General features: G+C 43.2%; 1 protein-coding gene across 4 annotated transcripts; it reads right to left on the bottom strand.

Moving 5' to 3' along the window:
* Positions 1-23,207: 23,207 nt before the first annotated feature.
* Positions 23,208-75,997, bottom strand: EIF4G1 (eukaryotic translation initiation factor 4 gamma 1). 4 transcript variants are annotated; one of them, XM_063442887.1, is made up of 32 exons: positions 75,915-75,997; positions 51,130-51,223; positions 50,853-50,939; positions 48,772-48,792; positions 48,330-48,497; positions 48,144-48,240; positions 47,431-47,537; positions 46,114-46,206; positions 45,262-45,331; positions 44,150-45,037; positions 38,324-38,409; positions 38,033-38,210; positions 37,457-37,590; positions 36,989-37,123; positions 36,551-36,724; positions 36,100-36,297; positions 32,726-32,872; positions 31,163-31,399; positions 30,800-30,904; positions 29,485-29,739; positions 29,279-29,375; positions 29,071-29,173; positions 27,142-27,380; positions 26,900-27,024; positions 26,386-26,558; positions 25,787-25,912; positions 25,469-25,550; positions 25,262-25,360; positions 24,920-25,054; positions 24,736-24,817; positions 24,216-24,359; positions 23,208-23,717 (listed from the first exon to the last, which is right to left on the bottom strand). In XM_063442887.1, exons 2-32 carry the CDS (start codon positions 51,187-51,189, stop codon positions 23,539-23,541), a joined length of 4,824 nt encoding a protein of 1,607 aa, XP_063298957.1. In that variant the 5' UTR covers positions 51,190-51,223; positions 75,915-75,997; the 3' UTR covers positions 23,208-23,538. The 4 variants fall into 4 exon arrangements, with proteins under 4 accessions (XP_063298957.1, XP_063298958.1, XP_063298959.1 ...); XM_063442888.1 differs by having other exon boundaries at positions 36,989-37,108; XM_063442889.1 differs by lacking the exon at positions 48,772-48,792.
* Between the last annotated feature and the right edge of the window lie 68,182 nt (positions 75,998-144,179).

Here is a 144,179-nt window from a genome sequence, read left to right as displayed (position 1 = left end):
GGTCCCAGGGTCCACCTTCACGTTCCACCAATGAGTTTGTTCACAGGGGGTGGAGTGTGTAGGGGATGTCCTGATATGTGTGTAAGGAATGCATTGTGTGAATCTGTGTTTGTATGTGTAAGGGCTGCAAGGTGTGGTTCTGTGTATGTACGGGATGCAGTGTGTGCGTCTGTAAGGGGTGCATTGAGTGTGTGTACGGGGTGCATTGAGTGTGTGTAAGGAATGCATTGTGTGTTTCTGTGTGTGTAAGGATTGCATGATTGTGTGTGTGTGCACGGGGTGCATTGAGTGTGTGTAAGGATGAATTGTGTGTTTCTGTGTGTGTAAGGGTGGCATGATTGTGTGATTGTGTGTGTGTGTGTGTGATGGATGTCAATCTCTCTCCCTCGTCACTCTCTTTCTTCCCCTCCCTCCCTCGTCACTCTCTCTCCCCCTCCCTTGTCACTCTCTCTCCCCCTCCCTTGTCACTCTCTCTCCCCCTCCCTTGTCACTCTCTCTCCCCCTCCCTTGTCACTCTCTCTCCCCCTCCCTTGTCACTCTTTCTCCCCCTCTCTCCCTCTGTCCCCCCTTGTCACTCACTTTCTCTCCCCCGTTTCTTTCTTTCTCCCCCCTCCCTCCCTGTGCCCCTCCCTGTTTCTTTCTCCCCCCTCCCTCCCTGTTTCTTTCTGCCCCCCTCCCTGTTTCTTTCTGCCCCCCTCCCTGTTTCTTTCTCCCCCTCCCTGTTTCTGTCTCCCCCCTCCCTCCCTGTTTCTGTCTCCCCCCTCCCTCCCTGTTTCTTTCTCCCCCCTCCCTGTTTCTTTCTCCCCCCTCCCTGTTTCTGTCTCCCCCCTGTTTCTTTCTCCCCCCTACTCCCTCCCTGTTTCTTTCTCCCCCCTACTCCCTCCCTGTTTCTTTCTCCCCCTACTCCCTCCCTGTTTCTTTCTCCCCCCTACTCCCTCCCTGTTTCTTTCTCCGCCCCTCACTCCCTGTTTCTTTCCCCCCCTCCCTCCGTTTCTTTCTCCCCCCCTCCTCCCTGTTTCTTTCCCCCCCTCCCTCCGTTTCTTTCTCCCCCCCTGCTCCCTGTTTCTTTCTCCCCCCTCTCCCTCCCTGTTTCTTTCTCCCCCCTCTCCCTCCCTGTTTCTTTCTCCCTCCTCTCCCTCCCTGTTTCTTTCTCCCCCCTCTCCCTCCCTGTTTCTTTCTCCCCCCTCTCCCTCCCTGTTTCTTTCTCCCCCCTCTCCCTCCCTGTTTCTTTCTCCCCCTCTCTCCCTCTGTCCCCCCCTTGTCACTCACTTTCTCCCCCCCGTTTCTTTCTTTCTCCCTCCTCCCTCCCTGTCTCTCTCCCCCTCCCTCCCTGTTTCTTTCTCCCCCCTCCCTCCCTGTTTCTTTCCCCCCCTCCCTCCCTGTTTCTTTCCCCCCCTCCCTCCCTGTTTCTTTCTCCCCCCTCCCTGTTTCTGTCTCCCCCCTCCCTGTTTCTGTCTCCCCCCGTTTCTTTCTCCCCCCTACTCCTTCCCTGTTTCTTTCTCCCCCCTACTCCCTCCCTGTTTCTTTCTCCCCCCTACTCCCTCCCTGTTTCTTTCTCCGCCCCTCCCTGTTTCTTTATCCCCCCCGTTTCTTTATCCCCCCTCCCTGTTTCTTTATCCCCCCCCTGTTTCTTTATCCCCCCTCCCTTCCTGTTTCTTTATCCCCCCTCCCTTCCTGTTTCTTTATCCCCCCTCCCTCCCTGTTTCTTTATCCCCCCCTCCCTCCCTGTTTCTTTATCCCCCCTCCCTCCCTGTTTCTTTATCCCCCCCTCCCTCCCTCCCTGTTTCTTTATCCCCCCTCCCTCCCTGTTTCTTTATCCCCCCTCCCTCCCTGTTTCTTTATCCCCCCTCCCTCCCTGTTTCTTTATCCCCCCTCCCTGTTTCTTTCTCTCCCCCTCCCTCCCTGTTTCTTTTTCCCCCCTACTCCCTCCCTGTTTATTTATCCCCCCTCCCTGTTTCTTTATCCCCCCCTGTTTCTTTATCCCCCCTCCCTGTTTCTTTATCCCCCCTCCCTCCCTGTTTCTTTATCCCCCCTCCCTCCCTGTTTCTTTATCCCCCCTCCCTCCCTGTTTCTTTATCCCCCCCTCCCTGTTTCTTTATCCCCCCCTCCCTCCCTGTTTCTTTATCCCCCCCTCCCTCCCTGTTTCTTTATCCCCCTCCCTCCCTGTTTCTTTATCCCCCCTCCCTCCCTGTTTCTTTCTTCCCCCCTCCCTCCCTGTTTCTTTCTTCCCCCCTCCCTCCCTGTTTCTTTCTTCCCCCCTCCCCTACCTGTGTTGTAGCGTGGCCGAGCTGTGTACTGTCCGCGGGTACAGGGAGCTTTTGTTTCCTGTATCCGGCGGACTAACAGGAAGTTCACTTCCTTTTAGTCCGGCCGGGTACAGGAGACAGATGCTCCCTGTACCGGCGGACTATGCAGGGCTCGGCCACGCTACATTGAGGGAGTGACAGGAGGGAGCGCTGAGCGCTTCCCTCCTGTCAGCCCCTCTCCTCTGGCTGTGCCCGGGCAGAGCTGCAGCCGCCTGAGGCTCTCTGCAGAGCGCTCGGGCGGCTGCAGCAAAAGGGGTGCCGGTGGAGCTCGGGGGGATTTCCCCATTACCTGTCCCCCCCGCATGATTTGCTGGGGGGGATGCGTCCCCCCCATCCCCCCCGGTTCCTACGCCCATGCTAGCCACACCCCTTTATGACACGGTCTCCTTATTTAATCCGACCGCACCAGCTGATCGACGCTGGATTATTGAACTACGTTCCGTACTCACGAACCGGCTACAACTTCGTTGTGAAAGCCCTCTGTTACCGGACCGGACTTGAAGACTTTAAGTTCCCTTCACCTCTCCTCATCCACGACTAAAGCTGAACTCTCTTCACTCATGATAACCGCCTCTGAGGAGATCTCGGGAACCTGTGTTCTATGTGCCGGAAGCTAAGTAAAACCTCTGTGATAAGTGTTACATCTCAAAGCCGTTATTTCCTGTCTCCAAAGTCCTTCGATAAAACAAACCAGTTACAGCTAACTTCAACTCATACTCTATATAAGTTAGCTGCATCTGTCTTGCTTCAGTTAAATGCTATGGAACAGCTATTGTAACTTCTTATCACCTAATTCATTAATACTACTAAGAGACTCTTTCTGATTCAGTGTCTGCTAATTACTACCGTTTACTACTTAAAGCTACAGTGCCTATAATTGTGGACTTCAGTTATCGTTTACTACTTAAAGCTACAGTGCCTGTAATTGTGGACTTCAGTTATCGTTTACTACTTAAAGCTACAGTGCCTGTAATTGTGGACTTCAGTTATCGTTTACTACTTAAAGCTACAGTGCCTGTAATTGTGGATTTCAGTTATCGTTTACTACTTAAAGCTACGGTGCCTGTAATTGTGGACTTCAGTTATCGTTTACTACTTAAAGCTACAGTGCCTGTAATTGTGGACTTCAGTTATCGTTTACTACTTAAAGATCCAGTGCCTGTAATTGTGGACTTCAGTTATCGTTTACTACTTAAAGCTACAGTGCCTGTAATTGTGGACTTCAGTTATCGTTTACTATTTTTTTTTTTTCAATGTCTAAGTTTTTATTGACATTTTTTCACATATTCATCACAAAATGGGAGATGATGGGGTACAGAAAGGAAGAAGGGGGGGGGAGGGGATACAGCCTTTTATTAAAGTCAACATTGGTTCTTGATAACGCAGATCAAGTATTCAGAGTGTGTGCGAACCTTTGCAGGAGGCACCAATCGAGTCCAAATACATGTAAATATATTGCAAGACAGATATTGTAACATTTACAGATATTGTGACATTAATCCTTAATACTGTGGGCAGATCAATACATGCACTTAAAACTTAAACAACATATACTGTAAGTGAAGGAGAGTCGTCTGCCCAGTTCGGGGTAGAGATCTATCTGTAGTGCAATTAGCTACTGGTGTGTGGTGGTATGCCCTCGGAAGGCTCCTGTTGAGCTCTGAATTGAACCCATCTGTGCCAACGTGCAGAGTATGTATGTTCCCTATTGTCAAGGCGGCTGGCCATCTGTTCATACCTACTCGTCGTGTCAATGCGAGTGATGACTTCTGAGAGGTTAGGGCTGTGTGGTGTTTTCCATCTATAGGCTATTGCTGTTTTTGCCGCTATGAGGCAATGGGTGAATATGTGTAATTCGTCTTCCCTAAGAGAGTGTGGGAGGATATGTAGGAGGTAGTTTTCCGGTGACTTTGGGACGGCTATGTGTAACTCCTGTACTAGAAGTATTTCCACCTCGGACCAGAATTTCTTTATGATCGAGCAGGACCAAAACATATGGAGGAGCGTGCCTATTTCATTGTGACACCTCCAACAAGTTGGGGAGGTACTCTGGTAGATATGTGCTAAGCGTGCGGGCACTAGATACCACCTCATTGCTAGCTTGCAGAACGCTTCCCTGTGGCTTACGCTATGTGTAGCTCTCTTTATCTGGCCCAATGTTGTCGTCCAAGAGGCTTGGTCTACCTGTATGTTCAGGTCTTTCTCCCAAGCTTTCAAGTAGGAGGGTGTATCTTTAGTCCCTGCGTTCATGAGGGAGTTATAGCATAGGGAAAGTGTTTTGGCGTTTTTTAGTCTGCCTAGGCATTTGAGAACAAATGGTGGTGGTCGTGTGGGCCTGACTCTATGTAATTTGTGAAGTTGTAGTATATTCTTTATGCGAAGATATGTAAATAGTTCCCTAGATGGTAGGTTAAATGATTGTTGTAGAATTGGATATGGTATTATGCCCTCCTTGTTAAAAAGGGTGCTGATACGGTAGATGCCGTGCTCTGTCCACAGATCAAGGTTCAAGTCTGGTGTGAGGTGAGTGAGTGTTTTTAGGGGCGCTACGTACAGAAGGTCTTTACAGATGTCTAGGTGGAGCAGTGTCTGATCCCATATGCGGAGTAGATTCGCCGTTGGGGGTAGTATAGAGGTGTTTTTCGTTCGTAGGTCTTGGCGCGCCCATAGGGCATCGGCCACCGTTTTTCTTGGCATGCAGGCGTTTTCCAATGCTAACCATAAGGGAGGTGTTTTATTTTCTAGAATCGATATGCCCTGTGCCAGGATTGCTGCCTTATAGTATAGCTGTATGTTTGGTATGCCAAGGCCCCCTTCTGAGAATGGCCTCCATGTTAATCTTTGTGTAATTCGTGGAGGTTTTCTCTTCCATATGTGGGCGTTAATTGTAGATTGGAGTCTTTTTATTATCGTGTTTGGGATCGCTATTGGGAGGGTGCGGAAGAGGTATAGGATATGTGGTAATATCATCATTTTAACTGTGCTTATGCGACCTAGCCATGAGGCCCCTTTGTCGTCCCACTGTTTGAGTTGGAGGTCCAATTTTTGCACAAGGGGGTCGTGGTTTACTTTAGTGACTAATGAGAGTGAAGTAGGCAACTGGATGCCCAGGTATGAGATTGAGGATTTGCGCCAGTCGAAGGGGTATTTGGCTCGGAGGGATAGCAGTTCGTCGTGTGGCATACGAATCGCTAAAGCCTGCGATTTCTTTGCGTTGTTTTTGTAATATGACACTTTGCCGTAATTGTCTAGTAAGTGTAGGAGATGAGGGAGGGAGTGAGATGGTTCAGTGATGAACAGCAAAATGTCATCTGCAAACAGTGCAATTTTCATGGGTCCTAAGGGGGTATGAATCCCTTTGATGTCGTTCATTTGTTTTATGTGTGTGATCAGCGGTTCCAAGCATAATATAAAGATCAACGGGGAGAGAGGGCAGCCTTGTCTTGTGCCATTGGTTATTGGGAACGGCCTTGAGAGGAACCCGGTGTTGTAAACTTTGGCTGTGGGGTTTGAGTATAGAGCTAATATGCTTTTTTGAAATGGTTCAGGAAACCCTAGTTTGGTCAGTACTGCTGTCATGTACCCCCAATGTAGGCGGTCGGACGCTTTTTCAGCGTCAAGTGCCAGCAGTAAGCCCTTTTGTTGGGAAGTATGCGCCCATTGAATTAAATTCAGGAAGTGTCGTGTGTTATCTCCTGGCTGTCGAGATGGGACAAATCCTGCCTGTTCAGAGGAGGCTAGATCTTGTAACATTGGCTTTATACGTGTCGCCAGGAGTTTCGCATACAATTTGGTGTCTGCGTTTAATAATGAGATCGGCCTCAGGTTGGCACATTCTGTGGGGGGTTTTCCAGGTTTTGGTAAGGTTACGACATGAGCTAGGAGCATCTCAGTCGGGATGTTCCCCGTGTTTTTGATGTGGTTGAATAGGGTTGTAAGATGTGGTAGGAGGTGTGTGGCCATTTTAATGTAGAAGGAGTTTGAGAAACCATCAGGTCCCGGCGCTTTGTGTTTGGGAAGCGTTTTAATGGCTTGTAGTATTTCAGCTTCCGTGAATGGTGCCAGCAGGGAGTTTTTTTGTGCGTCTGTTAGGGAGGGGAGGTCTACTAGTCCGAGGAAATCTCGGATTTCCGAGTTGGAGGGCTGGTGAGTGTTCTCTGCACTACCAAGGTTATATAGTGAATCGTAGTAGGATGCCAATTCCTCCACTATGTCTTGAGGATTATAGAGTTTTGTGTTTTTTGATGAGGTCATGTATGGGAGTTTAGATTGTAGGCTGCGGGACTTCAGTCGGCGTGCCAATAATTTGCCGGCCTTGTTGCCCTGCATGTAGTGAGTTAAGTTTAATTTGCGCATGGTCTGTTCCATAGCGTGTAGGGACATGGCGTGTAGTTCTGCTTTTATTCGGGTACTTAAGGCAGTTAATTTTCTAGAGGGGTTATGTTTGTTTTTAGTCTCGGTTTGTTTGAGCTCCTCTAGCAGGCGCTCCCTGGTTTGGTTGGTTCTCTTTTTGCGTATTGCCCCCGCTTGTATGAGTAGACCTCTCACTACCGCTTTGAGGGCCAGCCATTGTGTTGGGACATCCGTCCCATCTGTAGCATGATCTTCGTAGAACAGTTTGATAGTATTGGTTATTTTGCATGATAGTGGGACATCGTTTAGAAGGGAGTCATTTAGCCTCCACGTACTTCTGCCCCTCACTGGATATAAGGTTTTGAACGTGGTGATGACCGGGGCATGGTCCGACCATGTTCTAGTACCAATTTCTACATCTGCTACGTTTTGAAGTGTTATGTTGTCTACTATACACATGTCAATCCGCGAATATGCGTGGTGGACATGTGAGAAATATGTGTAATCTTTCCCACTCGGGAATAGATTGCGCCAAGTGTCATAAAAGTTGTGCGTGTGGAGGAGTGTGGACAGTTTGCGGCTAAGGGATGTGGCTTGGTGTGAAGGCTGCTTGTTGTGAATTCTCTGGATATCTAATTCGGGATCTAAAGTGCAATTAAAATCCCCGCAAATAATGGTATGGCCTTGCCTTAGGTTTTCTACTTTGTTGAGCGCTTTGTGCAGGAAGGGGGTTTGAGCTTCATTGGGGGCATAGAGGGAGGCTATTGTCACCATAATCCCATTCAGTGTACCTACTAAAATTAATAGTCTGCCTTGTGTATCCTGATATAATGCAGACTGTTGAAATACCCAGTCTTGGTGAAATAGTATAGAGACACCTCTAGACTTGTGGGGTGAGAGCGCATGGTATACTTGTGGATAATAAGGAGGGCTGAATTTCGGAGGCTTTTTTATACAAAGGTGAGTTTCCTGAAGACAAACAATGGCTGCTTTGGAGTTGTGTATTTCTCTCATCGCCGAGTGTCTCTTGAATGGGCTATTTAAGCCATTGACGTTCATGGAGAGACATTTGAATTGGTGTGCCATTAGTCGGGAGATGGGGGGTCGATGTATTGGTGTGGTTGCTGTGAGACTTGTGGTGCCGTGTGTTGGGTCCAGCATAGGCTGTGGGGTGATGTGAAACCTGTGTGGTGTCGAGTGTATGTGGTGCTCCAAGAACCAGTTGGTATTTGACTACCAGGGAAGTAAATCGAGTACAGGCTGTGGGGGGTAAAGAGGAGGGAATAACATAGGGAAACATAAACAAAAACATACATTATACAAATAAAGAATAAACCAAACTCTCTTCTATGAGAGTATACCCATGGATGGGCTGGAATCTTAACCTGTTCAGTTCCAGTGGCCATCCTGTTGCGGGAACGTGTGGGGTAGACTCGCTCCAGAGCCATAGTAGTGGTGGAGGATGAAATTTCAGCACATTTGTATGTGCAGGTGAGGTATTAGGTCGATATTGTAAAGCCTTGTAATTCGGCATCAGGACATTAGGAGGACTATCGTGGTCACCTCTTTAATATATGGTAGGGTGTTGGGGCATAACTGCGTCTACTAGTGGGAGATATTCATGTAACATTTCAGCATAGTTTTTTTTTTTGTTTTTTTTTTTCGAAAAGCTGAAGTCTAGCCGGTCCCCTCCCGCCAAATTGCATACCATGACCTATGGAGTTTTAAGCATCAATATTTCTGTATGTACTGTGTTTGGCCTTAGTCATTGAACTTAGGAGTACCTTTGTATGAGTGTCACCAACCATTGGGTGTGGTAGATTTAAGGGCGTGCGTTCATTATTTATTGTCGTATTTTCAACTGGGTCCCCTAGGGCAACAATTGAAGCATTGGTATGGCCGTGAGTTGTGGGTGTCATTAGGATATAGTCTGTTACCGGGTGCTACTGTCGTAACATACTTCAGGGTGCTTTGCAAAGAAATTCGGGGGAAGGTGTGACACTTCGGTGACACGCTCTATGCTTTAAACCCAGTGGTAGCATTTTTCGTTGTATCATATAACAACCCCTGAGATCGTGGCATAGATCTTTTCGTATGAATAGGCCCATGACAGGTAATTTCAGGCTATGCCCTATTGAGCTCTCTCTGAATACTGTGGGAGCGCCGGACTCTATGTGTCACTTATTGAAGGAGACGGGGTATGGTCAGGTACCGGACATTGTGCCCCGTGTTGCATTAATGGGGTCCGGAGGGTGTGCGACCTAGTGGGGTGATAGTGTGTCCACCTTTGGGGGCTTTAGGTCCCGAAAAATACCTTTTTGGGATGTGGTTGTTAGAGTGGGGTGGATGGGTCGGTGCCAGCTACCAGCTACCGCTGCGGTACCATATATGCACGTACTCGTATAATGGTGCGGGGAGTGGAGTGACACGCCATTAACTTACGTTTCATATAAACATCATTGAGTACGTTTTCTCATTTATAACCCATAGTATTATATGTAGCTGCAGGGTTCAGCCTTACAGTAGTGGAGCCTATTGCCGGCGGTGGCCCAGTGAGCGTTAGATAGATTAAATGATTGCACCCAACATGCATAGCAGTAACCTAAAGAGACAGGTACAACAAGTAGTGATCGGGGATTTCGTGGGGTGTTTGTGTAATCCATACGTGTCATATTGTGTACATTCTGTTTGGGCGATGGTGTGAGCGCAGACATGGGCACTCTTTGGGCACTATGTTCTCCATTAGTATTGCTGTGGGTGGATGGGGATGATAGGTTGGTGTCTACCTTTAAGTTCTATCGCCCTTTCCCCACGTTAGTGTTGTGGTTATGGTTGCGGGAGGGGGGTTAGCATGACACCAATGTCTAACATACAATAACTCATTACTAAACATTGCAGATACTTATACCATCATAGTAGACCGCCATTTGTCATCATGTGGTAACAGTCCTTAAGTCAGTCTCTTTGTCCTGGTGCCTCATGGCGGGTTAGTGTTGGTGTTGTCCCACCATCTTCCATTCCGGTTGAAATCGTTGTGGAGATGGTTCTGTTGTTTTGGCCGGGCTTTGTGGGTCCCAGAGGCCCCAATCTTTCAAAACGGACAATCCCTGATCCGGGTCTGCCATGACATGTTGCTTGCCGTTGCGCCATACTAGGAGTTTTGTGGGGAAACCCCACTTGTATGCAACTTTATGATTCCGCAGCGTTTTAGTAATCGTGACAAAGTCTCTTCTACGCGCCATAGTCAGGGCTGAGAGGTCCGCATATAATTGAATACCTTCGTATGGCGGAGGTAAGCTTTTCGTTGTTCTCGTCGCTTGGAGGAGGGCCTCTTTGGATTTGTAGTTATGAAACCGGGCGATTACGTCTCGTGGAGTGTCCGCCGTGAGGCGTGAAGGCCGTGGTAGACGGTGTATTCTATCCAGTTCCCATGCTGTGCCCGTTAGCGTCGGCACCATTTCTGCACACATGGCGACGACATATTGGGTAAGTTGGTCTGTTGTGACAGACTCTGCTATTCCCCGGAATCTCACGTTGTTCCTTCTCGACCTATCTTCCATGTCTGCCAGTTTTTGCCATATTTTGGCGTTGTCAGCTTCCAGCGCATGAAGCTTATCTGCTGCTATGTTGTGGGCTGAGCAGAGTTCCTCGGTCTTTTGTTCCAGGTGATCCGTCCGGTCACCAAGCTCCGCTATTTCCTGATGGATACCAGAAATAATGGTGGTAAAATCTTCTCGGATGGTAGCTCTTAATTCTTGCAGCATGGATTTAAGGTAGAGCTTAGTAACCTGCCCTTCCAGATCAGGGGCTAGTGGTTGGTCGGGGTTTGTAGCAGGCTCCTCAGATATAGTGGCGGGAACTGTCTCGGCGCCATCTTGGGACGGCTTATGCTTATCTCTTCTCGGCGGTCGGGACGGGTCCGTTAATTTTGTTTGCTTCGAGGGGGACATCGTTGTGATGGTGTGATCGCCCTCACTGTTCTACCTCCGATAGGGGTCTTTTTTAGTTGGTTTTATGCTGTTAAAGTGGCTTTGTGGCTCGGTATGGAGAGGAGCTCTTACCCCATGCGACCGTTCTAGCCGGAAGTCAGACACGCCCCCTATCGTTTACTAATTAAAGCTACAGTACCTGTAAATTGGACTTAACGTCAATACCTTTTACTTTTTATAATAAATATTCAAATTATAAGAAATCTGCAGTTGTGTTCCTTCATAACAAATGTTTAGACGTGACAGCTGGACAGACTCTTTAATCGATTTTGGAAGCAAATAACAAGCTCCACCACAGCTAAGCGAAGCAGTCCCCATTACAATCCACCAACGCAAAAGGCGTCGAAGACGGGACCGGAGGCACAAACAGAAATGCAGAGCCTGCCCCATGTCAAGCACTCGCCTCCACCTTAAGCCACCCCTATCCCGCACCGGACGTGAAGCACCACCGGGACAGATCCGACCACCCGACAAAACAAGCTTCCACCACCTCAAGCCGCGAACCCGGCACTCAGCCAGAGACTTGCCTTTGTTGTTCCAGGTATCAGGGACTCCCAGGGTCTGCACCTGGCGCCCAGAAGGGATCGGATGAGCACAAGCAGTAAACAGCAGCCTGCCAAGCATGTCCCACTATAGCCGATCCTCCACACCATGCCTTTGATCACATGAACTGCTCTCTGCACATTAACTAATCGTAAAGTAGCAAGCGTTTAAACATGTCATTATTTCACCTCCTAAAGAGTTTATTGTCGTAGTTCCTTACATGCCTTTACCTTAACCGTTCACGTATTATGTTATTCACTAGTCTCATCTCATGGGGCGACTCACACTTGATTTATAACTAGTGGTGGAGCTGCTGATATAAATACACAGTTGATAACGTGCAAGCTACACCCTAAACATGACAGCCATCTTTCACAACAATGTATTGCTATATACTCATACCCTCAGTGCAACTAGCCATGATATACGCACGTTCAGCCTAGCATGCTCAAATATAACACACTTCTGTCTAAAAATAAAAAAATAATAATAAAAAAAAAAGAATGCAGCTTCAGAATTAATCTAAATTGTATGCTGCCTAGGAGGTGGGAGGGTCTGGGAGGGTGGGAGGATCTGGGAGGGAGGGAGGGTCTGCTGCTGATTGACTGGAATGTGTCTGCTGACTGTGAGGTACAGGGTCAAAGTTTACTCAATGATGACGAATATGAACAAGCTATGTTCACCGGGAACTATTCTCCAGCGAACTGTTCGGGACATCACTATTAGAGATCCTTCCTGGGTCATGGCTGCCTAAAATGCATCCAAACATTCAGTGTCTCCTCCCTCTGCATGCAGACACTGAACTTTCCTCATAGATATTCATTGATTCAATTCATCTCTATGAGGAGATGCTGATTGGCCAGGGCTGTGTTTGAATCATGCTGGCTCTGCCCCTGATCTGCCTCCTTGTCAGTCTCAGCCAATTATATGAGGAAGCACTGTGATTGGTTCAGGCTACCACTTCTGATGTCAGCAGACTGCTTGTTTTTCTGAGGCAAACAGCATGCAGATCTACAGCTTCAGGCTTGTATACAGTAAGATTTTGCTATATTTATGGAGGCATGAGAGGTCCAGGGGGCTAGATGGTGATTTTAACACTATAGGGTCAGGAATAAATGTTTGTGTTCCTGACCCTATAGTGATCCTTTAATGACAGGATTTATTGGCCCGGAAAGAGACAATCTCCTTTTATGCAGATCCTCCCAGTAAGCAGTAACCCAGGTCTCCTCCAATCCAGACGCAGGGTTTTCTGGTTACTTTGATACCCAGGTGCTGCCGCAGACTCTTCCGGGAGGCGAGGTCTCAATCCCACTAACGTGCTGACACAGCGTCATGATGGCTTCAACAGATCTTAACCATGTTTTCATGCAGGCAGTGCGAGTCACATCCAGGGGAGGTTTGGCTAATGATGCATAAACAGAATTAAAAGTGTTTCAACTCCTAATTAGTGGAGAGTTTTTAGCAGTGAGGGTGCAGGAGCATGATCTACACACCAAAACTGCTTTATACAGCTAATGTTGTTTTGATGCCTGTAGTGTCCTTTTACGTAGTTATTGCTTAGATTTCTTGATGGTCATTGTGATCCTTGGTAAATAAAGTCAATCTTCTGATGCATGAAGGTCAGCTATCACTGCAAAAAGCTGTAGTACGCCACATCCCTTAAGGGCAAGTTCATCACACATCAAACCCCATGAGTAGCCAAAATACGACCCTGTTCTAATAATTTTTACATGCACATTGTATTTTTGCTGCTTTTTTTTTTCATCATTCAAAGTTTATTGATTATACAGCACAGAGCAGCACATTAAAAAATCCTACGTAGCCAGAAAAAGATGACGTACAGCGTAACACTGCAATATGACATTATTATCAGTTAATATATGGTCAGAACATGAATACGGAGAGAGAACATGTTTATCAGCCTCTATGATAAAATGAAAACAGTGTAGGACTCTCCGCCAATGAAGCGGGCACGTTACTTGCATGTGCACAGTTTACATAAAAATGGAGCAGCTGCATTTTCTGCCCTCATAGTGAGCACAAACGAAGGCAGTATTAAAAATAGAGTGGTGAAAGGGCATGGGCTTCTGAAGCCAGGTCAGAGTAGAACTGGCAGCCACATACTCATTAGACATGGTCTAGCGCATATAGTCCAGAAACAAAACACAGCACAGCAGGCACCCAAGAGACCCTCCAGTCCCGTCTCCCTGTAGAGTGCATAGGCCACTCCATCAATGCCCAGTGATACAGGTAGGGTACCTCCACATGACTCACCCATCATTGGCCACACTTCCGAGGCAAGGTGTGCGCGATGCCATGGCTACCAATCTGCCACAGGAGCCCACAGTCCGGCCCAGCAGGGCTCTCAGTAACAGGGACAACTCTCTTCAGGCCCCACATATACTGCAGGAATGCCTTAGGATGGTGAACAGTGTGTGAAACTGGAAAAGTCCAGTACCTATCAAATGGCATGGGACAGGCAGGGAGACACCATCATGGTCTGTTCAGACTGAGAGTCATCCACACACAAGCTGCTCACATAGAATCACCATGGCCGAGTGTTATTGCTCAGTCACAGTGTTCTCAGTGCATTTAAATAGCTTTGAGCACTGCAAGCAACTTATCTTTTACTCTGAGAAAACTAGTTGTGGCTCCAGCTGACAGAGGAGCATCAGGTAGCTTGGTCTCCCTGGTTTGAGCATGAATTTAACCATGCTCACATGGCATTTCGGTCTATGGGGTTTCAAATCCCTATAACTGCATGCAACTCATCTGTCGGCATTGAAGAACAACCATGAACGAATAATTCTGTCATGCGTCCTAAGGGATTAAGCCAGGGTATTAACTTGACATTTCTACTTAAATAATAGCCACTGTCTTCTTGCCTAAATCTCAGCTACGCTTGCCAGCAGCTGTTTGAGCATTTTTTGACTGGACAAGCCACGCATCACCTGTGCTCGTCTTGAAGGCCCTCGGATACACTTGAGGCAGGCAAAGCAGATGATTCTCTGCCCTGGGTGATTAGTTATTGCCTGTCACCGAGCCCTGTCTCTCTCCCTTTGGACTGGTGGGCAATATCCAAGTCCCCACTGGTGTGTTGACCTCACTTCAGCTGAGAGACTCTGTTTATTCTGTGGATTTGATTGCACAAGGCCTACTTCTTAGATGGTTGCCGTCCACGGTTTGCACCATGTCACCAGCCTTCCTGGAGGAGCGAATCAACCGGGGCTTCGCACACTTCTTAGCAAAGCTACAATGAGCTTGAAGCCCAAATCGACTCCTGCCTCAACATTACTCAGCTCTCCCTATTCCAGTAGGTTCGTTCAAGTTACTCGCGGTGCAAAGGTGGAGGAAGTAGCAAAAAATCATGTTGCCGAAGGCTCTGTTTTACACTCAGTCACCACCTACCTGGACCACGTTCAGACCAAGCCCGCCTCCCTTGGCGCTTCCCACAACCTTGGATAGTTTGCACCCTACACCGACAGTTCAACTTCAGTGAAGGACCCCGGTACTGTGTAATAGTCCCGGGCTTCCGCTGGACACATGGGGAAAGTGCACTAGATCGTTTTAAAGGGACACAATAGTCAACCAGACCATTTCAGCTCAATGAAATGGTCTGGGTACCAAGTCCCTCAGGTTTTAACCCTTCACGTGTAAACATAGCAGTTTCAGAGAAACTGCTATATTTACATAGCAGGGTTAATCCCACCTCTAGTGGATGTCTTCCCGAAATTAGCATCCAGCGTGCAGAACGTCCATAGGAAAGCATTGAGAAAAGCTTTCCCATGGACTGTTAGAATGCGCGCGGCCCGCTCCACTCGGGAGCTGACGTCGGCAGGGGAGGAGAGGTCACCAGCGCTGGATTAAGGTAAGTAGCTGAAGGCGGTTTTAACCCCTTCAGCTCAGCGGGAGGAGGACCCTGAAGGTAAGGGTCCCCCAAGGATGACATAGCGTCAGGAAAACAAGTTTGTTTTCCTGACACTATAGTGATCCTTTAAAGTCTGGGGCTGATGGGAGTGACCTTGCTTATGGTCAGGCTGTGGGACTCACACTTTGCCACGGGAGAACGCACTACGTGGAGGGCAACGACTGAGCTTTTACTTCAGTCCCTGCATACTACATAATGTCTCTTACTTCTGCTTAGACAATAGTTTTGCTTTGTTTTACTTGTGGCCTTGGTACCCAGAGGTCCTATAATGCTTCATATTTTATTTTACATTTTGCTTACTCACAAGTTAGTTCCTCTGCTCAATACACCACCCGTGCATGTGTCATAGTCTGCTTAGGGTTTATCTCTTATCTTTCTGGCACGGTTTCATAATATACTCTGTAAAATTAGGTATACATGTTCATTTTCTGACTGAATACAGCAAGCTCTGAAGTGCCTGTTACTTCTTTTATACATTCCTCTTTATGCTTGTGCTCATATGCCTCAATAAAAACCATGATTGACAAAAACCTGGTGTAGTGAAGTCATGGCAAAAGGAAAGAAGTCATTGTATTTATGCTTACCGTTTACTTACGCCTACTTTTTTCCCCCCAGTTATGGACAATGAAAGCACTTCATTCCCACCCTTCCCGCTTGAAACAAACGGGATGCTAGGGGGTTGGTACTTCTACTAATCGTCTTTGTTTGAGCCGATTTCTGATGGGAGTGATTGGAGGAGCTAAGTCTAATCTACTACGTTCATGGCCCATAACCAGAAAAGGAAAATAACCGCATGTATGAATTTATTTTAGCCTATCTCTTGCCCCAATTTTATTGCATCGTGACATCTCTACAGGGAGTGCAGAATTATTAGGCAAATTAGTATTTTGACCACATCATCCTCTTTATGCATGTTGTCTTACTCCAAGCTGTATAGGCTCGAAAGCCTACTACCAATTAAGCATATTAGATGATGTGCATCTCTGTAATGAGAAGGGGTGTGGTCTAATGACATCAACACCCTATATCAGGTGTGCATAATTATTAGGCAACTTCCTTTCCTTTGGCAAAATGGGTCAAAAGAAGGACTTGACAGGCTCAGAAAAATCAAAAATAGTGATATATCTTGCAGAGGGATGCAGCACTCTTAAAATTGCAAAGCTTCTGAAGCGTGATCATCGAACAATCAAGCGTTTCATTCAAAATAGTCAACAGGGTCGCAAGAAGCGTGTGGAAAAACCAAGGCGCAAAATAACTGCCCATGAACTGAGAAAAGTCAAGTGTGCAGCTGCCAAGATGCCACTTGCCACCAGTTTGGCCATTTTTCAGAGCTGCAACATCACTGGAGTGCCCAAAAGCACAAGGTGTGCAATACTCAGAGACATGGCCAAGGTAAGAAAGGCTGAAAGACGACCACCACTGAACAAGACACACAAGCTGAAACGTAAAGACTGGGCCAAGAAATATCTCAAGACTGATTTTTCTAAGGTTTTATGGACTGATGAAATGAGAGTGAGTCTTGATGGGCCAGATGGATGGGCCCGTGGCTGGATTGGTAAAGGGCAGAGAGCTCCAGTCCGACTCAGACGCCAGCAAGGTGGAGGTGGAGTACTGGTTTGGGCTGGTATCATCAAAGATGAGCTTGTGGGGCCTTTTCGGATTGAGGATGGAGTCAAGCTCAACTACCCGGCACTACTGCCAGTTTCTGGAAGACACCTTCTTCAAGCAGTGGTACAGGAAGAAGTCTGCATTCTTCAAGAAAAACATGATTTTCATGCAGGACAATGCTCCATCACACGCGTCCAAGTACTCCACAGCGTGGCTGGCAAGAAAGGGTATAAAATAAGAAAATCTAATGACATGGCCTCCTTGTTCACCTGATCTGAACCCCATTGAGAACCTGTGGTCCATCATCAAATGTGAGATTTACAAGGAGGGAAAACAGTACACCTCTCTGAACAGTGTCTGGGAGGCTGTGGTTGCTGATGCACGCAATGTTGATGGTGAACAGATCAAAACACTGACAGAATCCATGGATGGCAGGCTTTTGAGTGTCCTTGCAAAGAAAGGTGGCTATATTGGTCACTGATTTGTTTTTGTTTTGTTTTTGAATGTCAGAAATGTATATTTGTGAATGTTGAGATGTTATATTGATTTCACTGGTAAAAATAAATAATTGAAATGGGTATATATTTGTTTTTTGTTAAGTTGCCTAATAATTATGCACAGTAATAGTCACCTGCACACACAGATATCCCCCTAAAATAGCTAAAACTAAAAACAAACTAAAAACTACTTCCAAAAATATTCAGCTTTGATATGAGTTTTTTGGGTTCATTGAGAACATGGTTGTTGTTCAATAATAAAATTAATCCTCAAAAATACAACTTGCCTAATAATTCTGCACTCCCTGTATTAAAGTGAAAATAAACGTATGTCATTGTGTTAATGCGATTGTATCCCTAATCCCATTTTACAGGAGGAAGGTAAGGGGCCCCCAATATTACGCAATGTGTCAATAGGGTTGAGGAGATAAAACTTTTTGCAGCCTTATACCATGGTAAGGTCTTATAATTACATGGGATAGCAAGACTATGATCTGCCTGGAATAGGAAGACTTCTGTTGCTTTGCTGCTGTCCGATTAAAGTTCAGAGTCCACTTTGGAGACTAGCCTTTGATGATCTGATCATATCTATTTGTCGTATTCAGCTTTGCAAAGCTTTTGCAAAACCAATTTGTCGGTATTCACTATTGTGCAATTTGTCAGGGATGCAAAGTTGAGCCAAATTTCAAGATAGAAAATATAGCCAACTTGGAGAATTTGTACAGTTCACTTGGTCTATTTTGGCTTAACATTTGAAACTCACTTTGATGTGTCAGTAAGTCTACGTTTACAGGTTTATTTACTATAGTGACAATTGATGGAAATAGTCATCAATACTTCCACTTTGGCTACATGGTCTTAAATTTGAAAACACTTTGGATTCCTGGTAATTCTCACTTTAGTAAATAACCCTGTTTGTATATAACTCCATGCAAGAACATATCAGTAATTGGAGAATTATAGAATTAATGGAAACAGCTATAGCTAGCTTTCAACTGTGTGGCTCTCAATGTGTTGTATTCCACAGCACGCTAAAAGAAGAGAACAAACCTCTGCTGTGGAACAGATATTTTGCATTTAAAGGAAAATAGAATCATGTACACATAACAGACTCCTGTTAGAAACTAATATTCCCATTGACAGCTCCTTAGAACTTTTGATTTAGATCTTAAAAAACTTTTTCTGTTTAATATTTGCTCCTCTAATTCCAAAAATTAGGCAAGCATCACAAAAGATATAGTTTCTTTTCTTGTATAAAAGGGATACCAAAAGCAACCCTTACTCCAATTTCTACATGTACAATATCTCACAAAAGTGAGTACACCCCTCACATTTTTGTAAATATTTTATATCTTTTCATGTGACAAAACTGAAGAAATGACACACTGTTACAATGTAAAGTAGTAAGTGTACAGCCTGTATAACAGTGTAAATGTGCTGTCTTCTCAAAATAACTCAACACACAGCCATTACTGTCTAAACCATTGGCAACAAAAGTGAGTACACCCCTAAGTGGAAATGTCCAAATAGGGCCCAAAGTGTCACTATTTTGTGTGGCCACTATTATTTTACAGCACTGGGCATGGAGTTCACCAGAGCTTCACAGGTTGCAACTGGAATCTTCTCCACTACTCCATGACGACATCACGGAGCTGGTGGATGTGCTCCCCCACCTTCCGTTTGAGGATGCCCCACAGATGCTCAATAGGGTTTAGGTCTGTAGACATGCTTGGCCAGTCCATCACCTTTAAAGGGACACTCCAGGCACCCAGACTGGTTGCCAACTCCCACTACCCTTAACCCTGCAACTGTAATTATTGCAGTTTTCATAAACTGCAATAATTACCTTGCAGGGTTAACTCCTCCTCTAGTGGCTTTCTACTAGACAGCCACTAGAGGGCACTTCCTGCTTCATAGCACAGGTTTTTGCTAAAATCCCCATAGGAAAGTATTTTTAATGCTTTCCTATGGAGAGGTCTAATACGTGTGCGCGACATTGCCGCGCATGCGCATTAGGTCTCCCCTCCCCCCCAGCTGACGGGCAGGAGCGTGGGCGGAGGAAGACACAGCCCCTTCAGCAACCGGGGATGGTAGGTGGGAGAGGGGACCTGCAGTGCTTCCTGGCACTGGAGAGTCCCTTTAACTTCAGCTTCTTTAGCAAGGTAATGGTCGTCTTGGAAGTGTGCTTGGGGTTATCATGTTGGAATACTGCCCTGCGGCCCAGTGTCCAAAGGGAGGGGTTTCATGCTCTGCTTCAGTATGTCACAGTACATGTTGGCATTCATGGTTCCCTCAATGAACTGTAGCTCCCCAGTGCCGGTAGCACTCATGCAGGCCAGACCACGACACTCCCACTACCATGCTTGACTGTAGGCAAGACACACTTGTCTTTGTACTCCTCACCTGGTTGCCACCACACACTTGGACAGCATCTGAACCAAATCTATTTATCTTGGTCTAATCAGACCACAGGTCATGGTTACAGTAATCCATGTCCTTAGTCTGCTTGTCTTCAGCAAACTGTTTGCAGGCTTTGTTGTGCATTATCTTTAAAAGAGGCTTCCTTCTGGGAGGACAGCCATGCAGACCAATTTGATGCAGTGTGCGGCGTATGCTCTGAGCACTAACAGGCTGACCCCTCATCCTCTGCAGCAGTGCTGGCAGCCTCTGGATATGACACAGAGCACGTGCAGTCAACTTCTTTGGTTAACCATGACGAGGCCTGTTCTGAGTGGGAACCTGTCCTGTGAAACTGCTGTATGGTCTTGCCCACTGTGCTGTAATTCAGTTTCAGGGTCTTGGCAGTCTTCTTCTAGACTAGGCCAGGCCAGGCATAGGCAACCTTTGGCACTCCGGATGTTTTGGACTACACCTCCCATGATGCTTTGCCAGCATTATGGGTATAAGCATTATGGGGGATGTAGTCCACAACATCTGGAATGCCAAAGGTTGCCTATACCTGGCCTAGGCCATCTTTATGTAGATTTTTTTTTTCAGATCCTAGAGAGTTCTTTGCCATGAGGTGCCATGTTGAACTTCTAGTGACCAGTATGAGAGAGTGTGAGCGAGAACACCAAATTTAACACACCTGTTCCTCATTCACACCTAAGACCTTGTAACACTAAACAGTCACATGACACCGGGGAGGGAAAATGGCTAATTGGGCCCAATTTGGACATTTCCACTTTTGTTGCCAACAGTTTAGACATTAATGGCTGTGTGTAGAGTTATTTTGAGGGGACAGCAAATGTACACTGCTATACAGGCTGTACACTTACTACTTTACAATGCAGCAGAGTGTCAGTTCTTCAGTGTTGTCACATGAAAAGATAAAATATTTACAAAAAATGTGAGGGGTGTACCCCCCCCCCCCCTTTGAGATACTGTAGCTGCAGCAATTAGCATTATTAGATTTGATTTCACAGGGAAGTCTTGCAAAATTTAAGATTTCCCAGCTTTCTTTTACAGCACCTTGAGCTTCTAGTGCAAAGAAACTCATTACTGATCATAATCCTGACTTGTTTAAATATTATTATGAACAAATGTTCTAATTGCAGTATTTTGCCTTGCTGTGTGTATATATACTTCATATTTTAGAATGCAAGCTTTGATGATTCTTTGTCATGCTAAAAGGCATGCAAAGCATCAAAGGAGTTGTAATTTTACATCTTGTCAAGATCTACCTTTTAGGCACACCTGACTTTGTTTATGCAGCCCTAGTCACACCTTCCCTGGCAGTGACCCAGACCACCTCCATGAACAAAAAGGTTTAAATTTTTACAGCACAGTATATTGAGCTGTAATCAACACAGGAGGCCACTACAGGTTTTAATATGCAATAAGAAATTCTAAATTAAAGACACGAATATTAAAATCTAAAAAAACATGGGCTTTTTTTGTCAGGAAGTGTATAGAGCAACTGTGTGAGTGACGGCCAGGAGAGGCATGCTAGGGCTGCATAAATAAGTGGCAGAAAATTGAGCAGTTAGATGGCAGGGGCATAGTCTTTATACCAAAAACACTCCATTAATATAAAAAGTGGTTTTGGTGCTTAGAGTGTCCCTTTAACCCTTTCCGTGCAATGCTCAATTTCCAATGTTTAGCAATTACTACAATCCAGATCAGTTACAACCAAGGTACATATTGCACTGAGGAAGATTAACAGTAACTGAGGATATTAATCAAACTATTCTGAAAAGTGATGCTTACATTTGATTATTTTTTTTCATTGCATTTATTAAAGTGCTCGAGACTTTTCCATTTTAGTAAACTTCTCTAGTTTTCACAGCAATTTCCATTTTCCTTTTCAGAAGAACGCCAAATTTACCTAGGTCAAAAATGAATTTTTTTTTTTTAAAGTGAAACAGACTATCCTTCCCCCCACTCCACTGTTTCTCCCCTCTCACATTCTATGCTGAATGACCAAAAAAATGCAGAGTTTATAACAATAGCTAATGGGAGACAAGAAGAGTCATTCAGTTCCGAGATACAGTGGGGGTGAATTGCTACATTTAATTTTATTTTCACACCTCACAAAAACATTTATTAAAAGCATGGATACTTAAATATAATATACATCCTTAGAAATGACAATTACGTTTTAAGATTCCCACATATTTTTATGTAACAAGAGTGCGCTGCTTGGTATTAATTAGTGCAATTCGCTTTAAAATTTTCCCTTAGGTCCTTGCCCTGCTGCTATAAACATCTGACTGAGCTCTGGTCACTACCTCCAGTAAGTTCCACAACTCCCATCTCCACTATGCAAAACCCAAGGTAAGTACAGTGCTGCCAGTGGTGGTAAAGTTAGGGAGAACTCTAGGTACACAGTACGGTATATAAGTTGCAAAAGCATTGCCCTTTAAAACAGATATCTGGTTTAACCATGCAACTATAGTGCATTCTCTCGAGTTTCTGAATTCAATGGTAGGATTGCATGTCTATATAGAGCATAATCCTTTATACGATCTATAACATGATACCATACACTGGAGAATGTGAAAAACCATGTTTGTCTCAAGGCTGTGACAATCAATGGAATGCAAGAATTCATTTAGAGACAAAAACACACTGGTTGGTTTTTTTTTTTTTTTGTTTTTTTTTTAATGTCTGCATTTATTTCCAGTTTCTGTGAAAAGAGGTGCTGGGGAAATTTGTAGGTCAAAATCATTAAATACTTAATAAAGAAAGCAAAAATTATTTACAAATTTCAGTCAATCCTTGGTTTGTGTAATAATTACAATAGCCTCCTTATTTTGCCTTGGAGGACCAAAAAAAAAAATTAAAAAAATTAAAAAAAAAAAAAAAAAAAAAGGTTTGCTTTCTCTATACAGAATTTTCTTGGGTTGAGATGCCTCTTTCCAACACATGGTGGCAATTTAAACAAAGTGAAATTAAGTCCTTTTTAAGCCCCAAACAGAGGTGGGGTGGAAAAATGTTTTAAAAAAAATAATCGCGGTTGGCAGTCAAGCATCCACCAAATTTGTATTATGACAGGAGTTCATCAATTTACCAAAAAAAAAAAAAAACCTTTAAAAAAAAAAAAAAAAAAAAATACTTTTCTGACAAGGTCCTGAACTCCATCAGAGTAGAATATCAGAAATGCAAGATTCAAAGATGGCTTGATACCATCTTTAAAACAACAATTCGTAATAATTATATATATTTATATTTATATATGTATATATATATATATATACCTATATTTCAGCAATAAAGAGCAGAAAGGAAGCTCAGCTGCTCCATCCCATTGAAGCATGTAGACTCCAGGTCTGCTCTTTAAAATCATGTCTTAGTGAGAATAGTCTGTCTGTGCCCCAACCTGTTCCTTAAAGTGCAGGTAAAGCAAGCTTCCAGACCTCCTCCAGCAGTCCCAAAATACATCAAGAACTTCTTTATTAAAGTGATACCCCGTGTAATTATTACACAAGAATAAAATCTAGAGAAAAGGGGAGGTAAAGGGGAGAACAAGAAAAAAAAAATGTTTTTGCACATCTGGCTTTGTGTCAGAATTTCTCCCATATATTGCCTGTATCTGCCAGACCTTTAGTCATTCTACGTTTTTGGTGCCAGACTTCCATTACCCCAGGCATATCTTATTGAGAGTCAATTGTTTTTCTGACAAAAGCAAATTCATTAGGAATTCTTGTTGGTTTTTTTTGTGATAAGTCAGGGGAAAAAAAAAAAAAAAAACCCCCCCCCACCCCCCCAAAAAAACAAAACAAAACAAAACCCAAAAACATTACACTGGAAGCCCCAAGGAATACAGAGAGCAAGCATAAGGGCATCAATTTTTCAATGTTTAGTCCATTTGTTTAATTATCAGACTCATCTTCAGCTTCTCGCAACCACGTGAAGAAGGCTGTTACCGATTTAAGGGCAACACCCTTTCCTTGCTGTTCGGCTGGGTCTTTGCTGGACTCCCATTTGTAAAACGGTTCCTCTTTGATAACATCTTCATCGTATAGAGCATCAAAAAACATTCGTAGAAGGTCTGTTATGAATTGAAGAAGAAAAAAAATAGATTTAGGTTTCAAAAAACATGCTCCAAGTCATAAACAAATGCTTTCAAATATGACATTATTCGTTATAACAGTGCAAATCCACAAATGTCACAGCTTGCTAATGTTAGCTTACCAATCACTCCATTCATGTCTTCCATGGAGACATCAGGCATCTTCAGAAAAGATGCAGTGGAGCCCTTAATACTATGGATGTGCCTATCTACTGCCAACATGTAAAATATGTGCACATATGGTCAAAGAGAAACACACAAATCTCCTGTCACCTTTGTGGGATGGGCTTATAGCTGCAGCGATCAACTTCATAGGCCGTTTAGAAATGAATACATTAAAAGCAAACTATTTTATGAAAAATAAAAGGCAATAGATGTGTGTCCACAACAAGAATTACCTTGCAAAACCTTGCCACAAAAATGTCCATTAAAAAAAGTTCTATGATATTACTTATATATAGATTGATTAAAACTTACTTGGAGGTTGGTCTAGCTTCACAACAAGTGCCTGAAGAGCATACAGAGCCTGCAGCTCCTTGGACTCATCACTCAGCAGGTACTTTTCGAGGAGTTTGGCTCTTGTGCGAATTACTTTAACATCCACTCTATAAGGATTTTCAACTGAAAGAAGAGAGAAGTCAGACAGCAGCCAACAATGAAGAAATTAAACTGCAGCAAGAAGTGCACATTTACTGGAGTCTTAAGGTAGTCAAAAAGTGAGGTGCTTGCTTCAAGGGACAAGACAGAGGGGGAGTAAATGTTCATAGTGATTTGTACTAAATACAAACACTCAGGCTTAAGAATTTTACAAAGTATAGCACTGGTTCAAACAATAGGACTGAATGTCTTTCAAAAGGACGGTAAAAAAAAAAAGGACAAGTAATAAAACAGCGTGTGAGAAGGGATTACAACATGGAAGGATGTGGTGTATCAATGGAGGAGTGATTTGTAGTTTTAGTTTAGCAACTTAAACTTCTGCTTTGATTAAAACACTTACAAATAATTGCTGAGTGGCACACAGCAGTCATCAGTGCTCGGATAAAAGTAGTGGATAGGATTTGCTGGTCGCTTAGGTTGGCCTAAGAAAAGTAGATAGAAAGTGATTAGTCTCACACAACATCTCCAGAAATAGTGCATTCACACTTATACACAAAACGTAATACTCTTCCACCAATACTTACTTCTACCCAGTCAAATATCTTTTGGTTGGTGGTGCTCTCTTTTAGTAGCCTAGTCAAAATGTTGTCAAGCTCAATACCAGACAATTCCTTTCTGCTAGGAGTCTCTGTCTCTTCTCCTTGAGTGTACTCTAGATTCTACAGGAAGAGGAAAAAAGTTACTCAAAAAGTTGTCTCATGAACCAAAAGAGGCAGGATGATGACGACGTAACCCATGAGAAGTGAGATGGGATAGAATGAGTTGTGTATTCAAGTGTGGGTAGCATATAAATGGGAGATTGAGTAAAGAGGAGCACAACCAAGATTACAGGATGATGGATGAAGGTTACAGAAATCCTTACGCACCTTTTCACTTAAAAACTTATTTACATCCTGGTCTTTAGACAGGAGCTCGCTCCAACTAAGACCAGATTCTTGCCAAAATGCTCCTACTTTCTTATGGCTCTGAAATGGAAAATTGAATTAAAAATTAAGTTGTAACCCGAGGTCAGAGTAAATAGATTCTATTCAGTGGTAAAGATTAAATAAAAACATGCAACATTCCTAACTTACCATTTCCTTGCACTGCAAACTCAAGATCTCTGATAATAGATCACCAGCTCTTCCAATGGGTACCAATGGTTTCGTCAAATGTCTGATGAGGAAAAAGGGGTCATTTGTTGAATTAAAATGAAGAAAAAACCCAAACATACATTTCACAATGAAATGCAGTCCTGTGGAGACGCGTGCAATCAGAGATTCAATAATGAGTGTCATATGGGAGCTGGCAACAAACATGCTTTAATAGCCCACACACTAGCCTATAGTTCATACTTAAATCCATTTACACATCATTATTGCCACCCACTCAAAACCAGAATAACTAATTACCTAAACAGCTCTCCCATTGGAATGCCTCCCTCTTGAAGAATGGGCGATATAAGCTCAGCCAGATATAGCCATATATGCGGTATATCTATCGCCATGTCATCTGCCACCTCCATAACCTCCAGGACACTGTTGAGAAGGGGACAAAAAGGGAATATATGAGAATGGTTTTTACAATGAGAGAATATAGCAATGTCTGTCACATTATCAAATAATTTATGAAAGTCTGAAAGAACAACAATGCTGTAAATAGCAAAAGAATGGAGCCAACGAAAATAAGTGTCACTAAACTCAATAACACATGCAATGCTTCAAACTGGTCATAGGAAATTCATTAGAGAATATAATCTGAAATGGACACTTCATTCTATTACACAATAAAACTGAAGGGGCAGCTTTCATGGTTAAGGCAATGGACTCTGTAGCATAATTCTATTCTAAACGTGAAGCAATTCGAAGAAACCTTCGAAGGATCAAGGCGTTCAGGAGCACACAGGAAAACAATTGTATATACAAACTAGCAGGTCAAAGTAAAAAAAGAAAAGGGTAAAGAATATGCCAAGGAAAAAAATGCAACCGCTCCTTAAGCCGTAAGTACTCACCCCTGGTAATATTGTTCCCTGGAAAGTGTTCCAGCCTTCACCAGCTGGTACAACAAAAAACCCATATGCTCTCGTGCAATGGTGCTTCTTTCCAATGTAGATTCTATGCCATTTCGAACGAATATAAAGAGCAATGTTGGGCTGCTTAGCTCTTGGACACACTGGAGTGCCTCCTATTTAGAAAGGTCAGTAAAAAAAATAGAGTTTAAAAACAGCAATGACAACTACATACCTTGAAGTGCTAAAGTGGGCAATAGAAGTTCACTTTATTATAATTATCGGAAATTTACCAGGAAGGAAGTTATTTAAAGCAGTTAAAGAAGGGAACTGCACACTCCAATAGCCAACTAAAAGTTAAACATACTTGTTATTTTTATTTTATATTTGTATAAAATGAAAAGCTATTGTGGCACAGGCTTGCATACAATGCAAATTTAAAGATGCCCCAAAATTCCTTGAGGGCACAATACAACAGGCAAATGATTCAGGCAAATGATCATATATAGACACTCACCTTCAAATCATTTATATGTAAATATTCTTCTATTATTGCTTTTGATTTCTTTTCTAGTTCATCTTCAGACAAGGATGGTTGTGAAGGTGCTACTGGTGCAGATTGAACAGGTAATTCTCGCTTCACTACATAAAAAAAAAGTTACATTTAAAATGATGCAACTAGTGTTATTCACAAGCAAGCACAATTATTGTAAAATTACTTTTAAAATAAAACAAGTTTTATGTAAACTATACACTTACAACTTTCTTTGCTGCGATCCCTTGGTTCGGTCATGCTAGCAACCTTTCGGATTGCCTCCTGTGGTATAAGGCTTTCTCGCTCCCTGCTACGATCCTCTGTTTCTTTGCTGTAGCTCCTCTTCGTCACTAGGGGTCGAGCTCGATCTGACCGGTCAAATAAATCTGCTTTTTCAAAGCGATCTAATCGTTCAAATCTGTCTCCACGTTCCTTCTCAGATCTATCGCGACTGGAACTACCCCTGCAACAGAGTAGAATGATAAATCTCTGTATTCTACACAGTACACAAAGTTGTTACATTTCAACACACCTTTTAATTCCTGTGACTTCCTGATAATAACCTCATCTAAAACTTGTGCTTAGATAAAATCATATTGCCTGCATAAGATTTTTAAATGCCTTTGCTCAGTAGTCCTAAAGCCTTCTGTAATGTCACTTTTTTAATTAATGATACAGATTTAAAAGACATACTGGATAAAAATACGACTATCTTTAATCAAGAAGAATACTCAATCACACAATGTGGCGAAACCAACTTCGCCACTGTGAACTGGAGAAGCCTGGTTGCTAGCCTCCTGCCCGCTGACTATGGCCCCTGGACATATTGCACTTTAAAGACTATATTTGGGCATGTAATAATTTATATTGCTGCTACTGGCCCTTTAAAATCAGCGATGGACATTTTGGGACTACTGTCCCTTGAAGACTGTGAAGCATATTCTATTGTACTGCCTGTATATTGTATATGTATTTATGTATGCAGTTAACCTGGGTTATATACATATGCAGCCTTCATCTGATTGTTCGGTAGAATCACTCCATTCCTTGTATTGAGGAAACTACCGAACAACCAGACCACCCAGGACTAAGTGTGCCTCCAATTACCGTTTGCAACAATGTTGCAAACGGGTAATTGGCAATCAGTGCAGTGTGGTCTTTGTCCTCTGGGTGGCCGCCATTCAGGAAACTAACACGTGGCGGCGGCCATCTTTAACTACCGAACAGCGGTGTTTTGCTGTCGAGTGTCTGGAACTGAAATCGGACACTCGACTAGGCAAACACCGCTGAGACCTCCAGACTTCCAGGATTTCGTGGGGAAACTACCGAACGGCCCGCCGTTCGGTAGAAAGAAACGTACGAACTAGGGGATTCATACGAACTCCCCTTAGTCTCTATAACACCAATAATTCGTATGTTTCATTCACCTGTTTGGGACCGACCGCAGGGCCAAAATGCATGGAACTGTTTTCGGATACTTTACCCATGCGGTCGGTCAATACTTTAAAGTCACATAACTCCCGAACCCTTTATCCGAATGGGCTGATTTTAACATATGTTGTTCCTCCAGACTAGGGCTATCTGGAGATATTGGATTTGCGGATGTACCCCAAGTATTTAGGGTACATCCAAAACTTGGGTAAAACTATGTCCCTGTTAATTGTGTTAACAGATATGTGGGAGGGAGGAGATGTGTGGGTTGTACCTTAAACTGGATTGGTGTACTGTAAACCCCTCCCCTTGCATGGGAGAATCTCATATAAGCCTGTGTGTGAATAAATCAGTGTTGTTGCTGTTTAACCCTGAAGCTGGAGTGTGTCTCTTTCTTGGGGGGAAAGGGGACTGTATGCCGACTGCCAGGAGTGTAAGCTGTTCATATTGCTTTTCCTGTTCGACTGCTTCCAGGGTTAGTGTGTCTGCTGTTCGAGAGTTGGTGAATTCGTGCAGTTTGGGAGTTCGGGAAGTTGGTGCTTATGGTAGCTGCTGGTCTATCTAAAGGGGATTATCGCCTAAACTGGGTTTTATCCTCTTGTAAGTGAAACGGTCCGTTACACACAATTATAATGGGTTTTCCAAGAGACAAAGAATATGGCAGATTCTCAAAGTGGAGACAATTGCATGTCGAGTTGGAGGGGAGGGACACCAAGACTTACCTTTGAACAGGTCGCCTTGCATCCTGACTCTCTACTGCTGAAGACTGCTGTAAAGCTGAAAACCTATTCAGAGTGCTGGTAGCTGGGCGTCCAGACTCTGGTGCTGAAAGTAAATGTTAAAACACATTAGTGCACTAGCCAAAGTATGGTATTACAGGGAGAGAAGAAAAAGGGAAAGGAAAAAAAAACAAAAATAAATCCAGCTTACTTGGCTCAGGTTTACTTCCAGATCCCCCACTGCTCCCTTTACCCCAGCTTAAGCGGCCCCCAGGTGCCAGAAGTTGGTTGGAATCAATTGCACCAAGCTACAGTAAAATAAAAAGATACACATCCAGTCAATCTGACAATTTGTTCTAAAACATAAACTCAATTGTTGCAGTGCATGTGGAGATACTGCATACTTATTCAAATTACCTTGGTTATCTTGCTAAGTCTACTGGTATCAATAGGACGGCTCCCCTTACTGATGGGAACAGTATTCCATCCATCGTCTGCGGGCTCCTTGCCGCGTCCACCAGTGGGGCGCCCAGGAGGCTCACGTCTTTTGTCTTGTTTAGACATTAGCTGTTGAACTTTTACGTGTTCACGCTGCTTTTCTAATTCCGCTTCCTTATGAATTTGGTCAATAGTTTTAGGCCCTGATTCTCCACGACGAGGTACCCAGTTGCACTGTAGAAAAACATAAAAATAAGACGTTCATAAACAAAAGTAGGGCAAGCAAGTCTCTGAAGAGTTAGCAAATTTAAAGATTTTCTTTTCACAAATGCATTTGTTGTCACGTGAGATTTTAATTGAAAAATCCATTCACGCAAATACACGTTAGTTAATACTACATTTTTCATATTTTTTATCTAACCACACCAAGTTTAACTGTAAATACCACATATAGAGCTTGGAAAAATTGTAAGGGAATAGCACAGGGTTATTTTAAGTTATACATTATGTACCATAAGCACATCAACTCACTTCAGGTGGTTAACAGTGCTTCCATTTTGGCCAATCCTTACATCCTACTAAATTTCAGCAATAGGAGGCAATGATAAGCAGAAAGGGAGGATCTCTCATGCACTCAGCCAACCACCTGTTATCGCGGTTATGATTTCCAACAGCATAATGCAAACTCTGCATTAGCCATTCCCTTTCAGAGGAGCTGGATTGCGAGCACCTAGGTTAACTGTTATACTGTTTCTAAACAGTTTAACAATGAAAACTTTGCCCAGAGAGTCAAGGCACCCTTTAATAAGCTGATGTTATGGTTCCCAGAGTGTTCATTGTAAACATAGCCGACCGTAATAATATTTCCAGTTAACCCATTCTAGCTTAATACATGAATTTCCTATGAATTCACTTTCGTGAACAACCCTAGCCTCAGGATTTCTACTTGCCACTAGCCTCTGGCATGTAAAAACTCTAGCCTTGGCGAGTAGAAATTCATCCAATTAAGGAATGGATAGCAGTATAGGACTTGAAATTTTAGGCAATGACCTCAGCAAAGTTAGATTTTTTTCTTAAAGAAATGTGACTGTGCACAGATGTCACACACACATGTGCCTTCTTTAGGGGCTGAAAAACTATCATTTGTATTTCTCCCCAAAAATGGTTTCTACCCAAAGAGCTGCACATACTACAGCTTCCCTATGCAGCTGGAATACGACATAAGGATAAGAGTTGCCAAGAAGATAACTATTTTTGAAGTCATTGTGTAGTTATGACATATAAAAGTTCTTACGATGCGCAAATCCATCACATCCTGAAGCATGAATCTTATACGAGATGATGTCTTCCTCTCTTTTATGATTTTGTCGATCTGGTTGAAGTATTGGTCCATACGTGGCTGTGAAAGAGAAAGATGTCAGCATAGGAAATGCTACAAAAAAAGATCAGATAATTCAGATGTATGATTGAGACTATGGGATTAGATGGAGGAATAACGGCCAGCCCTAACCCTGGCAGTTGCTGTGAACCATTAAAATGTCAAGGCATTTTAAACATTGTACTAAGCAGTCAGAGAGTAAAAGGCTGACATTTCCTAAAATATGGGGATGCAGTTGTACACTAGGCAATATAACCAATGAAGAATTTAGATACTAACCTTTGCTCTCTCAAAGTCGAGGTCCTTGCCAATAGTGGATAATAAACGGCAAAGACACTCCAAGGACTCTTCATCGTGATTTTTGAGTAACTTCACGACACAATCATGCATGATGGCTTCAGTTAACATCTTCAACTTAAAAAGCTCTCCAATAAACTTAATGTTTCCAAGGGAGCGTCGGCGAGCACTGTCCCGGGCTTCCACCAATTCGTCATTTAGGCGAGTCTTTTCTTCAGGCTGCAGAAAGGCAAGACAGACAAAAACATATACTTTAGCATCTAAAAATAGAGTACCAGATTTTCTAAAAACATAATAAATTACAAAATTCCCATTTAAATAGTTTTGCTTAATAGCCTCACATACGAGCCGTTTGAATTGCCAAAATGTTATTTTCAGAGGAATTCTGTTACCAAGATATTAATGGCCCGATCTACCTTCTTAAATCTAGCTACCAGGGACAAAACTGTAAAGATGCAGCAACTCCAAAACAAATCTTATGAAAAAAGTGAAATGTTCATTCCACCAGTGATGATCTGCCAGCTTTTCATACACATAGTTCTTTGTCAAGGTCTATGAGGTCTTCATTCCTTTTGTTTTCTTCCCTCTATTTCTGTTTGGTGTTTTTTTTTGTTTTGTTTTTTTTAAAGGACAGATCTAGGTAGTATGAACTTTGTCAGTGTTGCTAGTTCATTACATTTTACTGTCAGCGTATGTAAAGAAAATAAAAAATAAAAAGAAGAAGAAGACATACCCACTCAATGACAAAATCACAACTTTAAAAAAATAAAAATTGAAAAAAATTAAAGTGGGGGGTGAATACTTTAAAGGGGCACTGTAGTCACCAGACCAACTTCAGCTTATTGTATTTGTTGTGATTAGTAGAATCATTCCCTTCAGGCTTTTAGCAGTAAACACTTTTTTTAAAGAAAAGGCAGTGTTTACATTACAGCTGAGAGATTCCTCCTCTGGCCACTCCTCATATGGATGCTAGAGGTGTTTCCTGGGGGAGTGTGCACCACTAACATTCAGTGTCCTCTGCAAGGAGACACTGAAATTTCCTCATAGAGATGCATTTATTCAATTCATCTTTATGAGGTGATGCGCATTTGCCAGATTGGTGTTTTGCTTGTGTGATTCTGCCCCGATCTGCTTCCTTGACAGTCTCAGTCAATCCAATGCTTTCCAATGGAAAAGCATTGTGATTGGCTCAGAACACCACATCTGATTATATCAGCCAAGCAGGAAGATCAGAATAAAAGTATGATTTTACTATATTTGGTGTTCTAGAAGTGTTTTTTTTTTTTTTTTTTTTTTTTTTTAAACTATAGGGTCAGGTATACAGGTTTGTGTTACTGGCACTAGTGTTCCTTCAATAATTGAAAACAAACTGAAGCTGCTAGATGGAGACACGGAAAAATATGCCCACTTTTATGTAGATACGACATTTAAATAATTGGTCTGTCTGGTCTGAGTCCTATTTTATCTACATTTCCTTAATACTGAAACCCTACTCGCTAATATTGTAATTGCCCCCCAAATTTGGACAAGCATACAGTTACTTACCGAGGAAGCAGCATCCAACTCCTTTTGCTTCTTCTCAAAAACTTCATCATCATCTTTATCCTTTTCGAATTCTTTCTGGCAGCGATTTAAGAGCAGCTTGCGGAAGTTAACATATACTCCCGGCTTGTCTGAAGTTGGGACTTTAAGCTATCAGGGGGACAAATAATCTTATGATCAGAAAGTGTAAATATATTTGATTGCTCCTACTAAATATTATATATTAAAATAGTTTAACAATTTCAACATTAAAGCAACATTCTGGAAAACAACATAAAAAGTAAGTTTATGGGTCCTGGCTTGACTGCTCATGAGGTCAGATGCGTGAGGTTTCAGCTCCACTCATAGCAGGCACAATACAGTGTGTTTTCACAGTGATCCTGAAACAATTTACCAGCACAAGCTCACCTATGCAGTCTAGTGATCCGCAATGATCCACCAATCCACAAACAAAACCACAAAAGCTCTGTCCCATTGTTACATGTGGCAGCCTTAGCCCACACACCAGATCCAAGATAGACTCACATGGGAGTGCTACTACTTCCATCTCGTGCATGCAGATGTATCGGCAAAGGGTGGAACATTGCAGAGTATGCTGAACAGATCAAAGTATTCATCCTCAATGCAAATGTTATTAAACTGTAACACGCCTCAAGGAAAAGTTGATTGAGGCCCACAACTCATAGGCAGATGCATACTCAGTCCTGGAATCGAACATCCAGTTTCTGAAGACAAAAGTGACCACTTCAGACGTTCTAGCATGACATAACATAAGGATAAAGGGCATAAAAGAGGAAGTAAGGCCGCAAGAGCTATCAGCACATGTACAAGCTATCGTATATACGCTTCTGCCACAGGCCTGAGACTAGGAGTTTCTACTGGAGAGTGCACACACTTCACCTCAAAACCTGACCCACGAGTCCAAAACAATCACTCAAGTACACTTTTATGGCGTCAAAAAGATACTCATGCAGGATGCTAGATCTAAAATCTTCTGCCCCTAGTTAACGCACATACAATTGTACACCAACTTATCTACAGCCACCATGACTAAAAGATGGGGCCTTTGTGGCTCCTTGAGAAAGGCCAATATCCTGTATAAGTGGGGTTTTCTAACCAGGCTAATATTATGGAAGAACAGAGTTGGGAAAGCCATACTAACCACAGAGTATGGCAAGTAGTTTATGGCGCAATGGCACACATCCCTCACTCTTCAGCTGACTCCAGGATTGCCTAAAAAGGTTCCCAAAACATGGCGCAAGATACTAGCTATCATATAATCTTTCCTAGTTATCCACATATTCCGTCTTGGCCCCTGCAGACAAAGATCTTTAACCTGGTTCCCACTGGAATTTGATTTGACAAAACATATACTTTGAACTGTAATATCTGGTTATACATATTGATTTGTTAACTAGTTGCTTTTACTGCAAGACTTTTGCGTACCCAGGCAGATTACAGCAGTTTTCAGCCCACTACTACAGAATAACATTCATTACTTTCAAACACTTTTAAGCAAACAAAAATAAAGCAAGAAAAAATAAACTTTGAAGTTCAAAATCAGATCAGTCCATCAATGACAAAAATAGGGCACCATTGTGCATTAAAGAGAACACCAATACCAGAGCCCTCTCTGCATGATCACACTACCCCCTCTTCTCTCCATGTCACATGGAAGGTGAAGAGATCTTAAAACTGTATATTTGCAAGTCTGTCAGACATGCCCAATAAACGTTTCATGCATTCCTATGGATAGGACACTCATTGGTTAGACTGTATAACCCAAAAATGAGCCAGACACACACATTACAATAGAATTGGAGATTAACTCCTTCCTGGCAAGTTTAGCTGCCAGCCTAGCCCAGCCGTCCTATGTCCACATAAAACCAATTTACACCCTTCAAACCTTTTTAAATGCTAGAGAGAGAATGCCAGTCCACGTGTCGCCAGGACTTTACCGCCTCACTAAACATTAATGCAAAACTTTTCAAAAAAGACTTCACACCACACCAAAGACATTTTCTCAACTCTAGGTTTCTTCTAGGAGGGAATGTTGCTAGCCAAACTAAATTTCCAACCTTTTCCCCTTTTTAATAATGGCATCAAGCATTATTCAAAGCTCTTAGCCAATAGATTATCCATTACTCTCGCTAGCTTGATACAGCATGACCAGTCTGGTTTTGTCAACCGTTGGAGCTCTTAATACAAGAAGAGTTATTAACCTATACCATGTCCAACAACTTAAAGAGATGCTATAGTCACCAAAACAACTGTAACTTAATGAAGCAGTATTGGTGTATAAATTAATGCCCCAGCAGGCTCACCGCTTGTTTCTCTGTTTGTTAAAATCACTTTGTTCATGCAGCCCTGGCCACACCTCTTTGAATGTGACTTACACAGCCTTAACAAACACTTCCTGTAAAGAGTTATCTAATGCTTACGCTTCCATTATTGCAAATTCTATTTAAATTTAGAATCTCATTTCCTGCTCAGTTGATAGTTTGCTAGACTTTGGGAAAGCATTGGATTGGCTAAAAATCAGCAATTATGATAATGTCACCATGGGGGCGTGACCAGTTACGGCGGTTCTGTGCGGCGCTGGAAAGAAGAGGAGTTTTAATTTCTTTTCAGGGGGCTAATGTGGGTCAAGCCACCTAAATGGTGGGTTTAGCACAATAGGGTCAGGAATACAGGTTTGTGTTCCTGATCCTAAAGTGTTCCTTTAATCAAAAGTGGAAAACATTCCAGGCAGTTGCCAGTCTTCCCAGGAGTGGACATTCCAGAAAATTCAGCCCATGATCAGACCGTGCAAAATTACAGACTCAACAGGTCTCCATTTGCAATTTAAATGTAAAAGTTTGTGACAGTACAATTAGAAAAAGCAAGACCAAGTATGGGTTGCTTGGAGGCTTGCTAAGAGAAAGCCTCTTTTCTCTAAAAAGAACATGGCAACATGACTTAAGTTGCATCTGAACAAACCACAAGACTTCTAGTACTATGTCCCCTATACAAAATAATAAAGAGATAGAGATTGGATATAGGGCGAAGTGGAGTCAGCAGCTCAGCACCTGAGTATGTGCTCAAAATATATAGAATATGGAAGTCGCTTCATGTAAAGAGGGAGAGTGGCAAAAAAAAGGATAGGTTAATGTTGTAGAAAACTGCAAAATAGTCTCTTTAGCCAAAACTAATAAATGTTAAATGTGAAGAAAAAAACAGCATGAATAGGAGGCCGAAATCTATCAAACAGACCTCTAATTTATTTTGTTGGGTGTCCCGACTGGAGTGTCCTTTATATTGTTTTAGGTCTAATGTACATAGTTTTGTTTGTATGAGGCATGCAATGTACCAGTTTTGAAAGTATCCTGTGATCTTACCCCCATAAGGCATCGGCACATATTTGCATATGCAACCGAAAAATTTGGCTCCGAAATGGCTTTTTCGAATATGAGGTCAATGACTCCTTTTAGCCGATCTTCTGTGTCTATGGCAAGGTCTGTGACCTGTTTCATTAACTGCTGGAACATCTGTGGTGTCAGTTTATTTAAAATGCTGCGCACTCTACGGAATAATTCCTGAAAGACAAAACGAAAGAATGAGTGCAGGTTCAAGGCCTTGGTTGTATACATTTTAATTCTAGGTTAATAGGACTAAATTAAAACAAGTCACCTGAACTATCAAATTGGAAAAGAGGGTGGGAATGGACACTCCCAGCAACAATTCACAAATGTATGTATGTCAGAAGACTGAAGCAGTACATGTTCCATAACTCAAGTCTGTCAATAGACATTGAATTAATGTTACACTGTGGTTCAATTACAACCTTACCTGTGTTTTAATATTTTCAGGGTCCTCTTCCTCACTAGCCCTTTTGTTAGTCGGCTTCCACGCCTTTTCAGCTTTATTTAGTTGCACATTTTCATTCAATGAAACGGCCTGAATAATTTTGCGATGTTCTTTACGGGGACCCTGCTGGGATCTCCTTGGAACCATTCCAGGTGGCTGTAAATAAGAAAGAATAAACCACATGAATAAAAAGAGAATAAAGCGGATGGTTTAACACCACCAACTTCCTGGACAGCAACTTAGTACAAAATCATTTGCACCCAGCCAATGTATACTAAATACCCTGACCTCTGTGATATAAAATCAACTTCAAATCTTTAGTTAGTTAAAGCACTTTTACAGGTCTAAGACATTCAGTTACTAGATATTAGTCAAGTCATGTAGGACTTTCAAGAAAAAAAAACTAAAAACACCACTCACCAGTCCACGGTTGTTGGTATTAGGGCGGCCTAAATTGGCAAACGAAGGTGTAAAATCTGGACCACAATTCATACCAGTAAGTCGTGTTGGGTCCAGTGGCCGCAGGGGAGTTTTGTTAGCCTGTTGACAAATTATCTGGATGAGGAATACAAAATTTGATCATACTTCAAACTAAAAATGCAGTTTTAAATCTGGTGGGAACATCATTGTTTGAAAACATTCAGTTACCATTTAGTGTTATTTCTCCCATATCTCAAAAAAGTAAATACACATAGCACATAAGCATCACAAAACATGCCCCTCCAAACAAGACAATGTTAAGCTGTAATTAACACAAGGACAGAGCTGGATGTGACAACCTCACCCTGATAAGCCCACTTTTAGTCCTCACCCATCCCAAAGCATGCGCAAATTGTGACTTCCCAAAAATTGGAATTTAATTTAGAATAAAGTATTGACTGTACACACCTTATCCAAAACAACATCTGATATCTGAGGAAGGCCCTCTGGCTTTTGCATGCTGGCCATTATAAATTGAAAACCAAGGAGAAACTCCCGGTCGTAGCTTTTCTTCTCTTCTGGGTTAATAGGTTTCCATTGCTCTGTAGAAGAAAGATTGCTAAGTTACAAATCGTCATGATAGAACAACAAAACAATAGACACGAAAACCTATTTTAATTTAAACCCTGACAAAAGGGGAGAAAAAGCACATACAAAGCAAATTCAAAATCAACTTACATTATATTACTACATGAATAGAAGAAAGGCATAAGAAAATGTAAATTCACAAAAACTAAGCAAGACAAAGTAGGTTAAATAATAGCTAACCTGTAAAAATGGAGCAGTTGTGACCTATGAGGCTCAGCTAACCAAGATGCCTGAGAAACGGTATTCACAACGGCTGCATTAGTAAAAGGTAACTAGAGTGTAATATCATAAAGAGCAGGACTTGTATTAAAGACTAATGGACACAAAGTTAATCCAGTACAGTTAATTCAGGGATCCAGTACAGCAAGACCAATCCTTTATAAAGTGATAACATACCTCCTTTATACCCATACTTGTGATCCCCTGGTTTAATATTTTCGGCATCAATCTTGTCTTCCTTTTCCTCCCAAGTCTCATCCTGCTCCTCAGGGGGTGCCACAGGTTCTTGTTCTGGCTGAAGAGCCACACTTGGCAGCTGTTGCGTTAACTCCGCATCAGAGGACCCGTCAACTACCTAGAAATGACATGTGCACACATTTTATACACATGTATACATACCAAGAAATTCCAAGGAAACCACAAAGCATACACACAAGCTTTCATGTTGGCCACAGTTTGAAACCTCACCTCTTTAAACGCATCCAATAAATCACCAACTGCTTTGTTGTTGAAAGTTTTGATTTTCCTCTTCTTTTTAGGTACAGAAACAGCAACTGGAGAAAGAGAACTCAAAGTTGAAGTGGAAGAGTTGAAAAGCTTTCAATTTATAAGGGGTAGTGGATTTAAAGGACAACAGTCATCAAATTTCCTTTTTTTCTTGAAAGTTTATTACATTTAAGAACTGCTAAATGCACTTCATCTCAATGAAATGGTCTGGGTACAGTGTCCAGGTAGTTTTAAATTCATGCCGCTCAGAGGAAAGCATTAAAATCCTCTGAGGGGGACTGGACAGGACAATCAAGTAAGGAAGCAACGTTTTCATTATGAAATTGAAGGGAGTGAGCAGGAATGGGGAGGTGCAAAAAAAAAAAAAATTAATAAATTAAGATTCGTTTTTTACAATTTTCTTGAACAAAAGGGGGCACTAAATTTAACGAGTGTCCATATTCTATAGGAATACAGGAATGTATAATGAAGAGAGAGGGGAAAAAAATAAAAAATTAACGAAGCACTTTAGTGCCAGGAAACCTATAGTGCCCGCTAGGCTGCAGGGGTTAAAACCCCTCCCTCAGGCCTGACTGCCATGGAGAGCAGACGTGCTTTGGAGCAGCTCCTCCATGGCCTAGCAGCTAAAAGCATGTATAAGCCTAATTTAGCTCAAGACCGGGCAAAGAAAGCGAAACCCTGTGCCTCCAACTCACAGACTGAGAGGAGAAGCTGACAAAACGCAGTCGGGAAACCCACAGCTCTACAATGGCGGATGCGGCCTGGCGCACGCCGGGCGGGGGATGCGGCCAAACCCCTGGACCGGAGAAGCCAGAAGGATACCAGCCACATACCAATGCCCCGTTACTCCCCCCTTATGGACCGGGGGGTGATCCCGGTCCGCCCCAGGAGGGCTACTCAGCTCACACAGCAGCTCGCCAAGCGACAGAGGAAAGCGACACAGCACCTAACATGGCGGACGCCACATGGCCTCCACGACCCAGCGCTCACCAAGAGGACATCCTCACCAGACTAGACCGGCACTTCAAATTTTTGGCGGCGATTAGAAAGGCTGATGAAGTGTCCTGACCCTCCACAGGCGACTACTCACCACACACCGCGGAGACCCCCTCCCAAGCCGGCAACTCTACCAGCGGGTAAAATCCCAACATGGCGGCGGGTCAAGTAACGCTACGCACCCAAACACAAAGCGGCACAGCGGAAGCCACACAGGGGACAACAAGTGAGGTCATACCCGCAGCCGGAGATGGGGAAAGGAACCCCGAACGCGACCAAAAAATCTACCTACCTGAGGAAAGACCCACGCCCATTACAGATACCAGAAAACCGGGTAACAGCGATACTACACTCCAGTGAGGCCATGGACAAGCGGGACGCCGGGCACAAACCACACCTCGCATTGCCACAACGATCCACCCAAGTGCCCACGAGAGATCCTAGGGACGAAAGGGTCTTACCAAGCCGAGGTATTGGCTGACAGTGCCACATACCCTCGAGCAAGGACTTATGGCCATAATCCAGCCTACTGGTACCAAGATGTTTAAAAGATGTCAGAGTTATTGTTTTGATTTGTTTTTCTTATTTATGTCTTGTTAATTATTAGCTATCTGCCTTTACTTAAATGTACCTAAATTTAATTTAACCACCGGCAACGCATCCTAGTCTGGCGACGATAGACCAGCATGTTAATTAATGGTGACTCCCATTAGCACCATACTGACTCCAATGCCCAGTATCATACCAGCCACAAGAGCATACTGCTGTTATCCTACCACTGGGCTTGGCAACTCAGAACTGCTAGAACAGATCACCCGCACGCCCTCCACTAGATAAAACCGATTTAATCAGATACTAGCATTGCATGTTAGGCCCTATTTGCATTAGCGTTATCAGTCTACTCATATGCCCCACCACGTCTTACTGTTAGCAGCGAGAGGGAGCATGTCAGTTTTTGACAGTACTTAATCATTTATTGGGTTTATCATTTTTATTTTACTTAATATTATTCTGCAGTGCATATTAGCGCGTTAATCGAAGCATAACATACCCTCATGCATTATGTACTTCCCGCTGCATTTACCCAGCTAGTTAATTCATCTTTTGGAAACTCTAGACAGCGGGATGTACACTTCTCTTCCTTGATTATTGTTTTAGCTAAGCTTGAAACAAATGTAAAGAAATGTCTATGTTTTTTCTCTTACAAAACTAAAATTGTGCCGTATACTCATATGCCACGTTATGTTTTAACTGTTCGTTACATTACTGCTTGTGACCGCTGTTGTGGCTGAACAAGCTTGTTGTTATACCATGCACGACAAAAATAAAGAATTTAAAAAAAAAAAAAACAACCCTCCCTCAGTGCTGGTGACCTCTCCTCCCCCTGCGGACGTCCGCTCCGAATGTGCATGCGAACCGCCCATAGGAAAGCATTACTCAATGCTTTCCTATGGACGTCCAGCGTGTCCTCAATGCGAAAAATTGCTTTGAGGATTGCGGAAGCTGCCTCTAGTGGTTGTCAATGAGACAGCCACTAGAGGCTGAATTAACCCTAGTGTAACCATAGCAGTTTCTCTGAAACTGCTGTGTTTACAGCTGAAGGGTTAAAAGTAGACCACTTACATAGCCTTCCTCACATATGTTTTTGCTGTAGATCCAAAAGAAAGCAAAAAACCTAGTGTGTAGCGCTTCCAATTTTGCAACAAACTAGTAAAAAAAAAAGTCTTCTTGACCCCAAAATAGCAGTCAGGTCTCCTTGGATCAAGCAGTGATTACCCCATTGAGCTGTGGTCTGGGTGCATATAGTGGTCCTTTAACCCCTTAGTGACCGCTGACGTACCAGGTACGTCTGACAATATAAAAAAATTAAACAAATAAATGTTTAAAAAAAAAAAAATTATATATATATATATATATATATATATTATACACACACACACACACACACATCTACGTATAATACATACATATATAAATATAAAATGTCATACTAAGTGTATTTTTTATATATTTAATATAAAAATACACTTAAAGTAAAATTACACACACAGATAGATATATATTGTGTATATTATAAAAAATGTAATTAATTTTAACAAAAATATACATATATGTAATGTTATTCTAACTGTATTTTGACCGTTAACATTCGAATATACATATATACACACACCCTTCATGACTGAACATACTATATACGTCCGACAATAAAAAAAAAAGAAAAAACGGTCGAAAATAATTTGTGTATATTATAAAATTTGTGTATATTATAAAAAATAAAATTAACAAAAATTTACATATATGTATTTTTATTTTATTTCAATGTTACAATGAAACTTGCGTTAATTTTTTATTTATTTTTTAAATGGTATGGAAAAAGCAACATGCTACTTTTACTTATAGCCCTATAAATTTCAAAATAAAAAAGCAAAGAACATGTTAACATTGGGTATTTGTAAACTCAGGACAAAATTTAGAAACTAATTTGCACGGGTGTTTTTTGGCGGTTGTAGATGCGTAACAGATCTTGTGTGTCAAAGTTTGAGAAAGGGTGTGTTTTATTAAATTTTTTCATCATATTGTATACATTTTTTATAGTAAATTATATATATGATATGATGAAAATCATGGTATCTTTAGAAAGACCATTTAATGGCGAGAAAAAAACAGTATATAATATGTGTGGCAGAAGTGAACATTTTATAGCAGTTGTCTTTTAAAGACCCTGAATTCATATTCCAGAAATTGAAGCAGTTACGCTAGTGAGATGAACACAGATTTGTTGCCACGCACATGAGGTAGGATTTAAATGTACAAAATGTAAGCAAGTGATCATGTGTAGCAAAATAGGTTTCCGTTTAGCGTGAGGTCTAAAAAAAAACACCAAATTGTTCTAAAGCTGATAAACTACTGTCCAAAACGTTTTGCACAAATAGGGATAATCCAAATATCAGTGTACTTTAACACATTAACAAACACACTTGACAAATTATCTGAATGAGTTATCCTTTTAAAGTGTTTTTTTTTTTTTTTTTTTTTTTTAAATTAGGTTAAAAGGATATTTTACTCACCATACCCCCCATTTAAATCACTCCACTATCACTACAGCTATAAAACTACACCAGCCTCTGTCCACAAAGAAGGAATTCTTCCTGATCAAACACCATGGTGGCATGATTGATCCAATTTTTGAAGAAATAGGTCAGGACATAGAAGTTTGAATTTAGTAGTAGATAAAACAGACCCCTCTATCAGGCAGTCTTTTTTTCTGGATAATTACATCAGAATGAGCTTGCTTTAGCAGGACAAGATATTATATGCTCGTCAGGTAGCCATTTTTGCAAAACATGATGCAGAGTCCCAGCATACAGCCAATACGCCAGAGTATGTTCTGTGTGTACTCTTTAAAATAGCTACGGAATCTGTTGGCGCTATATAAATAGCAATAATAAATAATAAATAAATAAATAAATAACCCCCACCCATCTGAGGCAAGTGATTCACTCCCATTACTCTTTTTGTTATGGCAAGGTGAACTGGTTTTATTCAGCAACTGCCTGTAATTTGATAACCTGGTAGATATTATGCAGTAAAATGAACACTATGGTATCAAGGAACACAAACATGTATTCCTGACACTAACTATTTAGGTCCCTTTCTGTAGTAAAAGGGTGATTTCACTCACCTTTTCTCACGCAGTAACTGGGCTCGTCTCACTGCCTCCATGGCGAGATCAAACGTGATCTCAGCCAAACCAATGCTTTCCCATAGAAAAGCAATTGGGTGGCTATTGTGCATCTCTAGGGAAAGCGTTCAGCATCTCCATGCAGAGCGTGGACACAACCTAGGTGCTGCACACTGTGCAGCTCTGACGCAGGAAGCAACTCTAGTGCTCCAGTTACTAGGCAGTAATGTAAACACTACCTTTTTAGAGAATAGGCAGTGTTTACATTAAAAAGACTGCAGGGACATGCTACAGACCTCAGAACAACTACATTAAGCTATAGTTGTTGTGGTTACTAGTGTCCCTTTAAATTTAGTATTTTGGCAAAATGACTCAAGGTTCAGATCGATCACCTGCTGTTTTACTCCTTGTGTGTTCTATACCTTAAAACTTAAGGACCCCTACACGTTCCAATATGACAGGTGGTTGATTGTGTCATTACAGCTTTATGTAGGTTTTAGGAAGCTACTCAATTATTTTTTAGAATCAATATTCCAAGCAGAAGAAAGCCACAGATAAGAAGTGTGTTTCATTTCTTTCAGGACTTTTATTAGCCAAGACATGAAAAAAAGATCGCAAGAAAATATAAAAAAAACATTTTTTAAAAGAAGGAATATATATATAGATAAATATACACACACACACACACACACACACACACACACACACAGTCCAGGCGAGTAGAAACTTTACTCTAGTGAGCATACTATGGCTTCAAAATTGTAAGCCATATTAACAGATACACAACGCTTTGGTACTACCTATTGGTTAACTGTCCCATGGGCGGACCATAAATATAAGAAAATAATTTCAATACTTAACAAAATACTCTTTACTGATCATTTACCATGGCAGAATTATGCCCCCAACCTTCTTAAAAGTTTGTGGAACTATTTACAAAAGGTTGTCTGATAGGGGGGAGCAGTTATAATTATATTAATTTCAGCTTCTTTCCTGTCCTGTAAAGAGAACAGCTAACCCACTAGTTAATGCTGTTACGGGGAACAGGACTTTTTGTCCTAGAAATAAGCCTCAAAAATGTCATGGTATCGACTGCATTAACTCACCTTGTGATTGGTTGTCTGTGTTCGGTTTTGAGGCTACGTCAACATCAGCAGGGGGGTCTTTTTCTTTATCTTCCACCACATTTACAGGCTCAGGAACTACCAAAGGCTGTTCTTCTGGCTCACTAATTGGACTTACATGTGCCTCAAGATTTCCTTTTATATCATTTTCTATTTGCTCAGGTGTTCCTTCGCCATTTGTCAGCAGTAACTCTTCAGGCTGGGCTATAGGGGAAACTACAGTAGGCTCCTCCTGACATATCAATGTTGGTTGTATTTCAACACAGGGCACCGGCAATTCTGCAGATAATCCATTTGATTGAAGTTCTGTAGGGCAAACTATGCTCTCTGGAGGAATACTTTCGGACTCTTTACTTGTGTCTACCACCTCCTCAGGTCCTACAGAGTCAGGAGTATCTGAAATTTCAGGAGTGAGTTCCTCGGTTTGGTGCTGATCATTTGCAGATGCGGATGGTGATGGTGACTCTTCATGAACCAGTGGAGCAACTTGTGCAGCAGACAAATCAACAGATGTGTGTGAAGATGTATGTTCCAGGGGCAGGAGAGTGGGCGTATCTGGTTGCAGGTCTGTCTGTGTGGTAGGTAACTCTACAAAGGGCACTGTCAGTTGTGTGGATTCTTCTATAAATTCGTTTTCTGGTTCAGTAGGAGCCTCTGAGACCTCCAATACTTGTGCATTGGGGTTTTCTATTATATCTAGTGAGTTCTGAGCAATTATGCAAGAAGAGGTCACTTCTGGTGTAGTGCTGTCAACTTTTATATCAGTTTCACAGGCATCTGGCATATTCCTCTCTACTTCAGAAGACGCAAGAGGTGGTGATGGGCTTTCAGAAGCCTTGATCAGCACTTGGGTGATCTTGCCGCCATCATCTGAAAAGCAAAATTAGTTAAAAGGGCTTCAATACGGTAGCACCATTTCAAAACAATATGCTAGCCTCTAACACAAGATACAAAAGTAAACATTAGTACAGTGCAAATTCACATATTAACCATGAACCCTTAATGGGACAAGATCAACTACAACACATGACCAAGTTTAATAATTTCTTATAAATTTATTAGCACTGCTTTCCTTTGCATCAAAACAAACTTACCTGGACGTACCACTACAGGTACATGAGCATTTTCTCCATTTGCCTGCACTTCTGGTCCTCCAGTTGCTGACTGCAAAGTGGAAGAGAAATAATAGCCTTTGAGTAAAGGATAATATTGTAAAGTATGTAATACTTTTTCAGTTGATGTCATTGATTGAAATAAGGAACTTGAAACAAAGAAATGAATTGCTGCAGACATCCATGTAATTGGTTGGCAGTATAGTAACATGATAATTGAAAAAAAGGGGTGGTAAAGAAAGAAAAAAAAAACATGGAAGTGTAATAGCTTAAAGGGACACTATATTCCCCCAAAACAATATAGCAGAATTAAACAGCTTTGTTAGACCGCGCCCCTGCAGTCTCACTGCTCAATTCTCTGCTATTTAGGAGTTTAATCACTTAGTTAATGCAGCTCTAGATGCACTTCAATGCATGTGACTTCCACAGCCTTCCTAAACACTTCCTGAAAAGAGACATTAATTTTTACACTTCCTTTATTACAAATTCTGTTTAATTTAGAATGTATTATCATCTGCTATGTTAGGAGCCTTCTAACCATTACAGGAGCATTCTGTGTGTGATTAAAATTCAATTTACAGAGCAGGATATACAATTTTTTTAAAGTTAACATGTGATTGAAAATTAAACCAGGGGAGGTGTGACTATGGTTAATTAAACAAAAACAAAGTGATTTAAACTTCTAAATGGCTGAGAATTAGCAGTGGGGCTGCAGAGGCATGATCAAGCACCAAAACGGCTTTATTAAGATATTGTTTTGGAGACTACAGTGTCCCTTTAATAGTTCATGGGCATTTTAAACACACAATGTTGATAGGCATGTACGTGTCTCACCTGGGGTGGCGTTGGGGTAGATGTGGTACGTCCCCCAGATAAAATTTCATCAGTAACATCTTTGCCGCCCTGGTTAGGATCTCTAATCCGTATCTAATAAAAAGGGAATAAAAGTTGTTAACCTGCACAGATTAATGCTTCTGAATGGTATAAGTTTGCTTGGTAAAGAAATGGTTTTGATAATCTGAAGATCGCACAGATAATCACCGTTTGAGGCAAAATAGTTTATTATGGAAAGATGCAATTGCCTTTGAAAGAAAACTGATAGTGATAGACCAGAACTATCACCAGATTGTTCTATAGCCTGCCTCACATCAGACAGTTTATTTTTCCACCTAAACGCCAGTCATTAAAATCAACATGCACCCTTAAATGCTTTTGTAGAATTAAATTATTACACTGTGGCACTGTACAGAAACTACGGAAAACAAAACAAAACAAAGCAAAAAAAAAAAAAAAAATCACATTTAATTTCAAGTCTACTGTTTTTATTCCCATTAGAGGAAGATGTAAACCACATGCCCAGTAAAGATTTAATACAAGCACAACAAAACCCATCAACAGTTAGGCCTAAGGCTTCTCCATTCAATATATACCCAAAAAAGTACACTCATCTCAAAAACTACTATAACAAACACAATAGTTGTGACAATTTTCACATATCCAGGCACAGTTGCTAAATCTGCTCCTGTAAACATGTCGCACAAGCACTAGAGACATGAAGGAAAAAAAAAAAAAAAAACACTTCATCCTCTATTCTTTTCACATGTGCTCTATATGCCATTTCTGTGTTCAAGTTCTTTTAAGTGGATGTCCAAAAACATACACACTTGCTCACCTGTGCCTTTCCCTTTAACCCCTTAAGGACACATGACATGTGTGACATGTCATGATTCCCTTTTATTCCAGAAGTTTGGTCCTTAAGGGGTTAATCCTCTGTTAAATTTTTGTCTGTGATTTCTAATAGTTCTTTGATGTTTCCGCCCAGAAGTCATGGGTTTGCATACCCATCTTTCCCAAATTCTCCCGTTTGCCATCAGCATTTCCCTTATTCCAATCCCACATCATCTTACTCCTGTATGCTCCTTAACAGCCATGTTGCTCTGCTCACTCACATAGCCTTGTTTAGTAATTGGCCTAATCATTTGTTTCAAACTTCAACAATCACCAAAATACATAGTCTTAATGTGATAAACCAATAGTATCATGCTTAACTCATATCCATACATGTCTTCTAAACCATAGTCTCATAGTCTTATAATTATCATAACTGCAGTATTAACGCATTACCCATACATAATGGTAACCATTACTTACCGTTTTTCTCTCACGCTTTGGTGGAATGGACTGAGGCGCACTCATCATTACCTGAGCGCTAGGCACTCCTGCAGAATACTGTTGCTGCGCTGGATAATATGCCCCAGCTGAATTATTTTGAGGGGGAAAAGGGGGGGGGGGGGGGAGAAAAGAAAATCAGAGTTACCACTCTTCTTTCGAACTGAGGCAGAATTGACTGACAATACAAACATGCCAATCTAGATCACCTTTGCCCTAGCAGAACAACAATTACAATAACTCACTATACACAACCTTCTGACTTTGCCAGCAGCAAAAGAACAAACGTGTTTACAAATTAAGAGGCTCAGGTATTGTTGTGTCCCCTAAGATTACACAGGACTGGAATCTATGAAGTCTAAATGGGGTGTGAAACTAAAATTCACACTTCCCAAACAAACCTTAAATAGAGTAGCAGTGTCCTGCGTAGAATAAATGCATCTAACCCTTCTGTGCTCTGCTTCTACTCCCCAGCCACTCTGAACTAAATATAGTCAGATACCAGGTCCTGATCATATAAACACTGAGGGGGAAGTGCACACAACAGCTGTAGGTAGAGCAGAGCAGTGAAGTGAAGTGCATGATAAAATACTGTGTGTGGCTGGAGGGGTGGGGGTCACAAAATCTGGGAATTACCTATTAAAAGCCATTTCAATTTGGGGGGAGGGAGAAGAGAGAAAAAAGGAGAAACTCACCAAACGTGCCGTATTCTGTAGGACTGGCACTGGGGAAAAAACTGGGTGCACCAGGCTGTACGGGGTACTGCTGGGTTGGAACTACATACGGGCGACCCTGAAAAGACAAAAACTTTAATTTAACAACCTTGTTATTAGATAGTTGGTATGGTGCTAGTGACAGTGAATGGCGCTTCCAGGACTTACCTGTCCCCCTTGTATGTAGTAGCTCTGTGAGGGATACGGAGACGGGATCATGACGACCTGCGGTTGGCTCGCAGAATATACATGGGCAGGGGGAACTGCCCGAGCCGAAGAGCTACTCTGAACTCGAGTGGCACTGCTCGGAGGCTGTGTTCGACTTTGATAGTAGTGCTGAAAGATTAAAAAAATAATCTTAGACATTTGTTTATTAGAAGGAATAGATAAGGCAAGGTGCATGCTTAAAAACCATTACAATGGGACACAATAAACCGTGCGGTATACCTACAACATAATATGGTATACTGAATACTGCCATGAAAACATCAACAATATTGCCCTTAACAGCTGATATTTGTCTTTACTGCATCACCCCACGCCCACTTATGGTAGTCTCAGACTCCCACCCAGAACACATGATCATCTGTTGTATGAGGAGAAGCATTACCTGAATTGATCTGAATCCTGCCTGTTAGAAGCAGCAGCAAAAAAACAAAAAGGAAGAAGCAGAGGGGTGGGAGGAGAGAAAAAAAAAGTGAAAATCTAGACAGGAGGGCCAACAAGAGATGATCAAATGGGATGGATGCACACAGAACACCAGACAGCAGTAATAAAAAAATAGAATGGTAGTCAGAACACTGCAATACAGCAGGAGATACTACGGTAATGACCAATGCTTTTTAAGGAGAGATGAGATCAACACTAGGGGACATTAATGGAGGACTAATATTAAAGACGTGGTTTTGCAGATACAGTCTCAGTCAATGATGGTTATCAGTGGCAAACTAAATGTTTGTAAACTAGATTTCACATAATGCTCCTCCAGGCACAGGTACCTGATGTAAGTGTTAGCTACCAATGATCTAATGTATTCATCACTGTAAGTACATTTTGAAGAACTGAAAGCAAAGTCATTGTGCTTTTAGGATTGGAGCATCTAAGATTTGGGAAACTTCTGCGTATCCAAGGATTAATAGATAAATGGGCAGTGAGACATCAAGAAACGAAAGAGTAGTGAATGGCACCAAGAAGACGATTCGTATCAGTGACATATTCTAATAAGTGATTCAGGAAACTATACCGAAATCACGTGTGTGCAGAGGGAATGGTGGGAAGGTGCATAAGACACAACCTAGCCATACAAGAGGAACATTTATTATCTCTGTAGTAAATCATAAGCCAATGGTATCAATGGCATTTGCTAGGGAAGTAAAAGTAAAATGTGGATTTGTCAGGCCTCAGGTGAAATTCAGTAATCAAGCAATTAGTGGATGAACAAGAAGTGTATTAGCGTTTAAAGGGAAACTATAGTGCCAGGAAAACAAACTTGTTTTCCGGGCACTATAGCTTCCCCCTTTGTTAATGCCCTCCCTGTGGTGCAAAAGGGGTTAATAACCTAATGCGCAGTAATGGCCGAGTTTGCATTAAGATCTCCCCATAGGAAAGCATTATTCAATGGTTTCCTATGCATAGCATGAGGACATCCAGCATAGTTTTCAAGCCCGGAAGTCCCTCTAGTGGCTGTCTGGTAGAAAGCCACTAAAGGAGGAGTTAACCCTGAGAGGCAATTATTGCAGTTTATAAAAACTGCAATAATTACATGCTCAGGGTTAAGGGTGACGGGAGTTTGCACCCAGACCACTTCAATGAGCTATAGGGGTCTAGGTACCTATAATGTCCCTTTAAGCAGTATTGTAATAAACTAAACTAACAAATATCCCACTAGTCAAACTGTAGCAAGTGCTGCCCAATCACTCAAAAATACTATATACAGAAAACAATGCCTACCTACTCTATATCAAAACATGCATACTTAAATTAGGACTAATTTAACTAGTTTTGGCTCAGAAGAAATCTTTCACTAAAGTACTAAAACATAAAATAGAGGAAAATTCCAGAGGTAATGGTTAAACTTGCATGTTCTAAAGCCATATCAGGCAGCAAGGAAGCAAGCAGTGAGCCAATACATATTCTGGTTTATTTTTGATTTCTAAATTGTTAATCTCCACCGTGAAATAGACGTTTTTAAAACGTATTATTTTATGCTTTATATAAGCAAATATATTTCTTTCTACCCTAAACCATGGTGCTCTTTACCTCCTTAAAGTCATCAGGAGGGGAGAATATCAAAGCTCTGAACGTGCACCTTTGGGCAGTCTAAATAGAGCCGGACACGGCTCTAAAACAGAATTTCTATGCTTTTCTACAGATTCCGTTATGTCCCTCTGTTTTAGGTTTTAGTACTGTGTTGCATTAGATATATCCGCAAGTGAAAGATTGCATACCGATTAGAAATTAAACCAACTTTTTTTTCTTCTAATATAAGTATACATTTATTTGATATACACTGGTTGCATTGTTTATTTTCTGTATAGTGTGTGGACAAGACATAGGGATAAGTCTCAGCTGTCATAAAAAGCACAGATTCCATCCACTAAGGAGTGTCTACCATTCTGAGCAGGTTTTAATGTTTGACCAAATGGATTAAAGCATGTATAAACAATTGTCAAAATAGTAGCAGTAACTTACGGGCCTAGGTTGAGATTGGGTATTCATTGGGTTATTATGAGGTGGCCCAATCACCACAGGTGCCGTAGGTGAAGAAATATATCCTGACTGAAGAAGAAAAACATTAAAAGGTTTAGCATGAAACCTTAAGCGATTTACACAAAATATATATTGACAAATCTACAGAACACAACAAAATGACGGTACCAAAGCACCAGGCATTAACAGACAGCCAACCTAACCAAATCTCTAATGTAGTTTAATAATTAATCACCTTGTGTTGTATTACATGACGTACCTGGAGTCCAGGGGAAGGTGCAGTTGGGGGTCCTCCTATAGGCTGTGTAGCTTTACTCATCTCACGAGTCGCTGCATAGGGTCCCCCGTAATGTCTAAAAGAAAATAAATAAAATTGATTTAGTTAACAATATGCATTTAGTTAACATACACATAAGTACAAATGTTCCACCATCTCACATGAAAATATAGCAAATCATAGGTGCAAATTGCAGTGTATGGCTACCAGCACCACCCCTACTAATGTGTCAAGTGTACTAAATACAAAAAAAAAAAAAAAAAAAAAGTAGTAACTGAATAAAGACAGCTACTTTTGCCCGTGAAGAGCTCAAAAGAAGGATTAAAAATTAAAAAAAAGGGACACCAAGTACCAAAACAACTTTGGAGTATATCATGCCCTTGCAGCCTCACTGCTCAATTCCCTGCCATCAGGGAGTAAAAAGGACAACTGTTTTATATAATAACTCATTTCATCAAGTATTGAAAGGGAAAAGATTTTATTTAACTGAAGTTGATTTAAAATAAGAGAAAAAAAAACTCCTCCCTACCTTAGGATCCTTAACCCCTTAACGATTGCATGACAGTCTATGCAGTGTAGGGCTTTAATGCCTGCTGATGGCATAGACTGTCATGCATAAAAATTACCAGCAGGGTTAAATCCCTGCTGGTACCAAGAAGCCCCAGGTATCATTGGATAGCCCTCTGTCTGGTGGGATCACAAATAGTGGCCAGGCTGCAAGAAGAGCTATGCGCAGTGCTGCAAATGGCCATGCAAATTGATTTGGAGTATGCCAACAGTACAAGAGATGTACAAAAAAAGTGATTGATGCACTCACTGCAAGGGATTACTTCCATGGGGATGCTCTGGACCAGGAGGACAACATCCCTAAAACAAAAAGCCACTGGCAATATGCTCAAAATGTCCAGGGACACCCAATAGTTTCATCAAGAGGCTGGCTCTATTTTTGAACAAAAATATAATGACAACAATTTGGCTCCTTCATGAGTCTTTGTCACTAGGTGTGCTAATCATGCAATGGAAACATTGCAGTTTCTACATCGCAGGATAAAATCTACATGGCCATTGCACTCAGACCACTTCAGGGAGATGACATTGACTTTGCTGCCTTTAGTGGTCCTTTAAGCCATATACATGCACCTTTGGTAGGACAGTGTTTGAAAACTGACAGTTAGTCTCTATGGTTTTCCCTGCATCTGTGCAGGGAGTGAAGCAAGGAAGACCATAGAGACTAACTGGAGTTCCGCATGGAGCAACTCTGAGACGGTAAATATCTATAGCGGCACAGATAAATATTGGATCTACCACCAAGAGGTAGACAACAAAAAACTGCAATGTTGGGGGTAGTGAAGGACCAATATTGATAAACTGGTTTAGCGCTAATAATCAGAAGTAAAACAAATTCAAGTATTAATGGATACCCTTTAGCAGGTAACAACATCTCTGGTTAACAGATTAAAATGTATGACCACAGAGGTAGGGGGAAAAAAAAAAAAAAAGATATATTTCACCAAAATTCGGAATTAAAAAGCTACAATGTACACGTTTTCCCAAAACAGAGTCAATTGCAGGATGAGTAACAGGTAATTCCTGCAGAGACATTATATATGGCTTTAATGTCAAAGACCTCATAACAGTGTGACATCAGTCCCTCCATTACTATATCCTCCTCAGCAAATACTATTAATGGGTTAATGATACTGCGATGAATAGCAGAAAAGGGTCTGTTGGGGGTCTTACTGCTCTTCTGTTAATTTGCAACATAAAAGGGCAATGCTAATAATGGATATATATATGTGGGGAAGTGATCATTTGAATATATTTTTATATATAAAGATCACTTCACATATTCAATTATTGGCATTTCCAATAATAAATATATTTAAGAACTTTATAAAGACCATTGTGTGGTTGAAACATTGATCCATTTGAATACACTTATTTCATTTTTTTCACCACATTTAGTGAGTGCTCTCATTATTTCTGGGATTGTTAAATAAAAAAAATATATATATATATATATATATATATATATATATATATATATATATATATATTTATTTTTTTTTTTTTTTTTTTTTTTAAATAAATCAAACACTAGCTTCAAGTATTTTTTTTTACTTGACTCAAAGCCTGCTGTTATATATTAACTTTAAAGACCATACAAATGAGACCTAAAAAAAATAATAATTTAATTTTTTTAATAGCACATTTTTGAAGAGTAAGAATTACATATGCATTCAATGAAACTAGTAATTTATATATATATATATAAATAAATAAATAGTCTAGCCAACTCCTTGGTTTTGCACCCCTCCTTGTCACATGTGCCTCATCCCAGGTCCCTATGTAGCCTTGTACTGCAGAGGGCCCCAGGTGGAATAGTTTTCCCAAGAAAGTGGGTTAATCTCATAGGAGCAGATATTAGGATGTTAGAGTAGGACCTGCCAGATATGGGGTACATTGATGATGTGGCAGACTTATGCAATGTATGATCATATAATTTAACTAAACCCCCATTATTTTTGCTTAGATTAGGTGTTTAAACCCCCCCCCCCCCACCCAAAAAAAAAAAAAATAAAATAAAACAGGTTGCTGTTTTAGTGGATAGGAGAGTGCACTGGATCTTGTGTATTTAAAAAAATAATTGTGTGTGTGTATATATATATATATATATATATATATATATATATATATATATATATATATATATATATACACACACATACATACACATACACACACACACACACACAAGCATTTTGCAACCACAACAAATACATATTTTTTAGCTCTTTCAATAAAGCATAAGTCCATATATCCATTGCACACTTGAAGCTCAGTACAAGACATGTGGAGGAGGTTGGAGCACATTGCAATGTTTAGAGAACAAATCTCTAAAGAATATACAAATGTAGGCTATATATGTTCCTTAAGAACAGACAAAGCTTTGGTAACAGCACAATTGGAGTTTTGCCCAGTTTAAGTGTTAAAAATATGGTTTAAGATACAGGGGCAAATGCAAACTACAAATGTATACATTAACAGTCCAACACACTTTTCCCTCCACATGGAGCATTCAATTTGTAAAAAAATAATAAATAAGTAAATTATTTATCAAAACGCATGTTTATTTAAACAAATGAAAATAAAAACAAACGTTATACACTATGCACTGTATTAAAAATAAAAAATAAAATAATTCAAATTAAAAAAAATAACCATTAAGCAATTTTATGTCCGCCCCCCAGAAACTACATTTCATGCTAAATATTTAATTTAAAAAGGTCTGAACGTAAAGCAAGAGGGTTTCACAGAACAAACCAGTGTCTGAAAAGTTATTGTATCTGTACTGCCCAATCCAAAAAAGCATGGCTTCTGCATTTTTAGCTGTAGCATGACCCACCATAAGAGGTTCAAGACTATTCCGTTATCAAAGAGCAACATGTATGCACAGAAGACAATAAGGCCTATGGGATGAACCCACATTAGCAGAAACCCCCAAGTTACCAATACAATCCAGAAAACACATTTACCAACTACTGAAAACCAGGATGTATAGACAACAAATTAGCACAGGTTAAGCCATCAAAATACAGTCGTAAAAATGGCAAAACGTTTGGGAAATGCAGCCATTACAGACCCAATGTTGTCCAACCATCAGACACCACTTCTAAGCGAAAACACATAGCTCTTCACCTAAGCCAAAGGTGTGAGAGTGTATGCTGGGGTTAAGTAAACAGTTTGAAATAGTCATCTGCTAGCTCTCATAGATCATTGCTGTTTACTAAACCCCTCTCCTACGAAACAGCCTAGGACAAAGAAATACACTTACTTCTTATGCATCTGGATAGCTTGTGCTCTGTCCTAATTTCTTCAGCTACTCATTCAAACTTGCTTATATAGGTCTCCCTCCCCCGTGCTGTAAGCCACATACCCTTCCCACATACAACTAGAGATGGGGGTGGGACTTGGGTATTTTAATGCATAATGAAAGAGGCAGCAGGAAATGCACAGATGGCCATACCCCCACCACCTCACCACCACCTCCTCCTCCCCCCCCCCCCCCCCCCACCACCACACACAAACAAAAACAAAACAAACAAGTGAGGAAAGATTCTTAAACCCCCCCCCCTTGCAAAACAAGCTGAAAGACCCCTCCTCCGCCAGATACTAACCTTACAGGAACCTAGCTATGGGGTGTGTTTCCTGCTTGCAAGGAATAACTTAATGTAAGACAATCAAATAAAGATCAGTTTTAATAATTAACCAACTACCAAAATGATCAACAGGTACTGGAGGTGTAGGTCAAAACTATCACAACATATTTAATGGAGAATTTTACAGGGTATTTACACACACTTAAGAAAAGGGGTTTCATCCTTAATCTCAGCCTCTATCTAAGGGTAGTTTATCTATTCTGGGTAGCCAGAAATAGCAGGAGAGATTATAAACTCACAACTCACAGGAATGTTCAGTGTAGGATTCATCTTTGTTAGTTATATAGTATGAAAAATATGATTTATAACATATCAGCATGACTGGGATTCTCTAGCTGGTGTACAGCATATAAATTATTGAAAGTACAAATTTCATGCCAGAAACAATATTACATCAGTATTAATTTCTGGGGAGTTACCACAGCCTAGCAACCACATAGATGTGCTGTGATTGCTATAGGTGAAGAGCAGAGGGACCTCCTGTGGGTCTTTCAATTCCTCTGCATTCAATTTTGATTTAGGAATTGGGAGAGAGGTGGGAGAAAAGCATTTGCAGTAGTAACACTATACAGGATTTTCTTCCACTCTATTCATTTCCTAGTAAAACTAAAAGCACAAAGTACAAATGGAATTTTAAGCTCTTTTAAACAAGCGAATATTGTATATTTGATGATCGTTTCCGTTTGAGGATTTATCAATAATATAATTGACAACAGGAGCCACTAGAGGTAAGAGGTGCTGCATGTTTAAACTTAAAGAGCAAGTTAATTACCTTATCAAAAGAAAACCAGAGCATTCTTATTTGCACTTTCCATTGTTTCCAAATTATGGTAAGTGCTTCCACAATTACCTCAAGGTGTTGTGTCTGGGAAAGGACAGGGTAAGGGTGGGAGAAGACAGCATTTTCCATAACAATGTACTGGCCCAGGTTGTGCATTTTAAGTGGCTCCCAAATTACAAAATTCTTGCCAAGCACTGCATTAAAAGTAAAACCGGAATGCCCAGTTATTTTTTGATTTTTAACAGTAGTAACACTATACAGGATTTAGCAAAAAAATAATTCAATTATTTAATTAAAATATTTATTTGCTCCAGTAGATCACATTACCACAAAACAAATGTGATCCAGTTCATTGCACAATAAACAGATAATGCATATTCCCAGAATTAAATGCTAGCTCTTCCTGTACTGCAAGAAGAAAGCCTCCTGAAATAGCCACTCAAACTATATAGTGCAAAATAGGCACAAACACTAGCTTTAAAGGGACACTATAGCCACCTGAACAACTTTAGCTTAATGAAGCAGTTTTGGTGTATAGAACATGCCCCTGCAGCTTCACTGCTCAATCCTCTGCCATTTAGAAGTTAAATCCCTTTGTTTATGAACCCTAGTCACACCTCCCTGCATGTGACTTGCACAGCCTTCCATAAACACTTCCTGTAAAGAGAGCCCTATTTAGGCTCTTTATTGCAAGTTCTGTTTAATTAAGATTTTCTTACCCCCTGCTATGTTAATAGCTTGCTAGACCCTGCAAGAGCCTCCTGTATGTGATTAAAGTTCAATTTAGAGATTGAGATACGTAAATTACATCTGTTTGAACGTGAAACCAGTTTGTTTTTTTCATGCAGGCTCTGTCAGTCATAGCCAGGGGAGGTGTGGCTAGGGCTGCATAAACAGAAACAAAGTGATTTAACTCCTAAATGGCAGTGAATTGAGCAGTGAAATTGCAGGGGAATGATCTATACACTAAAACTGCTTTATTTAGCTAAAGTAATTTAGGTGACTATAGTGTTCCTTTAAGTATTTTTTTTACTTGACTCAAAGCCTGCTGTTATATATTACCTTTTTAGACAATACAGATGAGACCTAAAAAAAAGATAATTTTAATTTTTTTAAAGAGTAAGAATTACATATGCATTCAATGAAACTAGTCTGAACACCATTTAGTTAAAGGGACACTATAGTCACCTGAACAACTTTAGCTTAATGAATCAGAATTGGTGTATAGAACATGCCCCTGCAGCCTCACTGCTCAATCCTCTGCCATTTAGGAGTTAAATCCCTTTGTTTATGAACCCTAGTCACACCTCCCTGCATGTGACTTGCACAGCCTTCCATAAACACTTCCTGTAAAGAGAGCCCTATTTAGGCTCTCTTTATTGCACGTTCTGTTTAATTAAGATTTTCTTATCCCCTGCTATGTTAATAGCTTGCTAGACCCCGCAAGAGCCTCCTGTATGTGATTGAAGTTCAATTTAGAGATTGAGATACAATTATTTAAGGTAAATTACATCTGTTTGAAAGTGAAACCAGTGTTTTTTTCATGCAGGCTCTGTCAATCATAGCCAGGGGAGGTGTGGCTAGGGCTGCATAAACAGAAACAAAGTGATTTCGCTCCTAAATGACACTGAATTGAGCAGTGAAATTGCAAGGGAATGATCTATATCCACTAATACTGCTTTATTTAGCTAAAGTAATTTAGGAGACTATACTGTTCCTTTAACACTGATGGGACAATACCCATGAACTCAGTTTGTGAATAATCCTGCGAGTGTATTAGAGGTGTGAACAAAAATTATATTTAAAGTCTGTCTTATGAGAGATCATATCCTCACATTCACACCAGTCTCCTGAAACAAACACTATATCCACCAGAAACACTACACTCTAGAGTAATTGTTCTGGTGTCTACAGTATGTCCCTGCAGGCATTTTCATGTAAACACTGCCTTTTCAGATGTTTGTATTCCTTACCCCCTATAGTGTTCCTTTAACAGTGAGGGGACCTGGCTAGCAAACATAAGATACAACTTATGCGTTTCATACGATACCTAAAGTGTTAACTCCAAGCCCCATTGCCACTGAAGCGGTCATGACTGCCTGAACACTGTATGTGCAGCATTTTGCTACGAAATGCCGAACAAATAATTTTAACCCCTTCGCTGCCGAAGGTGTAACTCCACTAATGGCAGCATGGCAGAATTATTGGGGAGTTATGCACAGAGCTGAATTCATTGGCTAAAGGGTCAGCCGACAATCTAAGTCAATGAATGGCCAACGAGATCAGCATCTAGTTTCTGCAAAAGATGGACGCAAAAATACTGAAAGGCTGCATGGGAAGAGATATAAGCATAAGAACAAGGCTATTGGAATGTGTTAGTATTGTTGCTTTTAAAGGGACACTATAGTCACCCAGACCACTTCAGCTCAATGAAGTGGTCTGGGTGCAATGTCCCTCAGGTTTTAACCCTGCAGATGCAAACATAGTTTCAGAGAAACTGCTATATTTACATTGCAGGGTTAAGCCAGCCTCTAGTGGCTGTCTTCCGAACAGCCACTAGCGGCGCATCTGCGATGCTGGAGGCGCCCATTGAAAAATGCTTTCCTATTGACAGCTTGAATGCACGAATATGTGCATGGAAAAGAGGAGAGGGCTTAAAGGGACACTATAGTCACCAAAACAATTTTAGCTTAATGAAACAGTTTTGGTGTATAGATCATGCCCCTGTAGTCTCAGTGCTCTATTACCTCCCATTAATGAGTTAAAGCACTTTGTTTATGAACCCTAGTCACATCTCCCTGCATGTGACTTGCACAGACTTCCATAAACACTTCCTGTAAAGAGCCATCTAAAGTTTATACTCCCTTTATTGCAAGTTCGGTTTAATTTAGTTTTTCTTATCCCCTATGTTAAAAGCTTGCTAGACCCTGCAAGAGCCTCAGAGAATTTACAGAGCAAGAGATAAAATGGTTTACGGTAAATTACATCTGATTGAAAGTGAAATCAGTTTCTTTTCATGCAGGCTCTGTCAACCAGAGCCAGGGAAAGTGTGGCAAGTGCTTTATAAACAGAAACAGTGATTTAACTCCTAAATGGTAGTGGATTGAGCAGTGAAACCTGAGAGGCATGATCTACACACCAAAACTGTTTTATTAAGCGAAAGTTGTTTAAGTGACTATAGTGTTCCTTTAAAAAGGCTGCAGATAGATTTTTCTTCCACATACCTAAAAAAAAAAAAAAAAACACAAAACACATTCATGCTCTAGGGGTATATCTACTAAAAAGTTAAACTCAATTGGGTGTTCCTTTACTGTAGAAGGGGACCGCTTTTAATAGCTTTATACCTCCCACACATTTCTAACAACCCTTTAATTTAACAAAACACTATGCTTACAGCTGTAAGTTTACTAGAGTGACATGTGGATTCATCACAGAAATGAATGGGAGCAAGTGACAGACAAGAGAGATCTGCATTTAAGTCAATGTGCAGCTTCATTGGTATATTTTGCATGTGACTTCCGTTCAGATCTACTAAAGAAAAGAAAAAAATCTTCCCACATGAATTAATGCTATATCTCATCCACTTCCTGTTTAAAATGATGTCTAGATAATAGGCTTGAGATTTAGAACAAGACAGACACCTACTTAGCTGCTTTTTACACATTATGCATATAATGCAAAGGTACCTAATGGGATTAAACCACTCCTAAATGCCGAAGCTATGGAATGTCAGTTAAAGCAGATTAATTCATAGTCTGTCTTAAACTATGTGAAATGACCAATACATTTAACTGCCTACCCCATCATGTCACAGTGTATTTTTAACTGAAAAAGTTTTGTTCCTAAGTTTATTTAACCAACATATGCATGCAATTTCCATTTATTTATTTTTTAAACTCTTGACTGCCCCAAAATGAAATGCAATTTGTTGAATTTCGACTTTCATTAACAAAATGTAAATGTGTTTGTGATTCATGTATAGCATATTTAGATTACTGAAATTAATATTCATTACATCACAGGGCAAAAAGTAGAATTAGATCATTAGAGTTGCCGGCTATTTAAACTTAAAGGGACACTTTAACCCCTTAAGGACACATGACATGTGTGACATGTCATGATTCCCTTTTATTCCAGAGGTCTGGTCCTTAAGGGGTTAAGCAATATAATTTCTTAATATCGGCTGTAAAAAAAAATTCAAAATAGGCCGATCCCTAATGATAACATACCGTATTTTTCGCTCCATAAGACGCACTTTTTTTCCCCTCAAAAGTGAGGGGAAATGTCTGTGCGTCTTATGGAGCGAATATGATGCTTTACTTACCTGTCTTGCAGCGTTGGCCGGCAGCACAGGGCGCACCGCGGTAGTGGAACTTGAATTTCATGTTCCGGTTTCCGGCGGGACTGAAAGGAAGTGCGCACAAGCTGAGTGCGCACTTTTTTTCAGTCCCGCCGGAAACCGGAACATGAAATTCAAGTTCCACTACCGCGCTGCGCCCTGTGCTGCCGGCCAACGCTGCAAGACAGGTAAGTAATTATAGGACAAGGGGAGGGGGACAGTATGGGAGGGGGATGAAGTCTATGGGGAGGGGGGGGATGGAAGTCTATGGGGAGGGGGGGGATGGAAGTCTATGGGGAGGGGGGGATGGAAGTCTATGGGGAGGGGGGGGATGGAAGTCTATGGGGAGGGGGGGGATGGAAGTCTATGGGGAGGGGGGGGATGGAAGTCTATGGGGAGGGGGGGGATGGAAGTCTATGGGGAGGGGGGGGATGGAAGTCTATGGGGAGGGGGGGGATGGAAGTCTATGGGGAGGGGGGGGATGGAAGTCTATGGGGAGGGGGGGGATGGAAGTCTATGGGGAGGGGGGGATGGAAGTCTATGGGGAGGGGGGGATGGAAGTCTATGGGGAGGGGGTGGATGGAAGTCTATGGGGAGGGGGTGGATGAAGTCTATGGGGAGGGGGTGGATGAAGTCTATGGGGAGGGGGTGGATGAAGTCTATGGGGAGGGGGTGGATGAAGTCTATGGGGAGGGGGTGGATGAAGTCTATGGGGAGGGGGTGGATGAAGTCTATGGGGAGGGGGTGGATGAAGTCTATGGGGAGGGAGGGGGATGAAGTCTATGGGGAGGGAGGGGGATGAAGTCTATGGGGAGGGAGGGGGATGAAGTCTATGGGGAGGGAGGGGGATGAAGTCTATGGGGAGGGAGGGGGATGAAGTCTATGGGGAGGGAGGGGGATGAAGTCTATGGGGAGGGAGGGGGATGAAGTCTATGGGGAGGGAGGGGGATGAAGTCTATGGGGAGGGAGGGGGATGAAGTCTATGGGGAGGGAGGGGGATGAAGTCTATGGGGAGGGAGGGGGATGAAGTCTATGGGGAGGGAGGGGGATGAAGTCTATGGGGAGGGAGGGGGATGAAGTCTATGGGGAGGGAGGGGGATGAAGTCTATGGGGAGGGAGGGGGATGAAGTCTATGGGGAGGGAGGGGGATGAAGTCTATGGGGAGGGAGGGGGATGAAGTCTATGGGGAGGGAGGGGGATGAAGTCTATGGGGAGGGAGGGGGATGAAGTCTATGGGGAGGGAGGGGGATGAAGTCTATGGGGAGGGAGGGGGATGAAGTCTATGGGGAGGGAGGGGGATGAAGTCTATGGGGAGGGAGGGGGATGAAGTCTATGGGGAGGGAGGGGGATGAAGTCTATGGGGAGGGAGGGGGATGAAGTCTATGGGGAGGGAGGGGGATGGAGTCTATGGGGAGGGAGGGGGATGAAGTCTATGGGGAGGGAGGGGGATGAAGTCTATGGGGAGGGAGGGGGATGAAGTCTATGGGGAGGGAGGGGGATGAAGTCTATGGGGAGGGAGGGGGATGAAGTCTATGGGGAGGGAGGGGGATGAAGTCTATGGGGAGGGAGGGGGATGAAGTCTATGGGGAGGGAGGGGGATGAAGTCTATGGGGAGGGAGGGGGATGAAGTCTATGGGGAGGGAGGGGGATGAAGTCTATGGGGAGGGAGGGGGATGAAGTCTATGGGGAGGGAGGGGGATGAAGTCTATGGGGAGGGAGGGGGATGAAGTCTATGGGGAGGGAGGGGGATGAAGTCTATGGGGAGGGAGGGGGATGAAGTCTATGGGGAGGGAGGGGGATGAAGTCTATGGGGAGGGAGGGGGATGAAGTCTATGGGGAGGGAGGGGGATGAAGTCTATGGGGAGGGAGGGGGATGAAGTCTATGGGGAGGGAGGGGGATGAAGTCTATGGGGAGGGAGGGGGATGAAGTCTATGGGGAGGGAGGGGGATGAAGTCTATGGGGAGGGAGGGGGATGAAGTCTATGGGGAGGGAGGGGGATGAAGTCTATGGGGAGGGAGGGGGATGAAGTCTATGGGGAGGGAGGGGGATGAAGTCTATGGGGAGGGAGGGGGATGAAGTCTATGGGGAGGGAGGGGGATGAAGTCTATGGGGAGGGAGGGGGATGAAGTCTATGGGGAGGGAGGGGGATGAAGTCTATGGGGAGGGAGGGGGATGAAGTCTATGGGGAGGGAGGGGGATGAAGTCTATGGGGAGGGAGGGGGATGAAGTCTATGGGGAGGGAGGGGGATGAAGTCTATGGGGAGGGAGGGGGATGAAGTCTATGGGGAGGGAGGGGGATGAAGTCTATGGGGAGGGAGGGGGATGAAGTCTATGGGGAGGGAGGGGGATGAAGTCTATGGGGAGGGAGGGGGATGAAGTCTATGGGGAGGGAGGGGGATGAAGTCTATGGGGAGGGAGGGGGATGAAGTCTATGGGGAGGGAGGGGGATGAAGTCTATGGGGAGGGAGGGGGATGAAGTCTATGGGGAGGGAGGGGGATGAAGTCTATGGGGAGGGAGGGGATGAAGTCTATGGGGAGGGGGGGGATGAAGTCTATGGGGAGGGGGGGATGAAGTCTATGGGGAGGGGGGGATGAAGTCTATGGGGAGGGGGGGATGAAGTCTATGGGGAGGGGGGGGATGAAGTCTATGGGGAGGGGGGGGATGAAGTCTATGGGGAGGGGGGGATGAAGTCTATGGGGAGGGGGGGATGAAGTCTATGGGGAGGGGGGGATGAAGTCTATGGGGAGGGGGGGATGAAGTCTATGGGGAGGGGGGGATGAAGTCTATGGGGAGGGGGGATGAAGTCTATGGGGAGGGGGGGGATGAAGTCTATGGGGAGGGGGGGATGAAGTCTATGGGGAGGGGGGGATGAAGTCTATGGGGAGGGGGGATGAAGTCTATGGGGAGGGGGGATGAAGTCTATGGGGAGGGGGGGATGAAGTCTATGGGGAGGGGGGGATGAAGTCTATGGGGAGGGGGGATGAAGTCTATGGGGAGGGGGGATGAAGTCTATGGGGAGGGGGATGAAGTCTATGGGGAGGGGGGATGAAGTCTATGGGGAGGGGGGATGAAGTCTATGGGGAGGGGGGATGAAGTCTATGGGGAGGGGGGATGAAGTCTATGGGGAGGGGGGATGAAGTCTATGGGGAGGGGGGATGAAGTCTATGGGGAGGGGGGATGAAGTCTATGGGGAGGGGGGATGAAGTCTATGGGGAGGGGGGATGAAGTCTATGGGGAGGGGGGATGAAGTCTATGGGGAGGGGGGATGAAGTCTATGGGGAGGGGGGATGAAGTCTATGGGGAGGGGGGGATGAAGTCTATGGGGAGGGGGTGGGTGAAGACTATGGGGAGGGGGTGGGTGAAGACTATGGGGAGGGGGTGGGTGAAGACTATGGGGAGGGGGTGGGTGAAGACTATGGGGAGGGGGTGGGTGAAGACTATGGGGAGGGGGTGGGTGAAGACTATGGGGAGGGGGTGGGTGAAGACTATGAGGAGGGGGTGGGTGAAGACTATGAGGAGGGGGTGGGTGAAGACTATGAGGAGGGGGTGGGTGAAGACTATGAGGAGGGGGTGGGTGAAGACTATGAGGAGGGGGTGGGTGAAGACTATGAGGAGGGGGTGGGTGAAGACTATGAGGAGGGGGTGGGTGAAGACTATGAGGAGGGGGTGGGTGAAGACTATGAGGAGGGGGTGGGTGAAGACTATGAGGAGGGGGTGGGTGAAGACTATGAGGAGGGGGTGGGTGAAGACTATGAGGAGGGGGTGGGTGAAGACTATGAGGAGGGGGTGGGTGAAGACTATGAGGAGGGGGTGGGTGAAGACTATGAGGAGGGGGTGGGTGAAGACTATGAGGAGGGGGTGGGTGAAGACTATGAGGAGGGGGTGGGTGAAGACTATGGGGAGGGGGTGGATGAAGTCTATGGGGAGGGGGTGGATGAAGTCTATGGGGAGGGGGTGGATGAAATCTATGGGGAGGGGGTGGATGAAATCTATGGGGAGGGGGTGGATGAAGTCTATGGGGAGGGGGTGGATGAAGTCTATGGGGAGGGGGTGGATGAAGTCTATGGGGAGGGGGTGGATGAAGTCTATGGGGAGGGGGTGGATGAAGTCTATGGGGAGGGGGTGGGTGAAGTCTATGGGGAGGGGGTGGGTGAAGACTATGGGGAGGGGGTGGGTGAAGACTATGGGGAGGGGGTGGGTGAAGACTATGGGGAGGGGGTGGGTGAAGACTATGGGGAGGGGGGTGGGTGAAGACTATGGGGAGGGGGTGGGTGAAGACTATGGGGAGGGGGTGGGTGAAGACTATGGGGAGGGGGTGGGTGAAGACTATGGGGAGGGGGTGGGTGAAGACTATGGGGAGGGGGTGGGTGAAGACTATGGGGAGGGGGTGGGTGAAGACTATGGGGAGGGGGTGGGTGAAGACTATGGGGAGGGGGTGGGTGAAGACTATGGGGAGGGGGTGGGTGAAGACTATGGGGAGGGGGTGGGTGAAGACTATGGGGAGGGGGTGGGTGAAGACTATGGGGAGGGGGTGGGTGAAGACTATGGGGAGGGGGTGGGTGAAGACTATGGGGAGGGGGTGGGTGAAGACTATGGGGAGGGGGTGGGTGAAGACTATGGGGAGGGGGTGGGTGAAGACTATGGGGAGGGGGTGGGTGAAGACTATGGGGAGGGGGTGGGTGAAGACTATGGGGAGGGGGTGGGTGAAGACTATGGGGAGGGGGTGGGTGAAGACTATGGGGAGGGGGTGGGTGAAGACTATGGGGAGGGGGTGGGTGAAGACTATGGGGAGGGGGTGGGTGAAGACTATGGGGAGGGGGTGGGTGAAGACTATGGGGAGGGGGTGGGTGAAGACTATGGGGAGGGGGTGGGTGAAGACTATGGGGAGGGGGTGGGTGAAGACTATGGGGAGGGGGTGGGTGAAGACTATGGGGAGGGGGTGGGTGAAGACTATGGGGAGGGGGTGGGTGAAGACTATGGGGAGGGGGTGGGTGAAGACTATGGGGAGGGGGTGGGTGAAGACTATGGGGAGGGGGTGGGTGAAGACTATGGGGAGGGGGTGGGTGAAGACTATGGGGAGGGGGTGGGTGAAGTCTATGGGGAGGGGGTGGATGAAGTCTATGGGGAGGGGGTGGATGAAGTCTATGGGGAGGGGGTGGATGAAGTCTATGGGGAGGGGGTGGATGAAGTCTATGGGGAGGGGGTGGATGAAGTCTATGGGGAGGGGGTGGGTGAAGACTATGGGGAGGGGGTGGGTGAAGACTATGGGGAGGGGGTGGGTGAAGACTATGGGGAGGGGGTGGGTGAAGACTATGGGGAGGGGGTGAGTGAAGTCTATGGGAGAGAGGAGAAGACTATGGAAGGGGGGGGACACTATGGGACAGGGGAGAAAAAAAATATTCTGTACAAACTGTCCCATAGTAAGAAACACTATGGGACAGTTTGTTCAGAATATTTTTTTTCTGGGTTTCTTCCTCTAAAAACTAGGTGCGTCTTATGGTGAGGTGCGTCTTATGGAGCGAAAAATACGGTAGTTATAGTGCCAGTAACTTTCATAGCCAGCCACAAAAGTTTATTTTAAAACTGACAATCCTGGCTACTTCATTTAACTAAATTTTGTAGAACCACTTGAAAGTATTGACCAAGATATGAAGTTTAATATTTTATTTACAAAAAAGTCTCTGCATTACAAAGTTTGGACAAGTATTGCAATCTGCGAGAAGCACCAGATTTTTACCACTGTCGCTAGTGACAGCTGAGGAAATGGACAAAACTTAAAGGACCACTATAGTGCCAGGAAAACACTCGTTTTCCTGGCACTATAGTGCCCTGAGGGTGCCCCCCACCCTCAGGGTCTCACTCCCGTGGCACTGAAGGGGGAGGAAGGGGTTAAACCCTTACTTTTTTCCCCCAATGCCGGGCTCCCTCGGCGCTGGGACTCTCCTCCCTCTTTTTTTTTTTTTTTTAATTCTTTATTTTTGCACTGATAGACATGCAACAGTATGACATATCAAGCTTATGCAAAAGCCAAAACATAGTTGCGGTATCTTGTGGGTTACAGAAAGGAATGTTTTGTCGTTAGTACAATAGTCATTCTACATACATTAAACAACAGTTGTTTACCGTTTTATCACTTTTTTTTTTCAATTGTATACACTGGCAGTACCTCGAGGAGATGTCTGCCTCGGCTAGTTACATGTAATAGGTGTATTCTCGTTCAATTCTTTATTTATCATTTCCTGCCGCATGGACATTTGTACACGCGTGTTTCGTGCAGCGATCGGAGGTGTACATGTACATGCTCTATTGTTTTTACAGATTTCTAGTCACAGTGAGTACTAGTCTACTTACATATAGTGTTTTGTCAATATTGACAGGTTGACATGTGCATGCTAATATGAGGTAGCCACAGAGCTCGTTGAGAGCGATCACATGGCCCCTGGGGGCCTCATTTGCCGGGGGAGGGCTGTCTGGGCTGTCAGGCAGTCCTCCCGAAGAGGATTGCGGCGGAGGTAAGTAAATTTTACCTCCTGGGGGTGAAAGCAGTTACGGCGTTCTATGCCGCCGCAACGGCTTTAAAGCCCATTTAAATGGGGACGGCATAGAACGCTGTAACGGCGTTAAGGGATTAAAAGCCTGCAGGGACCGGCTATAGACCCCATAACCACTACATCAAGCTATAGTGGTTTTGGTGACTAATGTCCCTTTAAAGGACCACTCTAGGCACCCAGACCACTTCAGCTTAATGAAGTGGTATGGGTGCCAGGTCCAGCTAGGGATAACTCATTTTTTTTTATAAACATAGCAGTTTCAGACAAACTGCTATGTTTATCAATTAGTTAAGCCTTCCCCTTTTTCCTCTAGTGGCTGTCTCACTGACAGCCGCTAGAGGCGCTTGCGTGATTCTCACTGTGAAAATCACAGTGAGAGCACGCAAGCGTCCATAGGAAAGCATTATGAATGCTTTCCTATGTGACCGGCTGAATGCGCGCGCAGCTCTTGCCGCGCGTGCGCATTCAGCCGACGGGGAGGAACGGAGGCAGAGAGGAGGAGGAGAGCTCCCCGCCCAGCGCTGGAAAAAGGTAAGTTTTAACCCTTTTCCCCTTTGCAGAGCCGGGCGGGAGGGGGACCCTGAGGGTGGGGGCACCCTCAGGGCACTCTAGTGCCAGGAAAAAGAGTATGCTTTCCTGGCACTAGAGTGGTCCTTTAAGAAATATATTTTTGATGTTTGAAAATAAAGCTTGGTTAGTTTAAAAAAAAAAAAAACCTGTCTCAATTTTTTTTTTTTTTTTTAAGCTGGCTTCTAGATTCAACGCAAATTTGTCAAGAATATCTATCTCTATACATACACACTATAAAACCTAGCAGAGATTTATGGGATATACCTAGCACTACTACAAAAAATCATGACTGAAAATGATCAGCCACTCCAAGACTAGATGTGGAGTAAAAGAGAAACATAGGTATTCTTTAAATGCACATCATAAAAAGACACATTAATAAGGGACACTCCACTGTCCAAAAAAAATACATAAATTTAGTAGATATACCCCCAGTGAAAACATGCATGCATTTCATTATGCATTTTTTCACCAGTGGTAGATCTACAAACAATTTATAAAAGTTATGGATCTCGTCTGAAGCATTTGCAAGACTTCCCCAGCCCAGGCTTTCTGTGGCTGTCCAATCACAGACTTCTAAATGCAGTTCAATTAGATATTTTTGCAAGGCAGGTGCTCTGGGCAATTGTCTGCCTCTTGAGTTTAGCTCCACTGAGTTAAACACAACAGGAAGTTACTAGACCTACATAATTTGTTAACCACTTTTCTAGTAAAATGACCTGCTGCCTGCTTGAAAGTCAGAGGGTGCAAGAGGATTCATATATAAAAGTGCAAATTTGTATTCAAATTTGCACTTTTTGTAAAATAAAAAAAAACACTTCAAACAAACCAGTGTAGTGAGATGAAGTGCTTTAGGTGTTGCAGTGTTCTTTCAACCTCTTCAAGCTATCATTATCCTGTCTGTGCTGGCATCACATTAGTCCTGATGGGGTCAAATGAAGACTAGGAAATCTACATTTTCCTTTACAGAGGAATTGTAATTTCTCTGGAATTTACACCATTGAATCTCACCTATAATCTTTGTTTACTTTTTCACACAAAATATTCTGTTTTCTTTTAGATTTTAACCCCTTAAGGACTGAGCCAAATGTACACGTTGTGATCAAAACAAAACGTAAACAAAACCTTTAATTTGCGCTGTCTGTACAGGCGTAATTCGCCTCTTTCATATTAAATGCACCCACACTTATTAATTTCATTTTATTCAGGGCTTTCATTTAACATCAAATATTTAGGTATCAAACATAATTTAATATGAATAATATAAAAAAAGGGGAGACTTTTAAAAATAAAATTTAGTTCTACGTGACATTTTAACTGTAATTGTCATAAAACTGTTTGCTTTTACTGCAATAAAATACACATTTGTATTCAGCGGTCTCACGTGTAAAACAGCACCCCTATGTACAAGGTTTATGGTGTTTTGGGAAGTTACAGGGTCAAATATAGCATGGTACATTTTTCAGTTCTTTCACATTTAAATTCTCCATGTTGGTTACGTTGCCTTTGAGACCATATGGTAGCCCAGGAATGAGAATTACCTTCATGATGGCATACCATTTGCAATAGTAGACAACCCAAGGTATTGCCAATGGGTTATGTCCAGTCTTTTCTAGTAGCCACTTGGTCACAAACACTGGCCAAAGTTAGTGTTAATATTTGTTTAAGAAGAAAAAAAATTATTTTGTAATAAATTTTACTGTTTTGAAACGCTAATAGTTGTGTTCAGCAAAGTCTTCCAAGTAAAACAGTACACTACACCCCCATGTACAGGTTTTATGGTGTCTTGGAAAGTTACAGCATTAAATATAGTACTAGCAAGGCAGGTCCCGCAAATTGTAATTAATAAAATGACCCAATTATGTAAAATGATTACATAAATATATACGTAGAATAAATATATACATATATAAATTTTTTAACAATTGTTTTTAAATCATATATAGTGATATATACATATATATTTCTATATATATATATAGATATAGATTTCATTCTACGTGTATTTTGATATCTATGTATTAATTTTAAAATACAGTTAGAACGAAATTACATATTTTTTTCTTTAACGTATTTACATATTTTATATTATATATAATGTGTGTGTTAATATATATATATATATATATATTTTTTTTATTTATTTATTTATTTTTTTTAAACGGTTTTTAAATATTTTATTTTAAAATTTTAAGGCAGCAGGGGGAGGCACTCAGGCCTTTCAGGCACTCCCCCGGCTGGCTTTGCTGTGGACGGCTATGCCTTCCATGTGATCGTGAGGTCCTCGCAATCACATGGCCCAGGAGAGGCGGAATGGGAGCAGGGGGACTCCAGGTGAGTCCCCCACCGTGATCGCCGGCCTGAGATCGACGACGACCGGGTAAGTGAATAGGACGGCGGGGAAGTGCTATGCCGCCACCCCCACCCCCCTAGAGCCGGGTCCCCAAGGACGACATAGCACGCTCGTCGTCCTTAAGGGGTTAAAGATTTATCAAAGTACATCATAATCCAGCTCAGACAAGGCAAGACACTGCAAACGAAGAGGTGAAATAGAAACATTGTTTAAATAAACGACCCGATCATCATAACTTAATCTAAAATAAATAGGGGCAATTAGGCGCTCTCTTAGCTTAATGGGTTAAACAATTCTTTAACAGTTTAAACCCAAAGGTTGCTTCCTGCGCCGATCTACAGTGACTAACGGTTTCTAATTAGCTAGAGAGGTCAGAGGACACTAACCTATCAGTAGTTCCCCATAAAAATTTTTTTTTAAAAAATAGGTTAGGTTTTTTTATGAATGAGGAGCTAGTGATTCTCCCCTTCTTTGTATGCTTTCTCTATGCTGATTGCCAGTTGAAAAGGACAAGGCTTATAACATCGGCTGATAGGAAGACGAAGGCAATCGTTTACAGGATAAAGATGTGTGGATGACTAATTCTAACAATGTTCCTTAGGCTTTTGTCAGTCACATTACAACTCTGGATACAGCCAGATAGTTTTTTTTCCCATCTTATTTGCTTCAGATGGGAGTAGTGAGGAGATCACAGTGGGTTCCAGGGATTAATGCAGCAACCTGTTTCATAAACTAGGGATTCCCTCAAGCGCGATTCAAAAAACAGGACAAAGAATGCTTTGCTGGTTTACTGTGTGAGTAATTTCTCATTCAAGTAGATGGAAAATACAAACGACGTGTGAGGTCATGCGTAATATTTCCCAAAGAGGAAACTACTGGAAATCCAGCAATGGTCGAGAGTTCAGTAATTTCCTCAGTAAGGATTTATTACAAATTAAATGCAAAGGGAAGCATCATAAGCACTAAGAGGAGACAGGGAGAAGTGCTTGAGATGGGATGGCACCAGGGCACTCCTGGCACCATAACCACTAAAGGCAAGCTGAGAGTTATTTTAGAGAGTTCTCACCAACCTTAACCCTTTTAAATCTGAAACAAACAACCAAAACGCAGAATGAATTTTAAATAAAAATAGTTTTTTTTTTGTTTTGTTTTTTTTAAATATGGGGGTTTTATTATGGCATCTATCTGCCATACATATATCTTGTACACAAAGATCCCAGATACAATTATCTGTGTATAGGAAAGAAAAAAACAGAAAAACATTACACACACACACAGGATTTGGTTTTTTTTTTTTTATGTATGTTTACTGGAATACTTTAAAGGAGATAAAATACTCCTTATGAATTATCTTAGGTTGTCTACTTTTGATAAAATATTTGATGGTGTAATTTCATTTAAAGTGCTAAACAGCGCATGAGAGAGAATTACAAAAAGTTCAAATGTTGGAAAGATTGGTGTTAAAATGGCTGTGTTAAAAAGATTAAAAGGCAGCAAGGTAAACACACAAGATTAGCTAGCCTAAGCACCAAAACAACTACAGTGCAAAGTAGTGGTTATGGTGCTACGTAAGTTGTCAAACCTCCTTTGAACAGTCCGAGACTCACATGGATCCCCATAGTTCTTCCAGTCCTGCCTCCTCTTCACAGGAAGTTCTACTTCTGAATTGGTTATTAATTTTAATCATATATGGAAGCAAATAGTGTGGAAGTAAGAAGTTCCACTTTAGTGGCATCTGAAGAGAAAGCCAAACTTTTTCATTACTTACAGTGGGATAGAACAAAGAGCTTTTTCTTTTTAAAAAGGGACACTCCAGGCAGTATAACCATTGCATCTCAATAAATTGGTATAACGCAGCAGTGTCACCTCCCCCTGAAAAATGTTTATTTCGAAAACATAGAATCATTATGAAATACTCATTTCGACTGTGTTGCAATTTTACTGAAATTCCTACTACTTTGTCTATGTATATTTCCTTTTCCTGACATTGAACGGAGCTACCAACATCTAGTAGTGTCACTCACTCCCAGCCGTCACCACAAAATTGGCTCTGTCCATGAAGGATCCGGCGATGGGATCCTCTATAGACCTCAATGCTGAACTCTTGTGACGGATCCTGCCACAGAAGCGCCACGAGCCGAAGAAGTCGGCCAAGCCCACGAGACGGGTTCAGGTATGTAGGACTCCTTTACGCCCCACCACCAAAACCCCAGCAGCAATGTTGCTATTGGGGGCCATTGCAAATTCTGCAAAGTCCTTAGATGGTGACAGTGACGCTTTTAGTGCCTGGTAAAGATGTAAGATTTCTGGACATTTTTAAGCAAAAAAAATCCAAAACAAACACTACATTCCCCCCTTCTTGTACAATTGTATTCCTTACACTAGAGTTCCCTGACTTAATGCTTTCCAATAGGTAGGTTTCTATGAAATCGCGGTGACTGCTATGCATACACATTAGCTCCTGAATTCTATTCAGCGAGGATTGGATCGTCGCAGAGGTGGCCATGCCTCCTACATGATCTCACAGGAGGCAGAGGTCAACAGCACAGAGGGAGCTCTAGCATAAGAAAACATTTTTTTAACTGCAAACAGGAAGGTGGTGAAATGTATTTAGAGCTATGGATAGGGATGCTATACCATTAGGAATACAGGTTTGTAGTCCTAAAAAAGTAGACCTCCTTTAAGGCCGTTCTAGGTATACATATAGAATCTGAAAATAAACTGTATACATGTGTAAAGAGATCTTTACACACATACATTAAAATGAAATCCTTAAATCACAGTGGAACAAGCAGCACAAATTCTAGGTTTTGTTTTGGAAGTTGAATACTTTAAGGATTAAAGGAAGTGAAAAGTACATTGTAGAAATCCTCTCTTTATCATGCATCTGAAAATCTGCATCTTAGCTCCCTGTCAATCTTTGTTATAAACTCTGACCTTTGCACCAGACAGTCAGCATAGGCTTGCAGAGAAGGGGAGAAATTAAACCATTTTTCTATTTTTTTTTGTAACGCATGTCCTGCTGTGCCAAATATTTAAAGGGAACAGTAGTACCGGTAATGGTTTGGTGCACCAACTCCATCTTTACAGTCTGATAAATGTGTTCATTGCGGTTTGTGGGACCACACACCATGCAGCCATATCACTATCCAAGTTCTTTACAAATATGTAAAGATCCCAGAAGTTGACAGAGGCAATATGAATTAAAAATATTTCTAAGAAAAAATGAAAGATGATCAGGTCAACTGCAATGTTTTCTTCTTATTTTATACAATTATATACAAGTACACCTCTTTTTTCATTGCATCTTCCGGTTTACCCATGCTCAGTCAAGTTGGTCATTAAAGCGCCACTTTTAAAATGGGCGTGCGCAAGAGTACAAAGCTGACGTCATCTTCTAGCAGCTGAAGAGGACCAGCAGGAACAGCATGGCGGCGGCAAAAAGGGACAGAGACCCCAGGCGGTGACAGAGCCACTAAAAGTCCTTTTTCATATTTGGTTGCAAGCACAGTTTACCCATCTGAAGACCAAGTGCAAAAAATAGCTAAAACTGACTCGGGTTACAAGTATGAATGCCTGAGAATTGTACATGATTCAAAGATTCATGAATACACACAAGCTCTAAATGTCATGTGTGGTCTTTAACCTGATAAGCTATATTTTTGACCAAAGAGAGCCACCCCCATGAAACAAGTTTGAAAAGAGGTATGTTAAACAGGGGTGCCAAGAAGTAGACCCCTAGCTGTTACAGAACAAGTGACTCCATAGTCACCAGACTTAACTACAGCATATTGTATTTGTTCTAGTGAGTATAATCCGTCCCTTCAGGCTCTTTGCAGTAAACACTGTCTTTTAAGAGAAAATGCAGTGTTTACATCACAGCCTAGAGATACCTCCACTGCCAACTCCTCAGATGGCCACTAGTGGTGCTTCCTGGGGCAGTGCTACACAGTGTGCAGCACTGCTATTCAGTGGCTCCACCCTCTGCACTGAAAATTACTTAAAGAAATGCACTGGGCTGTGTTTGGCTCTGCTTCCTTGACAATCTCAGCCAATCCTATTCTTTCTATAGGAAAGCACTGTGATGTCAGCTAACAAAGCAGATAAGGGATAGAGCCAGCAGACTTTAATAAAGGCAAGAATTTACTATATTTTAGGGGGGGACAAGATGGTGGTTTTAACACTAGAGGGTCAGGAAAGTTGCCCAAATGTATTCATCCCAACATATTTCTAAAGATATGATGACTTTCATCTATATTCGGTCGATATAAAAAATAACGTAATCATAAAGATGAAAACAAACATCCCCATTTAATAATCCATAAAGATATTATACACGTACATACTTTGTATAAATGCAGGAAATGCTGACCTTGCAGCAGCCCATTCTACAAGTCACTTTTAATAACTTTCACTTTAAATCTCCGGCCAAGAAAGATATGGTATGAATATAGCAGCAACTCAAAAAAACAAACCTTTATTTGATTTATGAACTGGAACTTAAAAAAAATGTAAAAACTGTTTCAGGACTATATTTTACACTAACAGAGAGGCCTGAATATTTATAAATGTAAAGTTCATACAGAGCAATGTGTATCTATTGTGATTTTTTTTTTTTTTTTTTTAGTTCTCTGCTGCAGACATGTAACTACTTGGTGTTTGTATCTAGACTATTTCATGCACCATATGGCTGAGAAATGAACGTCTGCAGCCAAGGATGAGGAACAGAGAATCCCCCTTTCCGAAAACATAAGGTAAGGGTAACACAAGGAACCACATCTCACAATGGTATTCTATTCAATAACAGTTATGAAAGAACAAATATAGATGGTGTATATCTATCTCGCCTCATATCACCTCAAAGTTGATGCATACCGTCGACCTTCGCTGCAGAATAAATTTCCTGAAACTGCTGACATACAAGACAAGGACACTCCATGTACATTTTCTCGATAGAACACAGGACATTCTATACACCACAAAGAACTATAATCCCAATTTATTTTCTAATCTTAATAATTTGACCTATTATTAACTACAGACACAGCACACATTAATCCTGACATACACCTATTGTACAGCGCTGTGGAATTTGTTGGCGCTTTATAAATAATAAACCGAGTTAGACCTTGTACAGAATCATGAGGACTACTCATGTTAACAGGGAGTCCTATCCGAGTTGCTGTACAAGTCCAGTTATGCAGATGCTAAATAATAAAGTATTAAAAGACATTGCAATACCGGACTACTATTTAGCATGTACATGTGAGGAGACAATTACATGACATTAAGCCAGCCCATGCACCCCCACCCCCCCCCCAGTGCTGTAACAAAGAGGGCCGGCCGCCCTGCATGCACAGTGGAGGCTAATCGTGTGCAATAGTCTTATTTGCAGACGCCATAACGCACATGTGATTCATGCCAATGCCGGGTGTGTCGTCATCTTGGACCAGTCCCCTCCCCCCACCAGCTACTGGGGAATGGAGTCCTTTGGCTTTACCTGGCCGGGTCGGGCCCTGCGGGGCCATCGAGCTGGTGTCAGGGCCGGATAGTGCTGACCCTGGCAGGCTGGGGGTGGGGTGCCATTCATTCAGCCAGCAGCAGCAGCAGGCCGGAACTCCCTCATGACATATGGACAGTGTGCGCCCCCCATTACACTATATACAATACACAATATAATACACACACAGTGACACGGATCGCACGGTGCTAGCACAGTACGGGCCCAGCCTTCCCGGGGGAGAGGGAGGACTGGGATACTGGGAGAGGGGGAGAGGGGGGGTTCAGGCCTGCATGAGCCTGGCCGGGGTACCCAGCAGCTGGTACACTGACAGAGGGCGGGGGGCACTCGGATGGCCCCGGGGAGTGGGGACCCGGGTGTAGCGGGCCGGGGGTCACATGGAATAGAGAGGATGGCGGCGGATTGGGAGCCGGGCCCCGCCGAATCTCACCTGCTATCCTCAGTCCGCGCAGCCGGGCGCAGCCGCACCAGCCAGATGGACCATTTCCGGAACCCGGTGACAGACTACGCATGCGCACACCACGCTCCCTGCACTAGTGGGAGCGGAAGGGGCGGGACCTGTCAGAAAGCGCTGCGTCGCCTTCCACGCTCTTGTCACGTGATGAGCGTGTGTGCCACCTTGAAGAGGCAGAGAGCGCGGGGGGGGGGGGGTTGACTCTGTCCCTATGATAATGCTGGAGTCTCTCAGTTAGGTGGGGGTAGGGTGGTACGTGCTCGTTACAGAAAGCTAAGCAGCGTGTGTGGCAATGTGGTGGCTGCTTCGTACAACGCTGTTTACGTACTACATTTCCCGTGATGCTTAGCCCCCTGAAGGAATAGCTGTGCCTCACGGGATATGTAGTCCATAGCCGTGCTTGCGCTGAATGATCACCACTCATGGCATATGAGATTTGTAAAGAAAGGATAATGGAGGGCTCCTTGTGCAGGTTTATAGCATCCAGACACACTTCTCTCTGGTAAATGCATTGCCATTAAACAATTGGCCATCAGTGTCTTAACTTGAACTGTTGGCCGAGAAAAAAAAAAGCTAAACTGGCGATGTGTTCTAGAAAGAGACACATGGCATGTACAGGCATCTGACATGGTAGCCAAATAAAGCAGCACTGTGCTAGTGTGCATGCCATGGGGGAGGGGCAGCTCGTGGTTCGCAGAAGAGACCTCTACAGCTTAGCTTTTTTTACACTAGCAAAGGCTGCTAGTACAAAAATGCATACCATATCTATCTATATATCATTTTATTTTTTACTTTCTCACCACTTTTGGTAGTATTTTTGTGTATCCTTCATTCTCAGATTCTCTACAGTCCCTATTTTAGACCAAAATCCCTCTCTTCTCTTTTATCCTTTTATAGAAGCTCCATATTGTTGGTATGTCTGAATTGTATAACAGAGTTCCGCAGCAATAATACTCACAGCAGGGGCGGACTGACAACTCATGGGGCCCCATGTACCCACCAACTTGCAAGAGAGACAAATATACATCATGCACACATGCATGTGTTACAGAAAGAGTTGTAATGGGGGGTGGGGGGGGGGAGGAGTCATAGTGTGTGAGACTGTGGCTGTAATGGGAAGATAAGGGCTCTAATGTGGGGAAAGGTGCTGTAGAGGGGGTATAGGGGTTCTAATTGCAGATAGAGACTGTAGTATTGGGTGGTTGTAGTGGGGTAGTTTTTAGGTCCCCAGTCCCCCTTTCCTCCCGTTAAAAAGTTATTGTATTCACGTTTTTGACCTAAATTAGAGTGGGTGCTGGTGCAAGATTTTTTTTAGGTCCACCTATCGTAAGGATGAAAAAAAAGGTAGATCCCCATCTTTAGTACAACTACCATAATACTTTTCCAGATGGGTATCTACCATTTTCCCATCCCTCTTTGTCTATTTGAAATGTTGAGATATGGCACTCTTCTGGATAGATGTTTTAGATGTCCCACCTGAAATTTGCTAAAGCCACTCTCAACTTTGGAGTTACCAACCCTAGCCAGAGCTAGTGCTCCTAGCCAGAGCTGGCCTTTGGAGTGTGCCAGCAGGTGGCCAACACAGCTCGTAAGTCACCCATATTTAGGACTTTTGTAATCTGTCTACTGGGGCAAGCAATAAGGATTAGAGGCTGGGGCACCTGTTTCATTGCAATTCGCTGGACTCTCTGGCACAGCCCCACTGTTACACTAAGGGACGGATTAACAGCGCCGGGTGCACAGCTCTTCTCTTTACTACTTGACTCCCGGGGTAAAGATTTAGCAATGAGATATCTGGGCTGCAGGCACGCAGTGTCATTTGACAATTCGGATACTGCCTGCTCTATACTGCCACACGCTAGTGAACAGAAGATAGAGGGGAGAATCTCATTAATACAGATGAAACAAGGCCTGTAGGAGGAAGATTCAGGATGGGGAAAGTCTGATGAAGAGAAGACTATGGGATAGGTAATGAAGATGTAAAGGGGAAATATAAGGATGATATGCAATAACGGGGTAGTGCTTGACATGGTATAGAGATATGTAATGGGGGAACTTGTAATGAAACCATTTTAATGGGGCGGGGGGAACAGGTGTGTCTATGTTTGGTGAGGTAGAATGTGGATCACTGGTGGGATAGAAGTAGCAGATACAAAGGACAATTATATGAAAGGCAAAGCTAAAAGTATGAAAATAAACATGATCTGAGACGAAAATGGGGTGATAAGAAAGGTCTGAGAAGTAAATGGAAGAGGAATTATATTAACAAATATATTTATGTCATTATGTACCGTGTATTCTACAAACGTGTATTCCTAACTTTGGTTTTCCTGTCCCTATCTATTCACCCCCTCCCCAATTCGCCAGAAATATCAAGAAAAAAGAGTAACATCACTGAAGATGAAGGGCATCCTCTGGAGTCTGTCCAATCCAATGCTCTTTATAAACTCTTTCAGTCCTTGGTATTCGTCCACCTTCTCATGTTCCTTCTTCTTGATGCTATAGTCACTCTTTATTGCCACATTTACAGCCACTGCAGTCTTCTGTTTTCAGATTCCCATACCCACACACTTCTCTCTCTATGTGTGTGTATGTATACTGTAAATATATACATATGAATATTGTATATATACACACACATATATATATATATATATATATACACACACACACACTTTGCTTTTAATGGAAAACTACAGTGATAGTAAATATAAATAAAATGAAAAACAATGGTCATAAAACAAACAATGTTTGGGGATACATAATACACTTTTTATCTATGAAGGTGTAAAGATTACTAATAAGCATGTGATAATTCCTCACTGAAATTTCTTATCTGGTGCAACTACACAGTTCCTCCCATCCACACCCCACCCCCTCCCTCTTGACCAACTACTCAGTGCTTTTGAAATTTGGTATGTGTTTATGAAATAAACCACTCTGGGATTGGACGTGTGTCGGTGGAATAGCATAGAAAATGGTGACAAAAATTAATAAGTATGTAATTAAGGTACAAATTAATTTTGTGCAATACAGAAATATATCATTTATGATATTTCCTAATTATCTAAATAATAATATCACATTACTAGTGCTGTGATCTGTGAGCATCCAAATGATTTATTGAGCTAGGGTTTTCAAATTTGAATTCCAACTCATTTCATGCACACTGGGAGGACAGGTGTATAAGATACAGCGCGGTGGAATTTGTTGGCGCTTTATAAATAATAATAATAATAACGTGGGAAACTGTAAGCAATGCATTCATGCATCAATTCATCAAATATCAATAAGTATACAGAATAGAACACAAGACTAGAATTGCATTCTTTCTTGGAAACAAATACTGTCCATGCTAATTTGCATAATTAATTATATCATCATGACATTACAGGACACAATGGCACTGGATTTTACATAACATCACAGGGGGTGGTGTAAGAGGAAAAAAAGTATTTGGATTCTAATTCACTAAGAAACTGCTTACAATGAATGTCTTACTATACATGTAGCATTATGTATGTCTAGCACTATGTGTGTATACTGTTTCTGAGTGTGTGTGTATATCAGTGTATGTCAGTATGTATTCTGTGTGTAGGATTTTTTGTTTTGTGTACGTACCATGTATACCATTGTGTCTTGTGTGTATATTGTCTGAATGAGTGTGTGTGTATAGTAGTGTATTTTTACTTGGTCTGAGTGTGTGAATAGTAGTGTGTTCATACTGTGGTTGTGTGTCAGTTTGTGTATATTGTGAGTGTGTGTACCTGCCATGTATAACGGAGGTGGATATTCTAGCCCCATTTCTCTCACCAATCTACTAGAGTCCCTTCTTGAAAAACACTGGCCTCTGCATTGACAATCATTTTTAATTATTGCCACTGGCCAGACAGCCTCAAATACTGACTATGCCAGTAAAACAATGGCCAGATGGCAATCCTACACCTGACACATGTATGTATTATTTAATGTGTGTTTTTATAACTAATACTTTTGAGAGACAGAAGGTGATCACATATTGGAGGAGTTGGGGACTGATGGATCCCACTAAATTTAAATCTGTTTCCTGTAGCACACCAAGTGGGCAGATTGTAGGGAGCAAATATCCTGTCAGTAGATATCCTGTACAGATTGTGGTCCTTTGACACTCTATAAATTTTAACCACTCACCTGAGGAGTTTTTTGACCCTCATTCCACAGCTTTGACTATGAACTTCTCACCTGCCATACATGAATGAGGGGTAGAGTTAGACTTTGTAGTAGGTCTCTCCTAGGCATGGCAGGTTGTCTTCCCAATTCCTACAATTATCAGATATTCCAGTGGGTGGGGTGTGAGAAGATGAGCGATCACTCCAAATATCAAGCAACACAGTGTGTGAAGATAGTTGTCATCATATTGTCATATTGCCTACCCATCCTGTTTAAAGGGTTACTCCAAGCGTCATAAGCACAACAGCCAGCTGTAGTGATTATGATGGCAGGAGTACCCTTGTCCCATTTCCTGGTAATGTGGCCAACCATTTTGCAGGGTTCCCCTCTTACCTGAGTGAGCTGGCATCACTACACCTGCTGTAGTGTTTATGATACCATGAAATACCCTGGCATTGGTTCCTAGTAATGGGGCAAATCATTTTGCTATGCTTTGCCCTCTTACCTGGATCCCCACAGAAAGCCAGAAGTTAATCTGCCGGCCATTCATTGGCTAAGAACATCAGCTGACAAGTCTTAACCTATGAATGCAATTCTGTGTATAGGAATATGCACAGAATTGACATTAGCCAGCCTGATGATCCCCCAATGACATTGGGGCATGACAGGTGGAGTTACACCTCCGTAGCAATGGAGTTAAACTAAGTATATGGAGTTTTTCAAAGAGAAATCCTGCACACACATACTACAGGCTCCATGGTCATCTCAAATCACTGAAATGGTCATGGTGCTTGGAGTAACCCTTTAATAGTGGTTCTGTGGAAACCTAATTTATTTATTTTTCTTCATTTTATGCTTTGTATACTAGCCACAGTCAATGAGATTAATTTTCATCATCACATAGAACAAGAATATTTCAGGGATCCATTTTTAAAGACATTTTCTCTTCACTGCAAGTGGACTGCAGACTACCTCAACTAGGTTCAGGAACACTGGACTCTGAATGGTCAGTGGTTTCTGCTCTCTAGTAAGGATTTGTAAAACCCTATGTCAGATGTAGGCCAAACCCTAAAAAGGAGGGTTGAAATAGAATAAAAGAGAGCTATACTACCAGTTATTAGTGTGAACAGGCTATCTAAGTACCACTAATAAGGCAAAGAGGCAGTATAAAAAAAATAGCAAGTAGTAGCGTAAAACTATTAGTGGTTAGAGCAGGGGCGTATTAGCCGTGAGGCAAACAAGGCATTTGCCTTGGGCGGCATTTTCCAGGGGGCGGCAAAAAAGCCGCCCCCCAAATGCCCAAGGCAAATGTCTTGTTAGCCTTGCGGCTAACAGACATGCTGGGCTGCTGCTTGGCGGTCGGGCGGCGCTGCTGGGCGGGCGGCGAGGGAGCACTTCCTTTGAGCTGTCTGCTCAGCTCCCTCGCGCGCCGCACAGTGAGGCTGGGAGCCGGAATATGACGTCATATTCCGGCTCCGCCTCCCAGCCTCACTGTGCGGCGCGCGAGGGAGCTGAGCAGACAGCTCAAAGGAAGTGCTCCCTCGCCGCCCGCCCGCCCAGCAGCCACTGGACCACCAGGGAAAAAAGAAGGCCCCCCCCCTAGCATTCCCAAAGGTAAGGAGGCTGGGGGGGTTAAAGTAAAAAAAAAAGCCACTGGACCACCAGGGAAAAAAGAAGCTCCCCCCCCCCACCCCCAGCATTCCCAAAGGTAAGGAGGGGGGTTAAAGTAAAGAAAAAAAAGTGTTAATGTGAGTGTCTGTTAGTGAGTGTGTGTGTCTGTTAGTGAGTGTGAGTGTGTGTGTGTCTGTTAGTGAGTGAGTGTGTGTGTCTGTTAGTGTGTGTGTGTGTGTCTGTTAGTGTGTGTGTGTCTGTTAGTGTGTGTGTGTGTGTGTGTGTGTGTGTGTGTGTGTCTGTTAGTGTGTGTGTGTGTCTGTTAGTGTGTTTGCCTGTGAGTGTGTGTGTGTGTGTCTGACTGTGTCTGTTAGTGTGTGTGTTTGCCTGTGAGTGTGTGTGTATGTTAGTGAGTGTGTGTGTCTGCTAGTTTGTGTCTGCTAGTGAGTGAGTGTGTGTCTGTTAGTGTGTGTCTGTTAGTGTGTTTGTCTGTTACTGAGTGTGAGTTTGTCTGTTACTGAGTTTGAGTTTGTCTATTAGTGTGTGTGTTTCTGTTAGCGAGTGTGTGTTTTTGTTAGCTAGTGTATGCGTATCTGTCAGTGAATGTGTGTGTGTGTATTTAGAATGCGGGGCGGGGTAAAGGTTGGGTGGGGGTGGCGCGCGCGGGTGGGGGGGGCGCCTGCGTTTTGTTCTGCCTAGGGCACCACAAAACCAGGATACACCACTGGGTTAGAGTCAATGCAAATAATCAAAAGCTAGCTAGGGTTAGGATGCTGGAGAACAAGACTATCAGAACAAAGCCAAGGTCAAAACCAGAATCCCAATAAACTATATTATATTCCAAAGACCGGTGTCAATTCAGCTGAATAGGAAGATGAAAGAACACATGTTCAAATGTAATTTGCCAATTTGACATGGCAAATTTAGAGAGGGCATTACTAGAAATATTTGGCAGCATCAGGCACACTGCCATCACAAGTAGAGACCACGCATCTCAACTGGATATGCCTCACTAACCTCTCCAGAGAGACTTCCTGTGTCTATACTGTCTGCCTCAGCCTCAAAATGCTGGCTACAGAACTTCCATTATTTCTGATCAAAGTTATGTTTAGCAAGACCAGAGTTTTATTCTTGATTAGTTGTGCTCAGTGCAAATAATGGACCCAGTTTTTGTGTCAATTATTCTCACCCACCCATATCAGGTAGGTTTTTTTAGTGCTTGGTGCATTTTCCTACCCTACCTTGTTTGCTTGTATGCCCCAAAACCAAAGGAATAGCCTGCTAACAATGTCTGTAGTAATCAATAAGTAAGATAATTTAAAGCTTTTCGGTGCAAATAGCATCTAAAACATATCTTTTACTGAAAAAAAAGAACAATGCACATATCTGCTAAACAGCATTGCACATACCAACTAAGCAGCGCAGAAGATGAATTAGAACTTTTTAGATTTTTATAAATTACATTTTTGTCTCTCAAATACCATGGTTTTCTCTGCTCAGAGCTTGAATGGAAATTTCTTTTTTAAGAGAAACAAGACAAACAAAAACAGTACACCCATAACCATAACTTTTGACAACTGATTAAACTAAAATCGCTCCTGTATAATTGCTGTTGATAACCCTTTAGAACTTCACATCAGTGTTTCAACTGGTGCAAATAAGTTAACAACAGATAACTCTCTATATATCCTATAGGAAAAATACATGTAGGCCTCCCAACAGTCCCAATTTTGGCATCCATCTCCCTGTTTTGTGTTCTGCCGCACCATCCTAATTTTGTTCCCTGTGTCACAATTTGAGTGTGTCATTAGACACGCTTGCTGTTTATCAGGCACTACAACCATGAAGGCAGGTTGCCAGTCAGACTGTCATGCTTGAAGCCAGGCTAACAAGCCCCTTCATTGAGTGGGGGTGATCCATCACCATTTATGGGCCTACACACCTATCTCAATTCTCATACCGCCAAATGTCAGGAGGGATGTACATGTTAGCTATATGGCATGGTCTGGTTGCAGTGTCCCTGTCCTTTTCACCCTGCAATGTAAAACATTGCAGTTTTTGAGAACATTGCAGGGTTAAATCCAGCTCTAGTGACTGTCAGTATGACAACCATTAGAGGAGCTTCCGCTACACCGACAGAGTAAAACTCACGTGGCATGGAAGCCTGATAGGAAACCATTGGTCACCAATGCTCCTTTGTGAGGAGCATTGGAATGGACATTGCTGGAGAAGGCAATGCTCCTCTGTGACGGCGCTGGATGCAAAGAGGTTAGCAGCGCCAAAAGAGCTGGAAAAAGGTAAGTACCGTAAATCTTTAATTTATTTTTACTTGTTAATGCATCAGGTGGTGGGGGGAGGGGGGAGGAGACAGTAATTCAAGTAGAGACAGGGACATCAATGCAATTAAAGAAATGCCAGACATGTTTAAAACCTAAAATCATTATTGAAATTTAAATTAAATGATCACATTCATTGATAGGGATATGAATTAAATCACTAGTGTAATATTGTGGTGTTTGGAGGGGGGGAGGGGAGGGTGGAGGGGGAGCACAGCAGGGTAAGCAGGGCTATGGAGTTTGGTAGGTGTAGTCCATATGCTTTCAACCTGCCTGCTTGATTGCTCTGCTACAAAGTGTCCCTGGAGATTTTTCAAATGCTGCCAACTAAACATTTCCTTTCACATACACACAGTTACATACTTCTATACAGACATCCAGCTACACATTCCCATACACACAGCTATACACAAACACGTGATATATACCCTGCTCTCTGTAGTGTGGCTCAGCTTTCAGTGTGGTCCGCATCTCTGCTTTGTTAGCATCAGCTAGCCTCAGCACTGAAGTTACAATCTGGAACTACAAAATACTGTAACTTTAGTAAAGGTTGTGGCACACAGCATAGGCAAATACTGGTTCTGGAGCCCATGTCTAAACCCTGAGCCTTTGGCAGTCACTTACATATAAGTTCTGGTTAATCCTGCTCTGAAAGGTCCTCAGATATCCCTTTACAGGCCCATTGACAAACCTAATGACCAGGTAATTTGCACCCGCTTGGCCCAATGGGCTTTGGTTGGCAACAGCTCACATATGCCCAGGCATAGCTCTTTTTCCAGCCATTGAGAATGTTTTTTTTTTTTTTTAAAGATGACTACCTGTTAGGTAGGAGAACCTGCTCAGAGTGTTGAGAACAGGACGTGGTGGGTGGTGCTGAGATAAGGGACAGACACGTGCAATAATACTTTACATGTAAGACAACTAAAGGTAACCACTTATTAGGTATTAAATAAAATATAATTTATATTTAATTTATCCTTCACAAATTCTCACTTTTTAAATTAATCTGAACAGCTGTCTCATTTTATATCATTCAGCTAACTTTTGCTAACGCAAACTGACAATTGACATTTTGCCCTCAGTTGTACATACTACATTGTTTTTTTTCTCTGGCTGTCCTGACCTTGGCTGATGCAGTGCTGCTGAGCCTGAGCTGTCTGGTCTGATCTTAGTTTGTCTAATGTTGCTGAACCTGAGATGCCTGTCCAAATTATTGGGATGTCCCGTGTCTCTTTAGCCATTTTGTCATTGTCATATAACTAGGGGATTAAGTGGTTGCTTAGACAAAAGCTAAAATTACACAATAAATTTTGATTTGAAGATAGAAAAGCTACACTTATACAGTGACACTACAAACAAAGAAGAGTATGAGGCAACTAGGGACAGCTTGGGGCTACTAAGGGAGCTCTATGGACAAACAGTAGGATACAAGGAACAGAACTTGGAAAGCAGATAGCAGTAGGACAAGAGATTACAAATTGGAAGACAAGAGATATGTGAGCTGATGTGCCTAGTGTTGTGTGTCTGGATTCCATAGATAATGAGCCATAAACCATCACTCTACCATAAGTTTTGTTTTATGGATGACATTTTAATTGCTATCATTAGGCTCTCCATGACTGCATATGTGAATTTGGCTGTTTTGAAAAGCTCCCAAAGTTAAATATAAATAATTTATTTAAAGGACCACTATAGGCACCCAGACCACTTCAGCTCAATGTAGTGGTCAGGGTGCCAGGTCCCTCTAGTTTTAACCCTGCAGCTGAAAACATATGTTTCACTGAGGGTTAATCCAGCCTCTAGGGGCTGTCTCACTGACAGCCGCCGCTAGAGGCGCTTCCGCAAAGACGCTGGACGTCCATAGGAAAGCATCTTGCAGCGCATGCGCATTCGGATCTAACGTAGGCAGGGGGTGGAGGGTTCCCCAGCAGATAGGTAGCCCGGCGCTGGAGAAAGGTAAGTGGCTGAGGGGGTTTTAACCCATTCAGCCCAGCGAGAGGGGGCCCCTGAGGGTGGGGGGGACCTAATGACCCTATAGTGCCAGGAAAACGAGTTTGTTTTCCTGGCACTATAGTGCTCCTTTAAGTCAGAAATCCTGAACTTTTCGGTATTCCCATTATATGCTTAGTGAAAGAAGAGTCAATAGCCAGGAATTCAAAGTGAATGTAAACAAGTGAAGTTCAAGTTTTACATTAAAATAACTGAACTGACGACATGGCTAACTTGGAGAATTTCTGCAATTTGGCTATTTGTTCTGCCTGGAGCTTGAAATTTACAGTGAGTCTAATTTCAGATAATTCACACCTTAGTGAATAATCGCAATGTTTCTTTGTTTACATGGTGTTAAAGGGACACTAGGCCACCAGACCACTTCATGTCATTGAAGTGGTATGGGTGCACTGCCCCTGTTCCCTAAGCACTGCTGCTGCTAACATTGAAATTTCAGAGAAACTGCAATTATTACATTACAGGCTTAAGGCAGGCTCTAATGGCTGTCTCTCAGACATCAAGTTAGTCCTTTTTTTGCCTACAGTTTAGACAGGCAGGCCTTTTCTCAGTCATGGAGCTTTAACCATAAGTCGTAGCAAGGTATGTTCAACATAGCTGTGCTGGGGCTGCCAAGATGGGCTCAGGCCCTGGGTGTCCATCATCAGTAGACCGAAACAAGGCTTCTCTGGTTCTTGGGGGATTAAAATAAATCACGAGTTGGGTCTCAATTTGTTTGTCCAGGAATCGCCAACTGACGTGGTACGATGATGTTGTGATAAGGCCTTGGTGGCCCGCATGAGCACCCCCAAATTAGTCTAATATTCAGGAGCTCATGCTCCACACGCCTGATGCACTGTAAGGTTAAGCTCTGCACCTGCCATCCCCATTAAAAAACAACTTTAATACAAATTTACACTTTTATGAATAAATCTTGTTACAACCCCTTGGCTGTCATTTAGATAACTGCTCCTGTTATTTCCTGTAGAGGCAGCAATTGTCCAGAGCACCTGCCTTGCAAAGACTTGTCGATGTGCTGCATTTAGAAGTCTGTGATTGGATAGTCACAGAAAGTCTGGGCTGGGGAATAAAGGAGAGCTTGCAAAGGTAGCAGACAAGAAAAATGTAGGTTTTGCAAGTGTTTTTTTTGTTGTTGTTTTTTTTAAATATAACCCCAATTTAAAACAAATGCATTATTACATTTATTTGGGGTATATGTATTAAACAGTGATTTTATATTTAATTTGTATTTGGCACTGGAGTGTCCCTTCAAGGTAAAAAAAGGTAAGAGAGACAGTTTGCAAGCAGACTAAGCATAAACCGAGACAAGCTGAGATCAAGGGACATAGAAATACACAGAGATGACAGGTCAATGAGTACAGTTAGCATAAATACATAGCAAAGATGAGTCAAAACCAGAAAATCACAAATCAGTATGCACTCTCAGTCAACAAATAAGGTAAAGAGGGAGAGAGGAAGCAAAACCAATTGCATGGCATCATACTTGTGACATCAGAACATCTGAGAATGATGTCACCATCCATGCACCCAAAACATTATGCAAGACAGGGTGGTTATAAGAAGCAACAAGAGTAACGTATTTATAAACATCCCAAAATAGGGACTATGCTTCCTAAATAGGGACACTTTGATATGCTCTTTTCTAGGAGCTCCATAAATATGTTTTGAAATAAATCTCTATATTATATGTTACATACACATGATACATTGTTCTTGTTCTAAATTACATTTTATAATTGTATAAATTGTTATTAGCAACTCATCTAAAAATTTTCAGAACACCCCCACCCCTGATCATACTCCCTCAAACCCCTAAAATAAAGTTTAACCTTTCTTTGTCCATATGAAATGTTGAGAGGTACACTTCCAGGGTACAAAAACCAATCAAAAATGAGTGTACTCGTCTTAACAAGTATATAGTAATGCTGCAGCCCAGAAGTTACAATACGAAGTAGAAAGAAGCACGCTCAACAATAAATATTTATTGGATTGACTTCATAAAATAAATTATTAGGTTAGGACGTGCCTGAGGTACTTTGACTGAGTTTGCAGGTTAAAAATCTTTATAGCCTTAATGTGTGACTAAGACCCCATTTTTTTAAGTTAGATTGTATATTATTTAGTGTTCTCGATGTTCTTCATGTAAGGTTTCACAATACACTACTCCTCTAGAAGAATGCAATGAGCCTTGTGTAGTCTCGTGGTCCCTTATCCAATATAATCTACCTTTTAAAATCCTTTTGATGTCGCATGCACAAACGTTCAAGTTTCCTTATAATGTTCAGTATAATTCAATATTTTCTCATTTGTAATAAACAAAATATAAGTGAACTTGCAATTTTCTGTTTTCATTGTATTTAGCCATTAATATGCTATTTATCTTAAATATAATATCTATAAATGTGATCTGAGGGCTGCAAACAAAAAAATAAAATGAGGGCTGCAGAAAAAAAATGTGTGGCCCCTTAAACAGTTCAATGGTACAATGTATGTGTGTAAGGGATGTAGTGTGTGCGTATATAATAGATGCAGTGTGTATAGTGGATGCATTGTGTATATATAGGGGATGCAGTGGATTCAGTGTGTGTATAGTGGATGCAGTGTGTGTGTATAGTGATTGCATGGTGTGGTGTGTGTGTGTGTGTAGTGGATTCGGTGTGTATGTATAGTGGGTGCAGTGTGTGTGTGTATAGTGGATGTAGTGTGTGTATATACTGGATTCAGTGTGTGTGTACTGGATTCAGTGTGTTTATAGTGGATTTAGTGTGTGTGTGTATAGTGGATGCTGTGTGTGTATAGTGGATGCAGTGTGTGTGTATAGTGGATGCAGTATATGTATAGTGGATGCAGTGTGCGTGTCTATAGTGGATGCAGTGTGTGTATGTACTGGATCCAGTGTGTGTGTACTGGATTCAGTGTCTGTGTATAGTGGATGCAGTGTGTTTATAGTGGATTTAGTGTGTGTGTGTGTGTGTGTGTATAGTGGATGCAGTGTGTTTATAGTGGGTTTAATGTGTGTGTGTGTGTGTGTGTGTGTATATTGGATGCAGTGTGTGTATATACTGGTTTCAGGGTGTGTGTTTGTATAGTGAATCTAGTGTATGTCTGTGTGTATAGTGGATGCAGTGTGTGTGTGTGTGTGTGTGTATATAGTGGAAGCAGTGTGTGTGTATAGTGGATGCAGTTTGGGTGTGTATAGTGGATGCAGTGTGTTTATAGTGGATTCAGTGTGTTTGTGTGTGTGTATAGTGGATGCAGTGTGTGTGTATAGTGGATACAGAGTGTGCATGTAGTCACACTTTTTATCCACTATACACACGGGAGCTTCCAGCTGTCTGCCAAATGTATTGGAGGATTTTACTACATACAATGGTATTCTAAAATGGTCTGACTGCCTACAATGGGGCAATGTGAGCACACTCCTGGAACCATAATCACTACAACACACAGTAGTGGTTATGGTGCTTGAAGTGTTCCATTATTTTAACTTTTTAGACCTCACAAAGGCATATTTTTATAGTGGATAAGAAAACACAATATTAAAAATACCGGTCAGTGAGAATCCCCCATTAAAAGATTATGATAGACAGTAAATGCACAATACAACATATCCTCTACAGTTTTGTGTTCTGTTTCTGTGTTAAATCTTAAAATTTACAAATAAAGAATTTTTTCAAATATAATTTAATTTACAGAAAGTATTACACCTGGAAAGATTTGCTTCCCTAGCATTAAAGAGACACTCTAACCACTACAGAACACGGGTTGGTATGATAATCCAAAATGATGAACTTCTGCTTTATCACATCAGCTCCGTCTGGATGGACGATGGGTGCCAACACAACAAGGTACTTGTCAAACCTCTTGTGAACAGTTTGACAATTTACAACTAGACGGTGCTCCGGGACATTTCAAAATATCTAAATATGTTAATTGAATGTTTTTGTCCCCCCCCCCCACCTCCCCCACCTCCCTCTCCCATTAATTCCAAAGCCAAATAAAGACAATAGGGGTTATGTAGAAAAACGGTCATGTTCTCTTTCGACTGTCATTTTCTTATATATAAAACTGTCACTCCACCTTTATACTTTGGGGGCATTTTTGTTGTTGTTTTTCTGTAATGCAAAAATAAAAAAATGCATTTTGCCAGCACCACTATTTAAAATGCTAAAGAAAAAAGAAAGAAATGCTTGAACATAGAATACAACAGTTTTTTTGCGTGAGAATAGTCACATCTCTTTTAATCCATAAATTGGGGGGTGTATTTGAGTCATTGTGTTGGCCTTCGTAATGCCGGTATTTTTGCAAAACTGGCACCAGTCAGAAATATCATCTATGAGGGTAAAATACCGGCCAGTTGGCAACCCTAGTTGATACCACTGGTTTCCATGGTGATTACTCCTCTTTTAGTACTTTATATTTTTAGAACAAAACACTTTCATAAATCTCATCCATTGTTTCATCTATCCAATTGTTTGTATGCTTTCTCTATGTAGACTGCCAGGTGCAAAGGACATAGCTTACAACAATGACTGGTTTCCCCAGTTTCAGAATAAAGATGTGTTGATTTCTACAGTTATATTTTATTTTTCATACCTTACAAATGCAGATTTGTTAAACATATGGATAAGCAAACATAGATGAGAATGGTAGAGACTCTTGCTCTTTGGGTAGCGGGGCTCTCTCTGCCTGTTGCTTACCGATGGATTCACAATTCTTAAAGCTATATTTATTTATTTTTCATATTTTGTTCAGTATTATCTGTATAATGTATACACAATTGTGGTCATTTCCAGCATGCTCTAGTGGTTATGGTGCCCATGTTATCCCCAATTGTAACTAGTCAAACCTTTTGAAGATGGAGTCCAAAATAAAGGGGATTATTTAAAAGCTGCACTACTGAAGGCAACAGAAAATTGCATTAGGCTTGTCAGTAAAAGCAAAAAATTCAAGAAACCACTGTGGTACTCCGCAGATGTGGCCAAAATAGTAAAAAACAAAAAGTTAGCATTTAGTAATTATAAAAAAAAACAGAGTGAGGAAGACAGAATGACCTATAAGATTAGGCAGAAAGAGGCTAAGCAAGTTATAAGAGCTTCCAAATCACACACAGAAGAGAAAATAGCACAGTCAGTAAAAAAGGGGGACAAAACTTTTTTTAGATACATAAATGAGAAAAGAAAAGTAAAACAAGGATTAGTTAGATTAAAAACAAAAGAAGGAAGGTATGTAGATGAGGATAAAGGTCTAGCTGACTGCCTCAATGAATATTTTTGTTCCGTATTTACAGCTGAAAATGAAGGAAAGGGACCTCTGTTAAAAAAAAGGATAAATGAGTCATTTATTACATGTGAGTTTACAGAGGAAGAGGTTCTATTTCAACTGTCAAAAGTAAAGACAAATAAGTCAATGGGACCTGATGGAATACACCCAAAGCTATTAAAAGAGCTTAGTGGTGTACTAGCAAAACCTTTAACAGATTTATTTAACCAATCATTGTTAACAGGAGTAGTCCCAGAAGATTGGAAGTTAGCGAATGTTGTGCCCATTCACAAGAAAGGTAATAGGGAGGAGTCGGGCAACTATAGGCCAGTAAGCCTTACTTCAGTAGTGGGGAAAGTGATGGAAACCATGTTAAAGGATAGGATTGTTGAACATCTAAAAACACATGGATTTCAAGATCAGAGACAACATGGGTTTACTTCAGGGAGATCATGCCAAACTAATCTTATTGATTTTTTTGATTGGGTAACTAAAATTATAGATCAGGGTGGTGCAGTAGACATTGCTTACCTAGATTTCAGTAAGGCTTTTGACACAGTTGCACATAGAAGGCTTATCAATAAACTGCAATCTTTGAGTTTGGATTCCAATATTGTTGAATGGGTAAGGCAGTGGCTGAGTGACAGGCAACAGAGGGTTGTAGTCAATGGAGTATATTCGAAGCTTGGGCTTGTCACCAGTGGGGTACCTCAGGGATCTGTACTTGGACCCATTCTCTTTAATATTTTTATTAGTGATATTGCAGAAGGTCTTGATGGTAAGGTGTGTCTTTTTGCGGATGATACTAAGATATGTAACAGGGTTGATGTTCCAGGAGGGATAAGCCAAATGGCAAATGATTTAGGTAAACTAGAAAAATGGTCAGAGTTGTGGCAACTGACATTTAATGTGGATAAGTGCAAGATAATGCATCTTGGACGTAAAAACCCAAGGGCAGAGTACAGAATATTTGATAGAGTCCTAACCTCAACATCTGAGGAAAGGGATTTAGGGGTGATTATTTCTGAGGACTTAAAGGTAGGCAGACAATGTAATAGAGCAGCAGGAAATGCTAGCAGAATGCTTGGTTGTATAGGGAGAGGTATTAGCAGTAGAAAGAGGGAAGTGCTCATGCCATTGTACAGAACACTGGTGAGACCTCACTTGGAGTACTGTACACAGTACTGGAGACCATATCTTCAGAAGGATATTGATACCTTAGAGAGAGTTCAAAGAAGGGCTACTAAACTGGTTCATGGATTGCAGGATAAAACTTACCAGGAAAGGTTAAAGGATCTTAACATGTATAGCTTGGTGGAAAGACGAGACAGGGGGGATATGATAGAAACATTTAAATACATAAAGGGAATCAACACAATAAAAGAGGAGACTATATTTAAAAGAAGAAAAACTACCACAACCAGAGGACATAGTCTAAAATTAGAAGGACAAAGGTTTAAAAATAATATCAGGAAGTATTACTTTACTGAGAGGGTAGTGGATGCATGGAATAGCCTTCCAGCTGAAGTGGTAGAGGTTAACACAGTAAAGGAGTTTAAGCATGCGTGGGATAGGCATAAGGCTATCCTAACTATAAGATAATGCCAGGGACTAATGAAAGTATTTAGAAAACTGGGCAGACTAGATGGGCCGAATGGTTCTTATCTGCCGTCACATTCTATGTTTCTATGTTTCTATGTTTCTATGAAGATGGTTTGACTTCTTACCTGGGGTCTGCCCAGGTGATACACCATACCTCTACTATACACCATACCTCTACTGGCTGAAAGTGTCAGCTAATGGTTGTCATCTAAAGAACTAAGCCATGGTGTGTGTATCTGTGTGTGCGTGAGTCAGTGTGTGTGTGTGTGTATGTGCATGTATCTGTGTGAGTATGTGTCAGTGTGTGTGTGTGTGTGTTTATGAGTCACTGTGTATCTGTGTGTTAGTGTGTGTATGAATCAGTGTGTGTTAGTCTGTGTATATGTGTGTCAGTGTGTGTGTATGAGTCATTGTGCATCTGTGTGTTTGTGTTTGTGTGTGTCTGTATCTGTGCAGGGCTGGTGCAAGGACTTCTGTCTACACAGGCAAAAACACATTGTGCTGCCCCAAAACTCTGTCTTCACCTGTCTGTCAAATATTCCCCTTTTGCCCCTCTCAACCATTCTTTTGCCCCGTTTGTGCATCTTGTCACCTTTTTTCGTTCTCATTTTCCCTTTTTGTATATTGTATCCTCCTGTTTGGCATTCTTTTTGTGTTTGTATCTTCATCTTAATTTTGTGGTCTCTTTACCCCCTTGTGTCACACACTCACTGGCTCTTACACACACTGCTTATATACACACACACGCACTGCCACACACAGACTCCTACAGACACTGGCTCTAAAACACACAGTTTATACATAAACAGGCACTATTACACACTCACTGCGTATACACAAACACACATACACTGACTCTTATACACATACTGTCTTTAACACACACACACAGACTCTTACACACATCGGATGTCAATATGTATCTGTGTTAGTGTGTGTATGTGTCAGTGTGTATGTATAAGTCAGTGTGTATCTTTGTATATTTCAGTGTGTATGTGTGGGGCCATGTTTATCTACATCCCAACAAATGAAAATAAGTATTCATTAAAACATTGTTTTTTAAAAATGTGATGCTCTTTATTAACAAATGCTTTCAGGTATGTAATGAATTTATAACTTTGCATGCGGCTCTTGGATAAATCTTGTTTTTTTGTTTTTTAATGCAGCCCTCAGATTACCTAAGATTAGACAGCCCTGACCTAACTGCCGGCTTAGGTCAGACAGAGCTGCACAATGTGCACCAGGTAAAAAAAAAATCTAGTTCTTTTAAAACTTCTTTTAAAGGAACACTATAGTCACCTAAATTACTTTAGCTAAATTAAGCCGTTTTAGTGTATAGATAATTCCCCTGCAATTTCACTGCTCAATTCACTGTCATTTAGGAGTTAAATCACTTTGTTTCTGTTTATGCAGCCCTAGACACACCTCCCCTGGCTATGATTGACAGAGCCTGCATGAAAAAAACACTGGTTTCACTTTCAAACAGATGTAATTTACCCTAAATAATTGTATCTCAATCTCTAAATTGAACTTTAATCACATACAGGAGGCTCTTGCAGGGTCTAGCAAGCTATTAACATAGCAGGGGTAAGAAAATCTTAATTAAACAGACCTTGCAATAAAGAAAGCCTAAATAGGGCTCTCTTTACAGGAAGTGTTTATGGAAGGCTGTGCAAGTCACATGCAGGGAGGTGTGACTAGGGTTCATAAACAAAGGGATTTAACTCCTAAATGGTAGAGGATTGAGCAGTGAGGCTGCAGGGGCATGTTTTATACACCAAAACTGCTTAATTAAGCTAAAGTTGTTCAGGTGACTATAGTGTTCCTTTAAGACTACTTACAGGGTGAGGGGGGGGAGAGGGGGTTCGCAGGCAACAGGACACTCCTGGCACCGGAAACACTACAATGTTGTGTAGTAGTTATGGTCCCTGGAATGTTCCTTTAACCCCTTAAGGACCAAACTTCTGGAATAAAAGGGAATCATGACGTGTCACACACGTCATGTGTCCTTAAGGGGTTAACTATATGACACTAGTGGCTGAGGACCATGGGAAAAGGAGTTTATAAAACACCTGCAGTTACAATGTTTAACCATCACTGCCTTTGTGAGATTGTAATAAATAGAACTTAATTTCACAACTGTAGAAATAGCTCATATAATGTAATGTACTGAATGTAATGTGAGGTGAGTTCTCATATTCGGCCACACAATAGATTGGCATATATTAATTTACATGACTTTAGACAATTTGTAATGGGAACTCGGTATGAAAACGCCACACCTTTCTTGAGTGAACCACAATCAATACAAATGTTCACGTAGTAATAATGCCACAGTGGGGTATCACCATCACAAAAAGGATTACAACCCCTGCTGTAGCTATACTTATACATAAAGACACAAAATAATCATTTTCATCAACACCCTTAACAAATGGAATTACTTGCATCATTTCACAGATTCCTAATCAGATTGTATTTATCTTTGTTACATAAAACACCTTAAAATATACCAAGGGCCCCTCTAAACATAGAACAGTGCAATAGATCTCCCTCTGTCCCTCTTTCCCACATGTACACAGACAGTCCAAAAAGACACAGACACACAGATACACAAAGGGCTGAGGCGGTACAGAGTAACAAAAAGTTTAAAATTCCAGGTGTAGTTCCAAAATGCGCAGCCACCCCAGGTGCCAAGTAATCTAGGTATGCCTCTGGCTATGTAGTCAACAAATTTGTATCTTATCAGTATTTAATTTGGAGTCCTGTGTTCTCCTATTCATCTGCAAACAAGACTCTTAAAAGCAAAATTTACCCTATTCCTGCCATTGTGTAGGATGCATTCCCCATACTTTACATACTCTTAACAGCAGACACAAGAGAACATGGGAACCAGACAGCTCTGGAGTACTTTGATTCACTGCTTAGACTTTGAACAGTGTACTTATGAATCTTTATAGAATGCAATTATCATTCACATGTAGAGGTCTGTCTGTAAGAGAAACATTTTTCTCAATGCCTTTTGGTAATCAAGTACACAAACACTTCTACATAATCTTTTGATCTATATGTGTACATTGGTTTACATATACACTACCTTTTACACTGGCTTGCTTAACCCCTTAAGGACTGAGGCAATTGTTCAAGTTCAGATCAAAACAAAACCTTGAATTTGCATTATATAGCTGTTCAACCTTAATTCACCTCTTTCTTATTATTATTATTTCACTTATTATATATCATTTTGTTCAGGAGAAACAGGGCTTTTATGTCACATTAAATATTTATATAATAAACATAAATTAATATTAATAAAATATGAGAAATTAAGAAATGTTGTTCTTTATTTAGTTCTGAATTGTATAATACTGTTAGCTGCTACTGCAATAAAGTACACATATTTGTAAATAAAACTAAATATTTGTGTTCACAAACCAAAGTGCAATTAGTATAGTACACATATTTGTATTTAGCAGTGTCTCATGAGTAAAACAGTACCCCCAATGTACAGGTTTTATGGTGGTGTGGAAAGTTAGCACAAATATAGCACATTACTTTTTTAAGTTTATACACATTTAAATTTGCCAAACTGTTTATGTTGCCTTTGAGAACGTATGACAGCCCAGGAATGAAAATTACCCCCATGATGGCATACTATTTGCAAAAGTAGACATCCCAATGTATTGCAAATGGGGTATGTCCAGTCTTTTTTAGTAGCCACTTAGTCATAAACACTACCCAAAGTCTGCAACGGACAAATGACGGCGGGCATGTGGGTGGCAAGGATGACTAGGCCCTTCTATGCTGCCTCCCCATGTTTAGGACAAGCCCCTTAAGGACGGCATAGAATGCCTACCATCCTTAAAGGGTTAATACGATAGAGGCGAATTTTGGTTGAACGGACATATGCCGCAAATTGAAGGTTTTGTTTACGTTTTGTTTGGATCAGAACTCATACAATTGCCTCCGTCCTTAAGGGGTTAAGGGATTTTTTTTATTATTATTAATATTTAGACATGTGCAATTAGTTTCATTCCGAATGTACATTTGTATGAATTTCATGCCATTCGGGCCTTCAGATGCTTACGAATGTCCGAAGTGCCGAGGTTCCGAAGCACCGAAGTGACGAAGTTCGGTAGTGCCAAGCGCCTAAGTGATTCAGATTTCTGAAAAGTGGCAAAACAAGAGAGAGGGAGGAAAAAACACTTGAATAATGACAGGAATCTTAAACCAATAAGCTAATTCCTTTTGTGCAATGTAATGCTTGCTTGCCCAATCCGGTTTCACTATCCCCTTCCTAATGAAATGAGCACATTTTTGTGATTGATGTTAGAAAGTACAGCCAAATAATGGTGACTTTGTCACTGGCACTTGGCCAATAAAGGCACACAGAGTCATTAAGGAGGGATAGTATATAAATCAGGCTGTCAGGGTGTTGGCTTGCATTCATGGGCCAGACTAGTTGTCATAGCACAAGAGACTGAGAGAGATAAATTACATTACATTTATTGTACTTTATTTGTTGCAAGCTTGTGGAACCACATTGCTTTTAAGTGTGTGTTCCAGAGAGGGAGAGAGAGTGTGAGTTTAGCCTTTTTTTTTCTTCTGCATTTTGTTTCTTTTTTTTGAAGGGGGTGGGGGGGTGAGAGAGTGTGCAAGCCAGGTAGTCTGATTGCCAGGGTGTCTCTCTGCTTCACAGTGACTTTACTGCAGTGATTAATTTTGTGTTTTTTAGCTGTTGCCAGGTAGCCTGATTGCCAGGGTGTCTCTCTGCTGCACTGTGACTTTGCTACAGTGATTCATTTTGTGTGTTTTTCGTTTTCTTTGATTTAATTTAAATAAAAATTTAATAAAACAAAATAAACCATAATGGATCGTCCACGTCCACACTCTCACTTGCTTGTTCACACACAAATTGCTTTCTCTCTGCTCTCCCACTCTGCTCTCACATGCTGCTCCTAAACTCTCCACAAAAATGGTGTCACAGGGGTGGGATTATATAGTGTGCAGAAGTGCTGCATGCTGGTAGTGATTGCTTCTTGGCTGCACTATCTGTGCAGTGAAAATATAATTTTGTAAATTGTATATATACTAAACTAACACTACTAATTATTAACTAAACCCAGACCACGTCTTTAACCCCTTAAGGACCAAACGTCTGGAATAAAAGGGAATCATGACATGTCACACATGTCATGTGTCCTTAACCCCTTAAGGACACATGACATGTGTGACATGTCATGATTCCCTTTTATTCCAGAAGTTTGGTCCTTAAGGGGTTAAGGGGTTAAAATTAAGTGGTCTGGGTGCTGCTGTGCTCCACTATGCAATGTAAAACATTGCTGTTTAAGAAAATAACACACAAATGTTTATTTTTTAAAGACGAACGACATTCCGAACTGCCGAATGCCTGAAACGAATGACATGCCGAACTGCCGAATGCCCGAAATGAATGCCCAAATGGAATGCCATTCAGCAGTTCCAAAGTGCCGACTCGAATACCATTGGTCCGAATTTCCGAAGCAGACACATTTTTTTACTTACCCGAATTTCCGAACCGAACCAAATTTTTTCTCATGCACATCCCTATTAATTTTCATATTTCAGTTGTTTGTTATATTGTATTTTCTAATGTTTCCTCTTTCAGCTGTTCAGTAGACAACTCCCTTAATTTGGTACCCTAATGTGTGGATCCCCTACTTAGGATACCAAATCAAAGTGTTGTTTAGTAGATGATCCCTTAATTTGATACCCTGATGTAGAATTTACAGATTGTACTATTAACATGACGTAAAGTCATGATTTTATTAATGACACGGAGGCGAGTATTATGCTGCACTCTTTCTTTATTTCCCTCAGCAGCAAAGAAAAAATAATATTGAAATCAGTATAAGAAACATTCAATAAGATCAGAGGTGTATCTTCCTAGCAACAGGAACAGCCAATCAGATTCCACTCTCCAGCATAATAGGCGGTGTCCAATAAACTACTTCCTCTTTCTTGTGATCCTGAACAAGGACAACAAATCCAACAGAAAGGAACTCCAATAAGAGGATAATGCCAACATCGAAGCAGGTTTCCAAGTCAAGCTGTAAGAGAGAGGAGAATATTGTAATATCCAAGTATAAAACTGGATTCATGCATAATAATCGTATCATGTGAAATATTAGGTAAAATATCTAATAGAAAATTCTGCTTTTAGTCAAATTGTAAGATGGAGACAATCACTAGAACGGTTGAAACCAAGATCACCATAATAGGGGTACAAACCAGAAATCAAGAAAACGTAACGTAGGCAACTTACCCCGAATACACCACCATCCAGGAAATGGTGGGATGGATAATACTCACCTCCATATCATTAATACAATTATTAAGACATGGAGGCTCCTATTATGCTGGTTTAAAGCTAGGAAATTACATTTCCCGCAAAATGTTGAATAGGTCTAAAATAAAAATCACGGAAAGTAGACTCTGATGACCAATCAGACTCTCAAAATATCTTCCAAGCAACAACCAACCGAGGAGGCTTTAGAAGCCATTACTCCCCTGAACCGAATGAGCCAAAAAAATAGATGTATCAACACCAGCTACAGACATAACCCATTTGACCCATCGAGCCAGGGTAGGTGTTGAAACTATTAGATGAGGCTTTTGGAAGGAAATGAAGAGTTTATGTTCCGATGGATTCCGCAAGTTAGCAATACGAAGTTCAAATATTCCATGCGACAGAGCACAGGAGAGGCCTGTGAGAATAAGCTGGATACAAAAGTGATTTAAATGAGGTCTTTGTTTTTCGAGCGATATCGAAACATCTTCTGGCGTAAAAGGAATGAGCAACAATCTCAAGAGCCCGGACGCCAGAAAAACTTTCTTGGAAGAGATTAAGCAAAGGAGCATGACCAATTTGGCTGAAAGTTGTTTGAGGAATAATAAGGTATTGAGAACAATAGATACGTCCCATAAAACAGAAGATCGCGGTAAGGGCTGAGCGAGATGGATTCCACGGAGGAGTCAACATACCAGGGTCCCATCCAATTCTTGATGAACAGGAGAAATGGATGATCAGTAAAGGTTCACGGTCCAACAGGCCTTACCTTCATCAAACAGTGAAGTCAGAAAATGGAGGACAGCTATCAGATGAACCTATATGGGATGCAAGTCCCATTCCAGGCACCAACCATACCATCTGCTCCAAGCAGACTTATAAACCGTGTGCCCACGCGCCCTCGAGAAGTCAGAGAGTTGATTGCAAAACTCCCTTGATAGACCAAGGTCCCCTGAAATCAACCATACCACGAGATATAAATGGCCTTGAAAAACAAGGGGGTGAAATTAATATAAACAATACAAAATATACCAGTTAATAAACCCCTTGTGAATAAGTGCAAAAAGCAAGATATACTTAATTAAATATGATTTGAGTTGTTCCAATTTTCAAATTCTAAAAACAAAAATTAAAAACACACCGTGTGAACTGTATAAATAGTTATATTGCAAGAAAGGGGTTAAAATACCAATCTCATGACCCAGAGTCATGTCAGGCTCTGTATAAAATGCTCAAGGGTGCCACTTATGGCTAGGAAATCCACTGTACGGTGATGGAATCCAGAAAGAAGTAAATAATGCAAAGTAACTTTTATTAAGACATATCTAACAAAATTGTCAAAGAAAGACTCTGGGTACTACAGTGGGATGGTGGTGGCGATATGTGAAATATAGTAATATCCCCACCACCAACCCACCATTGTACCCAGAGTCTTTCTTTGACAATTTTGTTAGATTTGTCTTAATAAAAGTTACTTTGGGGAAGCACTTTCATATCAATTTTACATATTTTTCTTGCACATGTATAATAGACATGTGCAATTCGTTTCGGTCCGAATGTGTATTCGGACGAATTTCGGTCAATTCGGACATTCGGGTACTTCCGAATATCCGAATAGATGAATTGCTGAATTGTCGAAGTCCCAAAGTTCCGAAATTACAGAATTTCCGAAAAGTGCCGAAGTTCCGAAGTTGCCGAAGTTCCGAAGCACAGTAAGAACTAATATACTTACCCAGTGGAAAAATGAAGAATGTTACACTGTATACAATTTTAAGTAAAAAGTATACAAACGTAGCCAGGATTCAGCTGTAAGCATTTGCAACACTTACAACAATCAAGTAACATACATTCATATAAAATTTAAGTTACTTAGCCAGTCAATGTAATGACAGGAATGAATAAGTAGATAACTCCCTAATTCCCACGGTATTAGGGAGCTATCTACTAAAAGGCTGAAAGACCTGAATTGGTCTTGCAGCCAAATTTACTAATACTAAGTAAAGATTACTTAGTATTAGTAAATTATGCCCCTACTCGCTATACCGCGAGTAGGGGCATGTCTATTAAACAGTGAGCAGCCTGTGGCTGCCCACTGTTAAAAAAAAAGTCCCCCCCGAGCCCCCACCCGCGACAGGCGAGTGGGGGCTTTTAAACTAAAGGGGGACCTATTGCCCCCCCCAGCCCCCACCCCTGAGTGGCAGGTGGGGGCCCTAAATCAGAATAAGGACCTAAGTCCTCCCCCCTGGCCCCCACCCCTGAGTGGTGGGTGGGGGCCCTAAATACCAATAAGGGGGGGTACCTAATGTCCTCCCCCCTGGTCCCCACCACTGAGCGGCAGGTGGAGGCGTAAAGTAAAATGATGGGGGGGAACCTAATGTCCTCCCCCCTGGCCCCCACCCCTGAGCGGTGGGAGAGGGCCCTAAATTAGAATATGGGGGGGACCTAATGTCCTCCCCCCTGGCCCCCACCCCTGAGCGGTGGGTGGGGGCCCTAAATACCAATAAGGGGGGACCTGATGTCCTCCCCCCTGGCCCCCACCACTGAGCGGCGGGTGGAGGCGTAAAGTAAAATGATGGGGGGACCTAATGTCCTCCCCCCTGGCCCCCACCCCTGAGCGGGGGTGAGGGCCCTAAATTAGAATAAGGGGGGTAATTAGAGGGGTAGGCCCTATAAAAGTGTGAGATAAATCTGAGGGACAGATGAGGGGATAACCCTAAGTAAATGAGTACAAAGAAATAGGAGAGCAGTTCTGTCCCTATATAATATCGGAGAAAATCTCAGAAATTGGTCAATCAAATTGATCCTTTATTGGTTAAATTCTCAACACACGCACTGGTAATAACACAATCAGTGGTCATCGCTGCCCCAGTGATGGATAACTGAGGTAGAAACAAATGACTCAAACTTAATAGTACTAAGTGAGGAATATGTACAAACGGGGAGTGAAGAAGACAAAAGATATATACATGAGACAAAAAACGGGGGCACAGGTCACCGAAAACGGTGAAGTGGATAGGTCCCTAAATCAGGTTACAATATGTACTGACTGGTAAGTCTAGACCTGAGATGTACTGGCATGCCTTGCAATGGCCACACCTGTAGGTCCCCTTAGTCTTTGATAGCCAGTTATCAGGTGGGGAAGGTGAGGCCAGATGGCTGTGGACGAGGAGATCTTGTAGGTTGGTGGGTCTGCGGGCTGTCAGCGGTGGGTGGTCCGGTAGGTTGTTCCTCAGGGAAGGGTTGTGAAGTAGAATTGGCCAATTAGTCTGCAGTATATGCGACATAGTGTTCCAACCTTGGTCGAACGTGGCAATGCACCTGGGTGTTTTAGTTTCCATTTTGTGTTTGGTCATAGTGAGACTCAGGTGTCTGTTGATGCCGCTGGCCCTTTGGAACGCCTGCTTAAGAACCCGATTCGGGTACCCTAATTCTTTAAATCTAGATCTCAGGAGTTTACATTCTTTATAGAAAGTGGAGTCTTCGGAACAGTTTCTTCTGGCTCGTAGGTATTGGCCGAAAGGGATAGATGCTTTTAATCTGTAGGGGTGGTGGCTCTCCCAATGTAAGAGACTATTTGTCGCGGTGGATTTCCGAAATAATTCGGTTTGGATGGTGCCGTCTTCTGTAAGTAGGATTTTTAGATCAAGGAAGACGAGTTCTCGTTCATCGATTACATGTGTTAGTTTTAGATTGATCTCATTATCGTTGAGGGTTTTTACAAATTCCTCAAAGATATCAATGGGACCTGTCCAGAGGAGCAGCACGTCGTCAATATATCTGTGCCAGCTTAAAATGAACCCGTGAAATCGGTCAAATTTTGCTGATTTGACGACATGCTGCTCCCACCATCCCAGAAATAGGTTGGCGTATATTGGCGCGCAAGTTGTCCCCATAGCAGTCCCAGATACTTGCAAATAATACTGCCCATTAAAGATAAAATAGTTGTGGGTCAGTATGAATTGAAGGGCTGTGATGAAGAATTTCCTTTGGGAGTCGTTGTACGCAGTGTTCTCCAAAAAGAATTGGCATGCTCTGAGGCCAAAGTGGTGAGGTATGTTGGTGTACAGGGCGACCACATCTAAGCTGGCTAGCATGGTGTAAGGGGGGACTGTTTTATCTTGTAAGAGTTGTAGGGTGGTCTTAGTGTCCCGAAGGTAGGAGGGTAGCGTTAATACGATTGGATGTAAGATTTTATCCATGTATTGGCTCAGATGCTCTGTTAGGCAGTTGTTCCCTGATACTATGGGTCTCCCTGGTGGTGGTCGTATTTCCTTATGTACTTTTGGTAAGCAGTAAAACGTTGCAATTGTTGGATTGTTGTGGGGTAGTAAAAATTTAAATTCCTCTGGGGTTATGATCTGAAGTGTCTTAGCTTCAGCTAACAGGGTGTCAAGTTCGTTTAGAAACGAGGTGGTTGGGTCCGAAGGAAGAGTTCTGTAGGATAGTTTATCATCTAAATGACTCATGCACATGTCAATGTAATCTTGTCTGTTCAGTAACACAATGTTTCCCCCCTTGTCCGCAGGTTTAATAACGATGTTGTCCAGTGATTTGAGTTCTTTTAGTGCTCTGCGTTCTTGTGAGCTCAAATTGTTTGTGGTTTGGGGGTGATGCGAGGTCATTTCGAATTGGTTTAGGGACATTTCCACAAATAGATCTACATGTGGGGTATCTTTGAAATTAGGGGTAAAATAGCTAGGTGGTTTGAAGTTGGTGAGAGGTCTATTGGGATCCTGCTCGTTCTGGAGACTAGTTAGTATTTTGGATAGTTCATAGTCCTTTAAGGAAAGACCCAAATCATTCGCAGCCTGTTGGTCTTTTTTGGCGTGCATGATGTTTAATGCAAGTTTCCTGCCAAATAGGTGTATGTCTTTAGACCAATTGAATTTGCTACAGGCAGGAGTGGGTACAAAGGAAAGACCTTTGCTAAGGAGGGAAATGTGATGTGTTTGCAATGTGAAATCTGACCAGTTAATGATTCTGTTGGTCATGTCCTTTGTGTTCGATTCTGTATTTTGTATGCCCAGCGTTCCCTGTCCCTGAGTCTCCCCCGTTGGGGAGCTTGGCACCCTTATTGGGATGACGATTCTCTGAGTGCCACCATCTCGGATTACATTATTCTTAGGCGTTTTCGCCTTTCATTATGTCTGACCACGCTGAGCCACCGTACCTTCCTAATCTTACCATTGACGTCACGCCCGCGGCCTGTCCAATGAGGACTCGGGGCGGGCTTTTTAAGCTCACTCTGTTCGGGGAGTCAGTTCCCCCTGATGAGCCTGTGTGTTTGGTGAAACGCGCGTCGGGGCTCTCGACATCGATCCGACTAGGTGTTATCTGACGATATTTGGTGTGCTACTCTACACATAGCCACCTCAGTTACACCCTGGATCTTTTGACCTACTATTATGTAGCTGGATTATCAGACTACAGCCTACTAAGACTCAGATTGCCTTCATGTTCTAGCCTAGCCTAGCACTGTTAGCACTACAGATAGGTGCCCTTGAAGGCACAGATTAGGGCATTTTTTGCTCCTCTGACAGACAGTTATTTGAGATTTACTCTTTAGACATAGGTGCCCTTGAAGGCACAGTTGAGGGTCTATTCTCATTATCTCACTGGGTGCTAAGCAAGGGGTACAACCTTCCTGCCTCTGCAACTGTGCTACTTAGACATCTCACCTCTAACAGTGAGATTCTGCCCGGCTCCTACTAGACTGGGCAACGATTATTATTTGCTTTTAAGGGGCACGCACCTTTGAATACTGTCTCCACTTAAACCCCCCCCCCCCCGGTACTAACCAGCAGACCACTACAGCCCCCTCTTTACAGGGGCATTACTCTGGTGGACTGCACGTATCGGACCGCTGTATGGAACCCTTTTCTGATACCTTCAGTGTGGATCAACACCCTATAGATTATTGCGATCATAGCAACTATACGGTGCCGATCACAGTTCCCATGCTCGGGTATGCCGCAAAGATAAGCAGACGGCAATGTTACAGTGTATAATCGTGCCACTCTAGCTCTTAGCGGATTTTGTCTATGGTGTGCCGGACCAAGGTGCTCAAATTATGACTAACACTGGTAACTGACGATAAGTTACTGTGTCACTTTCTGGTCCATACATACCATACAGTGTACATAGTAACCTTGCTGAGGGACATACCTTGATACCTTAAACAGTATCAACATCCTGCAAACTTTTGCGATCAGAGCAACTATATAGGGCAGATCATTGTCCTGACGCTCGGTTGTGCCACTGACTAAACCAGACGGCACATATACAATGTATACATATTAGCTACTCCAGCTAGTATTGGAGCTTTCGGTATTCAAAGGTGTACTGCACATATTTAGACCAAGAGGTTCAGATCATAATGAATACGAGTAACTGACTATAAGCTACTCTGGTACTCTCAGGTCTAGACTTACCAGTCAGTACATATTGTAACCTGATTTAGGGACCTATCCACTTCACCGTTTTCGGTGACCTGTGCCCCCGTTTTTTGTCTCATGTATATATCTTTTGTCTTCTTCACTCCCCGTTTGTACAAATTCCTCACTTAGTACTATTAGTTTGAGTCATTTGTTTCTACCTCAGTTATCCATCACCGGGGCAGCGATGACCACTGATTGTGTTATTACCAGTGTGTGTGTTGAGAATTTAACCAATAAAGGATCAATTTGATTGACCAATTTCTGAGATTTTCTCCGATATTATATAGGGACAGAACTGCTCTCCTATTTCTTTAGAATAAGGGGGGGACCTAATGTCCTCCCCCCTGGCCCCCACCCCTGAGCGGTGGGTGGGGGCCCTAAATACTAATAAGGGGGGACCTAATGTCCTCCCCCCTGGCCCCCACCCCTGAGCGGTGCGTGGGGGCCCTTAATTAGAAAAAGGGGGGGACCTAATGTCCTCCCCCCTGGCCCCCACCCCTGAGCGGTGGGTGGGGGCCCTAAATACTAATAAGGGGGGACCTAATGTCCTCCCCCCTGGCCCCCACCCCTGAGCGGCGGGTGGGGGCCCTAAATAAAAAAATAACCCCTCCTCCCCCAGGTGGGTGGGGGACCTAAATCAGAATAAGGACCTAATGTCCTCCCCCCTGTGTCAGGGCTCCGCGGGCGGCAGTGAGGGGAGGCTGCAATCCTCTCGCAGCACTCACCCTCGGTCCGTCGCCGCCCGCGGTCCCCTCTCCCCTTACCGATAAGCGAGCGGCGTCCTCTCCTCTTGACACGCCGCTCGCGTCCTCCTCTCCTCCTCCCAGCGGCAGCATGTCTAACGCTGCACGCTGGGAGCCGGCACTATTATCTAAGCGCCGGGGTCACTCACGTGACCCGGCGTTAAAGCTACAGTGCAACAAACACAGTGGGGGGTATAGATATCCCCCACGTGTGTTTGTTAATACTGATTGGTGGTTAGCCAATCAGGATTCAGGCTAGGATTTAAATACTTACCTTTCCTGTCTTTCTGTGCCCTGTTGTGGTCTTTGCTTCATAGTATTGATTGTGAACGTGTGCTTTCTGGTTACGTACTCTCTGGCTTGTTATACTGACTTTGTGACTTTCTCCTACCCTTTGACCGCGGCTTGTTTCTCGTTAATCTGTTTTCTGGTTCCCCTTACTCGGCTTATCTCCTGACTATTCTGTGTGTGCTTAGCCCGGCCACTCTAAGGACCGGTACTGCACACTTTCTGTGTGTGTGTCTGTGTGTGTGTTAGCGTGTTGGGTTCCCCGGAATCGTGACATTACAACAGGGCCATAATGGAACCTGCTGACATACCACAGCTCCTAGTTAATCAGGAGGCTAGAATGGATGGCTTGGACCACCGTATGGATCAGTTTGCTCAAGCTTTGCAGACCATACTGGCTCGTACTGCACACCTGCAGCCTGCCGTCCAGGAGGCGGTTGCTGCTGTGCCCGAATCCATTACCACTCCAGTACCCGTTCCTGCTCATGTAGTCCATATGACACCGCCACAGCGCTATAGTGGTGACCCAGCTTTGTGTCGTGGTTTCCTCAATCAAATTGACATCCATTTGGTGATGAATCCACGTTCCTATCCCACCGACAGGTCCAAAATTGCCTTTTTGATAAACCACCTGTCTGGGAGAGCTTTAGCATGGGCAAACCCCATGTGGGAAAATATGTCTCCTATGTCTTTTGCAGATTTTTTGTCAGCATTCAAACGCACATTTGATCAACCCGGTAGGGTTGCCTCTGCTGGCAAAGCTCTGCTTAGGGTTCGACAGAGTAACAGATCTGTAGCGGATTATACTATCGAATTCCGCACTCTAGCAGCTGAAGTAGTTTGGAATAATGACGCCCTCGTAACAGCCTTTCAGGAGGGTTTGGCCGCTTACATACTGGATGAAATAGCATCCAGGGAACTGCCTGTTCTTCTTGATAATGTTATAGACTATGTAATCCTTATTGATAACCGTATTAGAGAGAGGCGTACTCAAAGAAGGCTGGATACACGGGTGTTACCTGCTCTACCCAGTACTGCATTACTAGCATTACCCGCTCCTAGACAATCATCCCCCGAACCCATGCAATTGGGTGCTACAGGGTTAACTGAGGCTGAAAGAACGTATCGTAGAAGGGAGGGGTTATGTCTTTATTGTGGTAAGAGGGGGCACCACTGTAATACCTGCCCTAAGTTACAGGGAAACTACAGCACCTAAGGCCCAGAGAGGGGTCGGCCTCGGGTGTTATGACCTTGTCCCCTCATGTGTCCATCTCCAGACCGTTTATTACGGTTTCTCTTTTGGTCAATAAAACCACTATAACAACCAAAGCCTTGATCGATTCAGGTGCGGCAGACAACCTTATGGATGAGAACTTTGCCAAAACCGCAGCCCTGACTTTGATCCGAAAGGCCACACCCTTGGCCGTTGAGGCCATAGATGGTAGACCACTTGAGAAACCTCTGGTGACCCATGAAACCCAAGATATAGTTATGTCTGTGGGTGCTTTACACAAGGAACGATTAACCTTCCAAATAATTGACTCCCCTACTGCTACCATCGTTCTGGGTTTTCCCTGGTTAGTTAAACACAACCCAGTACTTGATTGGGGTTGTTTAGATATACTCTCCTGGGGGGAATCTTGTCAACGAGACTGTATGGCCCAGGTACGTCCCGTTTGTTTACTCAACGTGCCCACAGCTAAACCACTTTCTGTTTCTGTCCCTTCTGTATATGCAGACCTTGCATTGGTTTTTGAAAAAAGGGAGGCAGATAAGTTACCTCCACACCGTGAGTATGACTGTGCCATTAACCTATTACCGGGTACTATGCCTCCTAGGGGTAAGGTCTACCCTCTTTCTGAGAAAGAGAACCAGGTCATGGAGGAGTACATACGGGAGGCCTTAACTAAAGGTTTTATTAGAAGGTCCTCCTCTCCGGCTGGTGCTGGTTTCTTTTTTGTGGCGAAAAAGGAGGGTGATTTGAGACTGTGTATAGATTACAGAGCACTAAACAATATAACGATTAAAAATGCCTATCCGATCCCTCTCATTACGGAGTTGTTTGATCGTGTCAAAGGTTCTAAATATTTTACAAAACTAGACCTCAGAGGGGCTTATAACCTTGTTCGTATCAAAGAGAACGATGAATGGAAAACGGCGTTCAATACACGCAGTGGGCATTACGAGTATCTAGTCATGCCTTTTGGATTGTGTAATGCTCCTGCCGTATTTCAGGATCTCATAAACGATGTCCTTAGAGACCTATTGCATGTCTGTGCCGTAGTCTACCTTGATGACATACTGGTATATTCTCCAGATTTGGAGACACATCATACTCATGTTAGGATGGTGCTTAAAAGGTTGTTGCAGAACGGTCTTTATTGTAAATTAGAGAAATGCTTATTCGACCAAACTTCTGTACAATTCCTGGGTTATGTTATTTCTGAACAAGGATTCAGCATGGATCCTTCAAAATTGGAAGCTATACTGTCCTGGCCCCTTCCCCAAGGACTTAAGGCAATACAGCGATTTATAGGGTTTGCCAATTATTATAGAAAGTTTGTTAAAAACTTCTCATCCATTATTTCCCCTATCACTAAACTGACAAAAAAGGGTTTACACCCCACGGTTTGGAATCCTAATGCTATTGTGGCCTTCGAGACTCTAAAAAAGGCATTTGCCACTGCCCTTGTGTTACACCATCCTGATCCTTCCCTTCCCTTTGTACTGGAAGTAGACGCCTCTGAATCAGGTATAGGAGCAGTGTTGTCACAAAGACAATCGTATGACGAACCCCTCCTTCCCTGTGGTTACTTTTCAAAACGCTTGTCAGAGTCTGAAAAGAATTACGACGTTGGGAACAGGGAATTATTAGCTATAGTGATGGCATTTAAAGAATGGAGGTACTTGTTAGAGGGAGCTAGACACAAGATTCTGGTTATAACCGATCATAAAAATCTATCCTATATCGCAGATGCTAAGAGGTTATCCTCTCGTCAGGCTAGATGGTCTTTATTTCTCTCACGTTTTCAGTACATAATCACATACAGGCCTGGTTATCGAAATGTCAAGGCTGATGCCATCTCCCGCCAGTACGAACCTGTAGATTCTATTACCTCCACTCCTGAGCCCATTGTACCCACAACTAAAATAATAGCTACTACCCGTTTGGTTATCTCGTCTCTTTTTCTTGATGGTATCAAGTCATACCAATCCCAAGCACCCTCTGAGACTCCTACTGGTAAGCTGTACGTGAAAGTAAAAGACAGAAAGAAGTTGTTAACTTTATTTCACACAGCCAAAACGGCTGGTCATCCAGGGGTTACCAAGACTTACAAGGGTCTTTTCCAACAGTTTTGGTGGCCCTCACTCAAAAAAGACGTGGTAGATTACGTGCAGGCTTGCCGTGTCTGTACACAGTGTAAGTCCCCTAATGTTAAACCCCTGGGACTCCTTATGCCCCTATCTGTACCCAAGAAACCGTGGACACACTTATCCATGGACTTTATTGTGGATCTTCCTTCATCTGATGGGCAGACAGTAATTTTGACTGTAACGGATAGGTTCTCCAAAACGGCGCACTTCATTCCGCTTAAAAAGCTACCTTCTGCGGTTCAGTTGGCTCAGGTGTTTGCCAAAGAAGTGTTCCGCTTGCATGGTATACCACAAGATATCGTATCTGACAGGGGCCCTCAGTTTGTCTCTAGGTTTTGGAGAGGCTTTTGTGCTGAGATGGGGGTCTCCTTATCATTTACTTCCTCCTATCATCCGCAATCTAATGGAGCTGCCGAACGAGCAAATCAGTCTGTGGAGTTGTATTTACGCTGTTTCACGAATGCACACCAGGACAACTGGTCCCATCTCCTTCTCTGGGCTGAGTTTGCCAGAAACACTCATTCTCATCTCATTCTTCTACTGGCGTAAGTCCTTTTATGGTGGCTTATGGGTTCCAACCCGCTGTCCTTCCCGGTGTGTTCTCCGACAAGGGAATGCCCGCTTTGGACGAGCACCTCGCCTCCTTACGGAAGATGTGGGATCAGGTCCATGCTGCTCTTTGTCGTGTTGCTGCTACTCAAAAGAGATTTGCTGATCGTCGCAGATGTGCGGCTCCTTCTTATGCTCCGGGTGATAGGGTTTGGTTGTCCTCTAGGAATCTCCGCCTTAGGGTTCCCTCGATGAAGTTCGTGCCCAAGTTCCTTGGTCCCTATAAGGTGTTGCGTAGGGTGAATCCTGTATCCTACTCCCTGGCCTTACCCCCTTCCATGCGCATACCTAACACCTTTCACACCTCCCTTTTGAAGCCCTTGCTCTGTAATCGGTTCTCTGGGTCTCTCAGGCGTTCCGATACCCTTCGCGCAGTCTCTAGTGACGTATATGAGGTGGCTGCTCTCCTTGATTCTCGTTTCTCTCGAGGTCGGTTGCAGTATCTGGTTGATTGGAAGGGATAGGGCCCGGAGGAGCGGTCGTGGGTTTCTGTCTCTGACTTGAACGCCCCCTCCTTGATCCGCTGCGGTTGCTGCTGTGCCCGAATCCATTACCACTCCAGTACCCGTTCCTGCTCATGTAGTCCATATGACACCGCCACAGCGCTATAGTGGTGACCCAGCTTTGTGTCGTGGTTTCCTCAATCAAATTGACATCCATTTGGTGATGAATCCACGTTCCTATCCCACCGACAGGTCCAAAATTGCCTTTTTGATAAACCACCTGTCTGGGAGAGCTTTAGCATGGGCAAACCCCATGTGGGAAAATATGTCTCCTATGTCTTTTGCAGATTTTTTGTCAGCATTCAAACGCACATTTGATCAACCCGGTAGGGTTGCCTCTGCTGGCAAAGCTCTGCTTAGGGTTCGACAGAGTAACAGATCTGTAGCGGATTATACTATCGAATTCCGCACTCTAGCAGCTGAAGTAGTTTGGAATAATGACGCCCTCGTAACAGCCTTTCAGGAGGGTTTGGCCGCTTACATACTGGATGAAATAGCATCCAGGGAACTGCCTGTTCTTCTTGATAATGTTATAGACTATGTAATCCTTATTGATAACCGTATTAGAGAGAGGCGTACTCAAAGAAGGCTGGATACACGGGTGTTACCTGCTCTACCCAGTACTGCATTACTAGCATTACCCGCTCCTAGACAATCATCCCCCGAACCCATGCAATTGGGTGCTACAGGGTTAACTGAGGCTGAAAGAACGTATCGTAGAAGGGAGGGGTTATGTCTTTATTGTGGTAAGAGGGGGCACCACTGTAATACCTGCCCTAAGTTACAGGGAAACTACAGCACCTAAGGCCCAGAGAGGGGTCGGCCTCGGGTGTTATGACCTTGTCCCCTCATGTGTCCATCTCCAGACCGTTTATTACGGTTTCTCTTTTGGTCAATAAAACCACTATAACAACCAAAGCCTTGATCGATTCAGGTGCGGCAGACAACCTTATGGATGAGAACTTTGCCAAAACCGCAGCCCTGACTTTGATCCGAAAGGCCACACCCTTGGCCGTTGAGGCCATAGATGGTAGACCACTTGAGAAACCTCTGGTGACCCATGAAACCCAAGATATAGTTATGTCTGTGGGTGCTTTACACAAGGAACGATTAACCTTCCAAATAATTGACTCCCCTACTGCTACCATCGTTCTGGGTTTTCCCTGGTTAGTTAAACACAACCCAGTACTTGATTGGGGTTGTTTAGATATACTCTCCTGGGGGGAATCTTGTCAACGAGACTGTATGGCCCAGGTACGTCCCGTTTGTTTACTCAACGTGCCCACAGCTAAACCACTTTCTGTTTCTGTCCCTTCTGTATATGCAGACCTTGCATTGGTTTTTGAAAAAAGGGAGGCAGATAAGTTACCTCCACACCGTGAGTATGACTGTGCCATTAACCTATTACCGGGTACTATGCCTCCTAGGGGTAAGGTCTACCCTCTTTCTGAGAAAGAGAACCAGGTCATGGAGGAGTACATACGGGAGGCCTTAACTAAAGGTTTTATTAGAAGGTCCTCCTCTCCGGCTGGTGCTGGTTTCTTTTTTGTGGCGAAAAAGGAGGGTGATTTGAGACTGTGTATAGATTACAGAGCACTAAACAATATAACGATTAAAAATGCCTATCCGATCCCTCTCATTACGGAGTTGTTTGATCGTGTCAAAGGTTCTAAATATTTTACAAAACTAGACCTCAGAGGGGCTTATAACCTTGTTCGTATCAAAGAGAACGATGAATGGAAAACGGCGTTCAATACACGCAGTGGGCATTACGAGTATCTAGTCATGCCTTTTGGATTGTGTAATGCTCCTGCCGTATTTCAGGATCTCATAAACGATGTCCTTAGAGACCTATTGCATGTCTGTGCCGTAGTCTACCTTGATGACATACTGGTATATTCTCCAGATTTGGAGACACATCATACTGTCAGGATCGGGACAGGGATCCAACACGCAGAGTACAAAGAGTGGAAAGGTACGTATACCGGGCCTTAGAATGGCCGGACTAACGTACCGAGAGTAATAAAGAATAGTCAGAGACAAGCCGAGGTCGAGGGAACGAGAAGACAGATAAGCGAGAGACAAGCCGGGTCAAGGGATAACAGAGAAGCAGGGAAGTACAACGAGCCGAGTCAAAACCAATAGAGCAAACTAGAATACCAGAGCACTGAGTGACTAGACAAGCTAGAACCACGACAGGGCAATGAGCTGAAGTGAGAAGTAAGCTTAAATACCCTGGCTCTGGATGGTAATCACGCCTCTGACAAGTACCGATTGGATATCGGACACTTGAGTGACAGGTCGCTCGTGATAGCGTCATGACGTCACGTATTGAGCGTCCTGCTAGAAAAGGACGTGGATTCCTCGCGGCCGGTGTTTAAGTGACTGGATGAACCGCGAGGAACGGAGGAAACAGCTCGCCTGGACGGATAAACCACCAAGTCTCTACCTCCCTTAGAGGTAGAGGCCTCAGGTACCCTGACAGTACCCCCCCTCTCAGATACGCCCACCGGGCGGAATGAACCGGGGCGAGATGGGAAGCGGAGGTGAAATGTTCTGCGAAGGCGAGAAGCATGAACGTCCTCCTGAGGTACCCAACTCCTCTCCTCAGGACCATATCCCCTCCAGTTGACCAGATATTGCAATTTTCCCCTTGAAATTCTGGAGTCAATGATGGAGCTGACCTCGTACTCCTCCCGACCCTCCACCTGAACAGGACGAGGTGAGGAGACCTTAGAGGAGAATTTGTTGCAAATAAGAGGTTTCAACAAGGAGACATGAAAGGAGTTAGGAATGCGTAAGGCAGGTGGCAGAGCAAGGCGATACGCAACCGGATTGATACGAGTGAGAACCCTGTAAGGGCCTATGTAGCGAGGAGCAAATTTCATAGATGGAACTTTTAGGCGAATATTCTTAGTACTCAACCATACCCTATCCCCAGGAACAAAAACAGGAGCCGCTCTTCTATGCTTGTCAGCGTGTTTCTTGAACAGCGAGGAACTATGTAATAGAATTTGCCGAGTCTGATCCCATAATTTCTTCAGGTTGGCGACATGATCATCAACCGACGGTATCCCCTGAGAAGAGGAAACCGAAGGAAAAATCGAAGGATGAAAGCCATAGTTCATGAAGAAAGGGCTAGAGCGAGTTGAATCGCAAACAAGGTTATTGTGTGCGAACTCTGCCCAAGGAATCAGACCGACCCAATCGTCCTGGTGTTCGGAAACAAAGCAACGCAGATACTGTTCGATCTTTTGATTAGTACGTTCAGCAGCTCCGTTAGACTGAGGGTGATAGGCAGAGGAGAAGTTCAATTTGATACCCATTTGAGAACAAAAGGATCTCCAGAAACGTGAGACAAATTGAGAACCTCTATCAGAAACAATCTCCGAAGGAATCCCATGTAGGCGAAAAACCTCTCTCGCAAAAATCTCCGCCAATTCAGGAGAAGTCGGAAGTTTAGGTAATGGCACGAAATGGGCCATCTTAGTAAATCTATCCACCACCGTGAGAATAACAGTCTGTCTCTTGGAAGCAGGCAAATCAACGATAAAGTCTATGGACAAACAGGACCAAGGTTTCTCAGGAATGTCCAAGGGGTGTAACAGGCCACATGGAGATGCATGAGGTAGTTTAGTCTTGGCACAAGTCTCACAAGCTGCGACGAACTCCTCAATATCTTTTCGAAGTGAAGGCCACCAGAAATCCTTGGATATCAGAGAGTATGTCTTGCGAATACCAGGATGACCAGCTATTTTACTTTCGTGAAAGCATTGTAAGAGCTCCAGTTGAAGTTCAGGAGGAACAAAGTTTCTTCCCTCAGGAGTGTTTCCGGGAGCTAGATGTTGTGACTTCAAGATCTGGTCAAGTAGCGGAGAATGAATTTTGAGACTGGTATTAGCAATAATATTGCATTTGGGTACAATGGAGGACAACAGTGGTTCAACTGAGGCAGAGGGTTCATATTGGCGAGATAGCGCATCGGCTTTAGAATTCTTTGACCCAGGTCTGTAAGTCAGAACGTAATTGAAATGGGTAAGAAACAACGACCAACGAGCCTGCCTGGAGGACAGACGCTTGGCCTCTCCGATATAAGACAAGTTTTTGTGGTCTGTCAGAATGGTGACAGGATGTAAAGTACCTTCCAATAAATGTCTCCACTCTTTCAAAGCCTTGATAACCGCTAGTAATTCTCTGTCACCAATGTCATACCTGCTCTCAGTACCGGTCAATTTTTTAGAGAAAAATCCACATGGATGTAATGGTTTATCAATACCCAACCTTTGAGATAGGACAGCACCTAAACCAGTCTCTGATGCGTCTACCTCAAGTAAAAAAGGCAGAGAAGTGTCGGGGTGAACTAAAATTGGAGCGGAAGCGAAAAGCTCCTTGAGAGTTTTGAACGCCAGGAGAGCTTCAGTAGTCCAATTCTTAGTATCAGCCCCCTGTTTGGTCATGTTAGTGATAGGTGCGATAATGGAAGAATAGCCCTTAATAAAGCGCCTATAATAATTAGAAAAACCAATAAATCTCTGTACGGCTTTAAGACCTTTGGGTAAAGGCCACTCTAGGATGGATTGGAGCTTATCCGGATCCATCTTAAATCCCTCCCCAGAGATCACATAGCCGAGAAAGGTTACCTGGGTTTGATCAAAGCTACATTTCTCCAACTTGCAGTACAAGCCATGCTGGAGGAGCTTGTGCAAAACCCTCCTGACTTGCTTGTGATGAATCTCAATGTCACTAGAATGAATGAGTATATCATCTAGGTATACAATGACGCAATCTTGCTGAAATTCCCTAAGAACCTCATTTATCAGATCCTGGAATACAGCTGGTGCATTGCATAACCCAAAAGGCATAACAGTATATTCATAGTGACCATATCGAGTATTGAATGCCGTCATCCACTCATGTCCCTGCTGGATTCTCACCAAGTTATATGCCCCTCTGAGGTCTAACTTGGTGAAAATTGTAGAGCCCTTCAAACGATCGAAGAGTTCGGTAATCAAGGGGATCGGGTAGGCATTTTTAATGGTTATCTTATTTAGGCCTCGATAATCAATACAAGGTCTCAAAGAACCATCCTTCTTTTTAACAAAAAAAAATCCAGCCCCGGCAGGGGAGGAGGACCTTCTAATGAATCCCTTGTCTAAATTTTCGTGAATATACTCCTCTAGAACTGAGTTCTCTTTCGTAGATAACGGGTATACATGACCTCTGGGCGGCATGGTACCAGGGAGTAGGTTAATTTTGCAATCAAAGGACCTGTGTGGGGGTAAGGTATCGGCTTTCTTTTTGTCAAATACAGCCTTTAAATCTAGATACTGAGACGGAATTTGTGTCTCTGTAGGATTGTCAGAGTTAGCCGATGTATTGGTTAAGCCGAGAGGTGAGACTTTCCGCAAGCATTTCTCTTGACAATTCTCTCCCCACGAAACTATCTCCCCTGACTCCCAATTAATAATAGGGTTATGTCTCCTCAACCAGGAGTACCCCAGAACTATGGGAATAGACGGAGAAGAAATGAGCAGTAAGGATATGTCTTCTCTATGTAGGATGCCAACAGTTAAGTTAATCGGTATGGTCTCATGGAAAATAACAGGCTCAAGTAACGGTCTACCATCGATGGCCTCAACGGCCAGTGGTGTCTCTTTTAACTGGGATGGAATAGCATGCTTGGCAGCAAAACCCTGATCTATAAAGCTCTCAGCAGCTCCAGAATCGATTAGTGCCATAGTCTTAACTACTCCCTTCTCCCACTTTAAAGAAACGGGTAACAGAAGCCTGAGCTCTTTGTAGTTGTGAATAGAGGACAAAGTAGAAACACCCAAGGCCTGTCCTCTAGAGGAACTTAGGTGCGAGCGTTTCCCGAACGATTGGGACAATTTAGGCGTAAATGACCCCTGACTCCACAATACATACATAAACCCTCCCTTCTCCTGTACTGTCTCTCCCTCTCTGTGAGATGAGTACTGCCTATCTGCATAGGTTCAGGAATACGTGAGTCCTCGAACTCAGAAATTTGAAAGGTAGGCGCTAGTTTAAAGGAGGGTCTACGGGTCCTATCTCGAGTGTTCTGCCTCTCTCTTAAGCGTTCATCAATACGAGATATAAAAGAAATTAAATCCTCCAAATTTTCAGGGAGTTCTCTAGTAGCAACCTCGTCAAGAATTACATCTGATAACCCATTCAGAAACACATCTATATAAGCCTGTTCGTTCCACTTAATTTCTGCCGCTAAGGACCTGAACTCTAGTGAATAATCCACAAGTGTTCGATTGTCCTGTCTAAGGCGCAACAGTAATCTAGCTGCATTGACCTTTCTACCAGGAGGGTCAAAAGTACTTCTAAACGCAGCTACAAAGGCATTATAATTATAGACTAGTGGATTATCATTCTCCCATAAAGGATTGGCCCATCTCAAAGCTTTTTCAATGAGTAGAGTAATAATAAATCCAACCTTCGCTCTATCTGTAGGATAAGAGCGGGGTTGTAATTCGAAATGGATGCTAATCTGGTTTAGAAAGCCACGACACTTCTCCGGTGACCCGCCATAACGTACTGGTGGGGTAATACGGGAAGAAGCACCTACAGTGGCTACCTCTAGACCTGAGACTGCAGGAGAAATAGAAGGAGTACGTGTCTCCTCAGGTGGATTACTAGCACGAGACAAAAGTGCCTGTAGTGCCAAAGCCATCTGATCCATCCTATGCTCCATGGCGTCAAACCTGGGATCCGAAGAACCAAGCTGACTGTTTGTACCTGCAGGATCCATTGGCCCTGTCGTAATGTCAGGATCGGGACAGGGATCCAACACGCAGAGTACAAAGAGTGGAAAGGTACGTATACCGGGCCTTAGAATGGCCGGACTAACGTACCGAGAGTAATAAAGAATAGTCAGAGACAAGCCGAGGTCGAGGGAACGAGAAGACAGATAAGCGAGAGACAAGCCGGGTCAAGGGATAACAGAGAAGCAGGGAAGTACAACGAGCCGAGTCAAAACCAATAGAGCAAACTAGAATACCAGAGCACTGAGTGACTAGACAAGCTAGAACCACGACAGGGCAATGAGCTGAAGTGAGAAGTAAGCTTAAATACCCTGGCTCTGGATGGTAATCACGCCTCTGACAAGTACCGATTGGATATCGGACACTTGAGTGACAGGTCGCTCGTGATAGCGTCATGACGTCACGTATTGAGCGTCCTGCTAGAAAAGGACGTGGATTCCTCGCGGCCGGTGTTTAAGTGACTGGATGAACCGCGAGGAACGGAGGAAACAGCTCGCCTGGACGGATAAACCACCAAGTCTCTACCTCCCTTAGAGGTAGAGGCCTCAGGTACCCTGACACATACTCATGTTAGGATGGTGCTTAAAAGGTTGTTGCAGAACGGTCTTTATTGTAAATTAGAGAAATGCTTATTCGACCAAACTTCTGTACAATTCCTGGGTTATGTTATTTCTGAACAAGGATTCAGCATGGATCCTTCAAAATTGGAAGCTATACTGTCCTGGCCCCTTCCCCAAGGACTTAAGGCAATACAGCGATTTATAGGGTTTGCCAATTATTATAGAAAGTTTGTTAAAAACTTCTCATCCATTATTTCCCCTATCACTAAACTGACAAAAAAGGGTTTACACCCCACGGTTTGGAATCCTAATGCTATTGTGGCCTTCGAGACTCTAAAAAAGGCATTTGCCACTGCCCTTGTGTTACACCATCCTGATCCTTCCCTTCCCTTTGTACTGGAAGTAGACGCCTCTGAATCAGGTATAGGAGCAGTGTTGTCACAAAGACAATCGTATGACGAACCCCTCCTTCCCTGTGGTTACTTTTCAAAACGCTTGTCAGAGTCTGAAAAGAATTACGACGTTGGGAACAGGGAATTATTAGCTATAGTGATGGCATTTAAAGAATGGAGGTACTTGTTAGAGGGAGCTAGACACAAGATTCTGGTTATAACCGATCATAAAAATCTATCCTATATCGCAGATGCTAAGAGGTTATCCTCTCGTCAGGCTAGATGGTCTTTATTTCTCTCACGTTTTCAGTACATAATCACATACAGGCCTGGTTATCGAAATGTCAAGGCTGATGCCATCTCCCGCCAGTACGAACCTGTAGATTCTATTACCTCCACTCCTGAGCCCATTGTACCCACAACTAAAATAATAGCTACTACCCGTTTGGTTATCTCGTCTCTTTTTCTTGATGGTATCAAGTCATACCAATCCCAAGCACCCTCTGAGACTCCTACTGGTAAGCTGTACGTGAAAGTAAAAGACAGAAAGAAGTTGTTAACTTTATTTCACACAGCCAAAACGGCTGGTCATCCAGGGGTTACCAAGACTTACAAGGGTCTTTTCCAACAGTTTTGGTGGCCCTCACTCAAAAAAGACGTGGTAGATTACGTGCAGGCTTGCCGTGTCTGTACACAGTGTAAGTCCCCTAATGTTAAACCCCTGGGACTCCTTATGCCCCTATCTGTACCCAAGAAACCGTGGACACACTTATCCATGGACTTTATTGTGGATCTTCCTTCATCTGATGGGCAGACAGTAATTTTGACTGTAACGGATAGGTTCTCCAAAACGGCGCACTTCATTCCGCTTAAAAAGCTACCTTCTGCGGTTCAGTTGGCTCAGGTGTTTGCCAAAGAAGTGTTCCGCTTGCATGGTATACCACAAGATATCGTATCTGACAGGGGCCCTCAGTTTGTCTCTAGGTTTTGGAGAGGCTTTTGTGCTGAGATGGGGGTCTCCTTATCATTTACTTCCTCCTATCATCCGCAATCTAATGGAGCTGCCGAACGAGCAAATCAGTCTGTGGAGTTGTATTTACGCTGTTTCACGAATGCACACCAGGACAACTGGTCCCATCTCCTTCTCTGGGCTGAGTTTGCCAGAAACACTCATTCTCATCTCATTCTTCTACTGGCGTAAGTCCTTTTATGGTGGCTTATGGGTTCCAACCCGCTGTCCTTCCCGGTGTGTTCTCCGACAAGGGAATGCCCGCTTTGGACGAGCACCTCGCCTCCTTACGGAAGATGTGGGATCAGGTCCATGCTGCTCTTTGTCGTGTTGCTGCTACTCAAAAGAGATTTGCTGATCGTCGCAGATGTGCGGCTCCTTCTTATGCTCCGGGTGATAGGGTTTGGTTGTCCTCTAGGAATCTCCGCCTTAGGGTTCCCTCGATGAAGTTCGTGCCCAAGTTCCTTGGTCCCTATAAGGTGTTGCGTAGGGTGAATCCTGTATCCTACTCCCTGGCCTTACCCCCTTCCATGCGCATACCTAACACCTTTCACACCTCCCTTTTGAAGCCCTTGCTCTGTAATCGGTTCTCTGGGTCTCTCAGGCGTTCCGATACCCTTCGCGCAGTCTCTAGTGACGTATATGAGGTGGCTGCTCTCCTTGATTCTCGTTTCTCTCGAGGTCGGTTGCAGTATCTGGTTGATTGGAAGGGATAGGGCCCGGAGGAGCGGTCGTGGGTTTCTGTCTCTGACTTGAACGCCCCCTCCTTGATCCGCTCCTTTCATGCGCGGTTTCCTTTGAAGCCTTCGGCTTCCCGCCCTCTGGGCGGTCTTCGAGAGGGGGGTTATGTCAGGGCCCTTACCGATAAGCGAGCGGCGTCCTCTCCTCTTGACACGCCGCTCGCGTCCTCCTCTCCTCCTCCCAGCGGCAGCATGTCTAACGCTGCACGCTGGGAGCCGGCACTATTATCTAAGCGCCGGGGTCACTCACGTGACCCGGCGTTAAAGCTACAGTGCAACAAACACAGTGGGGGGTATAGATATCCCCCACGTGTGTTTGTTAATACTGATTCTTGGTTAGCCAATCAGGATTCAGGCTAGGATTTAAATACTTACCTTTCCTGTCTTTCTGTGCCCTGTTGTGGTCTTTGCTTCATAGTATTGATTGTGAACGTGTGCTTTCTGGTTACGTACTCTCTGGCTTGTTATAATGACTTTGTGACTTTCTCCTACCCTTTGACCTCGGCTTGTTTCTCGTTATTCTGTTTTCTGGTTCCCCTTACTCGGCTTATCTCCTGACTATTCTGTGTGTGCTTAGCCCGGCCACTCTAAGGACCAGTACTGCACACTTTCTGTGTGTGTGTTAGCGTGTTGGGTTCCCCGGAATCGTGACACCCTGGCCCCCATCCCTAAACGGTGGGTGGGGGCCTTAAATACCTAATGTCCTCCCCCTTCGCCCCCACCACTGAGCGGCGGGTGGAGGCGTAAATTAAAATGATGGGGGGGACCTAATGTCCTCCCCCCTGGCCCCCACCCCTGAGTGGTGGGTGAGGGCCCTAAATTAGAATAAAAGAGGGGATCTAATGTCCTCCCCCCTGGCTCCCACCCCTGAGCGGTGGTTGGGGGCCCTAAATACTAATAAGGGGGGGACCTAATGTCCTCCCCCCTGGCCCCCACCCCTGAGCGGTGGGTGGGGACCCTTAATTAGAATAAGTGGGGGAAACCTAATGTCCTCCCCCTGGCCCCCACCCCTGAGCGGTGGGTGGGGGCCCTTAATTAGAATAAAGGGGGGACACCTAATGTCCTCCCCCTGGCCCCCACCCCTGAGCGGCGGGTGGGGGCCCTTAATTAGAATAAGGGGGGGACACCTAATGTCCTCCCCCTGGCCCCCACCCCTGAGCGGCGGGTGGGGGCCCTAAATAAAAAATTAACCCCCCCTCCCCCAGGTGACTAGGGGTCCCCAAACCCCTAGTCACCCCCTCCCTAAAAAAACTAACCCCTACCTACCCCCCTCACCCTAACAATAATGAGGGGGGGGACACCATTGACTAAGTACCTGTAAAAAAAAATAAAAAAACTTACCATTTGATGTTTTCTTCTAAAATCTTATTTTTTCAGTCCCAAAAAGGCCAAATAAAAAGCCATAATAACCGACGCACATAAAAAAAAACAAGCACAAAAATTTTTTTTATCCTTCTTCACCCATGGAGGGCTCCGTGCAGACTGAGCTCTGCAGGGCGGGGAAGTCTTATAAAGCCTTGCCCCTCCCTGCAATTAGGCTCAGAGCACTCTGATTGGTGGGTTTAAGTAAATGAAGAGACTGACAGGTAAGTGGTGGATTAAGTAACCAATCAGAGTGTTATGAGTCAAATTACACAACGTGGGAAAATTCCAAAGAACTTTCCCACGTTGTGTAAAATGACACAGAGCACTCTGATTGGTGGATTTCAAACAAACCAATCAGAGTGCTGTGACAGGTAAATGTAGAGACTTACCTGTCAGTCTCTTCATTTACCTGTCAGAGCACTCTGATTGGACGGCTTAAACCCACCAATCAGAGTGCTCTGAGCCTATTTGCAGGGCGGGGCAAGGCTTTATAAGCCTCCCCCCGTCCTGCAGAGCTCAGTCTGTGCGGAGCCCTCCATGGGTGAAGAAGGATTTTTTTTTTTTGCACTCTTTTTTTTTTTTTGGTCTTTTTGGGGGCTGAAAAAAGAAGATTTTAGAAGAAAGAAAACATCAAATGGTAAGTTTTTTAGTTTTTCTTTTACAGGTACTTAGTTAATGGTCCCCCCTCATGATTTTTAGGGTGAGGGGGGTAGGTAGGGATTAGTTTTTTGGGGTTTAGGGACCCCTAGTCACCTGGGGGAGGGGGGTTATTTTTTTATTTAGGGCCCCCACCCACCAATCAGGTGTGGGGACCAGGGGGGAGGACATTAGGTCCCCCCCCCTTATTAGTATTTGGGGCCCCCACCCACCGCTCAGGGGTGGGGGCCAGGGGGGAGGACATTAGGTCCCCCCCACTTATTCTAATTTAGGGTCCCCACCCACCGTTCAGGGGTGGGGACCATGGGGGAGGACATTAGGTCCCCCTTATTAGTATTTAGGGCCCCCAACCACCGCTCAGGGGTGGGGGCTGGGGGGAGGACAATAGGTTCCTCCCCATCATTTTACTTTAGGGCCCCAACCTGCCGCTCAGGGGTGGGGGCCAGGGGGGAGGACATTAGGTCCCCCCCTTATTCTAATTTAGGGCCCCCACCCACCGCTCAGGGGTGGAGGCCAGGGGGAGGACATTAGGTCCCCCCTCTTTTTAAGATTTAGGGTCCCCACCCACCGTTCAGGGGTGGGGACCATGGGGGAGGGCATTAGGTCCCCCCCCTTATTAGTATTTAGGGCCCCCAACCACCGCTCAGGGGTGGGGGCCGGGGGGAGGACAATAGGTTCCCCCCATCATTTTACTTTACGACCCCCACCCGCCGATCGAAATATGTCCCCCCTCCTCCCAGTAAAGGTAAGAAGGGATGGGTGAACATACATTTATTTAATTTTATACATTATTTTTATTTTATTTATTTTTATCAAAAAGCCCCCTTACCCTCCTAACTACACATTCACACATTGCCCCCCATAAACTGCCCACACACACACTGCCCCATACACATACACTGCCCCCCATACACACACACTACCCCCCATACACATACACTGCCCCCCATACACACACTGCCCCCCCATACACACACTGCCCCCCATACACACACTACCCCCCCATATACACACACTGCCCCCACACACATACACTGCCCCACACACATACACTGCCCCCCAATACACATACACTGCCCCCCATACACAAATTGCCCCCCCCATACACATACACTGCCCCCCATACACACACTGCCCCGACACACACATACACTGTAAGTTGTCAAACTGTTCTTAAACGGTTTGACTACTTACTCTGGGAGGGGGGCCCAGCACTATAACCACTACACAGAGCTGTAGTGGTTATTGTGCATGGATTATTTATTTAAATAATATAAAAGTGCCCCTCCCGAGATCAGTCTCTGGATCCTCCACTGATCCGTGTATGATGTGCCGCCCTTCAGATTAGAAGCTTGCAATCATTGTAGCGCTCCATAGTGAAAAGGGCCTGGGAAAATGGCCAGTATAGAAGCAGCCTGGAGGCCTATCATTCTCGCCAGTTGTTTGAGAGAGAGTTGAGGAGCTGAAAGTGTGAGCCTGAGCTCCTTCCTGATATTGGTTAGTTTTGACAGCGGCAGATGCAGGGTCTAAAGCATGGGTCGTCAACCTGGTCCCTACCGCCCACTAGTGGGCGTTTCAGGATTCCAGGTGGGCGGTAGGGATTTTCAAATTTTTTTTACAGATTGGGTGATTGATTGATTGGGCAGGCGGGCGGGCGCGAGCCGGCGGTACCCCTGTGACTGGGTACCGCCATCACCTCTTGCGGCCCCGGTGGCAAACCGCCGGGGCCGCATATGGAGGGGTCCATCGGGTGGCCCATGCTGTCAGGGCCACCCGATGGATGTGGATTGTGAGGGGGCCTGGTCAGCGCTGGGCGCTTTAACAGCGCGACCGGGCCCCCTGTGATGACATCATCTCTGCTGGGAGGAAGTGATTCCCCGGTCACTCCTCCCAGCATACTGAGAGCCGCGCAGGAGGAAGGAGGAGGAGTGAGTCAGAGTGGGAACTCTGACTCCCATCCACCTGAGCCACCACTGGACCCCAGGGAAAGTCACCCTCCTGCACTTTAAAGGTAGGAAACAGGAGGGTGACTTAAATATAATGTGTTTGTTTGTGTATGTGTCTTTGTATGTATGTCTTGTGTGTGTCTGTATGTATGTCTTGTGTGTGTCTGTATGTGTGTCTTATGTATGTGTCTTGTGTGTGTGTATGTCTGTATATATGTGTGTCTTGTCTTTGTATGTATGTCTTGTGTGTGTCTGTATGTATGTCTTGTGTGTGTCTGTATGTATGTCTTGTGTGTGTCTGTATGTGTGTCTTATGTATGTGTCTTGTGTGTGTATGTATGTATACATGTGTGTCTTGTCTTTGTATGTATGTCTTGTGTGTGTCTGTATGTGTGTCTTATGTATGTGTCTTGTGTGTATGTCTGTATATATGTGTGTATTGTCTTTGTATGTATGTCTTGTGTGTGTCTGTATGTGTGTCTTATGTATGTGTCTTGTGTGTGTATGTCTGTATATATGTGTGTCTTGTCTTTGTATGTATGTCTTGTGTGTGTCTGTATGTGTCTTGTGTGTGTGTATGTCTGTATATATGTGTCTTGTCTTTGTATGTATGTTTTGTGTGTGTCTGTATGTGTGTCTTATGTATGTGTCTTGTGTGTGTGTGTGTGTGTGTATGTCTGTATATATATGTGTCTTGTCTTTGTATGTATGTCTTGTTTGTGTCTGTATGTGTGTCTTATGCAGGGCCGGCCTTAGGGGTGTGCGAGCTGTGCGGCCGCACAGGGCGCCATGGAGCAGGGGGCGCCGTGGATTTTTTTTTTTAATTTGCAGCGGGGGCGGAGCTTACCGTGCGGCGGGGGCGGAGCTAAAAGCGCCGGAAAACTGCTGCAGGGGAAGCAGGAAGGAGTCCCTGCTTCCCCACCAAACAGTCACCAGGAGCTGCACTGCCTCCACAATGAACTCCACAGGTAACTGTGGGATTGTCAGGTGAGTGTGACTCTCTGCCTGTGTTTATTACTGTCTGTGTGTGTATGGCTGTCTGCCTGTGTGTGTCTGTGTGTATGACTGTCTGCCTGTGTGTGTGTGTCTGTGTATGACTGTCTGCCTCTGTGTGTCTGTGTCTGTGTGTATGACTGTCTGCCTGTGTGTGTGTGTCTGTGTGTATGACTGTCTGCCTGTGTGTGTGTCTGTGTGTATGACTGTCTGCCTCTGTGTGTATCTGTCTGTATTACTGTCTGCCTCTGTGTGTGTCTGTGTGTATTACTGTCTGCCTCTGTGTGTGTCTGTGTGTATTACTGTCTGCCTCTGTGTGTGTCTGTGTGTATTACTGTCTGTGTCTGTGTGTATGACTGACTGTCTGCCTGTGTGTGTGAGACTGTCTGCCTGTGTGTGTGTGTGTGTGTGTATGACTGTCTGCCACTGTGTGTCTGTGTGTATTACTGTCTGCCTCTGTGTGTCTGTGTGTATTACTGTCTGCCTCTGTGTGTGTGTGTCTGTGTGTATGACTGTCTGCCTCTGTGTGTATGACTGTCTGCCTCTGTGTGTATGACTGTCTACCTCTGTGTGTGTGATTGTGTGTATGACTGCCTCTGTGTGTATGGCTGTCTGCCTCTGTGTGTATGGCTGTCTGCCTGTGTGTGTCTGTGTGTATGGCTGTCTGCCTGTGTGTGTCTGTGTGTATGACTGTCTGCGTGTTTGTCTGTGTGTATGACTGTCTGCGTGTGTGTGTGTGTGTATGACTGTGTGTGTCTGTGTGTATGACTGTGTGTGTCTGTGTGTATTACTGTCTGCCTCTGTGTGTGTCTGTGTGTATTACTGTATGTGTGTGTGTGAGACTGTCTGCCTTTGTGTGTCTGTGTGTGTGTGTATGACTGTCTGCCTGTGTGTGTGTGTGGATGTCTTCCTGTGTGTGTGTATGGCCGTCTGACTCTGTGTGTGTGTGTGTGTGTGTCACATACAACCAATACACGCATATCACGCACTGTTAATACACCCATTACAAATATCACACATAGCATACATATCACACACAGTCATCACACCTACTATCACATACACAGACAACACAAACATTACAGCATACATGGATGACGGGGGGAGGGGGGGGGGGCGCTGTGAAGATTTTTCGCACAGGGCGTCAAAATGCCTAAGGCCGGCCCTGGTCTTATGTATGTGTATGTCTGTATATATGTGTGTCTTTGTATGTATGTCGTGTGTGTCTTTGTATGCATGTCTTGTGTGTGTCTTTGTATGCATGTCTTGTGTGTGTGTGTCTTTGTATGTATGTCTTGTGTGTGTGTGTCTTTGTATGCATGTCGTGTGTGTGTCTGTATGTATGTCTTTGTATGTGTCGTGTGTGTGTGTGTCTGTCTGTATATATGTGTGTATGTATGTGTGTCTATTTCTTGTGTCTGTCTGTATGTGTGTATGTGTCTTTGTATGTATGTCTTGTGTGTGTGTGTGTGTGCCTGTCTGTCTGTATGTATGTATGTGTGTCTTGTGTGTATGTATGTATGTATGTATGTATGTATGTGTGCCAGTCTGTTATAGTGGGATACCTAGCTCAGCCTTCCTACTGGGCATTGCTATAAGGAAGGTTAAAAAAATGGGGGGAAAAAGGTGGGGAGGGGAATTGAGGAGGGAGAAGAGGGGAGCTGATGCACAGATGAGAAATCATATTATGCGCAAACAGAGAAGTCGTCTGAATATCACCGAAAGAGGAGACCTTCGTTATCAAACCAGATATCAAATATTTAGCCTTGCAGCATCAACCTCAAGGATCTCATTAATCACTAGTAAAGGTAATTTCAATTTACTTTATGGTTTTCTCATTAAACTTTATAAAGTTAAAAACATTATAAACATGCATTAATTGGAAATAAAAAGATAAATGTATGCACATTTATTTTTTTTAAAACACCCTCCTTTCGAAAAAAATATTCTGCACTTGCGTGAAAACTGGTGGGCGGTAAGGACATTTTTTTAACCAAAAAGATGCATTAGTGGGCGGTAGTTAGAAAAAGGTTGACTACCACTGGTCTAAAGAGTAGAATCTACGGCAAGACCCAGGAATTCTATGCGCCGTTTGGGGACGATGATGTATTTCTCCTAATTGCTTAGGAAACCCAGATTATGTAACAGAGTCACAGTCCAGGAAAGGTGTGACTTGATGAGCTGAAGGGACTGAGCCAGAATGAGAATTTCATCTAAATATATTATGACGTACCCCTCGATTTATTAACAGAGCAATCACAGGTTTCATAAGCTTGTTGAAGCACCAAGGGGCTGAGGACAGTCCGAATAGGAGGCACTTGAATCTCCATGTCTGTCCTTGCCAAGTGAACTGTAGGAAATCTTAAAGCTGGTGTGTGATAGGCACCGTGATATATGCATCTTGCAGATCTAATTTGGGCATCCATTCCACTGTTTGGAGAAGATCCCTTAGACAATGTATCCCTTCCATCTTTAAGTGCTGATAGGTAATGTAAGCATTGAGCTGTTTCTGGGTCAACACCTCTGCCTTTTTTGCTCACATAACCCGGGGTATGATCCGGAATTTCCATGATGGCTTGTTTACACATCAGTTCTATTATCTCCTTGGAGACAAGGTCTGCATCCCATTGGGAAAAAAATATTTCTATTGGTGGGGAATATTGTACAGGTAGTGAATGGGAAAAATTGTGAAAAATGTGTGAGCCTGCAGTAGTGAAGAAAGGCGATTGTCAAGACTTACTATAATTAATGCAGTGTGTGTTTGTGTAGTGTATATATAGTGTATATAGTCCTGAAAGATCACTTTGGTCAACCATGTTGTGGGAAGAAGTCCAGTGTAGGAGCCTCTGTTCTGTCTAAAATAACTAATGTTAACCTGGCTGGATAGACGGCTCCTAGCTCTTCTGGCCCCACCAAAAACTCTAGGGTTTAATACCTTGCACATGGGCGTCCGCAGCACATTTTGTTATGACATTCATGCTCTGCCCCTTTTTGACAGTGTCATGAAGGGGAGGGTCATAGTCATTATCACTTAAAGTGCAGGCATGCAAAAGATTCGAGAAACCTGATGCAAAAGCTCAATAAAAGAATCAAGTTGCCACAGACTGCTGAATACACACACAGACTGATATAAATTTTTTAGATCAACCAATATTGTTTTTTTATAGCCGATATCGATACGATAATCTGTGAACTCTTAGGCCGATAACTTACCAATACCGATATTCTGTACATTTACCATTAAAAAAAAACTATTTCTACACACACCTACTGTTAACTGAACATGTTTATTATTTATTTATTTTTTTGCAAATCTTTTTTTTTTTTTAAGGTAAATGCACAAAATATACATGCCAGTCAGAATTTTTTATGTTTTCAAGAACATGTGTGGGGAGCTGAAGGGAGCTGCTGTTAAGGTAAGTAAGAGTGTGCTGGGCCCCCCAGGACCGTGATGGAGGCCTTGGTCTGCATTATTAGCAATATCGGTATCTTTATTGGCCCATACCGATATCGTTGAAAATACAGAATATCGCCCGATGATATCGGCCAGATTGATAATCGGTTGATCCCTAGAACATACACACACAGACTGCTGAATACACACACACAAACTGCTTAATATACACACACAGATTGCTGACTACATACAGAGACTGCTGCATACATACACTGAAAACTGAATACACACACACACTGCTGAACATACACACACAGACTGCTGAATACACACACACAGATTGATGAATACACGCACAGACTGCTGAATACACGCACAGACTGATGAGCACAGAGCCGCACACGAAGGAGGCCCCCCGGGTGCACTAAAGGCCACCCAGTGGGCATGTGTCAGCAGGGGCCCAGTCGGGCGCTTTGACGCTTAAACAGCGCGACCGGGCCCCTTTCTGTTCGGCAGCCAGCTGATCACAGCCAAGCGGGAGGAGAAAGGCAGGAGGAGGGGAGTTGCAGAGGAGAACTCCCAACTGCCTCAGCCTGCCACTGGACCCCAGGGAAACCACCCTCCAGAAAAAGGTAAGAACCTGGAGGGTGGCTAAATGTATGTCAGTGTGTATGTCAGTATGTCTGTGTGTGTCAGTATGTCTGTGTATGTATGTGTGTATGTATGTCTCTGTGTGTGTGTGTGTCTGTGTGTGTGTGTGTGTGTATGTCTGTGTGTGTGTGTGTATGTCTCTGAGTGTGTGTGTCAGTGCCCCTCCTTGCCTCTTCCTGCAGACGCCCATGTTTGCGCATGTTAAGTTGCGCTTTATCATGGGCGGTAAATGTATGTACAAATGAACCTTGTTCCTTTACAAAGTTATCTCCAAAGAGGAGACGTTTTGCCTGTGTGCCTGGCTTGTTCAGACCAATTTTAGCTCAATCTTGAGCAGTATCAAATTGCAACGTTCCATGGCCATCGAAGTGTTGGCGTTGCCAACTAAACATGTAATTCTTTGTATCCAGTCACATACGTCTTCTTCAACCATATCAAATATCTTGGCCACTGGGCACAAGATGTCCAGGATTTCATTCTGGCAGTTACGGAGTGAAAATTCCATGCCTTTATTAGGCTTCCAGCCAGTCTTACCCAGAAATTGGACAAATTTAGTTTCTACCAATGGTGTCTTACAAGCGTCACCTGGAACCGTAGGGCGTGGACATTCAGCCCGAAATTTATTTTGTTTTGCCTTGTCTAAAGGCTTGCGTACCCTGGACGCAAAATATCCTGCAACATGGTCTGATGGAGACCATTCTACAGACCGTGGGTGGTGTAGGTCGTCAGGGTCAAATAGGGGTTTACTTTGAGGGTTCAAGATCCTACCAGTGTCCCCTGAGGCTCCATTGTCAATCACAACCTTAGTAGGTTTAATGGGAAGTATATCCTGTGAGGGGTCAGCCTCCTCATCATTATCGTCAGAGTCATGATCAGAAAGATCCTCTGAATTATCCCTGTAGAACTCCTCTTCAATATCCCTGAATTCAGACTCAGTATCCAACTGAGCTTTTGCCCTCTTCCAAACTCTAGCTGATTTTGACCTGCTAGTGGCTCTTTTGCGCGGTGGTAAATTAATCGCGTCATTCATGACAGGTGAAGAATTTTCCATTTCTACTGATTTTGAGGAGTGTTTAGTTTTGTAAGAAGCAGGTGCTCAGTCTCAGCCTGGCCGCAAGACTTCTTACAAAACTAAACAGTCCTAAAAATCAGTAGAGATAGAAAATTCTTCACCTGTCATGAATGGCGCGATTAATTTACCACCGCGCAAAAGAGCCACTAGCAGGTCAATTTTGGCTCAATCTTGAGCAGTATCAAATTGCAACGTTCCATGGCCATCGAAGTATTGCTCTTTAATCCTGTATAGCTAAAAATGGAAACAACAAGGGCAACCAATCTGGTATGAAATAATAAATCAAATAAACTACCAGTACATTATGGAAAAGAGATATTTCGCAAGGAAGAACCAACTAAATATTTATACCAAGATCTGGCAGACTTGGGAATCCTTTTTCTTATCTACTTAAACACTTTTGGCATAAACCCTTGTATACTAGGAAAAAAAGTAACCAAAAGGTGACTAATAAACTGGCGGTTGTTGAATAGTTGTTGAATGTGGAATTTGTATGATTAGTATGTATTATTAATGTTTCTTACTTGATTATTTGATTTACATACATTTGACTTATTTTTATATTTTAATCTATACTTAATGTTTTTGTAAAAAAAAACCTTTAAGAAAAACTTAATAAAGATTTATAAAAAGAAAAAAAAAAGACTGAATTATGTACTTAGGTCTGGTGGAAGACTATTTTGTGACCTAGGCAAAAGACCAGCTACTTGTATCACCACCCCCCCCTACCCCCAAAAAAATATTGCCAAATTTGTGTATCTCTTTCTTCCCCAGCTCCTTTGTGTGTCACTTTTTCATTTTCCCCAGCCACTCTGTGTGTCTCTTTGTGCCCCCAGCACCTCTGTGTGTCTCTTTGTGCCCCCCAAAACTTCTGTGCACCTTGTTGCCTACACAGCCCCTCTGTGTGCCTCTTTGTTTGTCCCCTCCTTTGTGGTCTCTCCCTCACCTCCCATGCATGCTGAATTCTCTCCATTCAAATATACAGAAGAAGAGTCAGCGCTAATATAGCAGTGGGTAGGCAGCAACCACAACAAAGGGAATCCCTCTCACCGTTTGTATAAACAACAGAAATGTACAAAGAAAAATAGAGGCGGTGCCACAGGGGATAATGGTACAGGGAGTGCAGAATTATTAGGCAAGTTGTATTTTTGAGGATTCATTTTATTATTGAACAACAACCATGTTCTCAATGAACCCAAAAAACTCATTAATATCAAAGCTGAATATTTTCGGAAGTAGTTTTTAGTTATAGCTATTTTAGGGGGATATCTGTGCGTGCAGGTGACTATTACTGTGCATAATTATTAGGCAACTTAACAAAAAACAAATATATACCCATTTCAATTATTTATTTTTACCAGTGAAACCAATATAACATCTCAACATTCACAAATATACATTTCTGACATTCAAAAACAAAACAAAAACAAATCAGTGACCAATATAGCCACCTTTCTTTGCAAGGACACTCAAAAGCCTGCCATTCATGGATTCTGTCAGTGTTTTGATCTGTTCACCATCAACATTGCGTGCAGCAGCAACCATAGCCTCCCAGACACTGTTCAGAGAGGTGTACTGTTTTCCCTCCTTGTAAATCTCACATTTGATGATGGACCACAGGTTCTCAATGGGGTTCAGATCAGGTGAACAAGGAGGCCATGTCATTAGATTTTCTTCTTTTATACTCTTTCTTGCCAGCCACGCTGTGGAGTACTTGGACGCGTGTGATGGAGCATTGTCCTGCATGAAAATCATGTTTTTCTTGAAGGATGCAGACTTCTTCCTGTACCACTGCTTGAAGAAGGTGTCTTCCAGAAACTGGCAGTAGGACTGGGAGTTGAGCTTGACTCCATCCTCAACCCGAAAAGGCCCCACAAGCTCATCTTTGATGATACCTGTCAGGGTACCTGAGGCCTCTACCTCCGAGAGAGGTAGAGAATTAATCGTTCATCCATCCGGACTTCCTGATTCCCTTCTTCCTCGCGGTCCATCCGGTCATACAGGCCGGCCGCGAGGGAGTGACTCCCTTTTATAGCATGACGCCCGGACGTCGACGTCAGGACGTCAACCCGGAACGACCTGTCACTCAATTGGTTCAGGACCAATCAGGACTCGACGGAGGTGTGTCTACTTATCTGAACAGGGCATTTAACAGTGCTTCTTTCAGTAGCTCATTGCCCTGTCGTGGTTCTAGCTTGTCCTAGTCACTCAGTGCTCGTGTTCTCTAGTTTTCCCTTTTGGTTTTGACCCGGCTTGTTTGCTCTATTCTGCTTATCTCTGTTACCCTTGATTCGGCTTGTCTATCGCTTACCTGTCTTCTGTTACCCTCGACCTCGGCTTCTCTTTGACTATTCTCTACTGTACTACTTACGTTAGTCCGGCCATTCTAAGGTCCGGTATACGTATCTGGCTACTGTTTGTACTCTGCGTGTTGGATCCCTGTCCCGATCCTGACATTACGACAGGGCCAATGGATCCTGCAAGTACAAAGAGTCAGCTTTGTTCTCCTGATCCTAGGTTTGAGGCCATGGATCACAGAATGGATCAGATGGCGCTAGCACTACAGGCGTTATTATCTCGTGCCAATAATCCACCAGAAGAGTTACGTACTACTCCTATCTCTCCTGTAGGTTCAGGCCTAGAAGTAGCCACTGTAGGTGCTTCTTCTCGCATTACTCCACCAGTACTCTATGGTGGTACTCCTGAGAAGTGTCGGGGTTTTTTAAACCAAATTAGTATCCATTTTGAATTGCAACCTCGCTCCTATCCTACGGATAGGGCAAAGGTGGGATTTATTATCACCTTACTCATTGAAAAGGCTCTGAGATGGGCCAATCCACTGTGGGAGAACGATAACCCGTTAGTATATAACTATAACGCATTTGTAACTGCTTTTAGAAGAACTTTTGACCCTCCAGGTAGAAAGGTTAATGCAGCCAGATTACTGTTACGCCTGAGACAGGAGAACCGAACACTTGTGGATTATGCACTAGAGTTCAGGTCTCTGGCGTCAGAGGTCAAGTGGAATGAGCAGGCGTATATGGACGTATTTTTGAATGGGCTATCAGATGTAATTCTTGACGAGGTTGCTACTAGAGAACTTCCTGAGAATTTAGAGGATTTAATTTCGTTCATTTCTCGTATAGATGAACGTTTAAGAGAGAGACAGAACACTCGAGAGAGGAACCGGAGACCTTCCTTTAGGTTAGCTCCCGCATTTCCAAGTCCTGACTCCACGGTCTCATTGCTCCCTGAACCTATGCAGGTGGGCTATACCCGCCTCTCTGAGGAGGAGAGACAGTACAGGAGAAAGGAGGGGTTATGTATGTACTGTGGAGTCAGAGGTCATTTACTCTCGAACTGTCCTAACCGCCCGGGAAACGCTCGCACCTAAGTTTCTCTAGAGGACAGGCCTTGGGTGTTTCTATTTTGTCCTCTACTCCTAATTACAAAGATCACAGGCTTCTGCTACCAGTTTCCTTAACCTGGGAGAAAGAAGTGGTAAAGGCTATGGCCTTGATAGATTCCGGAGCTGCCGAGAATTTTATCGACCAAGCCTTTGTTACTAGACACAATATCCCATCCCAGTTAAGGGAGACACCCTTGGCCGTTGAGGCCATAGATGGTAGACCATTACTGGACCCCGTTATCTTTCGTGAGACCATACCCATTAACTTAAATGTTGGTATCCTACACGTGGAGAATTTATCTCTCATGCTCATTTCGTCCCCTTCTGTTCCCATAGTTCTGGGGTATCCATGGTTGAAGAGACATAACCCTATTATCGATTGGGAATTAGGGGAGATACTCTCGTGGGGATTGAGCTGCCAGGAGAGGTGTTTACGCAGGGTTTCTCCATTCGCCAATATTAATACACCAGGAAGTTCTACTCAGTCCACTGAGAGACAGATACCGCCCCTGTACCAAGACTTAAAGGCAGTATTCGACAAGAAGAATGCCGATTCATTACCTCCACACAGGCCATTTGATTGTAAAATTAAGCTTCTACCTGGTACTATGCCCCCGAGGGGTAATGTATATCCTTTATCTGTTCAGGAGAACTCTGTTCTAGAGGAATATATCCGTGAGAATTTAGAGAAAGGATTCATTAGGAGGTCTTCTTCCCCTGCCGGGGCTGGGTTTTTCTTCGTTAAAAAGAAGGATGGCACGCTGAGGCCTTGTATTGATTACCGAGGTTTGAATAAAATAACTATCAGAAATGCCTATCCTATCCCATTGATTACCGAGTTGTTTGATCGTCTTAAGGACTCCAAAATATTCACCAAATTAGATCTCAGGGGGGCATATAATTTGGTGAGGATCCAGCATGGACACGAGTGGATGACGGCGTTCAATACTCGGTATGGCCATTATGAATACACAGTTATGCCATTTGGACTTTGCAATGCTCCTGCAGTATTTCAGGATTTGATTAATGAGGTACTTAGGGAGTTTCAACATGATTGTGTTATTGTCTACCTGGACGACATACTGATACACTCTAGGGAGATTGAGACTCACCATAGACAAGTCAGAAAGGTACTACACAAACTTCTGCAACATGGTCTATACTGTAAATTGGAGAAATGCAGCTTTGACCAGTCGCAGATAGACTTTCTTGGTTACGTGATTTCTGGGGAAGGCTTTAAAATGGACCCTGACAAACTCCAGTCTATTTTAGATTGGCCGTTGCCTAAAGGACTCAAGGCTATTCAGCGGTTTATTGGTTTTTCCAACTATTATAGGCGCTTCATTAAGGGATACTCTTCTATCATCTCGCCTATTACCAATCTGACCAAACAAGGGGCTGATACTAAGACTTGGTCTACGGAGGCTCTTGTTGCGTTCAAGACTCTCAAAGAACTTTTTGCCTCTGCTCCCATTCTAGTCCACCCTGATACGACTCTGCCGTTCTTACTCGAGGTCGATGCCTCTGAGACGGGAGTTGGTGCTGTTCTGTCTCAAAGGTTAGGGGTGGACAAACCGTTACACCCTTGTGGGTTCTTCTCTAAGAAATTATCTGGGCCTGAAAGCAGATATGACATCGGTGATAGGGAACTGTTAGCGGTCATTAAGGCTTTAAAGGAGTGGAGACATTTACTAGAAGGGACATTACACCCTGTTACTATTTTAACGGATCATAAGAACTTGTCTTATATTGGGGAGGCTAAGCGCCTGTCCACCAGACAAGCTCGTTGGTCCTTGTTCCTCACCCACTTTAATTACCGTATATACTCGAGTATAAGCCGAGTTTTTCAGCCCATTTTTTGGGCTGAAAAACCCCAACTCGGCTTATACTCAAGTCAAGGTCTGTATTATGGCAATTTGCATTGCCATAATACAGACTGGGGGAGAGGGGGGCTGGCAGAGCTGTAACTTACCTGTTCTGCAGCTCCTGTCAGCTCTCTCCTCCTCCGCGCCGTCCGTTCAGCACCTCGGTCAGCTCCCAGTGTAAATCTCGCGAGAGCCGCGGCTCTCGCTAGACTTACAGTGTGAGCTGATAGAAGGAGCTGCACGGACGGCGCAGAGGAGGAGAGAGCTGACAGGAGCTGCAGAACAGGTAAGTTACAGCTCTGCCAGCCCCCTCTCCCCCCCACTGAACTGCCACTGGACCACCAGGGAAGGAGAGCCCCCCTCCCTGCCATGTATCAAGCAGGGAGGGGGGACGAAAAATAAATAAAAATATAAATAAAATAAATAATAATAAAAAATAATAATAAAAAAAATAATAATAAAAAAGGGGGTATAAGGACCACTGTGGGAGGGGGGGGTATAAGGACCACTATGGGAGGGAGGGGGGGTATAAGGAACGCTATGGGAGGGAGGGGGGGGATAAGGACCACTATGGGAGGGAGGGGGGATAAGGACCACTATGGGAGGGAGGGGGGATAAGGACCACTATGGGAGGGAGGGGGGGTATAAGGACCGCTATGGGAGGGAGGGGGGGGATAAGGACCACTATGGGAGGGAGGGGGGGGGATAAGGACCACTATAGAAGGGAGGGGGGGAGAAAAGGAACACTATGGGAGGGAGGGGGGGATAAGGACCACTATGGGAGGGAGGGAGGGAGGGGGGGATAAGGACCACTATGGGAGGGAGGGGGATAAGGACCACTATGGGAGGGAGGGGGGGATAAGGACCACTATGGGAGGGAGGGGGGATAAGGACCACTAGGGGAGGGGGGGGGGAGTAAGGACCACTAGGGGAGGGGAGGGGGAAGTAAGGACCACTAGGGGAGGGGAGGGTAAGGACCACTAGGGGAGGGGTGAGTCAGGACCACTGGGGGAGGGGGGTGAAGGAACATGGGGGTGGGGAGGTAAGGACCACTGAGGGAGGAGGAGGGGAGGTCAGGACATATGGGGGGGCGGCAAATATCCTTGCACCGGCCCTGCACACACTGCATTCATACACTGCATTCATACACACACTGCATTCATACACACACTGCACTCATACACACACACTGCACTCACACACACTGCATTCATACACACACACACTGCATTCATACACACACACACTGCACTCATACACACACTGCACTCATACACACGCTGCACTCATACACACGCTGCACTCATACACACACACGCTGCACTCATACACACACTGCACTCATACACACACGCTGCACTCATACACACACACGCTGCACTCATACGCACACACTGCATTCATTATACACACACTGTAAATAAATATTCAATTAATATATTTTTTTTAGGATCTAATTTTATTTAGAAATTTACCAGTAGCTGCTGCATTTCCCACCCTAGTCTTATACTCGAGTCAATAAGTTTTCCCAGTTTTTGGGGGAAAAATTAGGGGCCTCGGCTTATATTCGGGTCGGCTTATACTCGAGTATATACGGTATGTACTTACTTACAGACCTGGTTCTAAGAACTCTAAAGCCAATGCTTTGTCTCGTCAATATGAACCGTCCACTATAACTGAGCCAGTTCTTTCCTCGATAGTTCCTAAGGGTAACATCATCGCTAACACGAATCTCAGGATTCACTCTCCGTTGCTTACTGAGATCATGAAATTACAACATCTTGCGCCCAAACAGACTCCTGGGGATCGACACTTCGTTCCCGCCACTCTCCAACTAGAGGTGTTACGCTGTTTCCATAACAGCAAGGTGGCTGGGCATCCTGGCATTCGCAAGACGTATGCTTTAATCTCTAAAGACTTCTGGTGGCCTGATTTACGCAAAGATATTAAAGAATTCATCGGGGCGTGTGAGGTTTGTACCAAGACTAAACTACCTCATTCGCTTCCATGCGGATTTCTGCACCCTCTAGAGGTTCCTGAAAAGCCATGGTCCTGTTTGGCTATGGACTTCATTGTTGATTTGCCTATCTCTAAAAAGCAGACTGTTATCCTCACTGTGGTGGACAGATTTACTAAGATGGCTCACTTCATTCCCTTACCTAAACTCCCATCTTCGCCCGAATTAGCAGAGATATTCGCTAGGGAGATCTTCCGTTTACATGGGATACCTTCCCAAATTGTATCGGACAGAGGTTCCCAATTTGTTTCCCGTTTTTGGAAATCCTTCTGCTCTCAACTAGGCATTAAATTGAATTTTTCTTCTGCTTACCATCCTCAGTCCAATGGAGCTGCTGAACGCACCAACCAAAAGGTTGAACAATATCTACGTTGTTTCGTTTCTGAACACCAGGACGATTGGGTCGGTTTGATTCCTTGGGCGGAGTTTGCACACAACAATCTCGTTTGTGATTCTACGCATTCTAGCCCCTTCTTCATGAATTATGGCTTTCATCCTTCCATTCTTCCTTCGGAGCCTTCTTCCCAGGGGGTACCGTCGGTTGATGTCCATGTTGCCAATTTGAGGAAGTTGTGGGACCAGACTCGACAAATTCTTTTGCACAATTCTATGCTGGTGAAGAAACACGCTGACAAACGTAGAAGGGCAGCACCGGTGTTTGTTCCAGGCGATAGAGTATGGCTAAGTACTAGAAACATTCGGTTAAAAGTGCCTTCCATGAAGTTCGCTCCTCGGTATATTGGACCTTACAGGGTGTTGGCTCGAATTAACCCAGTTGCGTATCGTCTAGCTTTGCCTACTACCTTACGCATCCCTAACTCGTTCCATGTTTCGTTGCTGAAACCACTAGTTTGTAACAGATTCTCCTCCACGATCGCCCCTCCTCGCTCTGTTCAGGTGGAGGGTCAGGAGGAGTATGAGGTCAATTCCCTCGTCGATTCTCGAATCTCCCGGGGAAAAGTACAATATCTGGTCGATTGGAGAGGATATGGTCCTGAGGAGAGAAGTTGGGTACCTCAGGAGGATGTTCATGCTCCCCGTCTCTGCAGGTCATTTCACTCTCGCTTCCCTTCTCGTCCTGGTTACTTCCGCCCGGTGGGCGTATCTGAGAGGGGGGGTACTGTCAGGGTACCTGAGGCCTCTACCTCCGAGAGAGGTAGAGAATTAATCGTTCATCCATCCGGACGGCCTGATTCCCTTCTTCCTCGCGGTCCATCCGGTCATACAGGCCGGCCGCGAGGGAGTGACTCCCTTTTATAGCATGACGCCCGGACGTCGACGTCAGGACGTCAACCCGGAACGACCTGTCACTCAATTGGTTCAGGACCAATCAGGACTCGACGGAGGTGTGTCTACTTATCTGAACAGGGCATTTAACAGTGCTTCTTTCAGTAGCTCATTGCCCTGTCGTGGTTCTAGCTTGTCCTAGTCACTCAGTGCTCGTGTTCTCTAGTTTTCCCTTTTGGTTTTGACCCGGCTTGTTTGCTCTATTCTGCTTATCTCTGTTACCCTTGATTCGGCTTGTCTATCGCTTACCTGTCTTCTGTTACCCTCGACCTCGGCTTCTCTTTGACTATTCTCTACTGTACTACTTACGTTAGTCCGGCCATTCTAAGGTCCGGTATACGTATCTGGCTACTGTTTGTACTCTGCGTGTTGGATCCCTGTCCCGATCCTGACAATACCAGCCCAAACCAGTACTCCACCTCCACCTTGCTGGTGTCTGAGTCGGACTGGAGCTCTCTGCCCTTTACCAATCCAGCCACGGGCCCATCCATCTGGCCCATCAAGACTCACTCTCATTTCATCAGTCCATAAAACCTTAGAAAAATCAGTCTTGAGATATTTCTTGGCCCAGTCTTGACGTTTCAGCTTGTGTGTCTTGTTCAGTAGTGGTCGTCTTTCAGCCTTTCTTACCTTGGCCATGTCTCTGAGTATTGCACACCTTGTGCTTTTGGGCACTCCAGTGATGTTGCAGCTCTGAAATATGGCCAAACTGGTGGCAAGTGGCATCTTGGCAGCTGCACGCTTGACTTTTCTCAGTTCATGGGCAGTTATTTTGCGCCTTGGTTTTTCCACACGCTTCTTGCGACCCTGTTGACTATTTTGAATGAAACGCTTGATTGTTAGTTGATCACGCTTCAGAAGCTTTGCAATTTTAAGAGTGCTGCATCCCTCTGCAAGATATCTCACTATTTTTGACTTTTCTGAGCCTGTCAAGTCCTTCTTTTGACCCATTTTGCCAAAGGAAAGGAAGTTGCCTAATAATTATGCACACCTGATATAGGGTGTTGATGTCATTAGACCACACCCCTTCTCATTACAGAGATGCACATCACCTAATATGCTTAATTGGTAGTAGGCTTTCGAGCCTATACAGCTTGGAGTAAGACAACATGCATAAAGAGGATGATGTGGTCAAAATACTCATTTGCCTAATAATTCTGCACTCCCTGTATATAGTCAATATTGGAAAGTTCAAAAGGTATGGAAGAGAAGCTCCAAGTTCACATCAAATGGTGTATTTTTAATATGTTCAGTGGCAGGTGTGGATCCCTGAGGCTTGGGGATGGTATTAGTGGTCGGTCTCTCTGATGATCAGTAATATAAAACAGAGAGAGGGAGAAGGGAAAAAGCCAAATAGTGCAATATGTCTTACATAAAGTGGTTATAGTGAAAATAATGATAATGCACTCACATTTGGCAGAGCTATGGCCAGCTCTAGCGTCTGGCGCTTGTAGTGGTACATTCCCCACTTCAGGATATAACGTAGATATCCTCAGTCTTGGGTTAACTGGAGCTCAAATGATAATAAAAAAATGGGAGGCAACAATAGTGCTCTCAATAAAATAAAACCAGTTGTAAAAAGATATATAAAATATACTTACACAGGAGGGTGTGGCCGAACCGTTGAGCGAGCTGGACGTGTTTCCCTAGAGCTCCGCTCTCCACGCGCCTATTTTAGCAAATAATAGCGACCTTATTACAGATAACTTGCACAATTTTATCCACCATGGACAAGAAAATCCCCAAGAAACAGGGCAAGAAAGGCCGGAGGCTGAAGGCACTGTTCTCGACCTCCTCACGGCACCAAAGCAAGGGCAGCCCGAGATCCAAGATGGCAATGCAGGGTCTCCGCGGGCCTCGCCTCGTGCAGCAAGGGAATCCTCTTCTGCAGATCAGGACCGGGTACTGGCCAAACTGGCAGAGGTCCAAACTTATTTAGCAGGAGAAATCGCCAAATCTACTGCGGTGCTTCAAACCAAAATAGGAGCCCTGGGAGAGAGGACAGTGCGGCTGGAGGACAGCATCATGGAGTCTACCACGAGGGCCAACAATGCTGTGGTCGCCCAAGTGAACAGGCTGACGGCACGCATGGAAGACATGGAAAATAGGTCGAGAAGGAACAATATCCGCCTTAGGGGGCTGCCAGAAGGGAATGATGAAGACCTACAGGGGAGGATCTTGCGGCCCCTTCTCCCTAACACCCCTGAGGACCAGTAGCATATCGAAAGGGCACACAGAGCCCTACGTACCCAGAGGGCCGAAGTAAATACTCCTAGAGATGTCATCATTCATTTCTTGCACTACAGAACCAAAGAGGCTCTTATGAAGAAAGGCAGAGAGGGGCCTATACGCTATGAAGGCACCCAACTCTCCCTCTACAAGGATCTCGCTCCATCCAGCCTTCAGAGGAGGAGAGAATGGAGACCCATCACCGGCGCACTGAGAGGAGTTGGTATTAAATATGCTTGGGGTTTTCCTTTCAAGCTAATGGCTTTCCAGGGGGACCAGGCACACATCCTGGCCCGCACCGTTTGTTTACAGGCCTCGCGGTGCAGCCCCCCCAGTGATGATAAAAAAGCCAGGTAATAAAATATAAAAGAAAATAGTATAAAGGAAATTGGCACAAACCTAGGTATATTTGTCCAAAAGAAAAAAAAAAAAGGTTTCCTTTATTACAATACAGAGTAAAAACATCCAATGCGTTTCACCGTTGTGGCTTTTTCAAATGGAGCATGAATCATGCAGCCTGGCTACATAGAGTTTAAATAGGGATATTGTTTAAAATTTAAAATTGGCACCAAAAATTAGTCATGGATTATTAGCCAAAGAAATATAATCACTCATTATAAGATACAGATGTGGAGATAATTTATATATTATAATACATTATTAAGTAAAAAGTGATAAAATGTGCTTATATTTTAAAAACGAGTGGTATTTAGTAGGATCACGGCATATGACGCGTGACCCCCGTCATATGCGCGTCATAGTATTTGCCACTAAGCCTCATGGGGGCTGTAGTTCGTATTTTGTGTGTGTTTTATCAGCAAAATCTGTGTGTTGCCCTGCTATGCATCAAAGCTTGTCAATGCTGGATGATAGTGTAGGAGGCTCCCAAGGGGGTATTTACCAGGACTTAATATATAATTGTAAAAAGATAAAAAGTAAATAGTAAATAAATAGAAATTAGCCGAGGCGGCCATCTTGGTAGGGTAAAGCATAGGAGGGAGGGACATGTTAATGGTGGCCTTATATACCTATTTGTATCCATATCTGTTTTATACATGAGAATTTTACTGTGTCTATCTTTGAGTATAGGAATAACTACACCATCGATGTTGATAATGTTTTTACTACACAACAAACTATTCCTATATATATATAAGACAGACTGGCTTCAGCCAACAAGAACTATTTACCAAATTGGAAAGAGTTCTGACTAATGAAATAAAACTTACATGGGAAATTGCCACCTTAATGAAATACATAGATGAACGCAAAACACTCTGCGGCCTTAGGCTATTAAAGTTACCCACATCAGATCAGGATCATGCAGAATTCATGAATTAATGGAATAACAAGTTAGAACTCTGCACTTTTGGCTTAATGGAAACCTTTATTCTGAAAAAAAGTAAAAAGCTATCCCTCTTGGACACAGAGATTAATAATATTAAAGAACAATTCATGCCTTACACAGAAACTAGAGTTTATCAACAAAATTCCGTACTCATTCAAAGCAAAATAGAAAGGATTGAAATAGATACAAAACATATTAAAGGAAAAAAATACATAGGGGTTAAGCAAGATTATTCCAAACAACAAGTCATAACATATCATCTAAGTAAAAAGTACGTGTCAGAAACGTCACTCCCTAGAGGAAGGGCCTTGGAACAAACAAACTACAATAGACAATACCCTCCAATTTCAAGACACAAACCACAATACACGAAAATAAATTATGCTTACACTACACGTAAACCAGTTCACTATTCTCCCGTTAGGTCACACCCCTACAGTAAACCCTGTAATTCCAATCATATCCCCCCTCTCTTACCTCGACGACCCACTACCAATCAGTACCATCAACCCTCACATAAATATCGCCGACTATCACACAGAGCACCCAACCAGTATGGATCATCTTCCAACTATTACAATGCACAAAGCTCTAATGATCACTATCACTCACCTAAACCCCAAAGATCACGATTCTCTGACAAAAGGAATATATACTCTAACCATGTAGAGTAACCTATCAACTATAGCAACCCAAATAGATACCAACTATTGTCAGTAGATTCTGAGATTGAAAACGAGGAAACATTTTTAAATCCAAACACATTCCAACACACTTGCACAAATCCCCTACCCCTCAAGGGCCAAAAAAAGAACTCTAAGTTTAGAGTTAACGAAGTGGCAGACGAGAAAAAGAAAGAGTGGCTAAAAAGACAGCAATAATTTTAAATGAAAAAAGTTGTGGCATTTTTAATCTATCCCAAAAAATTTTAATAGCCACGCAGATATCCGTTCTTAACAAAGGCTTAAAATTCGCACCAACTGAACATTCACTACACGAAATATGACACCCAGAAATTATCACAATCAGAAAGAATGGCCATTAAACAACTACACGAAGATACTAATATAGTCATCAAACCAGCAGACAAGGGCGGAGGGAAAGTCATACTATCTAGTGAGATGTACATAGAAGAAGCTAATAGGCTACTCAAAGATACTGTAGTATATGAGAAACTTACCTCCAACCCCATTTTAAAAATACAAAACATTTTATCTATATTTTTAAATGAGGGCTTAGAGTCTAACAAAGCCAGATTTTAAT

Source organism: Pelobates fuscus, chromosome 2, assembly GCF_036172605.1.
Source record: "Pelobates fuscus isolate aPelFus1 chromosome 2, aPelFus1.pri, whole genome shotgun sequence".
Lineage (NCBI taxonomy): Eukaryota > Metazoa > Chordata > Amphibia > Anura > Pelobatidae > Pelobates > Pelobates fuscus.
This window is presented reverse-complemented; position numbering and strand designations above follow the sequence as displayed.

Excerpts from the sequence above, each read along its gene's own strand:
- EIF4G1 (XM_063442887.1), bottom strand. The coding sequence starts at position 51,189 with ATGAGTAAAGCTACACAGCCTATAGGAGGACCCCCAACTGCACCTTCC. Across the intron at positions 45,038-45,261 it reads ACCTGTAGTGGTACGTCCAG|ATGATGGCGGCAAGATCACC; the intron begins GTAAGTTTGTTT and ends TTTGCTTTTCAG. Across the intron at positions 38,211-38,323 it reads TATTGGATGCGTTTAAAGAG|GTAGTTGACGGGTCCTCTGA; the intron begins GTGAGGTTTCAA and ends TGTCATTTCTAG.